Source organism: Calypte anna, chromosome 8 (genome assembly GCF_003957555.1).
Source record: "Calypte anna isolate BGI_N300 chromosome 8, bCalAnn1_v1.p, whole genome shotgun sequence".
In the NCBI taxonomy this organism is placed as follows: domain Eukaryota; kingdom Metazoa; phylum Chordata; class Aves; order Apodiformes; family Trochilidae; genus Calypte; species Calypte anna.
The window spans coordinates 30,269,156-30,391,939 of NC_044254.1; the positions used below are offsets into that span (position 1 = coordinate 30,269,156).

A 122,784-nucleotide genomic window follows, 5' to 3' on the forward strand; every position below is an offset into this window, starting at 1 on the left:
CAAAAAAAAAAGCTTTTTTTGCCAATCCTCTTCCTGGCCAATTTCCAGCGAATGTTCTGGAAGCCAGTGCCATGATTTGATGGTGTAAGCATTGCCACAGCCCTTGAGAGGCACTTTCTGCAGCAGCACCCCAGCCGCAGCCCTGCAGCACCAGAGGCTTCACCTCTGCCGTTCGGGGCCTCCCCTGTCTCTTTGCTGACACGCGTGGCTCCGCCCCCACCCGGCAGGACACACGCCATCATCCCTTCGGTTTTTTCTACTCGTGAGTACTGTACCCAGTTCAGAACCAACATCTTACTTTATTAAAAAAAAATTTTACCATTTTATATAAAAGAAAAAAGTAAAAAAAAAAAAAAAGACATGTTTAACTATGATGGAGATGGCTGTATTGTAATTAATATTTTGAGATAATTGTGATTTTGAGCTTAAATTATATACAGAAAAAATGGTCATTTTTGTATGTGTTAAAAGATTGCTATATTACAAATAACTGTTCTTTTCAGTTTAATTACAGTATTAATGTAAATAAAGCTGAATGAAGAAATATTTACTACTTTATTAACATAGGTTGTGAATGTACTTAATGGTTTTTGCAGTATAAAGACTTACTGAACTTGAAAGCTGCTTCATTTTATGTGCAAAAAGGTACTTAAAAAAAAATCTATTTTAAATCTATTGATTGAGTGCAATCAATTCTCTTGTTAGTTAATTTGCACACGCAGGTTGTATCCTCCCCGTCTCCTTCCATGTATGACACTTCCCCATAAGGTGCATATTGTGTTTAGGATGCATTTTGCAGAGGCTTCTGTACATACAACAAATACAGGGACTAAACCAATGCTGTGCAGTGTATAGCAGAGCCATTTTTCGGCTTTGGTGTACCCAACTTTTTCAGTATTTAAAAAAAAAGAAGTGTTTTGAATAACATTAAAAAAAAAAAAAAAAAAGGGTCTCTTTATTGTATAAATAATAAAAACGTCACCTTATTGTAATTCACTTCTGTCATCTTTTACTGCTGGCAAGGAGCTGAGGCTGCTGCAGGAGGCTTGGGCAGCAAGGGGCCTGGTTTGGACACAGCTGTCAGAGGTGCAGATGTCAGGTGCCATGAAATGCCTCACCCCCTCCTCACCCCCAAGTAAGGGGGGGAAATGCCTCACCCCTTCCTCACCCCCACAGGTATGGGGGGAAATGCATCACCCCCTCCTCAACCCCAAGTAAGGAGGGGAAATGCCTCACCCCCTCCTCACCCCCCAAGTAAGGGGGGGAAATGCCTCACCCCCTCCTCACCCCCACAAGTATGGGGGAAATGCCTCACCCCCTCCTCACCCCCCAAGTAAGGGGGGGAAATGCCTCACCCCTTCCTCACCCCCACAAGTATGGGGGAAATGCCTCACCCCCTCCTCACCCCCCAAGTAAGGGGGGGAAATGCCTCACCCCTTCCTCACCCCCACAGGTATTGGGGGAAATGCATCACCCCCTCCTCAACCCCAAGTAAGGAGGGGAAATGCCTCACCCCCTCCTCACCCCCCCAAGTAAGGGGGGGGGAAATGCCTCACCCCCTCTTCCCCCCCAAGTAAGGGGGGGAAAATGCCTCACCCCCTTCTCACCCCCCCAAGTAAGGGGGGGGAAATGCCTCACCCCCTCTTCCCCCCCAAGTAAGGGGGGGAAAATGCCTCACCCCCTTCTCACCCCCCCCAAGTAAGGGGGTGGAAATGCCTCACCCCCTCCTCACCCCCACAGGTATGGGGGGAAATGCCTCCCCCCTCCCCAGCCCCCTCCTCACCCCACAGGTATGGGGGAAATGCCTCCCCCCTCCCCAGCCCCCTCCTCACCCCACAGGTATGGGGGAAATGCCTCCCCCCTCCCCAGCCCCCTCCTCACCACCCCAGACCCTCCCCAGAGCAGGTCAGTACCAGGTCTCAGGTGTGGGCAGCTCTGTTCCTCTCTGGTAGGGTCAGGGTCCCTGCTCAGCCTCCCTCTTGCTGCAAGGTGCTGGTGAAGGCCCTGAGGATGAGGAAATGCATCTGATGTTAATTCTGGGCACATTCAGAACCTGGGAGGTTTAGCCTTGACCTGCAGTAAATTCTGCTGTTACAGGAAGGGCAGGTGAAGGGAAATGCTTTCATGACATATTTTCTCCTTACAAGCACCACAGAAATTCCAAACACGTGCCCTCCTGAGCAGAAGAGTGAGGTATATCTGTTCCTAAAGCTTAGCCAGGATGTCTTCTATTTGGAAGCTTTTTTACTTTCATTTTAGCTGGTACCCAAAGAGCAGCTCTGCAGTCAGAGGCAGCTGCTCTACCCTGGGACAGCATCACCTTGTGTTTGCTGGCAGCAGACGACAGGGCAGGGCTGGGAAGATCACTCTCAGGCTGTGGAAGTTTAAATAAAAACCCAGACATATCTATGTGTTACCAGCTAAAAAACCAACTTACAGACCCTGCTTAAAGAAACCCAAACCACACATCCAGCAGGAACCATTTATTGATTCATTGCAGCTACCAACACCAACCACACTTTTCTTACTTCCACGTGAGATACGAGCAGCCCAGGGGCCACCTCCCCCCAGCTCAAGGGCTCCAGTACTCTATCCCAGACAGACACGTTGGAGGCAGCAGAGGAGAGAGGAAACATCTTACAGGAGACCATCAAATGCAAGCCCTGTGTTCACTGCTGCCTTTTGCTCAAATACTTTGAGGCTGACAATATTTTTTTAAAAATTAGCTTAACTGAATAAAAAAAAAACAAACCCATCATCACCCTTGCTGGAGGCAGCTGCCAGGGGTGCTCTTTATTACAAAAACTGTAAACATGTCCTGTGGAATTTTAAAATGCACTCTCCAAACATGCAGCCTCAGGGGAAAACATTCCATAGGTGAGTTTGTTCTTAACGTGCAAACTACAACCAGTGTTACCAACGCTTTGTGGCACGGGGCAGGGACCACCCAGGGGAGGAGAGAGGAGGAAGGTGGTGACACCAGGGACAGCAGGGTGACACCAGGGTTGTACTTTGCCTCCCCAGGCTGCCCTCAGGCAGGAATTCTGCTCCTCAGGTACTCCAGCACTGCAGCTGTGCCCTTGGCCAGCACGGCTGCGCGAGGTGTGCGGAATGGGTTTCCCTCCAGCAGGAGTGTCCTGGGAAAACAGAGATTTGGGGTTCCTGGTTACATTTCATACACTGCACCTGGATTCATCAATCTTTTTAACTTCATAAACAATTCCTCTTCTGTTCTACTACAAGACTTTTAATTTCTGCTTCCTTAGCTCACACCAACTTAGCTTCTTTGGAGACACCTGAATTTTAATTTATGCTATATTATTATTAGAAGTATGATTACAATACTCCTTCAGCAAGAACTTGCCACAAGGAAGAGTGAGAAAAAGAACTTCTAGAAATAGAGAAATGGCACAATAGAAGGGGAAAACCCTCCACCTTCTCTGGCTTAGCCACCAGCCCACTCTTTTTGGTTCACAGGACTCTCTGGGGGGGTTTCACCAGGAGATGATGTTTTATTCTGTATTTTTGAGGCCCCCCTGGGGAGTGTCCTTCAAGGGGACACTGTCAGGACACTGGCTCTGGAGCTGCAGGCAGGGCAGGAGCTGTGCACATGAAGTGAGAGGCAGTGCTGCAGCTCACCCACCTGGGCTCTACAGACACAGGGTGACAGACTTCAGCTCTAAGATGAGATTTACACAAAGCAACATAACCTTTCCAGTTATTTTTTTAATCTCCCCCAGTATTTATGAAATAAGGAAGAAAATGAGCTGTTTCTAAACAGTGAGCAAGACCCTGGTAGTGCACTGAGACCCATAAGCACATACCAGTATTTTTTCCTCAGACAAAACATGCCCTGAAGCAATCAGTCAGAATATAATCTTACAAAACAGGCCACCACTTCAAACACACACCTCAGATTTTCACAGTTTCCAAGTTCTGGTGGCACCTGGAGGAGGTCATTGTTCTGAAGGTCCAGTGTCCCAAGATTGTCCATCTTCTTTAGCTGCAGAGGGTCTATGGACCCAACCTGATTGTTACTCAGCAGGATGGTCTCCAGTGCCAGGATGCGATAAAGGACGCTGGGAAATAATTTAAACCTTCAAGAAGAAACAGGAGGCAAACCAATATTGTGGTCCTGTTAGAATCCAGTTTTTGATATGCTGTGAACAAGACTGTTTAATGTTTTTAACCAGTTGCTGCTGTCCCTCCCCAAAACCTCAGTGGCAGAAAGTTCCTAAAACACACCAGGCGTTGTGCAGAGCAGTCACTTTGCTTTATCAGCTTCAGGCTGACAGCTTGCTGGCCAAAGGCCTCCTCACTCCTCCCCCAAAGGAAGATCACACTGAATTCAGCCCAGTTCTTGTTACTGGATTTAAAAAATATACAGAAATCTAAGTAGCTGCTCACCTATTAAAAGAAAGATTTATTATTTGCAGTCTTGTCAGTGCCTCCATTTCCTCGGGTAGTGATGTCAAAAAATTATTTCTGTGTTACCAAAAAGAAGACAAAACAACAATCAGCAACTTCTGCAGAGGTTCAGTTAAGAAAACAAGACAGAACACACCTATTCACCAGTGCTAATGTGCTGTCCAACTAACTAACCCTCACTGGGCAAGATCATGCTCAAGTACAGCTGCCTGCTAGCACAAGCCAGGTTTGTGTTCCCATTTCTGCTGGTGGGAGATTTACAAGTCTGTCCTCTAAAGAGCCACCAGGGTTTCAGAGCATCCCCCAGCCCCTCAAGGAAATTCAGCTCAGGGGGTTCAGAGGAAGATGGTGGAAGTGACAGGATCTTGGTGCCAAAGTCAGCCAGCAGGAGGACTCCAAACCAGATGCCCAGACTGAGGCCTAAATTCTTCATGACTGAGTTATTAAGCCTTGCCCCTCATCATCCTCATACTGTTATCCATTTCTGCTCTCTTCAGCCTCCATCAGCAGCCCATGTGTCACAGAGCCACGGGATGGCTGAGGTTGGCAGGGACCTCTGGAGCCCAACCCCTAGAGCACCTTCCCCACCTCCCTGGGCATCCTGTGCCAGCACTCAGCCACCCTCACACTGAAACAGTGTTATCTGATGTGCAGAGGGACCCTCCTGTGTGTCTGTTTGTGCCCATGGCCTCCATCATCCTTGCACAAAGAGGCTACTTCACCATCTCACACCCCAGGCAGGTTATTTTAAACCAATCTGAAGTAAAAACCTGTCCCTACAACTGGGCTTTGCTACTTTTCACTCTGTGAAACACCACAGAGCTGCCAGCAAGCTGGTCCTGATGCCCAACCAAATCCATCAAGCATTTTTCAGAAGTCAGAAAAGGGGCAGGACAGTACCCACCTACCTGCTGCAAATAACACACCTACAGGCAGCTCTGGTGGCAGGCAGCACAGCAGGTTTGTACCTGCACTGTCCTACTTCCCAGCTATCCTCCAGGAGCTCTTGGGTTTCTTTTGAGGGCTGTTCTTAAATAGCAACATCTCTGAGAGCTTTTCCTGACTGAGCTAAGACCTTTCATCACAGCAAGTCTCAGAGCTTGCCCACTTGGTTTTTTTCTGTTTTTCTTTAATCACAGCTGAATCTGGGCCACTTGCTATTTCAGACCTGCTGGTCATTCAACTGCCACAGAGGCATTTGGGGAAATGAAAAATTATTTCAGTCCTCCTGCCATTCCACTGGAACAGATGGCTGCTTGGAAAAGGCATGAAAATAAGTTACCCAGAAAGGAAGCCCAACACCCTCCACAAACCTGACATCCAAATGTGTCAATTTATGGAGCATGCAAAGCTCCGAGGAGAGAGATGAGATTTTATTGAAGCCAAGGCTGACATCACAGACTGAGTCTTTCAGCTCCACGATCCTGAAACCCAATAGGAAAATACTTCTGTTATGTAAGCTCAGGTTTGCACTCTTGTTTTCCAAGTCGCTGAAAAAAACAACTGTTTTATTCTATAAATCAAGGACACTTTGTTTCTTGACTCTGTGGAAGCAATCTTGTGGAGGGACAATAATGGACACCTCACCTGTGACACCTGCCTGCCCTGGACTCCCACACTTGGTGTACAAAGACAACTTCTGCTGCAGAAGCCTGCTCCCTCACATGCAGTCCAGAGGTATTTCAGATACTGTGGCACAGGTGACTCTACCCCCCTTCTTTAGCAGCCACAAAAAACAGAGGTTCTTATTTTATTTACATCTTTTCTTTCTGATCTGTATTACCACATTTCAGGAAGGCAGATTTGCTGCTTCTTGGAAAAGAATATATTAACATGCTCTATGTGAGATGTTTAAAAGATCAAAAATTTAGTATTGAACTCTGAGAAGAGAAGCTCTGTATCAGCCCTAAAAATGAAAGGTAATTAAATTAGAAAATACTCATCTCTGCTCTCTGGGTTGCCCCTGAATTCCCTGGCACCTAGCAGCTGCACACCTACACCTTCCTCCCCAGGGAATGCAGCAGCCTCCAATCCAGTGGAAGGCATGGGAGGCACAAGCATTACCTCACTGCATTGCTTTCCTACAAACTATGCTGAAAAAGAGATGGTTTTCTGTCCTCTGAGAAAAATAACACCTCTTCAAGTTCTGTGTGCTGAAGGTCAGATGTCCAGCACCCTTGGGTCCAAGAATGGAAAGAGGTTAACCCCACGAGTGTGGTGGCATTCTTAAAAATCAGCTTTCATGATTTTTGGGGCAGGCTACCAGAGATGCTGTAACCTTCCTCCTTACACAAGAAGGCCATTTGTCCCCATTTGTCTCAACAGACAGCTTTTTCTTGACTGGATGAAGTAACAAGTACCATAATATCAAATGCTACATGACAGGACACAAACCCATCAAGAAAAGAGGCATGGAAATAGTTCAGGTTTCCATTTAAAAAACAAAAAAAAGGACAAACATGAACTATTAAGTGGGGAAGCCACACATACACTTGATAAGGAAGCACATGAGATGCTGAGGAACAAGAGTAGCTAAGAAAGTAATGAAGAGAGGAAGATCTCCACAGAAATACCTTGGAGGGACTTGATTCAGCTGGTTTTTGCTGAAGTTGAGAGTGGTGACAGGATGGCTTCTGACTGCATCAAACATCTCATCAGGAATCACAGCTGCCTGTTTCTCACTGAACAAGGAGAAGCATTCAGCTGAGCAACACCAACAAGTTAATCATTTCCTGTTTATTAATAAGCTGTTTCCTTCTGCTTTCAGAAAAACATGAATAGTCAGATAGATACATAAATATCTACAATCTGAAGTCCCTGGAGGACTGTTAATCAGAAAGCTGCCAACCATGCTGCACAGCAGATGGGTGACAACTGTTCCACACCAGCACCCTCACCTTGCCCAAGATAAACGGGTAAGAGCTGAGCTGTGTCCCTGCCTCCACAACCCTGGGGAGGCTGCACAGCTCCTGAGCACACAAACTGCAGTGAGAATTGGACAAATACAGCAGGATGTGCAGAGAGTTTGGTAGGTGCCATAAAGGGGATTTAAAAAAAAACAACCCAAACTGTCAGGTGTTCTGGTAACTCCAGAAATAGGCAGTATTCCAAACCACAGACCTATAGTCCAGCAGTTTCAGTGCTGTTATGGCGTGCATGTTGATCCGTGCCTCGCTGGGAAGGGTCATGGCTGTGGCAGGAGGATCTCCACTGGGGCTGGCTCCATCACCTGGACAGGACACAGGGAAGAGGCAGAGGAGCTGTTCTGAGTGACATGGGGAGAGTCAGTGCCCTCAGTCACTCTCAAACACAGGGAAAGAGGCAGAGGAGCTGTTCTGAGTGACACAGGGAGTCAGTGTCCTCAGTCACTCTCAAACACCCTGGGTAACTCTTCCTGTATTCCAGATCAAATACATTTAACCTGTCCGCATTTTCTAGGAAGGGTTTTCTGTAATGCTGGGTTTCTGGCTTTCTGGTTTCTTCCATCACACCCTCCTCTGTACAGTTGTTTTTGAGTACCATTTACAATCCACATGAAAAAGCTACTGGTGCTGCAAGGCCCCTTGGAATGTTTCAGAGATGCAGATCTACAGCCTTGCTCTGCACACTGAGGTGTGGCATCACACCCTGGGGATTCTCAGACATCTCAAGAGGCTGAAGCTTAGCTGGAAGTCCAAACATCTGATAAACCCCACTTGCAGTACAAGAAACTGAAAAAAAACTCTATAGAAATTTGGCAGCAATCATAAATAAAAGCCTACTGACACCTGTCTAAACACAACTGGTTATCCTGATATTAAGAAAGGGCAAAAGGATGAAAAACAACCTAAAAAAAATTTAAAAAAAAAATTAAAAAGGACTTTTTCCAGTGTAAAGCTCTCCAGAAACAGAACTGCTACTGGTTTAGCTCCTACTTGGGTGCTGTGACAGAGGAAGCATTGCTGTGCATGCAAGACATTAGCTAATTTTATTATCCACAATTCTATTATCTATTAGAGTTCACCAGATAAGCTTGTGAGCATGGACTCCAGCAGCCAATTAATTTTTGTCAGGTTAATACTGAGTCAGATGTGCATGGAACTCGACATCTTGAAGCAGTTTTTCTCCACTGCAGTAACCTAATTCATGCTGCCATCCTCTGGCAGATGGGGAGAAAACCCACTTTAAAAGGAAAATCCACACACACCATTTTCAATAAAAATTGCTTCCATGTATTAGCATGCCCCCTCCTAAACTAAGGATCCAACACATGTTTTTTGCCATTTAATTGCAGGATGATCATGTCCCTATGATACTTGACATCACCAGCAGACTTGGTCACTTTGCCTACTTCATGTTTTAAAACTCAGAAAGATGAAGCCAGCTGAAGATGTTCAAACTGGAGATCTGTTTTGAAACACAGAGAGGGACCAGGGGAAAAATACCCGAGATGATTTTTCTTTGCAGTGCAACAGAACAACATACCTTGGATTCTGCTTCTTAGGTATTTCAGGAGTTCCTGGGTGCCTTTCTTTAAAACAAACAAAAAAAAATCCAGTGAGCATTTGTCAGCCAGTGTTTCTAAAGCTGTTTGACCATGAAGGACAGTCCCAATCAGGCAGGTGGAACCCCCAACGCTGCTGCCTAGTAATGCCACCTGATGCTTCCTGTAGAAAAAGCCCCTTTGCAGCAGGCTGTGAATTTGTTTATTTACCAATGTGTTTGTTTTCTCCAGTTGAAAATTTCCAATCCCACATCATGACCTCAGGCTCCACGTTTTTAGCTTTTTATCTAGTTAGCCAGTTCCAAGAGCAAGGGAAAAAAGTCCAAATAAACTTGAGCTTCCCTTTGAAAGAGTTATGCTTTGAAGAAGAAATCTAAAATCTGTCAAGGAAGCTGACTGATCAGTGTTCTGCTCACTTTTTGTGTCCAAAATTATAAGCTCTGGGAAAACCACTGCAGTTTACAATAATGTGCATGGGTTTTTAACAGCTGGACTCTCCAGTGGTTTGGCTTTCGATTTTTTGTAGCAACAGCCACTGGTCAAACAGTTACTCTCTGCATAATCTATGAGTAATCAAGCACAATCCCATCCAGCCCACCTATTTTATGCTTTCCTTACAATTTTACATGCTTCTCCTTGATGCTTTAAGACCAGGGACTGACCTGGAGCCCCAAACAGGAACCAACACTTCTCATTCTGGCTGACAAGTACATTACACACAACTGAGAGACCACACACACGTGGGACACAACCAAACTTCACCTCTTGTCCCTGGTGCTCACCTCCAGCAGGTCTCTTCGGATGGTCCTCAAAGGATTTCCCTCTAATGCCAGGAATTTCAAGTGAGGGAGGTTCCCCAACGTGTAAGGCAACCTGCAAAGGGAAACAAACTCATTTCTGAAGAATTTGCACTCGTTTGTCAGCAGCCCACTATTGTGAAGTTCTGAAGAGCTAACAGACTATTCAGCTTGTTTCTAAAGCAAAACAGAGAGTTAGCTGTCACGGCTGTGCTGAGCTGTGCCTCCCCACAGATGTAACAGGGTGTTCAGCATTACCTACTGATGTCATTGTTGGCCAGGTCAAGTCGCTCCAGCTTCTGAAGCACTGCAATCTCATCAGGAACTGATTTTATCTTGTTGTCTCTGAGCTCCAAGACAGAGAGGGAGTTCAGATGCTTCAGATTCTCTGCATTCAGTGTTTCAATCTGATTTTCCCCAGCATGCAATTCCTATGGAAACAAAGGCCACCCACAATGATGTGACTGGAGTAAAATTACTTTTGTAACCTACTAATCTCCTAAATCTTGACATCAGCACAAACATACAGTGACGTGAAGAAAACACAGATCTCAGTTCCCTTTCATCTGCAGACAAAACATCAAAGCCCCCACAGATCCAGAGACATGAGTATCAACTGGCTTTTCTGAAGCCATCACAGAACCCTCAGCTTTGAGATCCATTTCCCAGTTAGGTACACATTTCCTCACAGAAACTTGTCAATGACTTCTTAACTCAAAAAATTTCTTACATTCCAAGTTACAGAAGTTGAGAGCTCCCCATCTTCCTATTGGAAACATGCATTTACAATGGAAAAGCTGAATGGTTCTGTAGACCAAAAGAAGTGTAGACATGGCTGTGGGACAGACTAAGTCACTGACCTTCACATATCAACATGAATTTTGTTAGAAAAGGCTCAAGCTTGGGATTTTAACTGCTGAGTTCAGAGTTATGCACAATCAAGAAGCTATCTGCTTTCTTTGATAGATTTGGTCATTGGAACAAGACAGTGACACAGGTACTCAATCAGGCCAGTCGGTTTTCTATTAGTTTAGTAACAACTTTCTGATGAGCTTAAACAGGTGAATTTCAATTTTAAATGTATCAGGACCCAAGGCTACAAAATACTTGGAAGATTTGACTATACTGAAATGAAAAAAAAAAAAAGGCATGCTTTCCTTGAACAGAAAAAATTATAACGAGTGAAGTCCTTTTATCCTGGAAAAATAACTGTTGCAGGCAATACTAGATCTAGTTTTTCATTATTCCTCTTCTATGTATTTATTTTCTCCGTCTGAAAAGTACTGATGCAAGTTTGTCTCCCAGATGACCTTAAGACTGATTGACCCATATGGACTGGAAGAGTAACTGAAAATGGGGATGTATTACATTAAGATCAACACAAAGAATTGTCAATTTTGATCACAGCAATTCATGAGATTTGTGTACAAAGTAACAGCTATTATTTCAAAAGTTGACAGCCCATACAGTTACAGTTCACCAAGCACTTCAAACCTCACCTTCAGTAATTTGCACGAGGGAAATTCTGGTAAGGAACGCAGTTTATTTTTTCTCAGATAAAGCTGTTCCAAAGCTGCCATAGTTGCTAATTTAGAAGGTACAGTTTCCAGGTAGTTTTTAGTACAATCCAGTTGTCTTAAGCCTATAAAAGTAAGGGTGCAAGTGGCAAACAGAAAGTAAGAGAAAATAAGACCATTTGTATACAGAGACATAAGTATTTTGGCTTTTAAAATAAACAAAACAATTTTAGGAGAAATCGTATCATTTAGTATCAACATTTCTGAAAAATAACTTCTCACCAGAAGAATCCAAACCCTCACTTTTTTTTTATCACTCAGTGTCCCATTTATTAAGAAATATGAACCATAAGGGGCCTCAAGTTTGATACAGAGTAGCTGTAGCTGAGACTTTGAATTAACTCTGAATTAATACTCTTGAGAGTACAGCAACTCTCTCAGAATACATTTTTAAAATCTTGAATAATAGGTACTCCATTTAACCAAACATGACCACAGAGCTGACTGCACAGCATCTCAGAATCTGAGGAAAACCACTCACTTTTCATGGCACTGATATCTGCAGGCAGGTTTCTGAGTTGGTTGCAAGACAAATTGAGTCGCACTAAGTTAATGAGCAAAGCAAAACTTGTTGGAATGTCTGTGAGCTGGTTGTTGGACACATCCTGAGGGTGAAGAAAGGAAAGAGAGAGAGATTAGAAATAGCAACATTTAAAATATCCCACGAGCACTGCTACTGCCAAGTTAATTACGGGCAGAACATTAAAGTTAGATGGCTGCCTTCTTCAGGATCTCCCTGCTAGAAATGTGCATGGAAGACATGAGTTTCCCACAGCTGGCAGACCACAAGGGATTTGAGTTTTCTTAGAATACTTGGCAACCCAAGAGCAAAACTTGGTTTCAGACAACGACAACAAAACCCCAAACCCCACCCCGTAATAACTGACAACCTACACAAGTCATTAGAATATTCACAAAGCTCTGCCAACCAAGCTATGGGTTTTTAATGAGCCAGACATGGGCAAATCAGCCTTTCTGTACAAACAAGGATTTTTTTAAAGAAAAAAAGTTGTAATTTACTAATTCCTCCAAATGGACAAGTTGTCCGAATCCATCTGGCAAGTGACTCAGCTGGTTGTGGTGCAGAAGGAGGCTCCTCAGGTGTGTCAACTGCAGCAGCTCCTCAGGGATACTGGTCAGCTTGTTGTGGCTGGGATGAGAACATGGAAGACAAAGGGGAAAACTCTTGAGTGTTTTTAAGACCTGAACTGCACAAAGAGCACTTCTGTTCCCTCTGATGCTATCCAAACCAGTTGCAACACTTGTACCAGCAGGATTATCTCAGCCACACACACTGGTGTTGCTTTTGTGGGAGTATTCAGAATGTTTCCACCACAAGGCAAGACTGCAACTTTATCAGTGAAAATAATTTAAACAAACCCAAGACCATCAATTTTGATCCAAAACTTAAAAATTCTCTATCTACTAATATTCTCTACTTAAAAAGCTGAAACTAACTTGCTGAAAGAAAATTTGGTATTTCACACTGTGGAAGTGGCTGCAGTATTTCTCATGTTTGTGCCATGTGCTTACCTGACATCAAGTTTCTGCAGATTTTCCAACTGTCCTAAAGCAGATGGAAGTGATGTCAGCTGGTTATCATGCACCTGGAAAATACAGTTTTTTAGACTACAGTTACTCATTTCTACCTCCTAGGTTTTCTTTCCCTACCCCAGAATCAAATCAAGCTAACCTAATACACCCAACCATTTGGTATAAACTAACAGCTATGTACATGCCTCAGTGCCAGCACCACCAGCAGCATATCTGTCAGAATTCCACTGAACTGATAGTCAATGCTAAGAAATGAGATGCAGGGGCTGAGGGCTGCAGGACAGCCAGCTGCATCCAGTGCTTCCTCTTCCTTCAGTGTCCATAATAAAACTTCCTACATCTTTCTAGAGAACAGTGCCCACTACCAGCATACAAACTGGCACACTATCAGTGATCTGTAACCACCTTGCCTTTCTCCTGAGGACACACCAGTGCCAATTCTATGCACCCACCACTTCAGGGAAATGGAAAACCACCTTCTAAGGCCACGTTTTCCCACCTCCCGTCCAGGAGTAGAGTCCTACCACGATGGGATTACTGCACTTACATCCAGAAGGGTGAGTGCAGGCAGAAGCTGGACATCCTCTGACAGGCACTGCAGTTTGTTTGAGGCGAGGATCAGCTTGGTCAGATCCGTTTGCTCCCACCAGCGATCCGCAGCCCCAAAGGAGAGGTTCTGATGAGCCTCCTCGGGTGTATCCAAATTTATCCGCCACACATGTTGAGGCACTGCATACAGACACACAGGAGCCAGAGAAATAATTCTGATATATACTCTCAAGCTTCCATGGACACACTGCTTTTCAACACATGCAAACGTATAGTCAGCTGGTCTGCGAGAGTAGACTACAAAGAAATTCACCAGCAACAACCCAGAACAAGCTTGAGAGGCGAAGAGAAGTCAGGAAACATAAATCCCTGTGGCTCCCTGCCCTGCCAAGCACAAACCCCAGGCACAAAGGAACACCAGGCCCCCACAAACCCAGCGCCAGTCGCCTGGCCTGGGGGTTCCTGGGATCAAACCCTTCACCCTTCCCTCTCTCCATCCCCGTCCCAGGCCCACCGCCCGGCAGCTGGGCCGCCTCCCCGCTCGCACCCTCGCTCAGGTTCCGTCCCGACAGGTTTAAGTGCCCGCTCTTCCGAGCCCCCCGGATCAGCCCTTGCGGGATGGCGGGGCCTGCATCCACCGCCGCCTGCCTGAACCCGGCGCGGGGATCTCCCGCCCGAGCCCTCCGCGCCGCCGCCATCCTCCTCAGGCAGAGCCGGCACCGCCCCGCTCCCCCCCGAGCAGGCGGGGCCAGGCCGAGCCCCTCAGGCGGAGCCGCGGCCGCCGGCCCGGGGAGGGCTCGGTGCGGCCACCCGGCGCTGCCCTGCCCGCCGCCATTTCCCGTCCGGCGCTGCGGGCTGGGAGGGAGCGCGGTGAAATGGTGCCTGCAAAGCCTCCTCACCAGCCCGGGGAGGGCTGAACCCCGAAAATCTCCCCCAGCGGGTAATTTTGGCCATAAATGCCTCCAACAGGTGGGAAGAGGAGGGAGAAGCCCTGTCCCTCCAGCAGTGCTGGCCTGAGGAGCAGTCGGACACGGGGGGAAAGCCGCACCGCAGCCGGTGGGCAAAGCAAGGCTGGGAACTGAGCCACACCACGGAGGACACAAAATCCCTCATAATTATTAAAAGGGGACGGGGCCACAAACTGGCAGCAGTCACACACTCTGCCTTGGGCAGCTCTCACTTCCCTTACTATCCACCCTTCTTCTTGCTAACCCTCACCACAAAGTGTGGACCCAGACCAAAGAACCTGGGGTTTACCAACACACCGGCTACACCAAATCAAAAGGCACTTTGACATCAACTTGTTCTTCTTTTTCCCTTTAGTCCAGAGTTTGCAAGCCAAATGAAAACCGTACAGGCTGAAAAGTCCTGGCTGCCAACCACACCACTTCTGTTCAAACCACACCACTTCTGTTCAGCTTGTGCACTGCTTTGGTCTTTGTAAGATCTACCATCAGTCCCTGTACAAAACTATGAAAAAGGAGAACAATTCCCCCTTAGACATTGAAGTTTCCAATGGTTTTCACTTTCAAACACCAGGTTTGTGTTCCAAACACTGCCCTTTAACTAGTTAAGGACAAACACCATGTTAGGTGAACAAGCACAGAACTCATCCTCCAGGCACTACCTCTTGGCTTAGGGATTTTGGCCTCATCTTTTAGCACTATTCATTTCCCCATCTATTTTAAAACCACCTCATAAATGCCAGAGTTTTGTATGACGTCTTCAGTTAGGTTTCTCTGTTCCTATAGAAGGAAGGTCTGTTTGGGAGGGCAGGAGTTAAGCAAGTTGGTTTGTAACAGGCAGAAATCATAACAATGGATGGGAGTGGGTAGGGCTCAGCTTCCTGGAACTAGGACTATTCATTACTTTAAAATCTTCCATGGACTTTGGAAATAACCAACCACTTTATTTACAACCAGGTGCCAGGAGCAGTAGAGCTGAAAGTGTAGAGGACACTTGGTACATTCGTCTGTTAACTGAGGCAATAATGTACCTATTTCACTCAGTTCCACATAAGTACAATTCATGTGCAATTGATGCTACAATCCATGTAGCAATTGACCCAACCTATATAAAATGCAGCAATTTCAAGCTTACAACTCTGAGGGAGGGAAGGGCACAAGCCCGTGTGGCACCTCAGGCAGGGCACGGCCAGCGAGGTGCCTGCCCAGAGGAACACACAATTACCTTGGCTGGAAAAAACCTTCAAGATCTCTAGAGAACAGGTTACCCAGGGAGGTCGTGGCTGCCCCATCCCTGGAAGTCCCAGGCCAGGTTGGATGGGGTTTGAAGCACCCCGGGCAGGTGGGCAGGGGTGGCACTGTGTGATCCCTCCCAGGGCGGAAGGCCTTCCAACCCAACCCCCTCCATGATGCGATCATCACCGAACATTGAACCATACCATTAAGCACTACGGCGGGGCTGATGCCTCGGGGAGCTCTGAGGAGTGACCCGCAGGTTCTGAGGGGGCTCTGAGGAGTGACCCGCGGGCTCCGGGGGAGCTCTGAGGAGTGACCCGCGGGCTCTGGGGGGGCTCTGAGGAGTGACCCGCAGGCTCTGGGGATGCTCTGAGGAGTGACCCGCAGGCTCTGGGGGGGCTCTGAGGAGTGACCCGCAGGCTCTGGGGATGCTCTGAGGAGTGACCCGCAGGCTCTGGGGATGCTCTGAGGAGTGACCCGCGGGCTCTGGGGGGCTCAGCACCGCCCTGCCGCTCCCTCCCGCCCTTCCCGCCCAGCGCCCTGAGGTAGCGCGCGACCGCCGCTTTCCCGCCCTCGCTCTGCGCACGCGGCGGGAGGGGGGGGGAGGGGAGGGGGAGCGGGGGCGCACGCGCCGCGCGCATGGGCGGTGGGGGCTGCGTGGGGGCGCGCGCGGCGCGGCTGCGCGCAGGGTCGGTGCGGCGGTGCATTGTGGGATACCGCGGCCCGGGCAGGCTGGTGAGGCGGGACCGGGACCCGAACCCGAACCGAACCGGGACCGGGACCGGGGGGGAGAGAGCGAGAGAGAGACAGGGAGGGAAGGAAGGAGGGAGCCGGTAGGGAAGGAGCTCCCTCGGGATTAACGCGGTTCTTCTTCTCCTTGCCGCTCTCCCGCGGGGCAGCGTTGGAGCCGCGGCAGCGCCATGGCCTCGAGCAGCGGCACCGACGTGATCCAGGTCACCAACGTGTCCCCCAGCGCCAGCTCCGAGCAGATGCGGACGCTCTTCGGCTTCCTGGGAAAGATCGAGGAGCTGCGCCTCTTCCCCCCCGAGTGAGTGCGGCCTTTCCGCCGCTCCGCACCCCGCACCCTTCCCTCCCTCACGGCCTCCGCATTCCCCTCCCCCCGCAGGCCCGACCCGTGGCGCCCAACGCGGCCTCACCCGGGCCCGGCCTGCGGGGGTGCTCGGGGGAGAGCCGCGGGGCCCCGCGCTCCCCTCTCTCCTCGGTGCGGAGCTCCGGGCCTGGCCGCAGATGTAATTATTCGCGTGGTTGCGTTGCGCGCCCGCGGAGGGGCAGAGGCCGTGGCTCCCGGCGCGGGATCCCGCCGGTGAAACGCACGATTCTCCCCTCCAGCACCGGGTTCCCGGGCTGTCCAGCAAAACCTCTGCTGCAGCCGGAGGGGCTGGCGGGGCCGCTGGCCCTAAAAGCAGAATTTTGATGCAAAACGTGCAAATTTTTGGCAAGAATTGTGTGTGAAATGGGCGGGCGGGCACAAAGGCCACGGGTGTATCTTGTTAGTCAGGGGTCAGCCTAGGGTCTGGTGGTGTCGGTTCCGTTTGTTTTACAGAACCCCGCTTAGTTTTGTGTTGATGTTTTGCAAATGTACCTTGTAAGTGAAAAGGTTTCTTCCTGCCAGGATGGATGAGGATTGTGTGGCAAAAAATCACTCAGCAACACAGTCGAGTGTTTTCATACCCAAGACTATTTGGGTTTCCTTACTTTAGGGGGAAAAAAATTACCACAAAGTATTCTGGTTTTTCTCATCACTGGATCTTGAATCTCTGCCAGCACAAACCCAGGGAAATTCACCCATCCTGCACATCCAGGAACACTGCTTCTGGTGTTGTTGTAGTTTGCTGCTTTAGGTTGGATTTTGGCAATTTCAGGTTGGAAACTGAAGGAAAATGAGTGTATATGTAAGTGGGACTGAGGGACAGCTCCTGACATGAGAGTTTCCTTGTTAATGGCTGGGATAACTCTGTGAGAAGGCAGAACCATCAGTGCCCAGCAGCCACCTCTAAACAGACCCAGTTCCTCCGTGTGTATTTGACATTTTGTCCCATTTAAGGGAAGGTTCTTCAAGGCAATGCTGTTTCCCACACCTTCTAGTTGTAGATACATATTAACTCCTTTACTAAACGATCACTTCTGGTGTCAGAGTAAGTTTGTTTCTAGAGGGAGGCGGTGCTGCTGCTCCTGCCCCTCCACTGCTGGTTTCTCGCTGCCTCCTTTGTTCTCCCAGGGTGTGCCTGTCACTCCAGCTGGGTCATTGGGGTGCTGAGAAAAATCCCCAGCTGCCTGCCTGCCCTTCCTGCTCTCTGAGAGGGTGGCAACAGCCTGCTGTAACCCAGCTGCCAGTGGCTCAGCTTGGAGCACCAGAACTTTGAACGTTTGGCTGATTTTTTTCTGTATTTCAAAGCCCAAATAGAAAGAGGAAGATAACACTTGTTCATCTAGTAGGGATATGCTGAAGGTTTATAACTTGTATGGAGTCCTAAGTATGGAAAAGCCACTGAAGGAGTTAATGCAGGACAGGAAATAGAGGGGGACAAACCAGGGCTGGTGCAGAAGATGCAGAGAATGCTGACTAGCTGGAGAAGTGAACATTGTTGTGTAGCCTCATTATAAATCTTGGTGGAAAGTGGCTTGGTGGAAAAAAAAATATTAAAAACTTGTGTGTGCAGCTGGTGCTGGAGCAGACACTCCTGGTGTGGGGTTAATTCTGAACTCTACCACTTGAAGGAGGTTTTGTGCCTTTCCCTTTCTGTTGCTCTCATACAGAGGTGCCAGGGGCTCAGGTACCCCCAGACCCACTGGATCTATCTCTGCTGGGGTGCTCAGGGACCTGATCTCTGGGTCCTTTATGGTATTCTCCTGTAGTGGCAGGGTCTTCTGTCTGTTTCTTCTAAAGCCTTTTTTCTGCCCTCTCCCTTAAACTTCAGGTCCTGACTTTCCTGCCCATGTGCCCATCCCTTTTGGAGGGCAGAGGGTCTCAGTTCTGGTCTGTACACTCTCCCCATACTCTGGATCTCCTTATCTCCCAGGTTATCCTGGGCTCCTGTCCTGCACAAAGTATTTCTCAGTAACCAGTCCTGTTCCCATGGCTCTGCCTCTTTCTTTCCTCTTTCTGTTGCTCATGTTGATTCTGCTCTGCCCTGTTCCTTCTTCTCCTGGGCTTCCAGATCGGGTAAAACCAAAACTTCCATTTCTCCCCTCACCCCCTCCTTACCCCAGTCTGTGGCAGTGGCTCTCACAAGTCTGATGGATACCTCAGCTTCACATGGCATCTTTCATCCACAAACAGCTCTGGGACTGCTTCCATTTTTCCTCCCCAAGCTCTTTCTTCCCTCCTCCTCCTGCTTTTCCCCAGCTCCATTGCCCAGTTCTTGTCTTTATGGTATTCCATATGGCTTTATCCTCCACCATGACAACTTCAGTCTCCAAATAAAGCACGTGGGTTGGTTCTTTTTTGGGGAAGTTGGGTTTCTTTGAGTTTTTTGGTGGTTTGGTTTTTTTAAACTCTTTCTTCCCACCCGTGGGCATGGTAGTGTTGCAGAACACCTCTTGCATGGACTCTTCATTCACTGTGATCTTCCATCAGTGATAATGCCAGTGCCAATGGTGATGTCAGTGGCACAAGTGTCCCTTAAAATGTTTTAATTTAATACTTAAGGTGCCAGTGTTTGATGTCTGAGAGAGGATTACTGCATTTCTCAGTCTCTGATGGATTAGAATAGTGATGGCCTTTTTTTGGGAACTGTTTGGAACGTTCTGTTCTTGCTGAATTTGTGCTCATCCAGAGCTTGGATTTTGGGATGCCTGGAGATAGTGTCAGGCTGCTTGGTGTGTTTGCATGGCTCTGTAGGTTCAGTGAGCAGCACAGCACAGCAGGCAGTGTTGCTGCTGGTGTGTTGGAACAGGACATGCTCTGTTTGATGTTACCACCTTATCACAGGCATTTCAAGAATGTTTGAAAAAACTTGTGCTGCATTTATGTAATAAACAGCTTGGGTTTTTAGAAGTCACTAAACCATTCCTCTACGCCAAAACTCCCCCATTTACTTTGCTTTAAAATTTTTCTAGTAATGCTTCAAATGGGGGAGAAAAGGCACCCTTTGGGCAGGCTGCTGTGTATTCAGAGATAGGTAAGAGTTAACAGTTTCAGGTTTGCTGTCTGGTGCCATTAATCGCTACAATTTATTAATTTGGCAACATGTGGGGTGAGGTGGCTGGTTTTATTTTTAGCATGTTAAAGGCTGCAATATGCTGGCTCCAATCTGGCTTTTAACATTCAAGCTGAAATTTAAGGCATATTAAAGTGTGATCTGGTAGGTGTCTGGGGCAGTTCTTGAGTTTGTGTAACATGCACTAAGAAAAATGCATCTTGGCTGTCTGTCTTGTTGATGTCAAAGTCATTCTCCTGAGTTGTGACAGCTCTGTAGGACCTGATCCTGCAGCCCAGAGAGAGGGGTGCTGCTCTGAGAAGTGTTTCTGGCAGTTGCTCTATGAGAAGGAAGAGGATGGTGAAGTTTGGTCTAGCAGCTTGTATGAAATAATTGATAAGTAGAATCGTAGTGGTCTTTTAATCACTGCTCTCTTTGCTTTGTAATTTACCTGACCTGCATAAGTAAGAGGGTGTAAGGTGTCTGATTTTGTGAACTTCTGCAGTGTACTCAACAGGGAACTTTTTCTGGAGCAAAGGTTTCCTTTGGCTCCCTCCCTTCTCACAGGCAGGCCATGAAGACTAGTTTTCATTTAGGTGGGTAAGTCTAGTCTGATTTTCTTTTTTTGGACTCATTTTCCTTTTGTTCCATGGGTATATCATGCCTAGTAGAACAAGTGCCCAGTTCCAGAGGGGGCAGTAAGAGTTGTGCAGTTTCTCAGTGAGTTGGCTTCACTCAGCCTGGTTTCCTCTCTGTGCTCAAGCACAGTGATGTTTGGTACAAAACCTGAAATGGTGTCAGTCCCCTGCTTGGTCAGTGGAAGTGAGAAGTGTCCAACTGCCAGGCTTGCTTCCGGGGAGGTAATTGCTTTCTTTGTTTCTCTCTTTTCCAGTGACTCTCCTTTGCCTGTTTCATCGCGTGTCTGTTTTGTAAAGTTCCACGACCCCGACTCTGCAGTTGTGGCCCAGCACCTGACAAACACTGTATTCGTTGACAGAGCCTTGATAGTCGTTCCCTATGCAGAAGGTTTGTGAATTGTTTAATGGCCTATGAAGCCACCAGATGGTGGCATTTTAATTTCAGTGTAGTTCACAAAAACTGAGGCTTAGCAGAATGTCAGACGTGTAAGATATTAACATCTCAAAACCCTTGGTATATTGCCATTGGCCCGGGGATCAAATCATTATGTTTTTTTTCAATCTGGTGCCACTGAATGAAAGTGGAAAGTTTCTCTCTTGCTGGTTATGTGTGTCGTTAAGCTTAGAGTATTCACATTTCAGGCAGAATTATTTGAAAATTTTGCTGTGTTCCCAGTCTCCATGAGACGTTTTCCTACCCAGAGGTATGCAACCAGGTCAGCATTTTAAAGGAAATCGTGCCCTGATGATTTAAGTGTTTGTCACATGCACGTAGGCATAAATCTCTCCCTGACAATGGTTCCTCCCTCCCTGGGAGTGCGTGGGAGAGCAGCTGAACGTTTCTTTAGGAGCTGCTGCCACTGCCTTTAGTGGGAACTCCCCTGAAAGGCACTCGCTGTGAGTCCAGTATACCAAGGGTTTGAATAATTATGCTGTAGTTTGAAAGTGAGCTCTTCCCAGAGGTGCCAAATGGGCACTGGTACTAGTATTTTATTCCAAGTTTTCTTATTCATCCTTGATATATCTTTATAGAATTTCACTAAATAATAAACTCTTCTCTCTGTTATTTGTGTGTGTGATTTTTGTAGTGGAGAAGGCAAATGCAAAGCCCTTCCAGATGACTGAAAAACAGTGGGTCCTCTGCAGCTACAGGGGATTCTAGACATTAACTAAAGGCCAGCAAGCACTCAAGTCCCAAAGTGTTTTCCTGGTGTAACCACTTGTTAACTACATTTTCTCTTCTTCTTTTTATTTTTACATTTTAGGGTGTTACAGTAATTTGAAAGGCAATGAGCAGGGTTTTTGGAACTTACCTTAAAAACAAACTGCTGAGAAGACACCTCTTCTTACAGAAGTCTTATTAAACTCTTCTAGACTTGCTTTAGAAGTAACTGATTTCCATTGTACTGTTTCTTGATTTACTTCTGAAATGATAAGTTGTCCCAGATCGCTTGAACTAAGTAAAATCTCTGCAGATTAAGTTGAAGTACAGTAATTAATTTGAAACATGGCCTGGGTTCAGAGCTGTAACCAGACGTTGTAATGCTGTAGGCTGTCTTTTGAGGCCTGGGGAGCTGTTCTTATCTTTGTATCCCTTAAAGTTACGAGATACAAAAACTCAAATTCAGGTTACAAGATACCAAAGCTTAATTGCTGGAGTGTAGGAATCTGCAGTGTGACCTTTGATTGAGGCCTGCTGCTGCTTCTTCAGGGGGCAGGACACATTCTGAAATTGCCACTGAGTTACTGCTTCTGCTCTTGCTAGTGTAGCTGTAACAGCACAGGCTGAGGGCATCTTGTCCTCCTCTGGGTGTTAAATCATGATACAGCAGCAGCCCCTCTGACTTACAACTGAAATACTCTCCAAGGCCCATGGTGAAGAAGTTTAAGGTTAGAGCTTAACTTCTCCAGCAAAGATAAAAACATCTTTGTCAGTCTGACTTTGTCCATGATGGATTTATCTGGCACAGGGAGAAACCTGCCCAGTAGTTTTGACTCAGATTGTGTAAAGAAAATAGGATTAATGAAGTAGATTATTTTAACGGGCCTGTTTAAACCAAGGAGTTCCTCGTGGGCCCCTCCTTGTGGTGTCCTGGAGGTCCAGGATGTGGGGGACAGCGTGTCCCAGGAGAGATGTTCAGGCAGTGAAGTTGTGCCCCAGGTTTTGTAATCCTGTCTCCCAGTCCTGTCCTGGAGCACAGCTTTCCCTGCCCACCCTCACAACTTCAGAAGCTGTCGAAGCACCACGCAGCAAGGTTCTTAAAACCACAGTGAAACTGCTCGTGTGCTTAAAGCCAGGCCTGTGCTTAACTACTGTGCTGAACTGGGCCCTTCTGTATTTGATTTTCTGTTGTGCTAATTCTGTATTAATATTTGCCTGCCACTAAAGTGTTTATTGTCTGTTCAGTGCAGTAATTGTCCCCCATATCCCAAGCGCACTCCAGTTTTAGCACACACAGACAGTTTGGTGTTGGCTGTTGCTTTGTGTTATAGAGCTATACACAAAGGCTACGGTAAGGTTTAGTATTTGTAATTTTCTCTGTGATATTCCTAGATTTGGAAGGAACTCTTTAAGATTAAAGATGGCTGGGGGGGGTATTTAGGTTCTTTGGTTAATGTTTGTTTCTTTTGTCTGTTTCTTTTTCTTTCATTTCTACACATTCATGCAGTATTTCATGGTTCTAACAAAGCAGCAGTAAAAAAAGCTCTTGAAGCATGAAAATTAACTGGTGAGGGGCCTCATTGCTTTTTATAAAAAATTGTAGTTTATTTATTAATATTTTTTTAAAAAAAAAACAATTAGAGGATCGGATGCATGAATTTTTTTTTAATGGATGCAGATCTTCTATGCAGTGTCTCAAGATAAGTCTGAGGATTTGTATTTCGATGCCAGAAATGTTGTAGTAGCACTAATTTGAAATGTTTAGCTATAATTGATAAATATCCTCTGAGACATAATTTTGCATGCAAAATTACCCCATAATCTCTCTGTAGGCTTGTTGATATATTGATGCATTAATGCCCTTTATCTAAATGACCTTTTTCCCCCCCTCTCCCTCCATAACTTTTGGTATCTAAATTGATGACAGCTCAATGACACAAGCAAGATATCAGTGCTGTGTATTATACATTTGTTTATATTATCGGCACTTCTCAGTAGAGGTGGAAGGAACCATTACCTTTATTTAACAGTGGTTTTTCTTTTTTGTTGTTGTGTTTTACAGTTCTTTTCCCTGGTTCAGCCTGAACTATATACCAGGCCCTGCTGAAAATACCACCCAACAGTTTTCTTCTGCAGCTTATCCAGTTTCTCTTAAGTGCCCTGTACATATTGTATGTTTTATGATGAGATGCAGTTTCTTAATATGTTATTACAGAAACACTACTGGTATTTGCAACTATATAGTAAAATTGTTTTATTGAACTCTCTCATTTTGGGGGCTTGGGCACATTAACAAATTAATCCATCTGTATAGGGCTTTTGCTGTTGGATAGAGTAAAAAACACCTACACAATGACTTGTTCCACAGTAGGACCCTTACACTTCCATGTGCAGAGCAGGCAGTAAAAGCAGACCCTTGTCTGTGTTGGCTGCAAGATTTTGGGCCAGAAGTTTCTTCTGAAATGGCAGTCTGTAAGCAGCACTCTTGGTACAATAAGCATGGCACATGTTGGAACAAATGCATTTTACTGCACAGGTAAGGAATGTGCCACCCTGCACTGCACGTCTGCACCCAGCACCCCCAGACACACACACACACACACAGACACACACACACCAGGATCTGTCTGCAGGGACTTTTCATGCTCATGTGACAAGTCAGCAAAAGCCCTACGCTTGATTCAGCCACAAATATTTCCATGCCTTCTCTTTTTAAGTTTTACGAAATTTGTATGGTAGGTGTAAAAGCAAACATAGTGAACTGTACCATATTATTAACCCCTAAATCAAACTTTTTTTGTCTTGTGTATCTTGATTTTTCTGTGTGCTTTATAGTGAAGCAGCCGACACGAGTCGTTGTTCATAAAACAGCTTTTGAAAGTTGAGAGCACACCCCTGGAGAACCGACTGTGCTTGCTTACGTTTGGTTCATGACTTAAAAATCGAGTACAGGTGATGAAATCTTGGCAGTGTTAACAAAAAAGTAGTGTGTATTGTGCTATTTTTTTGCTCTAGAAACTTAACCATTTGTAGAGAAAAAGGAACAGTCAGATTTTCACACATTGAAGTTGCATTCTGACAAAAAAAAAAAGATTAATGATAAATATTACTAGACATGGAGCTTTGTATTTTAGCCAACATAAGTACTTTCAGCAAACTCAGGTGGTGTATCAGGGAGACATTTTCTGGGTGTATTTGTGTTTTTTCTGCCTTTGAAGCAGAATGCGTTCTAACGCGAGGCTGTTTCTCTGCAGGAGTCATTCCTGATGAGACTAAGGCTTTGTCTCTCTTGGCACCAGCTAATGCTGTGGCAGGTCTGCTGCCTGGAGGTGGACTCCTGCCCACTCCCAACCCTCTTTCTCAGGTAAGGCTGAAGGCAGGGGAGCAGTTGGATGGATTTTCTTCATTTCTGACTTCCTTTCCGTTGGGTTTTTTTCAGGAGAAATAAACAGACATGGTAATGCTGATTCCTGGAATATTGTAGTTTTTGTAGCTTGATGGATTGCTTCAGCTTTCTGATATGAATTGTGGCAAAAATGTGATAAGCTGCTAGATAAAACACCTTATTTCCCTAACATGATGCTTCTGGTGTCACAGAGGCCCCGTGGTTGTATCTTTCCCCCCTTTTATCTGCTCTACGTTCACAGAGGGGTTTGATGAGCAGTGGAGAGCTCAGAGATTTTTAATTCCTGAGGTTCAAGGAGCTGGCATGCTGTGCATTAACCTTCAGTTAATACTCCAGCTGAGGGGAAGACATTGCAGCCTGGATTTGCTTGTTATCCAAACACACAAGAACTCATGTGGAAGATGAACAGCAAGACTCATACATCATGGAAAAAAACATGGTTAAAGCAGACATCTTAAACAAGAGAGGCAAAGGACAAGAGGCAATTTAATAAGAATAATGCTTTGTTAATTCTGCAGTTCTCAGATCTGCTTCACCTTGTGCTTTAGCTTTTATTTGTGTGTCTCCTGTTAGGATTTCTGTTAGCATGGAGATGTACTGCAGTAGTTCCTTTAAGAATACATAGAGAGAAAATCCAAAGTTCAGCTCAGAGCCTCAACAAAAAGGGTGGAAGAAACAATCTTAAAGACTGTATATGTCTGTAAATTCCTGACAATGGTTGTTGAACCACCTTCAGTTTTGGTTCCATCACTGTGAATCTCAGACTACTCCCAGTCCACTTCATGTATTTAACACATCCATTTCCTGGAAAAACGTGGTCATCTTTTTTCAGCCACATCTTGAAAACTTGTTACTCAGCTCTTTTTTCTTGCTGCTGAGAGCTGGGCATCTAACCCAGTAAAATCAAATCAGAGCTGTGGTTGATGTGCTCAGAATCAGAGTGGGAATGTGGCTTTTTTTCTTCATAGACTGCAGGGAGAAGCCTCAGCAGTTCCAAGAGATGATCTGAGTGAAAACCTCACTGTCAGACAGCGACAGGCTCTGCTCCCTTGCTCCTGGCTCCCTGCTCTTGCTGCTGCTTTCATGCCAGCTCTGGAGCTCATCAGATCATTCTGTGACTTATTGTGTTAGCTGGATGCAGACAGCACAAAAATCAGTTATCTGATGGCTGGTTGGGTGAATTGGTGGAGAAATGAGTCTGGAGTGCCAGAGCAGCCAGAAAGGAGGCAGTGAGAAGGGAGGGAGGGAGAGCCAGGGCTCATAGCAACAGCACAGCCCTGTGTGGCTTGTCACAGTGTGTGTTTTGTTTCAGTGTATGATTTGATCATCTCACTTTAAATAGGCAAAAAAATGAGGTTCTTTAATGAGGCTTCTAGATTAATTTAAAGAATTCAGGCCTAGGCCATCATCCTTCTTACCCTTCAGCAGCTTTTCAGCCAGTTTGTCAGTTTTAAGCAAAACTGAGGAATTTGCAGAGATGTAATAATATTATATTGTCTCTTAACATAATGCATGTTCCTTTCAAGCCTGAATTGATACAGAGATGCAGTAGTTGGCTGGGAAACTTAGAATTAATTTTCATTTTAACACTGGAAAAGAATGGCACTCTCAGCTGTTTCTTGAATCCCTTGGGAAGCTTTACTTTATACTTCTTTTTCCCCATACTCATTGGGATGGAGAGGAACAGAATTTCATTTTAGAATATAGAAAGGAAAAAAGTCTTGCATATAACAGGCTTTGGAATACCTGAATAAAGAAAACGTACATACTTTCACTGACCTCAATCTAAGTTTTCTGTAGCTAGAAGTCTGAAGTAAAACCCAGCTGACATTTCCACATGCCCGGTGCTTGGGAGTCCTGACCTAAGAGCTGTTCCTCAGCTGAGTGTGGCTTTGTCTGACTGCTGTCCTTGTTACAGATTGGTGCTGTTCCTTTAGCTGCTCTAGGAGCTCCTGCTCTCGATCCTGCCCTAGCTGCTCTTGGGCTTCCTGGAGCAAACTTAAACTCTCAGGTATGTCACACCTGCTAAAATTTTCCCTTTTTGGTGCATATGTAGTTTCACTAATGTATGTGGTGCTCTTCGTGCTCACCAGTATATTAAATAACTTATATTAATTATAAATATAGAAATATTATATTTATAATAGATTAATGTATTTAAATATGAAATAATACTTTTTTCTGTCCAGGAAAGGTCTGTGTTTGTCCACTTGGGAAAAAAAATCTACCAAAGCACCACTGGAATGTAATGCTCACACCCTCAGCACCATCCACAAGTTTTAAGTGGAACAATAATGCTTTTTCCTCTGTAAGGTGCTTAGAGTCTGTTTTGTTTAATCTGTAGGCCTTTTGCTTTAGCCACAGCTGTGGGGACATGCAAGGAAGATAATCCTCAGCACATACATCTTCATCATGGTTTTAACTTCGTTTTTTTTCTTCCCTCACAGTCTCTTGCAGCAGATCAGCTACTGAAACTTATGAGCACAGTGGATCCAAAGTAAGCATCAGTGTTTACAGATACCTGTGTTGTAATGCACTTGGGCTTGGGAATGTCTTGGTCCTGCTGGATCTAATTCAGGTTGGAGAAAGGTTGAGCCTTGTGCAGACACTGGTCTGGGCTGATGGATGTGAGAGCTGCCAGAAGATAAAAGTAGCACATCTTATTACTTGATATTTGGTGATTTTTATTGGGGTGTTCAGAAAGGGGACAGATGAGTTCAAAATGGTATTGCAAGTAGGGAGGATTGCAGCACTTACTATCAGTGTGCTGCCAGCTGTTTGTGACAGTGCAGTGGGATGGTGGAAGCATAAACCACTGAAAAAACAAAACATTGGACAAATTAGTAGATGAAAAGTGTACTAAATGCAAAGAACTCACATCTGCCTCAGAGAGCCTGTGTACTGCAGAGTGCAGGGAGCTTTGGAGAAGTCTTCCAAGTCCCAGCTGCAGGACAGCTACCCTGCTGCTCTAGTACTTACACAGACTTCTTCTTCCCCCCTAGCTTGGCAGTGCAGTTCTGGTGAGGTCAGAGCTGTCTGGTAAAGCTGTGCATGGGCTGTTGTCACTGTTAGTACTGTTCTGGCACACTCTTTTCTGTTTCAGACTGACATTTCTGTAAGCAGGCATGGGATGGTTAGACATCAGTCAGGTGTATAGGGTGTACCTGGCTGGCCTCAAAGCCACCCTATAGAACACATCTTGGAACTTTACATTTTATCTCAGCATGGCTGATGAAAAACCCAGCACCTGAGTTACTGCTGTGTCCTGGGGAGGTGCTCTTCTGGGGAGGAGAACTGAAATTGTGTTGTAAAAAATGTTCTGAAAAGTGTCAGTAGAAACACCCCTATGCAGGACAATGCAAGCTTTGCTGCTAGTTATTGATTACTGGAGTTTTAAGAGCCATTTGTGCTTGTATTTTGTGACACTATTTTGAGCAGGGATGTCACATCTTGCACTTGCTGCTCATTACCTGAATGATGACACAAGGCAGGCAGATTCTGACTGACTTAGGTCAGGCTGCAGGCTGCCAGTCTAGGCATGCATGGATTCAGCAATACTGATTTTCCAAACTTCTGTTTCATTTGCCAGGTTGAACCATGTAGCTGCAGGTCTTGTTTCACCAAGTCTGAAATCAGATACCTCCAGTAAAGAAATAGAAGAAGCTATGAAGAGAGTACGAGAAGCACAGTCATTAATTTCTGCTGCTATAGAGCCAGGTAATTTCAGCTCCTAGAGCTCCTCATCCAGTTCAAGGTGGATGTTTGATGCAGGATATGATAAGAGCTAACAGCCTGCCAAGGCACTGACTAAATGCTTCCACATTCTACAGAGCTTAATTTAGAGTTGGCAGGTTTTTAATTGCCCTAGAGTGATGGTGCTGCATGTGCCCTGCAGAATGATGCAGGGAATTAATCATCTGTGTTTTTCCCCAAAATTCATTTGATCTGAAGATGGCAAAGTGCTTCAGCTTCCCCTGGCTGAAGTTCCTACTGCCAGCTCTGAGATGTCACTGGAAACCCCAAGTGACTTGACCACTTGGCATCCTAGTGCTGTTTGTGCTTGGGGTTTAGTTCTTTTCTTTCACTGCCTCATCTGTGGAAACCTGTAAATAATTCTTTTGTAGCTTATTTCAGTAGATTTTATTTTGGAATGAGATGCAGCAGTTCAGATATGACTTTGCTATGTGTCACATCCATGCCTTTGTCCTGTGCTCAATGTTTCCTTTTCCTTAAAAGATGAAACATAGGTAATTCAAAGTGGCAAAATATTTCTGTTTTTTTTTAATCTAAAACCTATGGTATTGAAGGCCAACTTCTTTTCCTATATAAACCTTTTTGAGGGCTACAATAACAAGGTTTTTTTTACCTGGCTTATTCCAGACAAAAAAGATGAGAAACGAAGGCATTCAAGGTCAAGATCACGCTCAAGGAGGAGGAGGACACCTTCTTCATCTAGACACAGGTAGCTGGATTTTTTTTTTTACTTCTAAAAAATCCCCCATAGCTGAAAAAATTCCTTCAGCTTGAAATGTCTTGGAAGTGACATTTCACTCATGGCTGACAGAAGGATGCAAATAGTCTGAAGAAGGCTGAGGGTGGGATTTGGCTGTGGTGTGAGATGAGATGGAGGCCTGCCTCTGTGTCTGTAGAAAGGGTGGGTGAGAAAAGGTAGAAAAAACTACCTCAAAATACCTTAAACTACCACAGAGAGAAAAGTGAAACAGAAACAGGGCTTGGTTTTACACAGCCCTCACTACTGTGAGCACCTCCAAGCCATCACAGCCTGTCCATTGGACAATGGTTCCTTAAACCTCTCCTGTCATCAGCCTCTTCCCAGTGTGCTCGTGTGCTAATTATAATTTGAGGCTTCCCTGAGCACTGTGCTTTATGTCCAGGGAATGCTTCCTGGTTGGGCTGTTGGTTTGTAGTACATGCAGCAAGTTCAGCTCAGCAGAAGTACCTGGGTGATCATTTACTTGGAGATTAGTTCTGGTCAGGTGGGCTGACAAGAGATCTTAATGTCGCCCTGCCCAATCAGCAGTTACCTACAGTCTTCCCATTTGTACTTCTTTACTCTTTGCATATCCAGCTTCTGGTTGATATTTGTCTATAAACATTTCCTCACACAAACTGTACCAGCTGTCCTCTCCGATGGGATGGATATTTTCCTACAAGGAGAGTAGTTGGAGCTGTTGGAAGCATCATTTCTCTTTTGACATCTCCCATCTGTGCACTTCCTTTTTCCATTTCCTTGCTGGACTCTGCTCTTTTCCTGTATGCATTTTTCTGTGCCATTGTGCATTCCCAGACCTGCCAATTCTTGCATATCTGAGTGACTTGCCCCAGTGTTGGTCCTGCTCTGGCAGGGGGGTTGGATTCAAGGATCTTCAGAGGTCCCTCCCAACCCCTGACATCCTGTGCCTGAGGAGTGGATCCCTGTGTTTCACTTCCCTCTCCAATGTGTTGCTGGCAGACGGTCCAGAAGCAGATCCAGGAGAAGATCCCATTCAAAATCCAGAAGCAGGAGGCGATCAAAAAGTCCGAGGAGAAGAAGATCTCACTCCAGAGACAGAAGCAGAAGGTCTAGGAGCACATCCAAATCCAGGTAATTGTTTCAGTAGTGTGATCTGCTTGCTAGAAATGAAACTTTGGTGCTTAATTTAAAAACAAATAAAACTTACCAACCAAAACAACATTGTGCAAGGTGAACTGGTGGCTCTTTTTCAAGTCACAGCCTGTTGTAACATCTAGAATTGTGTGGCACTTGTACAGGTGCACAGTTAGCTGTGTAAAACCACGTAACCTGCTTTTCCCAAGAGCTGGCAGAGGCATCAGGCCTGAGCTGACTCACCCTGGCACTGCTTTTAGAAAGCAGGAAATGTGAGCACCTCGACTTGCAGATTTTGTGCTGTTTGTGCACAGAAGCTCTGAGGAGCTGTTCCTTTAGTTTTCTGTAGGTAATTGTCATCTTTGTTTCCACTTGTGTCACCAGACTGGCCCCAGAGACACAAAACCCCATTTGTGCCCTCCAGCCTTGTCACTGTGTTCATTCATACCCCTACATAGCAACAGCAGAGAATGCTGCTTGAATCACTTGGAAATTACTTAAACTTAGATTCTGTGTTTTACCAATAGGGATAAAAAGAAGGAAGAGAAAGAAAAGAAACGTTCTAAAACTCCCCCCAAAAGCTACAGCACAACGAGACGATCAAGAAGCACAAGCAGGTACAGTGCATGACTGCCTTGTCTGTTTCCAGTCTGCTTTGTCCACTGAAGAGAAATAACTTTCTGTATGTAAAAGGATGACAGTTCTCTTGTGGGTATATATATAAATATATACTCTCTATGATTTAGGGTTTTTTTCCCTGATAGTGCAGGGTTTTTTGAGGCATTGTGTGGGCTATGCACAGTTTCTGCTTGTTCTCTATCGTAATACCTTGAGGTTACTGTTAAATTCTTTCCTGAGTTATGGAATAAATACATGCAAAACAGGTGCCCTTTTTCTTTAACAACTCCAGATCTAGCAATATGAACAAGCACAAACTGTTTTCTTTCTGTTTGCAAGAAGAGTCAGGATCCCTGGTAGAGTCTGAGCATTTGGTGGTGAAGGTAGAACAGGAGACAACTTCACTGATCAGCAGCTCTGTGGGCTTTTGCTAGTAGCAGTCTCCACTGTCAGTTGTTGTCTTTCACTGCCTTTTGAGAAGTGATGGTTTTGGAGCCAGAGATGTATTTTTAGCTTAAAAGAAAAAACAAACAACTTTGCTGCCTCTTTCCTACAGAGAAAGACGACGTAGAAGAAGCAGGAGTGGATCACGGTCACCCAAAAAGCCCAGGTCTCCTAAAAGGAAAATGTCCAGGTCCCCATCTCCAAGAAGGTCAGTGAGCATCTTGGCTGGAAAAAAAGGTGTCTGGGTGTGTCTGAGGAATTGCTGGGTGTGAACTATGGCAGAGAGCAGGGGGGGGTTGTGGGCATGGCTGGTGACTTCCTGAGAGAGAGGGTGGATCTCTGCTGCCTGCTAAATTCTGTCTGATTCCCATCAGTTTCAAGCACAGAGCTCCTTAGTGCCCAGAATTCCCACTGTGAGGTATTCCAGGGGGTCGAGCAGGAGATACCAGAGTTCCCAGTCTGTTGTTTGGCTCTGCAGGAGGAGTCAAGGGACTTCTGGGTGGGTGAAGGGTGGATCTTGGTTGCATCCTGTCATTTTTCCCTTTGGATTGGTAACAAACTGGAATTAATAATGGGGAAAGGTCTGGCCATGGTTGGTGTTCTAGTGATGGAATGGTGTGAGGGGGGGGTTCATCCTTTTACACTCTGCATCATTGCAGGCATAAAAAGGAAAAGAAGAAGGATAAAGACAAGGAGAGAAGCAGAGACGAGAGGGAGAGGTCAACAAGCAAGAAAAAGAAAAGCAAAGACAAAGAGAAGGATCGAGAACGGAAATCAGAGAGTGATAAGGATGTGAAAGTATGTTTAAAAACCTCATCACCTGCCCTACCCCCCTGGTGCTCCCCTCACACCCCCAGGGCTTGGAGGGGGAGTTTTACTGGTGTTTTTTCTCTTGGCAAAGCAGGTCACAAGGGATTACGATGAAGAGGAGCAAGGGTATGACAGCGAGAAGGAGAAAAAGGAGGAAAAGAAACTGGCAGATTCTTCCTCCCCTAAAGTAAAGGAATCTGCTGGGGATAAAGGAGGTGGAGACTCAGCAAGGGAGTCCAAAGTGAACGGGGATGATCACCACGAAGAGGACATGGATATGAGTGACTGAACTTTGCCTTTGCAGTGACCGGAGCTGCAGACGTGCATCAGTGTCATTCCTGTGTGATTCTTTTATGCTGTACTTGTTAATCCTAAATCTAGATGTATACAGCTCTCAGCTATACCTGGTTTGTAAATCTCCTGATACTAACTTGCCTCCAAAGCTTTCTAGAGAGGTAATCATTCTCCTTACGGCCCAAAGGGATTGCTAGCCAAGCAACTTCTACTAACTTGGTGATGCTTCGAGCAAAAGTAAAAAAGCTGCATGCATCTACCTACAGCAGGCATGGACTGTTTGTTGTATGATCTCCTGTAGTATCAGCTCACTTATGATAGTGTTCCTAGACTTTGATTCATTGCAGTAATAGAGCAGTATAGGGAATGCACTGACTGCATGTTGATCGTGGCAGAAACATCCTACATGTTCCAAACCCCACAGCATATGGTGGAGCTACTTAAGGGTCTTAAGTGTGACTACACAAAAAAAAAAAACCACAAAAAAGACAAAACAAATTTAGCCTACATCTGAAAATAAGCATTCTGATAGTTTTTAATTTCTTGGGATTTTTTGTTTGTCTGTTTTCTTAAAGCCATGTGGCTGGGCTTGGTTTGGTTTTTTTTCCCCGGTGGGTTTTGTTTGGCTTTGCAGGAGTTAAAATGCACTGACCTTTTTGAGGGCTTTTCTTTTTAATCTGTCAGTTCCAATCCATCTCAGGCTGGCTGTAATAGTTTGTAACTTTTCCTCTTGAGCCTTGGGAAGAGCTCTGCTCAATCAGTGCCCAGTGATTAAAGGTTGCTTTGTGCAGTTCTCATAATAATCCAGGTTGTTCTGTTTGTTACAGAGATAAAGACATGGCAAAAAGGTGGTGCATTTTAAATTGACCATGGTATGCTTTTAAAAGCAAGTCTACTTGATAATGTACTTTTTACTTGATCTCAAGTTGTATAAACTAATGAATTTGTGTTTACTGTCACTGCAGTAGTAATCTTATGCACACAGTGATTCCATGTTATATGCAAAGTAGTTAGGCAAAGCTGTTTTCTTAGTTACAGAAGTTCAAGAGCTTTTACTTTTGTGCAGGTAAAAAAAAAAAACAAAACAAAAGACAAAAGTAGGCTGCAGTCTGTGCCATGTTGATGTACAGTTTCTGAAATTGTTTTACAAGACTTTGATAATAAAACCCTTAAACTTATACTCATGTTGCTATAAAACTCTGCTGGTATTTATTTACACCACTGAATGTATGAAACTTTACCTCAGTCATGCAGAGGAGACATTTTTCTTCATCTTATATTTTCAGAGGACTGTACCCACTCCAGCTCTGTGCCCCTGCAGCCCTTGTTAAGGCTGTTCCCCTAAAGAAGCAATTATTATTTTGTAGGGGGGGGGAATGAAGGGACTGGGCTTGCATGGGAACCTAGAGGTACTGTGGGACAAGTACTTTTTAAAAAGAAAGCTGTATTTCTACTATTTTCTTGTATTTTTCATGGAAACATGAACATTCACCTCTTGTCATCAGGCTGGTGAGAGAAGAGCAGCAGGAAGAGGAAACAGTGAGTAGTGGGCAGCTGCTGGTAACCTCACCTGGAAACTTTCACTGATGTTGTTGGGAGTGTTGGGATGAAGCTGTGACATGTGGTGCTTCAACTTCTTGAATCTGATGAGTCAAAACTTCTTTTTGAAATGTCCTTTTGCCCCAGGCAAAGTGGAACCTGCCCTCTAGGTATGCAGCCTCATTTTTAGACTTTGTAGAAATGGAAACTTTTACCATTTTGAGTATTTTGTCACTGGAGAGAGGTGTGTGTCACACCCCCAGCTCTAGGGTTTTATTTCTGGCAGAGTGTTCTTGTAATAAACCAGACCCAGACAAGGTGCACACTGTGCCTTTTGTTGTCATCGCAGTATTTATATGTGAAGTACAAGAACATGAACCAATTTATAGTAATAAAGTGTACATCTCCTCAACCCTTGGGCCTTGTGGTGTGGAAGTCATTGCCCTGCTGTAATGCAGGGCCTAGCCAGGGCCCCCAGAGACCTGTGTCATTAAGTTGGGTTGGGTTTATTAATGAACTCTGCCCCTCCAGCTGCAGAACCAGTTAGAAGTTGATAACTCCACAGATAACTTCTGGATTGCATTTCAGGGGTAGAGCTGTGCCCCCCTCCAGTGTGGGGGCTGCCACATGGCTACAACTGCAGCTGACTGACAACTTGATTATGGTGGTAGTAAAAACACTTCCTGCAATTCCAAACCATTTCTCCTTAACTTTAAATGAATTCTAAAAGGAAACATTTTAACTATAGAGCAACATCCTCATCTCTGCAAGCTCAGCTTCTGCTGCCATCCTAAGTGAAAAAAACCAAACCAACCCCACATCCCCCAAAACCATATTAAAATCTTGATTTAGGAGGTAAGGCAGAATGGCTGCTATGCCAGTGGGTGTCAGACAGTACAGTGACAGCCTGGAGCTTGGCAGAGGGCAAGAGTGCTGCAGGAGCAGCCTCATTGTGCCCCCCCAGACTGAACCCCAGCTCTGAGACACACAGATAGGGGGTACACACCTTAAGGAGTGCTGGGACAGGAGAACTGAGCTTCATTTTTCACATGTTGAGCAGCTTCAGAATCAAACAGCTGATTTTGGTCTTTATTCTAACAAATGATACAACCAAAAATTACTATTAGTGAAGATAAATTAAAAAACATGGACCAGACAATTAGTAAAATGCAAAAAGTGACATTGTTTCCATGATAATGACAAATTTTAAGGAAAATAAAAGTGAAACTGCAGCATTACAGGAGATTTGTTAATGCAGATTAAATAATGCAGTTATCCTTGCATGAATTACAATCAAGAACAAATACATTAAAAAAAAACCAGACAGTTGCTCTGAATACCAACTGAACAAGGTGGGTTTCCAGCACAAATATATTCAGAGGTGTTTTTTGTAAGAAATCGTTTCAATACACAAATACAGAATTGCAGTAAAGTGAGTTCAGTGACTGGAACAGCAGCTCCTTGGGAGGAAAAAGAAAACACATTCCCTTTGCCCAAATTAAAGCAACATTTTGGAAGACCAGTAAAACAGTTTGGTTAAGAAACAAACCCATGGAATTCTCTTGCAACAACTTCTTGTTTCAGTTTACCAAAATGAATGGCTGTCTTTTAATACTTATTCATAAAAAGACCTCACAACCATCAGAAAAAAAAACCAAAACCACCACAAACCCCACCTGGTGAGATCAGAAAGGCTCAAGGCCCAGGTGAGCAGAAGGCATCTCCCATGGCCCTGGTGCACACATCTCTCCTCCACGTGTCACCCACACCCTGCTGTCACCCCAAAGACCCCAGGGTGTCACTGTGCACCCTGACTGATGCCCTGTGCAGCCCCTGTGCCCCCCAACCCTCTGCTGCAAGGCCTCCAGCTGCCCGGATACCCTTACATTCCAGGGGCTCTTGTTGCCATGTGCACAAGGCAAAGAACTTAAAGCCAAGATGCTTTCTGCTGTGCTGCAGGACATGGGACAACCTCTGTCCCTTCAGCAGGGACCAAACCTTCCCTTGGTACAACCTCTGTCCCTCCACAGGGGACCAAACCTTCCCTGAACCACCAACAGGGTCTGAAGGAAACGGGGGGAAACAAAAGAACAAGTTACATTCTGCTAGATCAATCCTGCTAGAAAAAAGTGAGTACCCAAAAGGGGCCAGGAGCTGGCAGGTGGCCCAGGACAGCAGTGCCCACAGCACAGCTGGGGACAGCAGCTGCCTGGACACTGTGTCCCCCACCCACAGCTCTGCCCAAGCTGCTGTGCAGACTCACCCACGAGGGACAAACACACACCTGGTGTCAGTGCAACACAAAACCTGGCAAGCAAAATAAATGACAGTGGCCAAAGCATTGCCACGGGTGTGGACACCCCCCGAGGCTGCTACCCTTGTGGGACAGGAGGCCCCCAGGTGGGCTCAGCAGGGTTCCTGTGGGTCCTGCCCCAAACCTCCCCGGGGGGTTGGTTTCCAAACACCTCCGTAGGAATGTCTGAGACACCAAACGTCAGCAGGGGGGGAAGGAAACGTACCGAGGAGCAGCTCACCCAGTCCCAGCTGTGGAGCTGGGGAGGAAAACCCAGGGGAGTCAGAGCAGTCAGCTCCAGGAGGAGGGGGAAAGCAGCAGCAGGAGTGGCCACGACCACCATGGAAAAAGATGAGGGGCACCCACAGCTGTGTCCTCTCTGCTCTGCTGCCAGCAGATCAGAGCAAAACCTGCCGGCAGCAACCTGCTAAAGTTTCTGCAAATCTCCAAATGTATCAAAGCTGGGAGCTGTGTCATCAGGAAGGTTAAAACACCCAGAAGATCTGCAGCCTGAGTCCATGGCAAGCACAGGAAACATCTCCACAAAGCAGGGGCCCACCAGCACACCTCTGCCACCAGCAGAGGAGAAGGGGCTGCTCCAGGAGCAGACAGAGCCTCTGCTCTCCTGGCAGGATATACAAAAAACTTAGTCCTTTTTCCTTTTTTTTTTTTTTTAAAGTCTAGAACCCAGTGCCTAACCCACATGGCTCCAGCAGCTACTCCTGCCCTTCCTGCTTCTGTGTGGGTCATCTGGAATAACCAAAAGCACAAAGTAAAACAAGAAACATGGTTCTTTCCCTGGGACACCCAGCAGCAGCACTGCTCACACTTCCCTCAAGCAGAAACATTCCTCTGCATTTGCTGAAATTTCCAAACTTGGTGGTCCAGAGGGCACCTGCCCTCCCACCCAGCACAGGAGCCCCCCCAGCAGCACTGCACAAACCCTTCACCCTGGGGAGGAAGGGCTGAGATCTCCCCCTGCCCCCACCCCTGGCAGGGAGCCCTGTCCCTAAGGACAGTCCCCTGGTGTGACACACCTGGGGCTCAGCTGGTGTCTCAGATGGGAAACACTGCAGGAATTCAGCAGCACTCAGAACATGCTCTGTCCTTCCTACTGCGTGTTCAACATCTGCTACAGACAGAGTCCCTGAAAAGCCATTACAGTTCCACCCTTCCTTTGCCTTGTTCCCCTGGAGGTTTATTTTCAGGTTGAATTAATAACTCCAGTGTTATCCACCCCAGCCTGCAGAGTGAGCATCACTCAGGGGGCAGCCCTGCAGACTTATGGTGGTGCCAGGTGGGGCTCACCCTCACCTCAGTGCCTCTGCTTTGGCCTGGTGCTGATTCCAGGCCCAGGGGGGACACTTGGGCTCCCCCAGAGCAGCCTCTCTGGGGGGGACATGGGCAGATTCCAGATGCTGGGAAAGAACATCTGCTTCCCAACCTCCAGGCTCACTTCTGTCAAGGTGCCTGACCAGTCAAGCTGTTATTGCCTGGTGCCAAACCATCTCCCTTCCTCACCTGGGTGGTTAGTTAGGTTGGTTACTACCTCCACTAAGCACATTGATGGTACTCTTTATAGTATTATAAAGTTTGATAGTTAACTCTATGCATTTCCAGAAAAAAAGTTTTAACTACAGTGCACAAAGAATATAATTTTGAAAATATTTACATTTTTGTACAATTACACCACAGCACTTGAATCTAAATTTCTTAATACAAACAAATAGCACCATTAGCCTTTTTCCACAAATTCTTCCTAACAAACCAAAAAGCTGGATTCGTGTCAAATTAGGAGACTGGAACCACTTGGAATGAGGATAAACTCAAGAAGCTAAAGGACTGAGCCACCTACCTGTTCAAAGAGGAAGGAAACTTATCTGGAAACATCCTCAGCATTTGCAAATAAAACCTTCCAGTGCCAGCTCTATTCAATGTGCACTACAATTAAACTAACTTCAAGGGATACTTTTCCTTACATGAAGATTCATTGCCTGAGCTTCCTGCTCTAGGAACTCTGCATCCTGTGCTGAAGACAAACACAAAGACACCCCCATCAGTACTCGACCATTATGGAGCAAGTCTCCTAAGTGAAGGTGACAAAAGAAGCAGAAAGTGACAACTTCTAGCTGAAGAACCTCTGAGCATGCTAACCCCCACAGCATGACTGACACAGCAGGGGCTTCCAATGACAAGGAGTTGAGCAGAGAGCTGAAGAAAGGAAGCTGAACAAAGAGCTGGGTGAAGAACTGAGTGTGTCAGAGACAGACAGCACCACTAGGGTGCTAGAGGAGGTACCTGATTCCCTGCAGAGCCAATCCTACTTCTGATGTGTATTGCAGGATGAGAATGCAGAAGTTTAATGGTTACCTTTTGGTTCATACATCTACAGAAAACACATTCCTTCTAATATACGTTCAACTAACATTCAAATTACTGAGCTATACATAATGATACATAGTTTACAATTCATGAAAACAAAGCTTGAAAGAATATAATATGGTCATCTTAAGTAGGGCGGGGTGCTTTATAGGGCTAATATCCAGCTAAGACATCTCAACTTTTATGCTAATGGTCCAAGAGTGCTTTTTGTATCACCAAGAAATGTAAAAAATTTAAAAACAAAGGATAGTCCTCACAGCTGTTAAGTATTCTCAGGGTCACCGAGGTGCCAGACTACCACTTGCAGCACTGGATGTATAAAAGTGTGAAGGACACATCAGGGGACTTGCTGTAAATCAGGAACTAGCCTAGATGCCCGTTAGAGTGAGTATCAGTACATCAGTCATTTGATGCATGTTCCCTTTTCTTCTGTGTGATTAAGTTTATCCCTTCCTGTATGACCCAGGGTTCTACCTCTCCCCGTGGGCTCTGTGCATCCCTTTGCTTTCCCTGCTGGTGCTGTTATTCCCCATGAGCCTTCCAGCTGAGTTAGAGGTCAGGAAAACGGCTGGGATCCTCCTTGTAGTCATCAGGAATAGTGAAGATGGAGTCATCAAACTCATCGTAACGGAACTCCTGGAAAGTCACAGTGGCTGTGATGGTGGGGAACACAGGAATATCTGCAGAGGAAGCAGAGTGGCACAGTGAAGAGCCAGGACACCCAGGGTTGCCATGCACTGCAGCCCCCACTGAAGGTTTGGAACTTGAGACTTGCTACAGATGTAGAAGATTGTTTGGAACTCTGCACAGTGGGGACTCAAAGCTCTTACAAAAGGAGGTGGTTTAAATGAAGTTATTTCACAATATACTCAGACACCCTGAGCACAGAGACACCACCCAGCTCAGCCCACCACTGAAGATCTAACAATGTGAATTCAGTGGGTTTCCTTTCCTGATGTAACCCAAGGTGCTGAGAACTTACAGATCCATCTGTTCAAACAGAGGACATGGACCTGAAGGTGACACAAAAGAAAATAACCTTGTCACACGTAGGCTTCAGCTGAGCAATTCCTGATGGGAAGACAAAGCTTTGCTTTCAATTCTAACCCTTTTCCAACCTGCATTGAGGCTGAATGCTGAAGAGTTATCCAAACAAAACTGGCTTGCCCAGGAGCTAAGCCAAAACTCAGTCCTCAGTAAACAGAGCTGTGCAAATAAAACAGGGGTAGAATATAGTCTGTTCAGAATTGTTGGGTTTACCCAGCTCAGGGGTACACAAGCAATCCTGTAACACTCAGGAAGGTACAAACACTTTCTGACAGTTCATGCTGTGATAACATCTACTATGAATAAATTGCTTTATACATTTCCATTTGCTAGAAGTGTAATAGTTTTCTGTTTATCTGTAAGTGAAAAATGTATTGCTGGTAATTCTTGAGGAAAAATAAATAAAATGCTACAAAAGAGGTAACTGGTGACTGAGACCATGCTTTGAATCAAGGGTAACCCAGCAGATCCACAGCACCCTTCCAGCAAGACCCCAGCAGCAGGGAAACAAATCATAGGGCTCTCTTCCTGACTGGGACTACATTCACCTTGCAGCTGTTCTCCTGAAGCCTACAGCAACACATCCCAACCCAAGAGCTTTTTGCAAAAGCCAACCAAAGGTATTTTGGAAATGTAAAGCCCCAAGATTTGCTGTAGTCACCTTACCTAACTTCACAGGGAAGCCTGGTGGAAGCTTCATTTGAACAAATTCTCTAAGTTTGTTAAAGTGCTTGAAGGGTGCAATTACTTCTAAAACATTCAACAACCTGGAAAGGAAAACAGAGCTCATGACAAGTTCTGGCTCCACAGGCCTTTTTCCTCTAGAAAAGATACAAATGAGCCAAAGAGCAAGGTGACAATGAGTTGAAAAATGACATCATGCTTATTATTGTCTCCTCCAGCATCCTCATGTCTGATCCACACCACATTACCACAGGTGTACAAACAAAGACCAGGATACTCATTTCTTGCACCCGTTTTACACAAGAGACTGAAGTATCACACCCTCTTCTGCACCCAAACAAGGAACCCAACTTGGGTGTGTGTCTGTTTAGAGGATATAACTTTGTGCTACAACTTGTTATGGGCAAAAGATGTTTTTATAACTCTAGAATCAGGCACATCAGTATTGTGCCAAGTAAACCTGGTCAAGCCTCTGGTCTTATCAAGGCAGAGAAGCAGCTGGCTCTTCAATGCACTGAGCTCTGTAATTTTAAGAGTTGACTTCCTTAACAGCACAGCTTCACTCACAGGTTTCAAACTGCCCCAGTCCCACACCTGAAGATCAGAAGAATCCTGCAGTCTGTAAACACATTAGCACAGTCCCTACACATCCATAACACCTGGCAATAACTCTGACTTACGACTCAATTCCTAAGGGAAATTCCTGGCTCATAGCTATCGTGGCTTTGAAGGTTTTCTTGCTTTCTTTGCAGACCAGTTCTCTGCCCAGATGAGGAGCTCTGCAAGGGGAAGGGAGAAAGACCAAGTCAGCTTTGTTGTCAGGGAAACTGGTTTTAAAGAAAGGAAAAAAGACTCAGGTTTGAAAACATCAGTAAAGTATCCCTCCAAAAAAGTAAATACTTTAAAGGTAAAACCTGTGCATAAGTAAAGATGAGTCAGTAACCAGTTCAGAATCTGATGAGTTCTGCTCAACTGGGAGTCAAACACATTCAGGGAAGTGACTTGAGACAAGTCTCCAGTAACTCCTCAAGAACATTAGATTAATAAATGCTACAGAAAGACATGACAACTGCCCAGAAACACATACAGCTGACTTCAGATATTAGTTAAAATAGTCTGTATGCCAACAAAGTAACAAGTTGAACTGGAATAAGGTGGATTTGCTTTCAGCCTGAAATATGAAACAGAGAAGCACTAAAGTTAATCTCATATCACTAGAATGTAATGCTGGAAAACACAGGACAGAAAATTCTGTTAGAGGAGAAGAGATAGGTTAAGAAATATGACAAAAAATATTTTCCTCTTTTGCTTTACATTAGCCAGAAACTTATATTTCCCATTTAATCCTTTCAGTTTATCAGATTACTAAACAAAGTGAAATCTTACATACATACATATTTCTGTCCTAACAGCAATGGCTGTTCAAGCATAACCTATTTATTCTGCTTGAATATTCTTTCTGCCTCAAATACATGCCATTATTTTATTTTCAAACTAATTGAAACAAGAAAGACAAAACAGATCCACGTGCCTTTTTGGTAAGCCTGCACTGTGATACCATCCTATTCCCTACACATTTTTGTACACTGCCACTGCTACCACAGTCTTATCAAATCAAACTTTTACTTTAAACATGATGGCTTGGATAGTTCATTACTGTTGTAAATGAATTGCAGCAGTGAATTGGCCAGAAAAATCTTTCTTGAAAAAAGAAAAGCCAGCTTGGATGTGAATATTTTCAAAATGTTTAAGTTTCAAGCCATGGCTATGAGGCAGACACCCATCCAGTATTTCTATCACCAGCTGATGCACTAACACTGTTTCCACATGCAGGTCTCAGCTTCCCTGCTGGAGAGTATTAAACATCAAACCCAACCTTCCTCTACCCCAGAAAACAAAAGCCACCCACAAACTGCAGAACACACACAAAAAAAACCCCCAAAACCTAGAGCCACAACCCCAATCTGACAACCTAAAGGAGGGTGTGGAAGTGCATGTCACCAGCCAGAGCCACTTACTTTCCATTCTCAGCAGAGATGTACTCCTCCCAGGTGATGGTGTTGGGTGAGGGGGGGGTGAGCGACTGCCTCCTGACAGGCTGTGAAGATAAAACACCTCTGAGCTCTCATCCTCACCTTGTACTCTCTGAGAACGTTGCCATGCAAAAGACACAACTCTACAGTTCTGCCAGGAACAGCAATATTGTCCCCAGTTTGTAGCTGACACTTCCCTGGGCTGCCCCATCTCCTGCTCTCCACTGAGGTATCTGGCCTCACCCTGTCTCACACAGAGCCTGGCTGGTCCCACACACCAGCTCATCAGCTCGTTCCACAGGCTGAATGACAACTGACAGAACACAAGCTAATACCCAAATAAATTAATCATTTTCCCCAGGCTGTATGTGTGTTCCCAGAGGAGGGCTGGCTCACTCTGAATAGCTCTTGATTTCATGGTGATAATGACAGGCTTAGTCCATGGTAATGAAGCTGAAGGAAAGCACCATTCAGAAGGAAAGCAGAAAGGCATTCTAAATAATAAACATTTGCTCTAAACAAAGTTAAAGTGATTTTCCACAGCCAAACCCATCATCTTTGACTAAGAGACAAATTAAGACTGATACATCCATTACAATTACAGAAATTCCTCAATGAGTGTACTAATGAGGCTAATTCACTAACATAGCACCATGATTATCCTTGTAAGCCATATTTCTTATTTTAAAGTCAAGGCAATAAAAATAAGAGTGAAGAATGGCTTGAGAATACCTCAAAGTTTTGTTCCATTAAGCTGCCACCTTTACTCAGGCTCTCCATGATAGCTTTATTTCGAAGAATATCCTCCTCACTGAGATGTTCTCTTCTTTTCCTTGACTCCAATACAAGCCCATTAACCAAGTAGAAATCTGCCAAAAAGTTTCCTACTCTTTCCTGCAGAAAAGGAAGTGGAAATTAATGACTCACAGAAGATAAAATAAAAACCTTTAAATTCTGCTCCATCCAAATAACTGCACGTTAGTGCAACCAGGTAACTTCAGGGCTGAAATGCTGTCATTTACACAACCAACCAACAACCACATCAGCAATCAGTGAATAATCCCAGTAAGGTCTGTACCACACAGACCCAAAGTCTCCACCAGGAACAGTTATTTCATATCAGTGGAAACTCTGGGACAGAGGAGGCTGTTTAATAGCTGAGGAGTGTCCACGTGTTCTGCCAGCTTACTGTTTTGTCCTCTCGGAAGAGCCATCCCGTTTGGGCACGTGTGAAGGTGATTGATTTGGTTGATAATGTTGCTGAGTAAATATCACTGCTCATTAAAATGTCAACCTCTTCCTCTGTTTCCACCTCAGATTCCTAGAAGAAAAATTACCACATACTGAGCAGAGCTCCACGATGACTTCTTCTAAAAAAAATATATACATAATTTATAAAATAATTAATAAACCTTTTCCTTTGGATCTTTTCCCAGAACTAGCACTTCCTGAATTTTCAAACTGTCTCACAGAAGCTCTGGCCAAATGGTTACCAAACAGTTTAATTTTAAATCTTAATGCAAATAAAGCATCCAAGTGTCAGATAATCCACACCCTTTCCAGAGGCACAGATCCATATGTTGAAGTGCTTGGTGGATAAAGCCCTCGTTACAAACTTGTCATGTTTCAAATGTTAAAGCCAATATCACAAACAGCAGCAGGAAAGCCTGAAAACCCACCAGAGGACACCTAAATTAAGCACCCTGGGAAGATTAAAAGTAGCATGTGTCATAATTGGAAATATGTTTGTAATAGGAAAAGGTTTTCCCAAAAGATTCCCATTCTGGCTCTCCCCACAGGTACAAGTCTGTATTCTAAAGGACTGGTTTTATAACAACTTTATACCACCTTTACAGATTAAATTGTAACAACTGAACAAAAAATCCACTGCTTTGGAGCTTGTTTGGCTCTTCTGGAAAGGCATTTGGTTGAATGAATTAAGACAGAGTGCTGATGTGAAGTGAAAGCTGGGGGTAATTTCACAGCCTTCATTCAGAGCTCTTTACCTCATGATGTATTCGCTGGTAAACTTTTTGTTCATTGTCTAAAACTACAAAAGATTCGGAGGGAGCGGCGTCACCGTTAAAAATGAAGCTCAAATCCCCTCGTTGGCACTTCATGTCTGTAAAGTCTATGAGAGTTGTGTCCAGCCTGTGGAGACATAGCAGTGCTTCAGAAGAAGGGACCCACAGACACCCACATAAATATGCCAGCAATTCAGCTCACGTGCAGAAGCATTTTTATTTTTCTTATTTCCTTATTTCCAAGCCAAGAGGCCAAGGCCCAGGTCCTTACAGAGCACACACGAAGCCTGGATGCAGAAATCACAAATACCTAGCACATTTCACACTAACATCTCTGCCATTACAAGGGCATTCCAAGCTATTCTGACAGCATCCCACAGCCACTGATTTGGCCAGCATTACTAGGACATGACCCAAATTATCAAAACGACTATGAAACAGACTGATTCTTTTTTTTTTTTTTTTATTTGACTTATTTTAGTTGCTATTTCTATTTTTTCCTCCCTCACCAACACAAAAGAAATGCTTCTGCTGACCTGAATAACAAGAAGATGGTGCCAAGGACAAAGATCTCCCTGGCAATTCATGCCTGCTATTGACAGAATATTTATTTTATCTTGCTTTAACAAAGATGGTTGAAGGCCCTGAATTCAGCAATCACTGCAGCTCTAGGAGTGCCTGTTTAATAATCATCACATATTGGCCTCTGATTTCAAGAAAGAATCTGTAGCTATTTCCACTCAGTGCCAGCCTGAGAACTCCCAGTCTCGTACAGGCAGAACACACAGAAATGAGAAGGGAAAAAAAAAAAATGGTCTCAGACACAAATTTAACCCACAAAGTCATTTAACACACCTGACCTAACAGCTTTAATAGAACAAATTTTCTACAGTTTGGATCTTCTGAATTGTATTCTTGACTGTTTTAAACTTTGGAATCTAAAATAAAAACCAGACCAGCAATTTGAATCCAAACCCCCAAAGTAAACTTGTTAAGGAGCTGAGCTTGGAAAGCCTCCTGGAAGTACCTGGAGAGTTTGTGACTCTGCCACAGGAAGCATTTTAAAAAGAGAAACTACACCTCTTTTTTACTGCATGGACTGAAGCAGCAACATTGCTCCACAGAAGACTGAAAGCTCATTTATTTGAAATCACATTAAAAATACCAAATTTCTATTTTTCAATTAATCACTGTCATGCCTGGCAGATGAAGCCTTACACAGCCTAACTGCTTCTGCTTTGTATTTTAAGTGACTCAGGAACTGCAGTTAAATTCAGACCAACAGAGGAAAAAACAACAGTCTGGAGTGAAAACCACTCTTGCCTCTTAAAACAGCAATGTACAAACCCAGGGCTGTTTCCCAAACTTCTGGAGACTCCTCAGGGAATTCTTTCAGACCCCCCTGGAATCCAGAGCTTCCACTAACACACAGATACTTCTGACTCAGATAACACAGACAAACACCAGCTCTTACCTGATATTTATACCTTGTTTGTGTATTTTACATGCATCAGAAGGCAGAATTCGGGAAAGTAAAGGCACTGAAGGCAGGGAGAGAGAAGACAATTAGGGCACTGATGTTCCTCCACAAAGCATTTCTATTAAAACTATAAATCAGGCTGAGTCTTGATGTGTTTAACACCAACACAGCCTACCCATTTTTCATCATGCTCCCACTACAAACACAACCAACACCAGGGTTATTCCATTCATTACCTGCAAATCTGATGTAATTGTACAAACTGCTTTCAGCACCAGCACACAGTTTAACATATCCCCAGCCACAGCTAAATAATTTATAAGTTCTAACAACTAGTAACTAATGATTTGGATTGTTCTTCTGCAGCTAAGAGGAGGGGGAAATTTAGAAAGCATGACACGATCACGTGAAGTGAGGCTGGGGCTTGAAGAACCTGCCACTCAGTTGCACTTCACTGAATGTCACCATTCAGGCTGGAATCCAGGAAACCAAATGCCCCAAGTCCAGTTACTCAACTAAACTGTCCAAACCACTGCTCCACAGGGACACCAACTGACCACACAAACAGGTTAATATTTTACTCTTCTAATAATCAATCTCTTAGAGTAAACAACAGCTTCCCCCACACACCCACATTGTGTCACTAGATTACAAAACAGAACTGACATCCAAAAATCAGTATGCAAGAATAATTCAGAAAAAAGCTGCCCATCCATCCTGTCTTTAAAACTGAGGTCTTGAGAATGGGACTGTGAAATCTCCAACATGCAAACCAGAAAAGAATTTAAGCTTGAGATGGCAAGAGTGCTACAGACTATGAGTATACTGTCTCCCTATGGAAGGAATATACAATTGCTTACCCCAACTTTGAAAATCCCAGTGAAGCTCTAGATAGAAGTCACCTAGCTGAGATGGAAAGGAGAATACATTAACAAGCTTTTTAATCTAAATGACAACTGTCAAATTTGCTGAAAGAAAGAGAGATGTGTTTTCCAAAGAAAACTTCCTCTGTTAGTATTTGAACTTACACTGAATTTAAACACTTCTGAAGCTTTAAGCAGAGTACAATCAGTAACAATAAAATTACACAAGTCATTTGAACTACCCATTTTTAATTAATTTTTAAAGTAAAAATTTACACAACTATTAAGCCACGAATTATAAAAGATTTACTGTAAATATGTGTTTGAAAGAAAGCAAAACAAACTATGGAGCTCTTTGCTTGCTTTGACTGATCACATCCAACCCCATGGAACTCTCTGTTCTGGCTATAAACTAATGAGTCAGGTTTCAGATCAGAGTATTCCCATACACAAATCTCCATTTGCCTTCTGGAAATAAATCCAAGTCATCCTATAAAAATTCCTCTCCCTCCACAAACACATGCCAGCCAACTCCTTTCAACTGGATGCAAAGCAAGAAGCAAAGGAAGGGGTGACTTGATTAAAATTAGCAGATGTTGGTAACCCAGTGAGGGAGCCACACGCTTCCACTCCACACAAGAAGAAAAATACCCAACTCTAGGTCAGTTCTTGCAGCAGCAGGAACACAGAACTGCAGGGCTGTGCCTGCTTTCTGCTTGCTCTCACACAACAACTGAAAGCTTTTCACTTCTAGGCAGGCAGCAAGCTGTTTTTTCTCTTGGATCAATGAAAACAGCAGCACGCTGGCAGTGCCTATCCACACTGGTACAGTTCAGCTCAACTTTAATTTTAATTAAACTTTAGTTTAATTAAGATAACTAGCTGGTTTTCTACAAACCCATTCACATTTTACCACTTGACTAGGCAGGAGAAGCTCATTCCACCTAAAGGGAAAGAAACACCTGCCTCTTATAACCACAGTTTTAGCACAGCAGCAGCAGTCTGAAACAGAAGAAACTGTCCTTTTCTTGTTGGTTTCCCTAAACTGAGGAATGTTTCACTGTGCTCAAGAAGAATTGGCTGCTGCATGTAGATGAAGAATTAAACCAAAAATCTTTCATTAATAAGCAAGAAAAGAAAGTGTCGTTCATGACTGGCAACTCTGAAAACCCTGTGAATTATTCACAAAAAAACCCCAAAAAAGATGCTTAAGGAAGCCTTAAAAGTTCAATAAAATAAACAGATTTAAAATACACTCTTTAAATTATAAATTGCAAAGACACCCAGCAGGCCTGCCTTACATAAGCCTCCCATTTGAATTTCTACAATTTGAGAAGTATTATCTTAAAAATCTGCTACTAGGAGCAAAAGAGATTTGTAAAAGCAAGTAAAAAACTTCTGTGCAGCTTCCCAGAGCATCCATACTAAGAGCATAAGCCACTGCTTTCCATCATTTCCCTTCTGCCACACAACTGCCTTTAACTTACCTCTTTCAGGGCTTTTAATAATCGAGGTCTCTTTTCTTCAACACTTTCCCTGGACTGCTGTTTCAGCTTCCTTAGGAGTGCTGTAACTAAACAGAAATTAACTATGAGGTAAATCTGTTCTCTTTGGTGGTTCATTGTGTGGTTGTGTCAGTTTTTGACATGTAAAAAAACCAAACAAAAAACAAAATCCAAATGTAACATTTCATCAGACTTTGGAGAAACTCATTTTAAGGTACAGCAACTGCACACCACTCTGATCACAACAGGAAGAAAAGCCTCAGTAATTGTTTATAATATAAAGGACACAGTCATGTCCAGAGGTCTTTTAACACCTGTACTAGTGAAGCTGTGGGTACATGTGTATTACTGAACAGGAGCCTGCAGACTGCATCACATCTGCTCCCACTGAGAAAATCCTGCAGCAGTGAGGAGCTGACATGCAGAATGTTGTTAGGAGATGACAAACTGGTGCATTAATATATTAAAATATAGTTAGCTTTCTATTATGGGACACAGAACACCAAACAGTATTAACATCCACTAGTCAGCAGCTGTAGAATCATTTTCCCTTTACTACTTCCCATCTGAAATGAATCAGTCTGCCCACTGGCCTGAGATGCAACATAAAGCAATACCCACTGCCAACTCAGATATCAAATCTGCCTGTGACCACACAAGGCAGCAGTGCCAATAAGGTGACCCCAAACACCTAATACTCAGTCTGTCCTTGTAACTCCAATCTTACACACAGAATGCTAGCTCAGAGCTTTTACAGCCACTTTCAGCAACATCTTAGCTCTGCTTAGCATCATGTAAGGACATGGACACCTGCAGAGCTTGTCATATCATAGTGACATATACACAGTTCAGCTGAGTACTAAGGTAAACTCTTCAGAGAAATAAAAAAATAGGAGCATCATCAAAAAACCTAGCTTGAAAAGCTTTTCCCTGTACTGAATTAAGTCCCTGTTCTGATTAACTTGGGAAGAAGAGTTTCTTACTCATTTGTCTGTCTCCATAGCTGATGGCTTCTGCAAGAGGGCTCCATCCCTGAGCATTTTTCACCTTTACTGGAGCATTATGGGCTAAAAGCAAGTGGGCACATTCTGTAACAAAAGAGTAACAATTATTTCCTGTAAACAGCAAAGACTTAGTACTAGCATTCATAATAAGGGAAACAACAACAAAGCAATAGCATTTATTCGATATATTGCAGTTTCTCAAAATACATACCTGTGTTCTGACTCAAACCATACAAAAAGCAAGAAAACATTTCTGTACATACTTGGAGCACTTCCCTGTTAAACACTAGCACTGAAAAGGTAACTGGTGATCAACCACCAGCTCCACAGCCATGGAGGAGATGGCCCTTCTGCTTCTCATAGAGCTGTCCTGGCAGTGCACACACACACAGCTACCTAACAACTAGTTTTAAAACAATACATCAGTTTTCTCTCTGCTGCATGATGTAACAAGACACACTTCATGGTCTTCCAGACATGGAACTGGGCATGGCTTCCCCCTCTATCTCAGCCCCCTTCACCCTAAAGTCAGTGATGAAGTGATTTGGTACAAACAAGCATGGAGACATGGGCTGGAGACAAGTCCTGAGGACATGGTGTGTCCAGGAGGCAGAGGGGAAGCTCTAGCACTAACACATCCCCATGTGCTGCAAAGTCCTGTGGTAAGACAGCACCTAAAGTGGACAGACAAGCACACTCTGACCTTGGAAAGCCTGAGCACGTGTGCAGAACCACCTGCACAATGAGTAATAGGTATGATGGGGCTAACAAGGTGGATACCTGGAGCCTGATAACAGAGCACAGCCCTCCTGTCCCGTGCTGCACCACCAGAGGCACGCCAGCAATGTGCTCCACTTCTCACCAACAGCCCCTGCAGGTACACCCTGCCCACACAGCCAGGGCAGCATCCCAGGAAAGCCTGGACATTTCCCACAGAGCTACAGCTCAACTGGCACTGCCAGGGGACAAGGTGATGGTGGAATGAAAAACAGTCCTTAAAACTAAAGAGAGAAGAAAGCTTTCAGTGTTCCCAAGTTCTGAACAGGCTGTCACCACTGGAAACAGTTCTCCTCTTCCTAACTACAGGAAGTTTCCTCACACCTCTCATTAAAATCAACCTGACCCATCTGCACGTGACAGCAGCACCAAGCCAGAGCTGTGGCCTGAAGAGCTGTCTCACGATGAACAAGATGGGCAGGAGTGGCTGACAGAGGAACTTCCTGGATTACTCCTGGCACAGGTGTTGCAGGAAACCCTACGAGTCACTCCAGATGCAACACTCCTGAGTCACTGGCATGCAGAGCACTTGGAAAGGAAGGGACACATCACTGGTGAATAAACTGTTTTCCCTTGTAAATAAACAAAAGCCCCGACTTGTCAGCAAACAGGGAGAAGTATTTTTATGGTTGTTTAAATATAGTGCCTAGCAGAGTAACAACACGACAGTGAGCAGGCACACCAGCTTGCACTGCCCAGCCAGGCTACACCTCCAGTTAAACAAACAGGATGCAAACTCACCCTGCCCTCCAAAACACAAATTGCTGCAACACTGCCATATGCCATGTGGCCAGCAAGAAAAGCAGTGGAGGGACAAAATGCCTCTCCTCACTGTACTAGGCAGGAGGGTAACTCATGTTCAAGGAATCTCTCACACTCTGAATACACTGCTTGTTATCCTGGAACTGAAGCATAACATAACCAAAGTTTAAAGGAGACACAGAATAAATATTCACCTGTACTGAATTAAAGTTGATAAACACTTTTCTATGAGTTCTATTAGAAGTAGCATCTTTATCAGAATTGTTTGTATTCATGTGTTACGATATTGTTGTAGCTGTATGGGAGGTGAAAAACGCCTTATTTAAGGCTGAGAAACTAAAGAAAGACTTCTGCCTTCCTTCCCTTCTGTTGTATCAAGCCTTTAGTCCAGGACCCCACTGCAAAACAGCAGTTCTGACAAAGCATCATTTTGCTCCAGTCAAAAAAAACCTCCTATCTGTGACTTCTAGGAGTCAGGTGCTTGTAAAAAATATTTGCCTCACTTCTGTCTCAAAAAGTTATTGCATTACTTTTTATTTTCTTCCCTTTTTCCATTTATTTAAAAAATATGACAGGGTACACCAATACTGGCAGACTGCAGCAGGCTCTACTGCTGCCAACTCTTTCCCTTCTTCCTTCAAAATTACTTCCCACTCTAACTCCCAATTATCTCACATCACTTCACAGGTGACATTACCAAAACATCCCAAGACAATTTATTGCATTCCCTGCATTCCCCTCTCCCAAAGCTGCCAGGTGCCTGGGTCACAGCAGCTCTCTCATGGAACATGCCATGGCCCAGGCAACAGACTGCCAGAGCTGAGAGAAACCAAGCCAGGTTGGTGCCAGTAATGGAAAAGAATTCCACTGTCACAGAGACTGAACTTATCATACTTGTTTCTTCCCAGTCTTGAAACACATCAACTTCTGTGCTTTCTACCTGAAGCAGAAATTTAAATCCTGTGCCTTGAAATTCTGCTGTGAAGACATCCTGGACATAGACATCCTGGAAGGGCAGCTGAGAAGATGAGAGGCAGGGTGGATGAAGAGGCTGCACAGCCCTGTGCCCCACATGGGGCAGTCTGGACACAGAGGGCACCTGAGTCAACTGAAGGAGCATCCAAAAGCAGCTGAGCAATTACATTTCCACCCACAGTCGTTTTGTTCCACAGGATGTTATTCTGATTCACTTCAATGGGAAAAAATCTAAATGGGGTTGTTCAACACCTCTAGTGAGGAGATCAGCAACACAGACACACTAACAACCAGCACAGTGTTGACAAAGAGGAAGGGGATCATCACACAAGCAGAAGTTAATGACCCTTCTGTGCCCTGAATTAAGTGCACATTAAACCAGAGATATGCCTGGATTAAGTCTCCTCCCTACACACTGAGCAGCTCTCTCCCCTGCAGCTGCCTGGACACCAAAGGGGAAGTAGGTGTGCATGTGCCTGCTTCCTCTGCTTGGAGTTGTTTCTCAATCTTCTATAGCATTCTGAATTTCCCAATTCTGTTCTAACTCTGCAAAAAGAGAAGAGCTGGGTCCACCCACTACTCTTGATCTATGGTCATGAAGAGTCCAACTGCTTCAGCTCCTTTCCATCCCACCCCACTCACTCCCTAGCTCCCTGGTTTGGGCCTAAAGAACAGCTGTAATTTCTTCAGCTTTTCTCTTCCAAAAGAGGCATCCTCCTTCCAAAAAACCCTCATCTTTGAATTTGCTTGAAACACAAGATCCTGTTCAGGAAAACTGAAAAAAAGAAAATTATTGTTGCCTCTTGGCCCTAAGTCTCTGGGAGAATTTAGGGGCTAATAAAACTGATGGGTTTACTTACCTTTATGTCCCAGCATCACAGCAAGATGCAAAGGAGTGTTTCCTAAAACAAAAAATAGAAATATGTTAGATTCATGTAATTTCTTCAGGTGTTGGTACATGTAACTCAGACATGAGTTAACAAACTTCAGTTGCATGACCTAACCACGATACCAGAGCAGTTACCCTTTTCTAAGCAAGCCCTTGGATTATAGTTGTTAAAATAAATATATATCTGAGAGACACATTTCATGGACCAAAGGAGCTTGTTTTATCTTGAAACTCACTCCAGCCAAAGAGGTACAATTGTATCTTCAAGAAAGAGATAACCCAAACTTCTATGCTTATCCTGCTCTGAGAAGTCTGGTGTTTTACAAAGAATGACATATCTAGGTTAAAAGCTACTTGAAGATATGATACTTATTAAAATTTTAAGAGCCCATTTTATTAATTTTTCAGAGATATAGTACAAAATTTTTACAAATACAATGTTGCACTGATTGCAAAGGAACTGTAACTTCATTACAAAACCAGCCTTTTAGTTATTGAGTGCCCTGTTTCCAAAGAAAGCTTCCCAGGTCATCAGCAGATGTTACAAACAACACCCTGCTTTCCTGGCTCTGCACATGACATTTGGACTTCTGCTCTTAAATATGCACTGCAAGGTACAGACAGTTGTATTTCTGGATTAATGCTGCTACCAGAATTCTGATGCATTTTATTTATGTAGCTGAAGGACATCAAACTCTTCCATTTAACTGTATCACTCTTTAGCTGTTTAAACATTTTCTAAGTGGAGTTTACAGAACAAATCCTGGAAAAAAACAGATTTATTTTGCAATTTTAACAAATGATTAAACTTTAGGGTTATTTTACAAGCTCGTGCTAGGGATGAGTACTTGCTACCTGGAAAGGGTGACATGCTGTACCCCTAAAGGATGACATTCAAACCAGGGACAGGCTGCTGCAGAAAGTACTTGCCAGCAGATTACAGTATCGTGACATCTCTGATGGAGAGATGCAGAGGCAGAGCTGCTCTGTGGTTTGGGAATGAGCTCCTCAGCATGTACTACAAATGATTCTTGTGGGCCACTAGCAGCAGCACAGGCAGCTACATCCTAGTTCATTATGCAGACTCTAAGCTAACCTCAAATTTTCTATTAATAGACCTGGTAACATCTGTGAGCCAACACACAGTTCAGAACACTGGATGCAGCCATTCTTTGATAAGTGACTGAACTAACAACCTCGGTGAGGAGCAACCCTGAGAGTGAGCCAAACCACCTACTCAGAAAATACAAATCATGCAAGCCAGGGGTAAACATTTTCCTCACCTTATCAAGCACTTCAGTGGGATATACATATATATATGTATATATACAAATAGCTCTACACTGTTTTTTCTTACATTAATAAACAATAAAATTTAAAAAACCCAAACCAAACGAACAACAAACACCCCACTCTTCAAATGGTGAATAAACCAGAGCCAGACAGCTCCAGCAGCTATGACACTTGGCTTTAAAGGCAAGAAACAACAAAATGAAAGCTAACCAGGGCCCTGACAGCTTTCCTGAAAACTTTGTTAGATTTCATTCAGCAGATAAGCAGAAGTGGAGCTGTGCCATAGCACACACCATTTCAAAACTCTGGACAAGGTTCTGAGCAATCTGATGTAACTCCAGTCTTGGAGATCTCTGCTTCAAGCAGGAGCTTGGACCAGGCCATCTCCAGAGAGCTGTTCCAGCACGGATTTTTATTTAGCTCAATAATTGCCTTCATACCAAAAAGTATGCAAAATTCAAGAATAAGGTAGGAAACTTGGGTACAGCAGGCAATGGAGAGAGGAAGAGGAGCATTCAGAGACACTGAAATAACCAATAAAGCACAGAAACTAGAATAAATCAGCCCCACATGAAAAGAACAGAAAGCTGTTGTTTATGAGGAAGCTGAGAAGAGGTAACATCCTGCTTGCTGGTCTTTAGCCAGCAAGTTCCTGAGGAGGAAGTGTCTAAGGTTTAACAGCCATGGGGAAATAAAACAAGAGGTTTGGTGCTGTACCAAAGGGACAGGAGCCACACTAACAGGAAGCCAGGAGAGCACTGCAGTAACCCCCTGTACCTGTTTACTCCACCAAAATCTTACTGCCTACTTCACCACAGTGCCTCCCTGACACCCTCCTCAGAGGAAAACAGAGGCACAACAGGAGCTCTGGCACATCCAAACACCAGCCCTGGCACAGCATTCTGCACAGTTCCACCACTAAACACCAGACTTCAGAGCAGATAAGCTGGGGAGGCTTTGATGCTCTCTGGGACAAACAAAATGAGTTCTCTGTCAGTAGCAAATGTGACTCTGACTTATCAAAAGAAGCCACCCAAACCGTGTAAGGCTGCAGGAATGCTGTGAACCCAAGGCCAGCAGCTGCTGAAACACAGCCACACTATCACACTCCTGCTAGCATGCAGGCAGGAGGCCCAGACTGATCAATTAATTAGTACCAGTGTGCACAGGACTCAAAGGGAACTGCTCCATGGAATACAACCACACTGCAACCTCAAGGTCCACCAGTCCTAAAATACAGACATAGCTGCTTCACCATGGCCATTCCAGCTGTGGCTTCTCTACAACACCTACTATCACAGCTTGCAGAATAATTCTAGGTAAAAGTCTTCTGATGAAAACAAAAAAACCCAACTAAATTGTGAACTTGAACACAAATCAGTTTTTCCTAGCCAGGTGTTTCTGCCAGGGTGGGAGAGGGCAGTTCCACTTCAAGTTTCTTCACAGAAAGAGTGGTTAAGCATTGGAACAGGCTGCCCAGGGAGGTGGTGGAGGCACCATCCAAGGAGGTGTTCAGAAGGCAGGCAGATGAGATGCTACAGTGCATAGTTTAGTGGTTAGGGGTTATAGGGTGGATGGCTGGACTTGATCTTAGAGGTCTTTTCTTTCCAACATTGATGATTCTGTGATTCTTTCAGTTTTCATAGCTTGAAGTTTTGAATGGACCACAGTACAAGCCACAACCATATGCCTTAGACTCCATGAAAACAAGTAGCTTTACTTGAGACCACTGCTGGAGAGAGAGAAGGATGCAAACACACAACTCTGTCGTTTACCTAGGTAGCAGAGAGGCAATAAAAAGGGCACTGTAAATAACTCAGTGGCTGACGTGTAGTTGTGATGACTTCTGTGCTACTTAATCATAATGATAAGGTGTTTGATAGGATCATTTCTAGACACCAACTAGAACATGAGCAGGCACATACTTCAGTGCCTGCAATCAAATTAATTCTCTTTTGGCAACAGCTTGATTCACTGTGGAAACAAACCTCACGTTTCCCTTCCATCTGAAGACAACTTCATCACCATCCACAGCTCTGGGAAATGAGCACACACACACAGTTCCCTCCCCAAGTCCTGGACCTACAGGACCTTATTCCAAGGAAGAAGGGACACAGCAGTGCCTCAACTCCTGCAGGGACACAGCCAGGGCACACAAGCAACCACTGTTTGCACAAACCCACAGATTAAACACAGCACTTGCCCACACGTGTGTGTGTGTGCGTGTGTGTGTGTGTGTGTGTATTTCTGTGTGTGTTTGTGCAGCTTTTCACCTTTCATTAGGCAGCTGGCACACCTACCAGAAGCCCAGTCTCTTTTCCAAGAGGACTTGGCTGTTCCAGAATTCAAGGTGTTTTCAGGCTGAATATATTTAAACTCTTCAGTGCACATTACAGTAACACTACAAGTAATCTACCAGGCATATATAAAAGCTTTTCCCAAGAAACTGACAGGTTTTGGAGTAATTATCCTGGCCTTCTGACAGGCAATGCTTGTTGAGGTGAACTGAGGGAGTGATGCAGGTTGCACTCAACTTAGACACTGCCAGCATTTGTTTCATCAGGAGGCCAGGAGTTCAACATTCCACAGCACTTGCTGCCCTTAGCCACACATTAAAATGGGATGGAATTATAAACAATAACTCTTACTACAGGTTTTTTCTCCCCTCTGTTACTTCCTTGTCACACACTAGGATTCTGCTGGCTTATTTCTGAGAATAGTTGTATACTGAAGTTATCTACCCCAAATAACTGACAATTCAAACATGTAAACAAGTGACAGATGGATTCAGGCAGAAAGAAAACAACAAGGAAATATTAGTCAGACCTGTGGAATGCCAAGACACCAAGGGTTTTGGTGTTGTTTTTTTTTAAATTTAATGGCAAAAGCAAGGCTTACAGCAACAACTTGGGGGAAGATAATGAGACGAATTCCCCAAGCCTTCCTACTGCAAATGGCACTGAGGAAGCAGAAAGACATTCATTAGATATATATATACACATTAAAAACAGGATGGTACCACTGTTAGTGATGCACACTGAATCTGACAGTGCAGCAAAGATGGACCTGGAGGAGCCTTCACAGCAAAGATACAGAGCTTAGGGTGATGAGCTACTGGATGGGGAACTGGAGGAGGTGCAGGGGAGAAGTCAGCACAGCAGAAGGAATATCCTGAGTGAGAAAATTTCCTCCAGTCTGTTGCTTTCATTCTACCAGTGCTGCAACGTTTGGAATGAAGATGACAGGATAAATATATCTGTAGCTATATTTGCAGCAACATTCTTAGAAAAATGTTATGACAGTTGCAAGAAATACTCCTCCCTGTCTTGATTGAGAAAACTGTGTATTACTCCTCATTCACCAGCCTGTTTCCTATCGGGGACATGGCTCTCCATTTCCATGACACTGTTCCTCCCTTGCACCAATCCCAAAGATCACCTAAACGTTCCTTTTTATTTCATGTAACACAATAACCTAAAACAAAGGCAACGTTTATGTCTTAACCAGAAAAGCAAGGTAACTGTACCCTTTAATCACAACTTCTCCAGATACCACACAGGGTGTAACTTGGCATTCCCCAGCAGAAATGTATCGCATTACTCCTGAAATAGGTGGGAAATGTAGAGATGAAAACTAACCGTGAAACTTTGTCTGACTCGACAGGCTGAGTATTTTTTCAACAACATAACGCGTGCCCCAAATTAAATATTATTTTAAGATGCCCTAGCGAGATCTTAAACATTTATGTGTTACAGAGTGGCACCAGGATCACGTTTCTGTCTCTGCCAGTTCGATATGCAAAGCAAGCAAACAAGACCTTGGCTTTTTCAACCCCCAAAACTAAAGCATTAAAAAAAAAAAGTTTTGTTTTGTTTTCTTTAGCCTAGGGGGGGAAAAAAAAATCAAAGGGAGTTTCCCCAACAGCCAAAGCAACGCTCCTGAGCGCGCCCATCATATCTGACAGCAAACAGGTGGCACTTGACTTTAGAAGAATTTTTTTTTTTTTTTAATGAAATTGGGTTTTCTGGCCACGAGAAACACCCTGTAAGAGGAAGCTGTCCCAGCACTGCTTTGCTTCAGAAGCCGGTACCGGGCTCACTCCTGTTACCCAAACCCCGGCGTGGGCCGCGCTGCCCCCAGAGCCCCCGGGAGAGACCCCAGCCGCCTCAGCACTGAGGGGAGCCCTGGGGCCGCGCAGAAGAGGGGGAAGCGGCTGCGGCGGAGCCCGGGGAGCTCCCGCAGCTCTGCTGGGGCTGTGAAAAGGCCGCCACTCCTCCCCCCCCCCCCGCCCCGGGCCCACCCCGCCGGCCCCGGCCGCTCACCGTGACTGTCCTTCTGGCTGATGCCCTGGGTGCGGATGAGGGCCGAGAGCCGCCTCACGTCCCCCTTGAAGACGCACTCGTGGACGGGGAAGTGCGCCGGGCACTTGTCGGGCTCTGCGGGCGGGCCCGTCCCGCCGGCCGCCGGCCCCCCCTTCAGCGGCAGCCGGTGGTGGTTGCTGAAGATGCGGTGGCCGCCGGCCCGCCCGCCCTTGCCGCTGCTCCCGCGCCCCCCGGTGAAGATGCCCCCGGGCGCGGCGGCCGCCTCCTCCTCGCCGGGCGCCAGGAGGTCCCCGTCCTCCTTGCTGGGCTTGTGGTCCCTGCGCAGCGAGCGCAGCTTCTCTCCGGTCATCGCCAGCGGCGGGGGCCCCTCCGGGAAATCTCGCCGCAGCCGGAGGTTCGATCCGCTCAGAGCCGCGGCTCCATCCCCCGCTCGAAGCGCCCGCAGCCCCCGCCGCCCCGAGGAGCCGCCTGCCCGCCCGCGGGGCCCCGCTCAACGGCCCCGCACCGCCGCCATCTTGGCCGCCTGCTCCCGCGAGACGGGCGGCGCGAGGCGAGACTACCCCGCACACCGCGAGACTGGGCCGGGGGCGCCAGGGAGCGCCGAGGGGAAAGGCGGGAGGGAGGGACCGGCACCGGGACCGGACCGGCACACCGACCCGACCCCGCCCCGCTCCGCCCCGCGGGACGGCCCCCAACCCGCCCCGGGAAACGGTCCTTCAGAGACGGGTACGGACCCCCCAGGGAACGGCCCCCACCGACCGGGGAAGGGCCCCTCATAGGACCACACAATGTCAGGGGCTGGATCCAGAAATGATCGAATCGCTTCAAAAGGGAAAGGGAAGTGCCGGAGAGGGTCCAGCGGAGGGCTAGAGAGAGGATCGGGGGATTGGAGCATCTCTCTGATGAGAACTGGGGCTCTTGAGCCTGGAGAAGGCTGAGGGGAGATGGTGTTGATGTCTGCAAGTATCTACAGGGTGGGTAAGGAGCATGGAGCCTGACTCTTCCCCGCAGTTCCCAGAGACAGGACGAGGGGCGATGGGCACAAGCTGGAACACAGAGGTTCCATTATAAACAGGAAACACTTCCCTGAGCCGCGGGTGCCAAGGCACGGGCACAGGCTGCCCAGGGAGGCTGTGGAGTTCCCGTCTCACCGCTGCATGGATGCACTCCTGTGGGATGTGCTCTGGGTGATCCCGCTGTATCGGGAGAGCTGAGCAGATCATCCCTGGAGGCCTCTTCCAACTCTCGTCATTCTGAGATTCTGTGAATCCGACCCAGGATCACCAGGGCAGGCCAGAGGAACACATCCAGGTGGGGCTGGAAAGCCTCCAGAGGAGACTCCATCACCTCCCTGGGCAGGCTGGGACAGGGCTCCCTCACCCTCACAGTAAATCCAGGGAACAACCTTCAAGTTGTCAGCAAGATCAGATCAGCTGTGGTGACAGAGCTGCCTGTCTGGGTGACCACTGTCTTTACCCAGTCTGCATCCCCTTTACTCAATACTAAGGGATCAGAAGAACTCTGTGTGGAGAGGGAACACGATTTCTGTGCCTGCTTCTCTTCAGAGTGACAGCACAGCTGCTTCCCCTACAGATACTATAATGCTAACAGGGAATTTTTAATCATTCTAGGGGGGGAAAAAAAAAAAAAAGTCACCTTTGCTTTGCCCTCGAGATTTTTCTGTTTTTTCTTAGAGGAAAGTAAAACCCAGTGATAACAGAATTGGTGCTGCCTCCTGTCCCTGCCCCAGAAGCCCTTTGCTGCAGTACCGTATCCAGCCTGGTGGAGATGTTCAGGCTCAGGTTTTAGGTGGTGTTGGAAGCTTCACGTTGCATTTTTAATTACTGGGGCCCAGCTAAGAGGAAGCAGAGGCGTGAGGTCACTGCTTACCAGCTCATTGTGGAGTCCTTTATTCAACCCAGGAAGATAATGAACGCATTACTAATGAGAACTGCTCCGTGAGGGCTGGCGTGCAGGTCAGTCCAGGTGACCTCCCGAAATGCCTAATTATTACACACCTAGGAGTTCTTCAGGATGTTTGGGGTCTTTTTATACCATCTAACAACAGTAGTTTGTCTTATTTATGTTCTCCATCTTCTAAAGTGCCCTAAATTGCCCTCCTCCAAGCACCACACAATTTAGACAGAAGTAGGAGGGTGGGATATATTGTGGCAGTGCAGAACCGTGTTTCCTACAGTTGAGGAAAACCTCACTTACAGAATTCCCCCAGTAGGAAATGCATAATGCAGGTGTAATTTCTCATGGGTGTATTTCTGCAGGAAGGATACTGACTTCTTTAAGTGTATAAATGAATAGGTCAAAAAATAGAGAGGAATAAAAGAGTAAATTTGTACAACCCCCAGAGGCAGGCAGTAGGTGGAAATGGTAGGCTGTCAGCGTGCATCTGGCTGCGTTTATTCTAGCTGTTAAGTCTAACAGGAATATTTAAACTCGTGAAGAGCAGCTAACACAACACTGAAAGCACCCGAATACAGAGCAGTGCTCTCCCGTTGCCTTTCTCCTTACTTCCACAAGGCAAAACAAAAATGAAAGAGGTCCTGGAGGACAGTGAATGGAAGTTGCCAGCTCTGGAGAAATGAAAGCCCGCTTCTCCCGGGCATTCAGAATGAGTGGCTTGAGAGGTGCTAGAGACCAGGACAAGTTTCAAAGTGACAGCATTTAAGTACATTAAACTTGACAGGGAAAATAGGTAAGAAATTTTAAGACAGCGTGGAAGTATTGATTCTCTTTTCAGCTGGCGCTGTCCCAAAGGACTTCAGAAATTTTCTCCCTGTGAGAGTCTCTCTTAAAAAAAAATCCATAAAGAATGTCTCCTTATTAAAAAACACCAGCTATTAGCTCAGGTTGCTGGGACTAAATCTGCAAAGTTTAGTGGGTGAAGTGCTGCAGCAACCAGCTGTGGGGCCATGAGGGAAAGGGTGGGTGTCTGTGAAAGGAGCAATAACACCTTACAAGACAGAACAGCCAGGGGAGAACAGAGGGGCTGAGGGGAGCCAAGGGGGTGAGGAGACCCAAGGGGGTGAGGAGACCCAAGAGGGTGAGGAGATTGGAGCTGAGAAAAGCCAAGGAGCTGAGGATAGCGGAGGTGGTGAGGATAGCGGGGGGCTGAGGAAAGCCAAGGGGCTGAGGAGAATGGAGGGGCTGAGGAGAATGGAGCTGAGGATAGTGGGGAGCTGAGGATAACAGGGGGCTAAGGATAGCGGGGGGCTGAGGAGAGCCAAGGAGCTGAGGATAGTAGAGGGGCTGAGGGGAGTGGAGGGGCTGAGGACAGTGGGGGGCTGAGGATAACGGGGAGCTAAGGGGAGCCAAGGGTCTGAGGAGAGCAGGGAGCTGAGGAAAGCCATGGGGCTGAAGATAGCGGAGGGGGTGAGGATAGCGGGAAGCTGAGAATCGCCGAGGGGCTGAGAGGAGCAGAGGGGCTGAGGATAGTGGGGAACTGAGGATAACGGGGAGCTAAGGGGAGCCAAGGGGAGCCAAGGGTCTGAGGAGAGCGGGCAGCTGAGGAGAGCCATGGGGCTGAAGATAGCGGAGGGGGTGAGGATAGCGGGAAGCTGAGAATCGCCAAGGGGCTGAGAGGAGCAGAGGGGCTGAGGATAGTGGGGGACTGAGGATAACGGGGAGCTAAGGGGAGCCAAGGGGCTGAGGAGAGCGGGGAGCTGAGGAAAGCCATGGGGCTGAGGATAGCGGAAGGGGTGAGGATAGCAGGGAGCTGAAGATCGCTGAGGGGCTGAGAGGAGCAGAGAGGCTGAGGATAGTGGGGAGTTGAGGATAACGGGGAGCTAAGGGGAGCCAAGGGTCTGAGGAGAGCGGGCAGCTGAGGAAAGCCATGGGGCTGAAGATAGCGGAGGGGGTGAGGATAGCGGGAAGCTGAGAATCGCCAAGGGGCTGAGGATAGTGGGGGGCTGAGGATAGCAGGGAGCTAAGGGGAGCCAAGGGTCTGAGGAGAGCAGGGAGCTGAGGAAAGCCATGGGGCTGAGGATAGCGGAGGAGCTGAGGATAGCTGGGGGCTGAGGAAAGCCAAGGGGCTGAGGGGAGCAGAGGGGCTGAGGATAGAGGGGAGCTGAGGATAACGGGGAGCTAAGGGGAGCTGAGGATCGCCGAGGGGCTGAGGGGAGCGGAGGGGCTGAGGCGGGAAGCGCGTGCGACTGAGGCGATGCCCCTTTCGCGCCTCCCTGTAGCCCTACAGCGCCCCCTGTGGGCCGGTCCGTGCCGCTGCCCCTCGCTCAGCCAATAGGAGGCGAGTCCCAGGTCCCGGCCCCGCCCCTTCAGGCCCCGCCCCCGCGGTGCCCCTGAGGGAGGAGCGGCGGTTCCTGAGGTAGCGGTGGCGGCAGCGACATCGCGGCCATGGAAGGTGGCGGTGCTGAGGGCTTCCTGCCTCCTTTCCCTCATTTCGCCACGCAAGCCATCCACGCCGGGCAAGAACCCGAACAATGGCGGTCGGCTGCCATGGTGCCGCCCATCTCTCTTTCCACCACCTTCAAGCAGCAGGGCCCCGGGCAGCACACGGTGAGTAGGGGCCGATGGCGGAGCAGGGGTTGTCCCCTTGTCCCAAACGGGCCGGAACTCTGCCTTGGACCCCCGAGGTGCCCCGGAGCCCCCGGAGCGGGCGAACGCCCGCTCCGGGGGCTCCGGGGCACCTCGGGGGTCAGGGGAGGTGGCGAGAAGGGGAGGGGGTTCCTTTGTTTTGTGTAAATATTCCCCCTCCTGAAAAATCCCCTAAATATCTTTTTTTCCTTGGTGGAAGAGAGGGTTTTTTCCCTCAGCGGTCTGAGTTTTAGGGTGATTTTTAGTGGTAAAGAATAAATGTTATTTGTGGCACAGATTGTGCTTTGATTCTCCTTCCAGACTGAATGAAAGTTTGTTTTGGGTTTTGGGTTTTTTTTTTTTGTGTGTGTGTGGATGTGTTGTAGAAATTGCTGGGAGACTTTGAGCTATCATTTAGTTTGGGATGGCTACCTGGGAGGAAATGCTACAAATTCACATCTCTTGCCCAGGTTCTCCTTCCAAAAAGTTCATTAATACATGCACGAGTATTTTCCTTAAACTTCAGTCACAGAGAAGCTGTTGGAATGTGGCACTTGGTCTGCCTGCATGCCAGGGAGACTTTCTGAGCTGCCAAGGACTTGTGTTGGGTACCCCATAGCATCTTTCAAGCAGAGCATTGTGGAGAAGGGACGTGTTCTTCCAGATAACAACCTGAGAGAGAGTGGGCTGTCTCAGCCCCAAGGCCTTTTCTCCAACAGAAATAGACCAGAGGTCCTGGATGGATTGTACAAAACTTTCTCAGTGCTCTTTCTGAAGTTCTGTTGTTTGTTTCTTGCTTTCACAATAGGGTTATGAATACAGCCGGAGTGGAAACCCTACCCGGAATTGCCTGGAGAAGGCTGTGGCAGTGCTGGATGGAGCTAAGTACTGTAAGCAGTTCATCTGTCCCTCAAGCAGGTTATCAGCATGTGTGTCTCTGCCAGCCTCACACCTCAGGGAGCATGGGCACTGCACTGGCAGCAGCAGTTGTGCCACAGCAAGGCTCCCACAGCCTCTGCTTACGTGCAAGGGCTGCTCCGTGGTGGGAAAAGAGCCCCACAATTCTCCTCTAGGAAAGACCAGTTCAGTCATGGGCTTTCTGTCATGCTTCCTCCTGCTGCTTTTGATGCCTGAGCCAAAGGGAACCCGTGGTGGTGCAGCAGCAGTGCCTGCAGCAGGCAGATGCTGTTCCCAGGCTCTGTGGCCAGTGCTCATCCTGGGTCCCACCCGTTGGAAAATCACCAGACTGCTGCTTTTCCTGGATCCACTTAGTGAGGGAGAGAGCCTGAGGGAGAGTGACACAACAGGTTCCTTTTCAAAGCAAAGTGAGGGGAGGGCAGGCAAGTCTGACAAGGTTGTAGCACAGCAAAATACACTCTGCTGCCACTTATTCTTTTCTGTTTCAGGTTTATCTTATGCTTCTGGCTTAGCTGCTACTGTGAATATTACTCACCTGCTAAAGGCAGGGGATGCAATTATCTGCATGGATGATGTCTATGGAGGTATGTAAAGCTCAGGGCTGGTTTTGATCTTAGTTATGCAAATGGTTACATGTGCTGATTCCTGATTCTCATGAACCTTCTGAATTTCCCACACAGGACCTTACTGTTCTTTAAAGCCTTTGCACCTCATGAGAACACAGAACACTCCTGTCTGGTTTTTGATGATAGAAATGCAAACACCAAAAGGTTTTGTAGCACAACATGGGGCTTTAAAAAATCCCCTTCATTAGTAATACGTGCTTGAATGAGGGTAAAATAGCAGCATCCTAGCTAGGTACATCCTACCTGCTAGGTACATCTGCAGAGCTGCCACTGGCCAGTATGTCTGCAACCCCTTCATTCTTCCTTGAGATACTGGGAGCTCCTTATCTCCCAAATCTCTGCTTTCTCCTCTACAAGGCTGTGCTCTTCTGGCCATTCTGGTTGTCTTTCCTGCTCATGCACACTGGTCCTTTGGCAGAGAGAATAGAATAAATAGCTTCTTGTAGAAATAAAAGCCTTTTCTTAATAAAAAAATCATTCAGATGTATGGTTCAGCACAGAGAATTGCATCCTGCCCCTGCCATGACTTTGTGGGTAGGTGGCAAACTGCTGACCTGCAGGAGTGAGCAAATGTTGAATAACCTTGGCAGGAAGAGCTAATGACTTCATTTTCAATCCATGCAGGGCTGCCAGGCAGCCAGTATGGTGCACATCTAGTGATCAACTGGTTGCTGCTGGTGTCTTCTTTTCATCTTTCCAATGGAGTCCTGCAAGGACAGCAAAGAAGGAAAGAATGACTACATATTTATTTCATGGAATGATAAGAGAGACAGTAGCTGGAATCGTCCCTTTGATTTTTCTTCTCCCAGATCCTCAGTTAAGCTCATTAAATAGAAAAAAAAAAGAGTTTAAAAATATGTGGTGAAAAATGTTTCTAAAGGTGGGGTGGAGGAAGGAGGATACAAGAACTGGAACTGCTGGCTTGTGCATGGCAAAGGGCTGGAGGGAGGATCAGAGGCAGGCAAACTAAAAGGGGTCTATTTAATTTTCTGGTTAAAAAAGCCCCAAATGAACTATTAATTGAAAGTATTTAATGCATTTCATATTCCTATTATTACTTTTCCACTAGGTTTAAAACTACAGCCCATCTTTAAACATTTTAGAAAAAAAAAATACTCATATGCCATTTATGGTGTACAGCACAGACCTGTACCCTCCTGACACTCTGTGGTGTAGAAGAGCCTGGAGATCAGTGAGGGAAGGTTAAGGAAGGTGTTCCATTTTGTGTCTCTGATTTTTTGCTTGGTTTGTTGTTTCTGGTTCTTTTTAGGCACAAACAGATACTTCAGGCAAGTAGCTATGAAAATGGGTTTGGATGTAGTTTTTGTTGACTGCACAAAAATGGAATGCCTGGAAGCTGCAATTACACCAAAAACCAAGGTAGGGGAGAACAAAATTGCTGAACTTACTTGTTTGATGTCATTCAATAATTTTTGTTCTTGCACTCGTGGTGCTGGGTGTGTGTGTCAAGCTGCAGGGGTGGCCTCTGCAAGGACAGCTTGGGGCAAATTAAAAATGTTATTGAAAACATTTTAAGGGCAAGAAACACCATAAGGAGGGAGGGGAGGAGGGAAAAGATGAAAAACAACATCAGGAACACCAGGGTCAGAGGTGCTCCATGGCACTGGAGCAGAAAATCCACTGCTCCACTGGAAGGTAATTCATCTGGAAAAGGCTTACAAGCTTTTGGGTGTGAAGACTTTGTTCTGGCTGTGCCAGGCCTTCTGCAGCTGTGATACACTTAAGTTTTCAAAAGCTTTGACATCCTTCCCATCCATCAGTTGTTTTTGGGGTGAATATTCCCTCTCTCTCTTTCTTCAGCAGGGACATTTCCTTCTTCCCACTGCAAACCTGCATGGGAAGCTGACCTTTAAAAGCACTTGTGACTGAGATGTGTATCCTCACTGTAAAAATCACTGATAAAATCTCTGATACTGATGTGTTGTGAATTCCTGCAGCTCGTTTGGGTTGAAACACCCACAAACCCCACACTGAAGGTCATTGACATCAAGGCCTGTGCAGATGTAGTACACAAGCATAAAGATGTTCTTCTCGTGGTAGACAACACTTTCATGTCTGCATATTTCCAGGTAAGCACTGTATTTGCTTGCAGTACCCCATCATTTCAGGGCCCTTGGTGATGCTTTTTTTTTTTTTTTAATGGAAGCACCACCAAGGAGCTGTAGTTCAGAGCTGAGCATGGGGAAATTACCTGTTCTGTTCCTAAACACAGCCCATGTGCTGCTGCTGCTGCTGTTGCCATCAGCAGAGTTGGTAGGCAGAGTCTCTTAGAGCTGGCCACATCCTGGTGTGATACTAGCAGAACCAACGTGACTCAGCAGTTAATTAAACACACAATCAAGGGGGGAATGGCTTCTCTGTCATCCAGAAATCATAGTTTTTAGTTTTCACCAATGGAAGTCATAACAGGAATGTTAAAAGTGCCCTGTTTTCTGACTTGGAGCTTTTTATACCAATTCATTTGTATTTACTGTTTACAGTCTGTTCTGAACCACTTGATATTCTAAAAAAACTCAATGGAAGACAAAGTTAAGCCAAGGAAAGTGGGTTACCTCTTTCTTTAAGACAGCTCAAGTTGCCTTTGTCTTCAATACCTGGGTCTACACCTTCTACATGTGGTGTAGAAGTTTGTAAATTTGATCTCATCAGCTGGTTTAACTCCTGCTTTTATAGCTAGAATACCTGAAGTGAAGACAATTTCTTAAGTTCTAAAAAGCTTCAGAATAATGAACTTCAGAGTCTTGATCAGTTTAACATGGGCTAGAAATATTCATGTGTATGTCCAGGAGACCAAGCTAACCAACCCCTTGTGTTTTAGGTCTAAAGTAAGACTTCTCTGTGAGTGCAAAAGGCACTTTGTTTGTATTATGTTATAAGATCTTTATAAAGCTTTCCAGAAGGTGGTAATGTTTAGCTAAAGCAACATTTGACTTTGTCTTCTACACCCCAGAGGCTGGTGATTATTACCCCCTCCCAGCAATACCCATTACTTTGGAAAAGAAGTGTGAAAGAAGCAAAGTGAGCATCTGGATGTAGGAGCTAGCTAATGGATCTTTTATTGGCCTGGTGTTAAAAGAAACTAACTTGTAATTATTAATTCTAGTAAACATAATAGATTATGTCTTTAAACCCCTCCAGTCTGCTGCTGATAGGCTGTACTAAGCTCATGGTTTTCCAGTGATATATATATACATATATATATAGATAGATAGCAATATTGAATGTCAAAGGCACTGGTGTTTGTGTCCTGGCTGCACCTTGGGAGTGCAAATTTTCCATCTCCCTGGAAAAGACATCTGTGTTCAGTTTGACAGCAGCAGGGTTTTATTCCAAATCTGCTTGCTTTGTTACCTTTTAACACAGGATACTCTTCAGTGGTTATGTTGTGAGTGAAGTCCTTTACTCAGTGACTGATTAGAGAAAACCCTATTGTTCTTTATTTACTGCTTCACCTTAAAAAGGCCTCAGGGGGTTAGGGAGGAGAGACCTGCCAAACAAAACACTTGGCACTTCCTCAGGTTTTCAGCTTTCCTTGCAGTGCAGTTCTTTTTATTGTGCTCATCTTGAATCCAGAGTTTTCTGTGCTATTGTTTTTGTCACTCACTCATTCTCAGGCTGTTGTGTTTAAAATGCTAAGTTTTGTCCTAAGTTTTTGTGGGATTTGTTTGGTTTGGGTTTTTTTTTTTTTGTTTCTTCACACATTGTTACTCTCTGTGTTGGATCACAGCTTTTCTGGGTGGCCTGAAATGAAGCAGAGTGCACACCAGCTCTAATCAGAGCTCCTGTTTCCATTTCCTTTCAGCGTCCACTGTCTCTGGGGGCTGATATTTGTATGTACTCTGCCACCAAATACATGAACGGTAAGGGGGGGAGCTCAGCACACCTCAGGCTGCCTCTTCCAAAGCCATGCTGCCATTTCCAAAAGCTAATGTGGTTTTTAGATGCTCATTTTCTTGGATGGACCATTAGGGGAGATGGACTATGGAATAGGCCCTTAGTCTTCATAATGCTCCTAAACTGTCCCTGGGAGAAGGAATATTGAACCTGACTTCAGGTAACAGACCTGCAGGTGTTCATAAGCCAGGCTGGCTCTAATTGAGTAGGACAAAGCCAGTGGCTTCAGGAGAAGGTGGCTGACAAATTAGCTGAAGGTTCAAAGGAGGTTTGATAGGGCTGTGTTGTTTCCCAGTCATCATCCCAGGTCTGGAGCTGAGGTGGCTGTGCTGTAACCACACATCCCTGGTGCTCTGGGGAGAGGTGGAATTTTTCTGGCTGGGGTTCACTCTCAGTAAGGCAGCAGCCTGGTGCTGCTCCCCAGGACAGCCCAGATTCCTGAGCCATGTCCTGCTTCCCAGCACTGAGAGGCTTGGGAAGTGTCTGGGGACATGCCTGCAGCACAGGGCAGAGCACACAGCTGACCAGAGCTTTAGGAGAAGCTGGAATCTGCCTCAGGATTCCTGTGCTGCACAAAATTCCCGTGCTGCATCTCATCAAACTGGGGCTGTGTCAGCACCAAGACTGAGAAAATGGGGGGTTGTGGCAGAACCCTGGGGAGGATGGGGTGGCTGATCCTGTTCTTGTCTTCTTGACTTTTCAGGGCATAGTGATGTTGTGATGGGACTGGTTTCAGTAAACTGTGAGGAACTCTACCAGAGGCTCAAATTCTTACAAAACTGTAAGTGGCCAATGTAGGGAATACCCTGACTGAATCAAGTGTGGAATCAATCCAGAGGTGTAGCTCAGGAACTGAATGTGCAGAGGAGTGAATCACTGGAGGGAAGGCAGTCACACAGGTGCAGCAAACCTGAGTGCTCTTCCCTGGTGACAGGGGCTGTGGGCAGAGGCAGGAGATGTGGCACATCTCCCACAGTCTCTCTTTAGGTTATAGTTAAGACTTTGGCAGAAAGAGCACCACCATTTCCTATGTTCACTTGATGTTCTGTATGAAGAGGCATAAATGCATTTAAATTATGCATTATTTAACTTGTGTCAGGTACATCTGTGGGGTTTTAACTCATTCACACATCAGAAGACATGTCTAATGGGGAATTTTCATACATAGGTTGATTTTTGACAATTTTACTGCCTTTTAATTGTAATAAATAAATTTCTGTGTAGCATTCTATCTGCCCTCTGCCTACAGCAGGAGCAAAGGCCTGTTATGTCTAATAAATGTAATCCTTGTTAATGCAGCTCATAAATTGGCTTCCTACCTGTGTGAGGTGAGGAAGAAAGATTGCATCAGGTGTCTTTCCACTTATCTTGTTCTAATCCTAGGAATTTTTTAAATTTGGACTGTTATTTAAAAACAGCAACCCCCACCACAAAGGCTTTACCTTCATGTGAGATTGATTTTGTTTCCATCTCTGTAGCTCTTGGAGCTGTTCCCTCTCCCTTTGACTGTTACATGTGTAACCGGGGGCTGAAGACGCTGCAGATCCGGATGAAACAGCACTTCCACAACGCCCTGGCTGCTGCTCGGTTCCTGGAGTCTGATTCCCGGGTGGAGAAAGTCATTTTCCCAGGTGGGCTGGCAAAGCTTCAGAGCTGGTGACACCCAGGAAGGAGGCCACGCCTGGGGACTGTCCCACTGCGTGTCCCTCTGCAGCCTTGGCAGCTGGTGGCCTTTGCTCTTTGAAGTGCTCATGAACTGCACACACTTCTCCCAACTCCAGGCTTGCCTTCCCACCCCCAGCATGAGCTGTTCAAGAGGCAGTGCACAGGCTGCCCCGGGATGGTGACTTTCTACATTAAAGGAGGACTGGAACACGCTGCCACATTTCTCAAGAGTTTAAAGGTAAATGGAAGTAAATATGCACAAATGCAAATTAGGCAGGAGCTTGGAGGGGCCCGAGGCCCTGCTTCTGGGGTTGATGCTGGAAGGAGGAAGGAATGAAGTGGTTTTTTCTCGGGGCCAGGAGACTTTTTCTGCTTGTAAGCTGCTGAAGTCTTTGGGGTGTAACCATCTGTAAATGATAGATTCTTTGTAAATGGGAGGCTAATGAGAGGGAAGAAAAGGGGATGCCTCAGCTCCTTTGAAGTATTTGTTTACACGGTAGGGTGGAGTATAGCCAGGCAAGCCCCAGCCCTGAGGAGCCTGCATACCAGCCTTTTGTACAAATTTTGGAAGCAGAGAGGCTGTGGCTGGTGTAATACTGTTGTGATATTTCAGAGCACCCCTCAGGAGAAAAAGGCATTGAGAAATGACATGAATCATGAAGCAAGGAGGGAGTCCCTCCATCTGGGGAATAGTACTCTCTTTATTTTACTTAGACCATAGGCTTTTGCTTTTGTCTTTGCAATATATTAATTCTGCTGTGCTCTTTCATGTGTTTGCTGGTCTTGATCTCTGATTAATTTGCATCCTGCAAATCTTGGGGTTTTGCTGTTTTGTTCTGTAGGAAAACAAATCAGTAAGAATTGGCTGAGGCAAATCAGAACTTCCCTTCCCTTCCCTTCCCTTCCCTTCCCTTCCCTTCCCCCTTCCCTTCCCTTCCCTTCTTCCCTTCCCTTCCCTTCCCTTCCCTTCCCTTCCCTTCCCTTCCCTTCCCTTCCCTTCCTTCCCTTCCCTTCCCTTCCCTTCCCTTCCCTTCCCTTCCCTTCCCTTCCTTCCCTTCCCTTCCTTCCCTTCCCTTCCCTTCCCTTCCCTTCCCTTCCCTTCCCTTCCTTCCTTCCCTTCCCTTCCCTTCCCTTCCCTTCCCTTCCCTTCCCTTCCCTTCCCACTTACTCGCTAATCTCATAAACTAAGGTTTACCCAGTCACCATCCCTTTACAAGAGGGAGAGAGAAAGAGAGCATTTAATCCTAGGATAGGAGATGTACCAGCTTTGGTAAAAAGAAAAGCAGAGTAGGGTTCTGATTCACTTCAGCCCTTTGACTCATAACCATCAGTTTGTCACCAGGTTGGATACAGAAGTAAAGCCATTTCCTTAAACCAGGCTGAGAAAAGGATTCCTTGATTGATAGGTGGAGCTGTATTTTTTAAAAAAGGCAAAAAATAGATCAATATGGGCAACCAGGGCTGGAGAAACAAGCTGAGTCCAGAACAAGTTTTCCTCTAGAGGGAAAGCCCTGGTGCTGCCCAGGCAGAACCAGATCCCTCGTGTTGGGCATTTTATTTTCCTTCTGCTCTTCTTCCTTTGCTGCACATGCATTGCCCTGTAGGAACTCCTCAGTTATATTTGCTCTTTTAGGCACATTTTACTCTCAGTTTCACATCAGTGTCTCTTTTTAGAGCTTTTTTTAGGACAAGACTGTTCCAGATTTTAATAACTCTTACCTGTTTGTTACCTGTACCCTTTTTTCCTTAATCACAGCTAATACCTTTCATAATATGAAAATTATTATAGAAAAAAATAGAAAACCCAAACAAACCACTAGGTTTTCCTTTTCCCTTACCTGCCTCTTTCTATCCATTCATAACCTTACAGTTAACTTCTGTTTATTTTATCCCCCAGGTTTTTACACTGGCTGAGAGTCTGGGAGGCTATGAGAGCCTAGCAGAGCATCCGTAAGTCATTCTTCATCTCAAAAGTCTGAAAAAGCTGCAGAGCAACAACAACACCAAAAAGTTTCTGATGTATTTTTATGGGAGTTCTGAAATTTTTTCAGTGCAGAAAGCCAAGACATTTTGCATATAACAGCAATTCAAGCAGTGTGTTATGTGGCACAAAACTACCAGTGGCTGCTGCAGAAATGAGTGCCACTTCTGTGAGTGTTAGAGGGCAGTGATGGAAGCATTTCCACCCTTCCTGCTTTTAGCTGGGAGGCTGAGGCACAGTTTGTCTCTGTGCTAAGGAATCCAAGAACTCCAAGTCTGTTGGGGTGAGCAGCATGGGGCAGAGCTGCTGAGGCTGCTGAGGGAAGGGCTCTGCCATGCTGCCTGCAGGCACCAGAGGGCACGTTCAGTCTGCTGCACCAACCTGCTGATCTCTGCACAGCTGCTCTGTTTGGTGGGGATGTCCAGGTTAAAAGGCTGAAAATAGGATTTTTGTGGTGTTAGATTATTTTCCTTCAAACCAATTCACTTTTCAATGAGGTACAGTGAAAGTTATGGTTAATGTTGTGTGCTAAATAATTTCATTAACTCAGAATAATGGCAAATCTTCAAACACTCAGCAGCTGACAGGTAATGGCCAACTGGTGGATATCAAGGGGAAACAGCTTCTTACCTATACCCTCCCTAGCTGGAGAGGATAAACTCTTCAATGTAAGTGGTAGAGTTTGACAAGCAGAAGTTAACAAGAAATCTGGAGATTTTATACTGGACATTGTGTGCTATAGCTGTTTATCCCCATTCTTGAAGCAGAGCTTTTAGATACTATTGTTGGAAAAACAAATCTGGATGGAAGAGGAATAGTGTTTGTTTGTGGGTTTTTTTTCCCCTTTTTGATTTCTGAATTGTCAGGTACCCACTTTTTGTTCATAATTTGTATCTTCACTGAAAGGCTGAGAGACTTCTCTGCCGTTCACAGGTTTTACAGTGACTGATGATGAGATTTCTTTCCAGCTGTGGGTTAACCAGCAGGTGGTACACAAAAGGTGTAAAACCTTCACAGCATTTTAAGGGAGGCTGCCAGGAAACAAATCGTTTGGTCTTTACTGGTGAAAGTAAAAACTTCTTAGAAAAAAGGCACTTGGTTCCCTCCAGGGCCATCATGACTCACGCCTCGGTGCCTAAAGAGGACAGAGAAGCTCTGGGCATCACTGACACCTTGATTCGCCTCTCGGTTGGTCTGGAGGATGAAGAAGATTTGGTGGGAGACCTGGATCAAGCTCTGACAGCTGCGGTCAGTGGGTTCTCACCTTGGTGCTGTCACTCTGAAAATAATGTCCCCTCCCTGCACTTCTCACGAGGCTCTCTGCTGGCAGCTTGTGCCAGGGGAGGTTTAGGTTGGAGCTGGGGAAGAATTTCTCCCTGGAAAGGGTTGTCAGGGCCTGGCCCAGGCTGCCCAGGGCAGGGCTGGAGTCCCCATCATCCCTGGAGGGGTTTCAGAGCCCTGGGGATGTGGGGATGAGGGACATGGGGCAGGGGTGGCCTTGGCACTGCTGGGGGAAGGGTTGGACTCAGTGATCCCAAAGCTCTTTCCCAACCCAAATGGTTCAATGATTAGAATAATTAGGTAATCCTGTTTCCTTTGTAAGCACTGCTTATACTCCTCTACCCACTGCTCCCTATTTCAAATAATAGATTAAAATTAGGCTCCCTTCCCAGGTGTCCTGTTTCCTGCTATGGAACTTCACTCCTGGAATGTCCAAGGAATCATGTGTTTCCTTCTTCCCTTCTCCCAGCTTGTACTTCTGTACTGCAGGAGCACAATAAATTTCATTGGTTTATCTGTTGGATTTCTTTGAGTGGGAATTCTGCAGATTTGGTGACTGCTCTGCAGTCCTTGCGACACCAAGGACAGAGTTCACCATCTTTGGACGACCTTGAGCCAGTTCCAGGTCACTGTCTGAGGCAGAACCAGTTTCAGCACTACCCCTCTGCATCCCTGCAGGCACCTGCATTCCCCCAAAAGAACTAAAACATTTAAAATGTTTGGAATAGAGTTTTGTCTCTGTGTGACAGAACGTGGTGGCTCTGGTGAGTGTAGTGGGAATTTGAGTGCTGCAGCAGTTGTAGCAGCTCTGTAGTGGTTTGATGTACTGTATGAAATTCTTCTGTCCTTCTGTTTTTCACTCTTGTTTTGGTGACTGAGGTATTCCTGTATGCCAGCACAGAGCATGAAGATGAGCTAGTGCTAAAGTGTATTGTATTGATGAAAAGCAAAAAAAAAAGGTTGATGTGTGCTGGAGGTGCACAGCATAATGCTCTCTCCTTTTCCCTTCTCGTGGCAGTTTGCAGGCTAGTGTGATGCTGAGCACTGGAACTGGAAACTGAAGGTTGAAATGGCTGAAGAAGATGACAAGGAAAGTGGAATTGCTCATGATTTGCCTTTGGGAATCGCAACCCCTTCAATCCAACACTGGCTCCCTGGGGAGCTCTCTGCCTGCTGTTACATTTCTGCTGCAGTCTGGCTGTGCCTGGACTGTGCAGGGTGGCAGGCAGCCTGTGTCCCCCCATGGGGCTGCTGTGTTTCCTCTGGATTTGGAATTTCTGTTGTCAGTAAGTTGTGCTGGAGAGCAGCCCTGATGCACACTCAGGAATATTATCCCAGTTCTCCCAGAGATCAGTTTCTCACTTGTCACCAGGGTGTTAGGTCACCAGGGCTGGGTTCTGTTACTGCTCTGCAGGAGGCACACTTGATTCTTCTCAACTCTTCCAATTCACCAGTCCAACTTAAAATGGATTTGCCTTCGATTATTATTTTTTTAATTAGGCTGTCAGTGTGGCTTAACACTTTTTCACCTGCTGATATCTTGTGGAGTGTTGAAAATGAAGCAAAAGCCAATACCTTCTTAGCAACGGCAACTTTCTAAATAGGGTTCTTTCACTTAAAAAAATCGTGTCATGTTAATTGTGGTAACAATTTGATTTACATCTTGATTTGGAATAATTTTAATTAAAACATGCTTTGAATTTCCCTGATGCATTACTTGGGTTTGACCTTTTTGTATGCTACTTGCATTCCAAATCAGGTGATGAAATAACCCTGGATTTGTTTAAATTTTCCTGTGGGAAAATGATGTTTTTACTTATGTCAAGCAGCCCAGCATAGCCCTGACCACAGGCAGAGCTCTGAACAGGTAAAGACTGTGAGTTGTTATAATTAAATTTAAGACTTGTGCTTTCTACAGTGGGGCAATACAGTGTTTTGGGGTGAGCTAGGGAGTGCAGGATAGTCCTATCACCCTGGGCAGGCACTGTGCCTTCTGGGCAGCAAACAACTGAGCCTATTGGCACACAAACAGAGTACTCTTGATTATCTGGAGTGATTAAATAGAGATTAATTATTGGGATGAAGGCATGCCTGGCTGACTAATTTGCATTGCCCAACACATCATAAAAGGCTGTGCCAAGTGAATAAGCTGCTACAGGGGATGTGGGCTGGTGGGTGGGATGGAAATGAGGAGCTCCTGTGATTTTTGTACAAGGCCACAACTGGTGAGGAAGAGCCTCCAAGGCATGGTGGTTGTGTTGTGGGAGCTGGGACCTCCCTGCTCGTCTCCAAACCACCTTCTGTGTTCATCTCTCTCATGGTTATGGCTCCAAGGTTTTGCTGACTGAATATCTGACTGCATGTCTGTCTTCCCAGTCCAGATAGTTCTGTGGTGTCCCATGATGTAAGGAGTGAGGAACAGAGGCAGTTGCAGAAAGGGTAAGATGAGGACTTGCCGGTGCCTGTGAGGAGTTGGTGAGGAGATGGGAACGTGCTGGGGACTGTCTGCACCCTTAGGTGGCAGTGGTGGGCTGGAAACTGGGAGGTGAGCAGCTTGAAACGTACCCCATCCCAGCTGATCAGGAACCAGGAGTTAAATTTTTTTCATTACTCTTTATTCATCTGCATATCCCTGATAGATGTTTCCAAATTAGATCACTAATGTCACAATAAGAGTCCACTGAGGAGCTGCCTGGGCTGGGCTCCTCCTGGCTGGGTGGAGCAGGAACAGCCAAGCCTTGGGGCTTAGAACTAGACAAGGTAACACCAAGCAGTCCTGGGGCATCCCGTGCTGATGGGCTGGGTCCTGCTGTCCCAGTATGACCTATGGCCTTGAAATGGCTCATTCTGGTGGACCAGAGGCTGAGTTGACCCCTTCTTCAGCCTTGCTCCAGCTCTGGAAGCATTTATCTTCTTGCAATCAAGTTCTAAGTGCTGTATGTAAAACAGCTTTGCAATCAGGAAACCCTTCCTTCTGCTGGGGTTTGCACACCTCTAGCACACCAACAGGAGGGCTCTGCTGGGCATGGACCCCTCCTGAGGGAAGGTCCTGCTGAGATCTGAGCCTGAGGGAGGTTCCAGGGACACTGCAGCTGAGGGCAGGTCAGGGAGGTTGCTGGGTGTTGTGTGGAACAGTTTGGGTTGGGGTTTAGTTCTTTTCCCTCAGAATGGTGGTAAGTGGTTACAGGAGGTCAGCAGCTGGCAGGAGCCAGTCCATGGGCAGTCCCTCAGATCCAAATGGTTTTCCAGGAACCGTGTGGTTGCTCTGGTGTCCAGGTCCTGGCTTGGGAATTGTTGGTCTTTGGCTGCATATGAAGGGACAGGAGTGTCTGGGTTATATCAGGATTATCTACCACCAAATGAATAGCTTGTCTGTGCCCTAATTCTGTGGCTGCTGCTTTCTGCAGACATGAGTTTCCTTTCTACCATTTATTTGGAGAAAGGACAGATGAAGCTGCCAGCAGCAACATTCTCAATGAATTGTTCAGTGATTTTCCTAACACACAGAATCAGCCTGGAGGTGGCCATAAGGTTTTTCTCCCCACTACTTGATGCTGGCCAGGAGCTGTCTCCTTACAGGGAGGGGTTGAATGGTAGAGGGTGAGGCTGGTGAGGTGTCCAAACTGAAGATAATCCTTTGAGATCTTCTCAAAATAATTCTTCCTATGGCTTTTCTGGAGTCACCCCCATCTGCCCCCTCTCACAGGGATGACTCCAGATCCACCACGTGTGCCACATAGCTCATTTGCTCTGAAGCTAAAAGGGTGCATCTCAGCCTTTGATTAGATTTTGCAGATGTGGATTCAGATTGCATCACACTTCAAGGGGAATTTGGTTTTAATGTGGAGGCCCAGATCACACTTGTGTGGAAGAGAGATTGCCTTTGTTTCCTGGAAAATAACTGTGTAGTGCTAAGCCCAGAAATAACACCAGTGAAGCTGTGTGTGTTCTGAGAAGCTGCAGCCTGTGAGGTGGCTTCATGGCACTGAGGAGCAGCATGTGAAGGGACCAGGGGGAGCAGGAGCAGCTGATGGAGCCAGGTCCCTCAGGGCAGGGATCCTCCTGGACTGGCTGGTGGCACCTTGGGTTTGATGGAAATCTTGAGAAGGTGCAATTGAGAAATTGTGTTTATTTCAATAGACTTTTTCACCTCTGCTGAAGGGGAGGAGGTGCTGCTCTTCACCTTCCTCTCTGTGCCCTGCCCCCAAGGTAGATGTGGTGCCCCCCCACCTCCCCAGCCAGGGGGTGTTTGGGGAGGGGACCCTGTGGGTGCCTCCATCCTGAGTCACCCAGGAGGACATCAGTGTGGGACAGGGCAAGCTCTGCCACCCCCAGGGGAGCCTTGGGGACCTTGGCTGTGTCCCCTGCCACTCCCCATGGCAGCAAGTGCTGGAGTCAGCACCTCCCACACTGCTGCCCAGCCCCAGATCCCCCCAGACTGAGGGGTTTGGGGCATTTATCAGCTACAGTCACTGTTGTAAGGGTTTGGTGAGGAGCTGTTTGCTTTGCCAGCCACAGCCCAAGCCAAGAGCTCTACCACATCAGTCAGAGGAGTTCTTAGAAACTTCCAGCTTTTACTTACAGGAAAGTGGCCGGAACTGCACTCTGCCATTTGTCAGGGCTGGATAAACTTGTGCAGGCAGAAACTGTCAGGCACTGCCCAGAATATTTTCCATTTCAGCAGACACTCACCCCTGTTGCAGATTTGCAGGCTGGACATTGCTGCCACTGCTGCCCACCAGCACAGAAATGTGAGGTGGCTGAATCAGCACCCCTGGAGGTGTTCCAGAGCTGTGTGGATGTGGTGCTGAGGGGCATGGGTTAGCTCTGGGCTCAGCAGAGTTGATATAATGGTTGGAATCAATAATCTTCCAAGGTCTGTTCCAAGCAGAATGATTTTGTGCAGCTGCTTCATCTCCTGTGCCTGCAGGTCTGTGTCAGAGCAGGAGCTGGAAGCAGCAGCTCAGCATCCTGCCTGGTCATGGATTTTGTGGTCTCAAAGATGTTCCCTCCAGCAAAGCAGATGCTCAGGAGTTGGTGTGGCTTCCCAACCATCATGGGCACATCTGCCTGAAGCACTGAACTGAGCTTGAGCCCAGGAAGTGCTTCATAATGTTTTTACCTGCTCTCCTCTACAGAGGCAGCTTTTGTTCCTCCCTTTTATTGTCTTCCACTAGGAAAATATCAATGCCTCCATGCTTGCCACCCCACCAGCTGAGTCCCTGGGACAGCAGAGCAGAGACTGACAGATTTTTCTCCCAAATTTTTCAGCTGTTTTTTTACCTCTGTAAGCATCCATGAAATTTTATTTTTCTTCTGTTGCATAAGACATTTTCCACTTATTAAGCCACATTCCTGGATTACTAAAGCAAATGGCTGCCCCCCTGCAGAGCTGGGGGCTTTTCCCTCCTCGCCTTGGGGGGGAAACAACATCCTGGGGCTTCACTTCTAGCTCAAGTGCTGCAACACTGGAAACCCTGACTTGCTTGGTGAGAGCTTTCTGGGTCAGACTGAGGCTGTCGAGGCGTTGCCAAGGGCAGAAATAAAAAGAAAGGGAAAGAGTTGATGGGAAAAAAAGAAAAAAAAAAAAAAAAAGAAAAGAAGAAGAGCTGTTTTGAGCCTGACACCATTCTCTGAAAAAAACCCCAGTTACTCGGGGCTTTTTGTGTCCCTGAAGAGAGGGAGCAGACATCAGAGGCTCTCACATCAAGGACCAGACTGGCTTGGGCTGGAAGGGGCCTTAAAGATCATCCAGTTCCAACCCCCTGCACAGACAGGGAACAGCTCCAACACAGAAAGAGGGGGTGCATCCCTGCAGTGCAATCCTGCCAGTTCCAGAAAGAAAAAAAAGAAATCCAATTAGCAATGCTTATTAATTAAAGAGTATTTGATCTAATACGAAGGAGAATTAATTTGCCAGTCGATGGGCAGTACTTGAGGCAGTGAGTATGGATTAATGCCTCTGGATATTGATACCTGTTAGAGGCCACAAAGGATGCAGCAAGCATTGTCTCTGGCTCTGTTAGTTAGGTTGATCAGTAGAAAATTCAGGTACCTTTCTGGTGTGGGGAATGCTGAGCGAGCTGCTCTCAAAGCCTAAAAATCATAAATGCACATTAGCCTCTGGAATTAAAGAAGAAGCTGGAGTGCATGGCTGGGAACCTGACTGAATATCATGGTTATCAGGAGGAATAAACTAAGTCTGAGCAGCTTGGCAGGTAGATGCAACAAGTGGGAGAACTCAAAGCTGCAAGGCAGTGGAGATGGACACAAATGTGTCTCATTTACCCTCCTCTGTCCCTAGGGAATGCTGCAAATGCTGCATTATTCTTTGAAAGGAACTAAAAAAAAATAATTTTCCTCTAGTTTTTTGCCCAGTGCTAAAATGGGCTGCTGTGGGAACAGCCCCCTCCTGGTGATGCTCCAGCTTTAGTGCAGGGATAATTCTTGAATTATTCTGTTATAGAGGATTCTATTTTTTTCCTATTTATCATCCCTGCAATTATTAAAACCAGACAACATTTATTTAACTGCATTTCTAAAGTAGGTAGAGATTTTTGTTGGCTCCTGAAAGCCACAGTTTTCAGAGGAGCACAAGAAAATGAAGATCACCCTGAGAAGTTCCCTGAGAAGTTGGGGCCCTCCATTGCTGAGGCTGATCTGTAAATACAAATTCAGAATGCTTTTTCCTGCTGGGAGCTGTGCTGCAGTTGTTAGTGCTGGCACCTGTATTCAAGGGACACTGGGATGAAGTTGGGATTGTCTTCCACATTCAAGACCAAACCCCACCAGGCTTCTCAGACATGTTATTTTTCTCAACTTCTGCAAGTATCTGCCCGTGATCAGTTTTATTTAGATTTGCAAATCCTCACTCTGGAGAGCACTATATTTAACTGAGGCTGTCGTGCTGTCAGGAGCAATTTCAACGTGGATTCATCCTTAGGCAGATGAGCTGGAAAGGATCCTCCAGGGTCCCCTATAAGGAGTGGGAATATCCACTGGGCTCCTCAGCTCCCTCTGTGATTTATAGCCCAGCTGCCAAGCTCACTTAATGAGAAGCTTTAGGTCAGTCCCACCATCCCCTCGCATGCACACGCTTTCATCACAGATTTATTGGGTCTCAGTGTGTGAAATGTTTGCATGGTTCTCTTTCTTCCATCTCTCCATCCCCCAGCCCCGCTCTGAGGGAGGCAGAGGGGTCAGGATGGGACCTTTGGGAGGGTCTTCATGTGGTCTGTGGGTCTGCACCTGCACTGCACATCTAATATATATATTTATACAGATCTCAGCCCACTGGAGCTTCATCCAGCTCAGCAGGAGAGGGGAGCAGGTTGAGTGCTTTGGTGCCATCACAGTGTCTGCAGAGGAAGCATTTCCCTTCTTGCTGCACTGCAGAGTTTGGGTAGGAAAGTTTAATAACTAGGTTTGTTTCTTGCTTGGATGGATGTGTATGTATTTCCATGTCTGCCCATATTTCCAAGGTGCCTGCTGTGTTCTCACCATGGCACGATTCTTGACATCATAATTACTGACCCTGAAAGGCTTCATGTGTTCCACAACACCAGTAAGAGATCTGTGAAGAAGGGAGTGAAATTCCATTTGGGTTGGGAAGATTTCCCAAGAGAGCATGTCACAAAGGCTCTAAGAATGAAGAAAATCTTTCTATTTAGATTATGTTCATCATTTATCTCTCCTCCTCTTCCAGGCTTTCTGGAGGACAGATGAACGTAAAAGGAATTCTTTCACTTGGACACAGAGAGAAAGAGCAGAAACAGAGCAGTTCCAGCCACAAGTAATGTTTTCTGTTCCCAGGCTTCATCTCAGAATGGATACAGCAGCTTTGGGGGGGTTTCATCCCAGCAGCAAGTCCTCAGCTGGGTTCAGCAGAATGTGGAAGAGGGGGAAGTGGGAAGTTTAGATTTGAGAGTTAGAATTTTAAGATTGAGTTGAGATATCCAAACAAATATTTGTCTGAAGTGAGAAGTAGCTCAGAAGGACAAATGAAGATTCTTCTGTTTGTGGGCAAAATAGAAAAGAGAGTGAAGAAAATTTTAAAGAAAATGATAACTATCAAACAGAAGTCCATGGGGCATGTCTCTGGCAGGGGTCTTGCCCTTCCTAGCAAACTGGTGCCACCAACACCCTGTCCTGGCACCTCCAGGCCTTGAAGAAGCAAAGCAGAAGATGGAGGATCACAAGCAGGACTCACTTCAACCTCAGCAGTGCTTGGCAAGAGAAAACTGGACACCCTTATCTAGGAAAAGGGCTTTTCTGCCCCAGGCTCTGCTGCAGCTTCTGCCCCTCAGTGCACATTGGTGGGCTCTGGGGCTTTGGGAGGACCATGAGAAGGAGTGGATGGAGCCTGGCCCGTCTTGGGCACTGCTGTCCTGCAGCAACAGCACATCCCTGCCAGAGCTTGCTCTCCCTCTGCTCTCTGCAGGCAGCTTGTTCACCCTGTCTGTAATTTTCAGGGGTACTTTCCAAGTGGCAAAATTCACTGCTGATCCATCCCCAGTGCTGGATGGTGTTGGTGTGTTGTATCCCAAAGCTCTCCTGAAGTCTCCTTTGGCTTGTTTCTTCCCTTGGAAACAAATGTCATCTTGGCCAGGGGCTGAGTATAAGTAATGAAAACTCTCCCTGAGACTCAACAAAACAAATGCCTCCATTTACAGCAAAGGCTCGATTCAATTTACTCCTCACTAAATCCCAGAAAAACCCAAACAAAACAGCTGCAGGATTTAGCACAGACATTGGGTGCCCTGCATGTCCTACAGCCCTTCATCCTCAGGGCCAGAACAGCTCTTCACATCCCTGGATATCATCTTCCATACCTTCTGGGCATTGCTTTTGTCCTGCTGGAGCAGGGATGTCCCCCCAGCTGTTGGGAGCAGTGCCATCCACCCCAGGATGTTCTGAGGCTGTTCCAAGCCATCCGTGGGGTGGAGGGGACATGTGGTGGAGGACAGGAGCTGATGGCATCCATGGCTCTGTGTTGCTGTGAGTGGACACGTGCTGCTGCATTGCCTGTTCAGAGATGAGCCTCCTTGGTCAGCTTAATAAAGGAGATGGAGCTTTCCATTAGAGGCTGTCAGGTGGATAATGAGGCAGCAGCTCTCCCCTATCCCCCCAGGTATAGAGCTTTTCACCACCTTCTCAAGTGCTGAGCCTTTTTGACACCCAATTTCCTCCTTCAGAAATAACAGGGACTTACCTCACCCAAAGCCATCTCCTGCAGTCCTGTGCTCTCATCTACCTCCCAGCAGAGCAGCTCTCTGCCTTTGAGGCTTGGACCAGAGCCCCTTAATTTGACAGCAGCTGCTGGAGCTGATGAAGCTGGAGCCAGATTTAGCACTTCCAGGGCTCCTGTGAGCAGCTGAGCCCGGTGGGGGAGCCAGGGTCCTTTCACAGTTGAGTTTTGGAGCTGCTAAAAAGCCAGGGCAGGTGGCTTCTCTTCTCCAGGCTGAACACCCCCAACTCTGGGGGCTCCAGCCCTCTCTGTGGCCTCTCCCCTGCCTTGGTGGCACCTTCCCTGTGGTGCAGCCTGTCCTGGTTCCCCTTCTCCTGCTCCCATGATTTCTTTACTCTGTTTCCACCTTCACAAGGTTTGGCAGCAACAGCTTTGTCCCTGCTGAAGGACAAAGGTGCTGTTAACACTGGGGACTGAGGACATTTCACAGGGACATGTAGGGCAGCTGGTGGCCAGGCCCCTGCCCAAGCTGTCTCCAGGATTCTAAACTTGTTTGTGGTTGCTTTTCAGACAACTGACAGCATATTTCCACCTGAGGAGAGTGCTCATCATGCTGCCCATAGCACTGTAAAAAAGGAGGGAGCTGTTATAAAGTGGATATTGAACTCCAAAAGGAGCTTCCCTGCTCAGGAATCAGGTGAGTGAGGTGGGAACTGCCTGTTTGATCCCATCCTGGTGCCCATGGGCTCCCTGTGTTTCCCAGCAGCTGCAGCATCCCTGCCCAGGGCATGGAAATATTCAGGAGGCAGCAAGAACTCCTGATCCCAGTACCTTTTCTTTCCAGGGTTTGTTGAGCTGCACTGTGCTGAAAGGAGAGAGCTGGCAGGGAGCCTGCTCCTGGTAATCTCTCACTCTGATTTGAAAACTTAGAGATATTATTTCCAGCTCTTCAGTTCCCTTTGTTCTGAATCCCAGTTTATGCTTTCTGCAAAAGGTTAAGCTAACACGAATCAAAAGCCCCACAGGTCAGTTTGCAAATCTTGCTGCCAGCCCTTAATGACCTGCTAAAAATACTGGGAATGATTCATCTCCTCATCTCTGGAAACAGTAGTTATTTGTTCTTGGCAGCTCCCTCAGCTTTGGTCTGGGCTGCAGTAAATGACAAGTATTAGCAAATTAAGGAATATTGAAGTGATTTTTCTTCTTGGGTGTTGCAGGGGAATGTGAATAATATCTACAGACCAAGATGGGTTTCCTGTGGAAGTTGGGGTGAAGGAAGAGCTGCCCTGGGGAAGGTCTAGGGGCATCTCCAACCCTGGTCTGAAATTTGGGTGTGGACACCTAATGGCTGTAATGTTGGGTTTAGACAGAAGGATTTGAACAGGAATAATTGGAAACAGAAATATTCTGAAGAGTGTGTTTAAAAAAGCCCCACGATGCACAATATATTGCAGCTTTTAATAGATTAAGAGCTGCTGAAACATCCTAATGAGAAAATAAGGGGTATTGTAATAACTCCTATGTAATTGCCATGAGCTCCTCAGCTTTATTAGTGCCATTTAGGTTTAATTCCAAGCCTCCTGCACCCTGTAGGACACTTCATTGCAAAGGTTTCCCACCACCAGCCCTTTCTTATCCCCCTCCCAGGCAGTGGGGCATAAAAGCAGAGTAAGCCCCATCCCATGGCAGAGTAAGGCCATGCTTGGCCCCAAGGCCAAGTCAGGATTTCCAGCCCATGGGCTGGGCAAGTCAAAGCCTCCCACCCAAATTTGTGTTGCAATGATGATCCAAGTGTTTTAATTGGATTTGGTGGGAGAGGAGAAACACAAGTTAGGAAAGAGAGCTAGAGCTGAGTATTGTATTTATTCCCCTGCCCATAATCCTGATTACTTGTGCCTGGGGAACATTTACCTTAACTATTTTTATCCTGGCCATGCTGGGATGTGGCTGTGTTGCACACAACCAGTCTGATGTGGAGACTGGAGAGTCCCTTGCTCACTGAAGGGGTATGGAACCATCTCTGTTAATATTTTATCACAACTGGATGCAGTCTGAAACCTCCTGCCCAGAGCAGCACTGAAATGGGTGTGCAAGTTGTTTTGCAGCTGTATGCTGGAAAGAAAGAGACTGTCAGAACTCTGCAGTGGTTTCTGAGTGTTTCCTTAGTGGGGAAAAAAAAAAGGCTGTTTCCTCAAGTAATGGATTTACTCCCTGTAATGTAATTATCTGTGGGAATGTCACAGTGCCAACAGGAGGAGGCTCTGTGCCCAAGCTGGGGTGCTGGGGAAGGGATCCATCCCCCCAGGCTCCTGGCTCAGCAAGTGGTGGAGAATCCAGTATCTGAGCAACCTGGACCAGAAAACCCATGAAGTGAGAAGATACAGTAATTTTTATACTTATTTTATAGTTATATCTTCTTCACAAGTGCTTATTTTGGAAAAACATCACCCAGAGCATGATCAGCAGGGCCAGGGAGGGAGGGGAGTCTTCTCCTCTACTCTGCTCTGGAGAGACCCCTCCAGGGTGACCCCTCTGGGGTCCCCAACAAAGAGGGGAACAGAGCTGGAGCTGCTGGGAGGGCTGGAGCAGCTCTGGAGCCAGGGAGAGAGTTGGGGGTGTTCAGGCTGGAGAAGAGAAGGCTGCAGTGGGGAGACCTTAGAGCACCTTCCAGTGCCTGAAGGGGCTCCAGGAAAGCTGGGGAGGGACTTGGGATGAAGGGATGGGATGAGGGAAATGGCTTTAAAGTGAGACAGAGGAGATGGGAGGGAGAAATTCTGTGCTGTGAGGGTGCTGAGCCCCTGGGTGCCCAGGTTGCCCCCAGAAGCTGTGGCTGCCCCATCCCTGGCAGTGTTGAAGGTTGGATGGGGCTTGGAGCACCCTGGGCTGGGGGAGGTGTCCCTGACCATGGCAGGGGGGGCACTGGGGGAGCTTTAGGAGCCAGAATCCATTTCCTTGAATGAAAAAAGACATCAAGCATGCAAATCCAAACCATCCTGGTGAAACCCTGTTTATTTAAAATGTGCTTTTTATCACAGTGCTGAGGAAGGATAAGGTGGTTGTGTTTAACCATGAAACAAAAATATTTACTTAACTCCAGACCTTCCACCCCTTCTGTGTGTCTGGCTCCAAAAGCTTGTCAGGAGGTTTCCTGCAGGTTTTGACATCTTCCCAGAGGCCAAAGCAGCAGTGGGAGCAGCTGTTTGCAGCAGACACAACGGGGCAGGGGGAGCTCTGCCTTGTGACATGGAGCAGGAGCAACTCCACCTCATCTGTCACACCTGACACCCCCAGCACCTCTCTGTCTCCCCTGGGGACACACCTGCAGGGGAGCAATGTCCAGATCAGGCTCAGCAACCAGGTTCTGGGTTTTAACTACTAATGGGGAAGGGCCTGTCCTCTGTTGTTGAGAAAAGAGCCACAGAAATGGGTGAAGGGGCTGACATGGAAATGGTTGGTTTGTGGTCTCTCTGGGTGCAAAGGAGTTCAGAGATGTGCTGGGAATTTAATTGAGGATACCATGGGAAGAACACAAAAAGAGACAAGATGTCAGAACAGAGACAGCCAGCAGGAAGAGCAGCCAGGAGGGGAAGGCAGCAGAGCACTTTCATGGGCTGTAGGCAGGAGGCTGCTTCACTTCTGGGTGTTCATGAAAAAAAAAACATAAAAAACAAACCAACAAAGAATTGGCATCAGGTGAAGATAGTAATGGAAAAGCCACCAAACCTCACAGTTTTTCTGCTAGCTGTCACAGGTTGCAGGGGGGGTTGGAGCCAGGCATGCTCCACTCACTGTGTTCACTTGTTTCAGTGGTGCTGACCATTCCACGGGGCTGCAGGAAGAACAGGAGATGTTTGTGGACAGCACTGAGCTGGAAGGAGCTGCAGTCATTGCATTGAGAGGATCAGACCTGAAAGGATCTTGAAAAGTTGGAGCTGGTCCAGTCAAGTCTCATCAGTCAGATGAAATTAAAGCTTTAGCTGAATAAACCAGTCAAATATGTCAGTGCTAGATGGACAATACCTTGGCAGACAGCAGAGCTGTCACCAGCACTGGGTCCCCCCAGCATCTGCATCCACCTGAGAGCCAAGGAGGAGCCCAAGGCTCTGCAGGATCAGGCACACAGCTGGTCCTTCCCTCTGGAGCAAGGGGAGCAGGTAAATGTCTTGACTTAGATGCCAGATTTCCAATTTCTTGACCTTAAGTGTGTATAAACTACTTATAAATCAGAGAAGCCTTGAAGAAAAGACCACAAAAGGAGTGCAGCTCCTGGTGAAGGCACTCCCTGACTGCAGGGAATGGTTTTTTTGCACTAGGGGGGAGAAGAGGCACCACAAAGCCACTTCCTCCTGTCCACAGAAACTGCAGAGCCTCAGTAGTGTCTGGCAGGGAGATGCTGAGAGGCTGTGACCTTCAGGCACCCCTGGAGCCAGCTGCTTCAGGGAAAAGAGCTTTGGGTTGGAAAAGAGCTCCAAGATGATCCAGTCCAACCCTTCCCCCAGCAGTGCCAAGGCCACCCGGCCCCATGTCCCTCATCCCCACATCTCCAGGGTCTGAAACCCCTCCAGGGATGATGGGGACTCAAGTGTCTGGTGAGGTTCATGCCTTCCAACCACCACTGAGAAAGTGCTCTTTGGCTGCTCTGTTTTCTTCTTGCCAGCCACAACAGCTGGAAAAGCAGTTACTTGTGCTGAGGGGCCAGGGAGGGTGTAAGATGGGCCCAGCCATGGACATGCTTTGTGCCAGGCCCTTGAAGAGGGTTTGGCTGACCTTCCTCACAGGGCTCTTGACATGAAATGAGATGATTGATTTGCTACTGGCTCCAAAACAAGAAGGAAATTACAGTCTGAATAATGCTGACTCCTGTTTACCTTGCTGCTCTTGCTAGAACCAAAAGTGTGGTGGGATTCTGCTGGAAACACCTCTCTCCCACCCCCAGCAGCTGCTGGCAGCTCCCTGCACACAGACAGTAATTTTTTCTGGCCAGTTGAGTCCCTTGTAAGAGCAGTTTGCTGTGGAGATGACTCAGGGATGCAACTCCTTTTATAGCACTTGATGCTGAGTGCTTTGTTCTCCTCGTGACAGCTGCGTGGAGGCATCATGGAGTTATTTTATTTACTTCTGAGTGACCATTGTGTATTGTAGCTCTGGCAGCTCACTGGCCCTGCAAACAGCTCCCACTGATGGAAGCCAATCCAGAAACTTCTGGGCTTCTTCATGAGTCCTCATGGAGGTGGTGAGATGGCTTTCTTCCCCATGTCTCTAGAGGAGAAAGGGAGGAGGATGGATACCATGGAGGTGATGACTTGTGGAGAAGTCTTTTTCTTCTCAGTGTCTCTAAAGGACTGGAAATGTGGTACTCAAGGACCAAGGGAGCTGAGGAACACTTTTTCTTTGACCTGTGCCCATTTGCAACCCATCCAAAGTGGTGAGAGGAGCAGGGGGAGCCTGCTTGATGCCCCAGGCCTTGTTCCTTTCACTGCAGATCCCTCAGCTGGCAGAAAATGGTTTTTTTTCTTTCCAGACTCAATGAGGGAGAGCAAGGAGCTCATTCTCAGCACAACTTGCAGAAAATTTATTAAATATCGACACTAATCAGCTTAGCCTGGCTCGGTACAATATTGATATTAATTTGATTAGCTTGGATTCAAGAGGAAATAATGTTTAACTTAATGAGGAGGAAGGTAGTGAAGCTTTCCTCCTCCATTAAAAAAATCAGAAAATAAACAGGACTTTGGTCTCTGAGGAGAGGCACCATCTCAGGTGCTCATGTGGTTACTCACTGCTTTGGTTACTGGTGGGGTTGATGAACCCTTTGGCACTCTTCAGGGGATCAACTTTGTAATGGCTAAGGGGAAATCTGTCCTTTGTGGGGTCTTTTAGATCAAGTTTTGTGGTTAAGTAGAGATATTTAATCCCACAAGCAACACGTGTAGGACCATAACTAACGAGGCCATAATTACATCCTCTTTAATATTATCATCTCATAATGGTGCAACCAGGATGCTCCTGCTCTCCTGGGCAGGTTTTCTGCAAGAGTATGATTTAACTCTACTTTTCTGCATCAAAAAAAACCAACCCAACCCAGCCCTGCAGAGTAATTAATGGGGTTATTAATTGTCCCTGACAGTTGGCTTTAGCTGCACTTGACCATGCAGAGACAGCGAGATCCTGTGGCTTGGCAGCAAGCAGCAGCCTGTTGCAGAGCTGCCAGGCTGGAGTCAGGGAGTTTGCTTTGACTTCTTATTTAGCTTGAGAAGTTCACTGTGGTTCAAAGCAAAGCCATGGTAGAGCTGAATGATCCTCATCCTGTGAGGTCACCTCTTACAGTGACATCCAGAAGGTGTCTGCCCAGATCTTCCCCAAAAGCCTTGGGAGAGGATTTAGTTGTGGTCATTTTAATTTGGCAAAAGAAAAATGACATTTTTGTAACTATTACTAAAGGAATATGGAGGAAAATCCTTGATAGGTGACTTGGGTTTGTTCTGCTTGTCTTTCAGGTCCAATACAATGGAAACTTTGTGGCACAGTAAATCATCTGGAATTCTTATGCATCCTCATCTTGCAGGCAAATAACAAAGCAGTTAATTTATTACTAATACTTTATGGACTTGTTGATGGATCCCAGGTACTGAAGACCAGGAATCGTATTTAACAGACAGGATTCAGACTGAAATCCTTAATCTTCTGGACTTTCCCTGACATTTCCACTGCTGAATGCTGCAAGGAGTTGGGAGTCACTGTTCTGGGATGGCTCCACGTGGGAGCAGGCTCTGCTTACTCTGCTACAGAGGCACCTTGAGGGGCTTCATTGGCACCTTGAGGGGCTGCTGTGTTCAGTCTTGCTTTGCAGCCAGTGAACACTGATGCATCACATCAAGGTGGCCAACTCTGCCAGACATTGGGACATTTCTGCAGATCTCAGACACGGTGCCACCTCCCCCTGACCCAGGCTGTAGGTGACCAGCACCCTGCCCCCAGGATTCCTGCCCTGATGCTGTGGTCAGGGGGTGAGGTGGTGACTGTTGCATTGCTGCTCAGCCTCACAGCTGCACATGGGTCACTGGCTGGCCTGCATCTCCTGACCAGAAGGACTCGAAGCAACCACCTCTCAATGGTTCTACATGGATGATCTGCAGGGAGAGGCCGGGCCCTGTGTTGTGTGAGGGCTTTGGCCAGACCTGGTTTGACAGAGAAGAGCTCCAGGTGGGACAGAGCCCATCACTGAAACCCACTGGGATCTGTCTGTCTGGGCAGGCTTTGTGAGAGTCCCCAGGGAGCACTGTGTTTATCCTGCACCTTTCCTTGTTGCTAGGTTGAAAATCCTTCTCACTTCTAGCACCAGCCCCTGTTTGCAAGTGACCACTGGAAGCTGTAAAAAAGTGTTGGGAGAAGAAGGATGAAGGTGCAGGAATGAGGAGAGAGGCTTCCTTGACGTGCACAAAACAACCCCGGCGCCCTTCAGACAGCCTGGGTGCTGCCTGCTGTTAAAGGCCACGTCTGTTGCACTTGCCCTGCAGACATTTATCTTGCTTTGTGGGGCAGCAATGTCTGTTCAGTGCCTGCCTGCTCTTCATGGTGTGCTCCAGCCAGGGTGTCCTGGTTGGGTTTGGGGTGGCCTCTGCACTGAGTGCTAAAGAGCTCCCTGCTCCCAGGGCTGTGAGGCAAAGGGGTTCTTTAAAGCTTGTATCACACCTGCTTCACCAGGAGGAGCAGCAGAGAAGGAGATCTTCAGGTATCATCCTTCTGGATCCAACTGGAATTTCTTTCTTGAGCAGAGCAGCCCAAGTGTTGCCCTCCCATGCACCACAGAGCCACTGAGCCCCCAGGACCGTGCCAGGCTGCAGGGAACAGTAGGAAAACACCCCCAGCTCCCATGGGAAGAGGGACCAGAGCTGTGAAAAAGGTACTGGAGGGTCTTGGGGGTGGGGGATGCACTGATGGCTGTCAGGGCTCAGGCTGTGTTTTATGGTGTGTTTTCCCTGGCTGTGGTACATTCCTTACTGCACCTCCCTTTAGCAGGAATTCTTGGTCACCAGGATGAACTCCTGCTATGTTGTACTCCTCCCAGGGGCTGTTCTTCATCCAATTATCTGCACGTAAGGAGCTGCTTCAGTTCTCTAATTTATGTCATCCCCATCCCCCTGCAGAGCTCCCCCAGGCACATGCAGAGCCCTGTGCCAGTGCTCCCTCCCAGCTCCTCTCCATCTCCCCTCTTGCAGCTACAAACCCTTCCCCCTCATCCCATCCCTCCAGGCCCTTGTCCCAAGTCCCTCCCCAGCTTTCCTGGAGCCCCTTCAGGCACTGGAAGGTGCTCTAAGGTCTCCCCATTGCAGCCTTCTCTTCTCCAGCCTGAACACCCCCAACTCTCTCCCCCTGGCTCCAGAGCTGCTCCAGCCGTCCCAGCAGCTCCAGGGTCTCCTCTGGAATGGCTCCAACAGCTCTGTGTCCTTTTGGTGCTGGGGACCCCAGAGCTGGAGGAGTGCTGAGCAGAGGGGAAGGGGGCAGGAGCCCTCCCAACCACCAGGCTCAGGGTGGGTGCTGGTGCCCATAGCAGGGTGTCCCTGGGGTCTCTCAGGCAGTGACTTTGGCTCTTCAACAGCAAAGTGTCATGAGTGACTGATGGACCTGGAGCTCCCCAGGAGCCACCAGGACCCTGATTCCTGCCAGGGAAAACTGATTGTCCCACCAGGAGTGGGCAGGCAGGGGGATGAGCATCCTGCTGGATGGCAGCAAAGCACAGGAGCACAGAAGTACTGATTTATTTTTTGTTGTAAACAGCCCTTTAACCCAAACCACACTAGGTCAGCTTCCCATTTCATCCCAAAGGCAGCACAGAGCTCCAGCTGTGCTGCTGTGGCACATCTGGCCAACGTGCTTTATGCCACATCCTTCCTCACCCCGTGGTTATGTCTGAATTATTTTTGTGTTGTCCCTTCCCAGAGTACCAGGAACAGAAATTCCTGCACAGAGCTCTGCACAGGAACAAGCAGTTTCTGTATTTCCTTTGCACTGCCATGCATATGTATTTTTGTTAAATCCATTTACCTGTTTCCAGCAGCAAATTCATTTCCTTGGGCGCCCCAGGAGCAGGTTAAGTGTCTTGTGATCTACCAACTGCATATTATTTACAAATTCCAAATGTTATTTTTTCCCATTAAGAACCACAAGCACATTTCATAGCAAATGAGGAATACCCAGACTGCAGCCTGCACAAAATGATTCCCTGGTCAGGTCTGGGAGAAAAACAATTTCCCCCTTATAGGAGTGTAAGGAAAATGTTCTTTTCCATCAGGCAGAGCAAGCAAGCAATGAGAAATCATTAATGAAGTCATGTAGCTGAGAGCCCTGGGTGAGGCTCCAACACACACCCAGCACCCCAGCACAAACACCCCAACACCCCAAACCCCAACACCCCAAACCCCGGGGCTGTACAGAAATCTCACTCTGGGGACACAGTGAGTGTCCCTCACTGCTCCCCAAGGCTGCACCCACCCAGCCAGCACCCACCCCCCTGGTCCATGGGCTCAGGAACCACCTCTCCTCCCACCCAGCAGCACCAGGATCATCACCATAGAATCCCAGAATGGCTGAGGTTGGGCTGGACCTCAGAGCTCATCTCCTCCAACCTCCCCCATGGCAGGGACACCTCTCATCCAGCCCAGGGTGCTCCAAGCCTCATCCAACCTGGGCTTGACACCTCCAGGGATGGGGCAGCCACAGCTTCTCTGGGCAATCTGTTCCAGAGTCTCAGCACCCTCCTGCTGAAGAACTTCTTCCTCAGATCCAGTCTGAACCTCTTCTCCTGCAGTTCCAATCCATTTCCCCTTGTCCTGTCTCTGGACACTTATGAGAAGTCCCTCTGTAGCCTTCCTGGAGGTTTTTGGAAGGTTATTATCCTGAATGTAGACCATGGGAGAGATGCTGATGTCAGTGTCAATGGAAGTGCCTGGGGGCTGCAGTCCTCCCTCTCTCCCAGGCTCAGGCCACAGCAGTGCTGCAGGCTGATGGCTCTTCCCAATTTGTCTTCCCAATTTCTGGAAGCTGAGGCTGTCGTGTGTTGTGTATCTTGGCAGGATATTCAGGAGAACATGGCCTGGCCTGCTACCAGTGAGAAAAAAGACATGGATTTTTGTATTGAATGGGGTTTTTTAAATTTTATTTTAAACAACTTTGTTCACTGCTTTCCATCACCAGTGCTGGGCTCAGATCTTGCTGGGCCAAACAACTCTGCTCTTGATTTATAACAACAAAACCAATCTACTGGTGCTTACAAAATCAGCTGAATCTCGCCAGAACACAGCTCCAGGATATCTTCAAAACTATCTCCATGTCAACAGGCTCCTGGCTCCTCCTCCTCCACCCTGCCTCTTGTAAAATTAGGAGCACCAACCTCCTGGCCTGGAGAGGAGAAATAAACTGAAGGATTTCTCGAGTTAGGGAGTTTAAGTGGGACCATTTCTTAGAGGTTTGAGGTGAAAAGGCATCAGGGTGTGTGTGTGTGTGTGTGTGTGTGTGTGTGTGTGTGTGTGTGTGTGTGTGTGTTTGTGTGTGTGTGTGTGTGTGTGTTTGTGTGTGTGTGTGTGCTGGGACACTGCTGGAGCCCTGCAGAGGTAGGGGAGGGATTTGCCTGCTGGTTCTCAGCCTCTCCTGCTGGGGAAGGCCAGAGATCTGCCGGCTTGCCATTTCCCTGTGGCTTTGAAGGATCTCGGAGGATGATCTCACACTTCAAATATCCCCCTTGCCCAGCTGGCAGGGGATGGGGTCAGAGATGTTGGGTGGCTCCAGTGGCATGAGGTGACGTGGAGAAGGAATGGGAGCAAAAGCACTCAGAAGTCACAGTGTACCTGCATCAGCTCACAGGGATTTAGCTGTGTCTTCATTCATTTATTTATCTATTTATTGAGCTTCCACCCATCCTCTATGTGATCCAGAGCCAAGTTAGGGTCATCAGGCAGTTCTGCTTTTGAACAGGAGCTGAGAAAAACACAGACCTGCAGCTGGGTGGCAGGGGGATACGGAGCTGACTTGATGTTCCCCAGATGCTGTTATTAGTGTCTGATGAAGTCTGAGATCATTCTCTTGGATGCAGTTGAAGCACTGAGGGCATCTGATGGGTGTCCAGCGCCCAAATTTGCCTTCTGCCCTTGTCTCCCTCCTGCTCTCCCCAGCTGCTGGGTGTCCAGAGGGATGGAGCTTCACTCAGGTCACTTGTTTCCCAATTAACATATTTTGCAGTATCAGCTTTAATTGGGGCACTGCCTGCTGCAGACCTGAGATCCAGCAGGAGATGGTGGTGTGGAGATGGTGGTGCAGGAGATGGTGGTGCAGGAGATGGTGGTGAGGAGATGGTGGTGAGGAGATGGTGGTGAGGAGATGGTGGTGCAGGAGATGGTGGTGCAGGAGATGGTGGTGAGGAGGTGGTGGTGAGGAGATGGTGGTGCAGGAGATGGTGGTGAGGAGATGGTGGTGAGGAGATGGTGGTTCAGGAGATGGTGGTGAGGAGATGGTGGTTCAGGAGATGGTGGTGAGGAGATGGTGGTGAGGAGATGGTGGTGAGGAGATGGTGGTGTGGAGCTGTCAGTATGAAGGTCCCTGGTGCACTGTGGGGCCCCAGGCTGCTGGTGGAACCACATGTTTGTGAATGAGCTGCTTTTTGGGGATGGAGTAAGACAGGAAAAGGCAGTTTAGAAAGGTGAACTTGGAATTTGAAAGGAAGGACAAGATGGGGGAGAAGCTGGATGGGATTATCCAATGGCCAGTGCTGAGCTGCTCTCCCATCACTGGAGTTTCTGCAGCTGCTTGCTGGTGGGTCAGGGGGTTTGGTGCCATAGCAACCAGGCAGCTGCTGAATAATCAATACCCCTGCCCAGAACCAGGCACAGCACAGGGGGAACTCAGGATCTCCCTTCTGCCTGCACCCCCCAGCCCTAACAGACAGGATGGCTGTGCCAGGGAGCTCTGACTTGGTAAATCTGTTTCTATTTCCCTCTCAGGGGAGGCTGCCCGAGCTGATGTCAGGCTGGTGCAGCCCATGGCAACCTCAAGAGCTGGCTTTTAGGGTCTTTAATGTTTCACAAGCACCAGGCTTGTGGGAGATGCTTCGTGCTCTGATTTTAGAGACAGCTTTCCAAGAACAAAAGAAGCAAGAAAATACATTACTGTTTCCTAAAATTTATTCCAAAAATATTAATAAGCTGGTGCTAAGCTCAGTTAACTCCTGCCCCAGCCCACAAAATGCCACCAGCTGGCCCCCATGTCAGCCCCATTCCCTGGGGAATGACCTCTCTCCTCTGGGGCCTGGTTGGTTTATCAGGAATGTTTAATCAGGAACCATTCCCCATGGGAAGCTCTTCCCCACGGTGCTCCTGAGGCCACCCCCAGCAGGCACCAGAGCTGAGGGCTCTGGGGGAACTGGTGGGAAGAGGGACAGGGATGATGCCAAGAGTCCCATGGTCCTGGTGTTTCTTCCAAAGGAAGGGTGGTCCCAAGGAAGCATTCCTCCACCCTTTCTGCCATGGGAGTCCTCCATCCAATTCATCATTGCTTATTTCTGGCCCCTTTCATGCCTGCCACTTGGGAGGGCCATGTTAGCAGCCCAGGTCAAGCTGCTCCTCAGTCTCTGGTACAAGCACTATAAATTTTCTCTATTTCCACATATAATTTTAGTACAGGGAAAGAGCAAAGTGTCACGTCAGCTGTGTCTTCAGTTCTCACTGGAGCATCCATGGGGATGTCTGGGCTTCTTCCCACAGGGAAGGCCCGGGAAGGCATCCAGTTGGGATGACAGCTTCAGTGTGAGGGTCAAAATAAATGGCAAATGTGGTCTTGCTGCACCCAAGTGTGTGAGGATGGTGATGGTAACAGCTGGAGCAGCCACACAGAATCTTCATCTGCCACATGCTGTGAAATGGCTGGTTCATCCCTTCTGGGTCCCTGGAAAATCAGAGAATCAATGGTTTGGGTTGGAAGGGACCTTAAAGCTGACCCAGTGCCCCCCCCCTGCCATGGTCAGGGACACCTCCCCCAGCCCAGGGTGCTCCAAGCCCCATCCAACCTTCAACACTGCCAGGGATGGGGCAGCCACAGCTTCTGGGGGCAACCTGGGCACCCAGGGGCTCAGCACCCTCACAGCACAGAATTTCTCCCTCCCAGCTCCTCTCCATCTCCCCTCCTGCAGCTGCAAACCCTTCCCTCTTGTTCCAGTTGGAACTGGAAGGTAGGTTTGGAAGTTAGACACGGCTGTGAAGTTGATTTTCTGATGCTTTGTTATTTTTGGGGTGTTATGTTCTCTTCCTCCTGTTCAGGCAGTGTGATGAGCCCAGCCCCCAGCTGAGTGCTGCAGCCCCTCAGGCTGTGCTCCATCATCTCTCTGCTCTTCCTTCCAGCCCCCAACATTCTGTGATTCTCTGTGCTGATTTAGCTGCTCCCAGGCACAGCCAGACAATGCACAGGTACTCCAATTTCCCTGAAATTCAGTTCCTGGAGCTCTTTTGTCTCCCAGGTGCCTTTGAGTCAGGGGGACACAGTGGAAAGGAGAAACCTCCCACCCCAGCAGCTGCCCCTGCTGCTCCTCTCCTTTCTTCTGCCAGGGAAATAAGATGGGTAATGAGCTCAGACAGCTCCTAATGGACACTCGAGTGTCTATTCAGCCCGAGCAACCTTCACAAGGCAGGACAAAGGGAAAGAAGCAAGGAAGATGAGCTTGGGAAGAAAATGTTCAGACATTTGTGGTTTTTTTTCAGCGTGAGCACGTGTTGCTGGGCTGCTCTGCCTTGGAAATTCTCCTTCCTGATTGATGAGCCTCAGAAAATGAAAAGCACTTGGTCATTAGGTAATGTTTGAAAACTTCATTAAAAAAAATCCATAAACAGTGAGCCAGGTACCAGTGAATTCCCTGCTGGCCCAGCCCCAGCCTGCCTGTGCCCATGGAGCAGGAGGGTGTGTGACTGCCCCGTGAGCAGCAGAGATACTTGGAAGGGGATAAAAAAAATATCCTTGGTTCAAAGCTTCCCAAAAAAGGAGTGAGTTGTAGTTCTTGTGCTTAATTTAGGGTGCTCAGTGGGACTCCTGGCAAGCCCAAGGTGCAGCCCCCATGGCTTGGACTGCACCAGCCCGAGTTGGTGCTGCAGGGACAGTGCCCAGGAGGACCAGAGGTTACAATATTGTGTGTGGCCTTGTGGTTTTTAGCAAAAAAATAAGAATTGCTGTTTAAATCCTGCCTTCAAACACAAGAGGGATGGGCAGTGTGATGGCAGCTGCCCCTGGGTGCTGCCAGGGTGGGCTGCACAAACTTGTATGGTGAGGGGACCCTTACCTTTATGGTAAGGTGGCCCTGCTGGTGCTGTGCTCACTGGGGCAGCTGGAGCCTTGTCAGTTCTGGGTTTGCTGCTGAGGAGTGAGAGGTTTCTGAAGGTCTTTGCCCCCTCCTGGCTGCTCTGGGGAGCTCCCCCTGCCTGGCTCCTGTCCCTGGGCACAGCAATGCTGCCACTGCCTTTCTTTTTCTTTGCCAGCAGTGTTGACTGAGCTGCTCAGTATTTCACTGAAAATCCTGCACTCCACTGCTTCCCAGGCATTTTTAAGGTTCTTTCCCTGCTAATGAGTTTTTCCAGTGCCTGCTCCTCCTGCTGCCCCAGGAAGCAGCAGCTCTGGGAAGCTGAGCCCTTCTTAGGGGCAAATAACAAAACAAAACCCCCTTGGACTTCCCTGGGGTTTGCTCTGGTGGCCAGGCACAGGTGACAGCTCTCAGGTCACACCATGTCCCTCTATGGGCCAGAGATGTCAGGAGGAGCAGAGCTCTGTAGGCCCTGAAGAGGGGGGCAGTAATTAACGATCACCACCGGGGAGGGGTAATTAATGATCACCCTTTTCATCCCACAGCCTCAGGGAGCCTGCCAGGCTGGGTTGTGAAACACAGTCAGGATTTCAGCAGAGATCCCTGGGAAGAGTGTTGCCAGAGGCACATTGCATCCTGGAGGAGCAGGATTGCTGACAAACAGCTAAAATTAAAAAAAAACAAAACACAGCAAACCAACCCAAGCTTTGCCAGCAGCCAGCAAACATCACTGAAAGGCACAACAGAGGTTATTCCAGCTGGATTTGGGCTCAGCTTGCTGACTCTTCTCCCACACACCACCTGTGTCAGCCCAGCTCCCAGCCAGATGACCCAGGAGAGCTTTTGAACGTGAAGAGAAGCACAAATACAGTTCATTTTTAGAACATCCTGGCTGGCTTCAGGTAGGACCTGATGGTGCCTTGTCTGGCCATGGGGCTTGTGCTGGGTGCCTGTGGATAAAAAAATGGGAGAAAAGGGGTGGGAAGGTGATACCTGGCCCTGTGGCACTGGTGTTCCCAGCACACTGGTTCTGCCAGGCACATTGGTATCATCAGGGCCTTGGCTGAGGTATCCTGGCATGGATACACCCCAGTGCTTCAGGAATAAACCTCTTGGCTGTGACAGTGACAGCCATGAGGGCTGTGGTGGCTGGTGGCCACAGTGGCACCTCAGAGGCTGCTGTGGCACATTTGCTCTTGGCCTGCCACCTCTTGGCATGCCAGCTCTTGGGCCACCAGCTCTTGGCCCAATAGGTCTTGGCACACCAGCCCTTGGCACACCAGCCCTTGCTCTGTCCCCACCCTTTCCCAACATCAGTTCTCCCAGCCTGGGAAGGTTGTTCCTGGTGTGGAGCTGGGAACACAGCTGGGATGCTCTCACAGGGAGCCCTCAGCTGCTGCTGCTGGCCCCAAACCATGGGTCATGCTGCCCCAAACCCCTCTTCTTGGGTTCATGGCTTTTCTTTTCCAGGCTGTTTCTTGCCCCAGAGTTTGTGATGTTCATTTTGTGAGTAAGAAGCAGTGGATTTCCCAAAGTCCTGGATGCCAGCCCTGTGACACCAAAGTGTTTGGGCCCAGGGCTGAGCTCTGCAGGGTGCTCCCAAGGGTGGCCTCACCTTCCCCAGTTCATCCTCTGCATCCAGAAGAAGCTGGAGTCACCATCTCCAGCAAGGGGAGGCAAGAATGTCATGGAAGTGTTACTGAATGACAGTCACTTCTCTATCTGCCTATTTATTTATTTGTTAATAGCAGTTTATTCATCTACCCTCTGTGCTGCCAGGAGGATGCAGCAGGGCCTGGCTCAGGCAGGGGAGGTGGGGACAGGGACAGTCCCACCCCACACTAGGAATCATTCTGTAAATTATTACCTGGCAGTTTCTCACCTGGCATTTGCCTTGCTCTGCAGAGCGTTGCAGAAGGTCAGAGGAACCCAACATCACTGCTGGGACCACTCCAGGCTTTACAAACACTATTTTCACCTAATTTACCTCATTACCACCACCCCTGGCCTGGGCTGCAGCCCCAGCAGGGTGAGGGCCAGGGAGGGGATTGTCCCCCTCTGCTCCCCTCTGGGGAGACCCCCCTGGGGTAAAGCTGTGTCCAGCTCTGGGGTCCCCAGCAGCAGAAGGACACGGAGCTGTTGGAGCCAGTGCAGAGGAGATTCCAGGGATGGTGGGAGGGCTGGAGCAGCTCTGGAGCCAAGGGGAGAGTTGGGGGTGTTCAAGCTGGAGAAGAGAAGGCTGCACCGGGGAGACCTTAGAGCACCTTCCAGTGCCTGAAGGGGCTCCAGGAAAGCTGGGGAGGGACTTGGGATGAAGGGATGGGATGAGGGAAATGGCTTTAAAGTGAGACAGAGGAGATGGGAGGGAGAAATTCTGTGCTGTGAGGGTGCTGAGCCCCTGGGTGCCCAGGTTGCCCCCAGAAGCTGTGGCTGCCCCATCCCTGGCAGTGTTGAAGGTTGGATGGGGCTTGGAGCCCCCTGGGCTGGGGGAGGTGTCCCTGACCATGGCAGGGGGGGCACTTTAAGGTCCCTCCAACCCAAAGCAGTCTGGGGTTTGATTATACTAATTTAGGGTGAAAAATGCAAAGAAAGAACATCTTGCCAGTGTCCTCTTGTGCACCTTCCCCAGGTCACCTCTGGCAGGGACCGGCTCGACGCTGTCCCCATCTGCCCTGAAAGCAGCACTGCATGCAGCAGCACCGCGGTATTCCCAGAGAATGAACTTCCTGACCCAGCCGAGGTGAGGGAGCCAGAGCAGCAGGAGCAGAGAAGGTACCTTGTGTGGAGGTGCCACGGGGACACCCACCTCATGCCCCACCACCAAACAAAACCCATTGATAAGGGGAATGGCTGCGTGGCCCAGGAAAATGCCAGCTGAATTATTAACTTTGGCATTGTTACTGTAATCACACTAATTTGTTGACATAGCTGCTGTAATAATTCATTTCCAGTAACTAAGATAATTCTGCTGTGTCAATAGGTGCATGGAGAGAAGGGAAGGGAAGGGGCTGCCCAGAACCTGCAGTGGGGGGGTTGGGAAGCAAGGGTTGGATGCTTTTTCCCCCAAATGAACGTGAGTAGAATGATCACAGCCATTGCAGTGTCCACAGCTCCACAGCAGGCCGGGTTTATCAGATCCAGGTTCTGAACAAACCTGGGGGGATGTTTTTCCTCCCTCAAAGCTGCACATCCATGGGATCTGCAAACTTGGGGGTGTCTCCTGTGAAGTCCTTGTGGTGGGGTTCAGGGCTGAGTGCTGCACTGCCTTTGAGGCACTGATGGGATGGATCTCTTGTTGTACTTGGATTGAAGTGACTCATCCATAAGTTAATTCTGGGGGATTTACCAAGCTAACATCTGGGCAAGAATGTTATTAGATACTGTCTGACAGATAATGGTGACATCAGCAGCTGGGGGGCTGCTTTGTGTTGGCTGGGAGCACACTGATGAAAATGGAATTATGTGTCCCTGGTGTGGGAGCTGAGCCTGGCTGGGGTGGGCAGGAGCCCAGGTCTGTGGGGCTGTCCCCAGGCTGGTGTTCAGGGCTGGTCAGGAGATAAAGCAACTGGAATTTTGGAGGCACCAGTCTGGAAGGAGAGTCCTAGCCCAGGTAGGTTTGGATGCAGGTGGTTGGATGCTGCCAGGACAGGGTGTCACTTTGGGAGGATCAGCCAAGGGTCATCTCATGAAGCCTTTGGCTTCACTCCTGGGGATTTACACCCCAGCCCAGGAAGCAAAAGCTGATCTGGCTGTCCTTGTCCAGTCATACTGGGGAGGGTGGTGGGACACCCTCTGTTAGAAAGGGGTAAAGGATATGGGGGGGTTAAGATTATCTGAAGTACTTCAGGTGTGGTTTGATGTTTGTGAGTCTTTTTCATTCCATATTTATAAAAACTCCTGACTGCAATGGTGACATTAGATGAGTTGTCTTTGGAGGCTGCTCTTGGGCTGTGCTGGAGATGCCTCCACAGCCTGATGTGGGAAGGAGATGCACTGTGGTAATGCAGCACCTGGCTTGTAGGGGCTGAGGTGCCCCTGGGTGAGATGCAGCAGGGCTGGTGCCCTCCTCAGGGGGTTAGGAAAGAGCAGGAACCCTGCAAAGGGGGGACAGGCATGTTTCTGGGGGACACCTTGCACTCCCCATCCTCCACGCTGGGCACTGCTGCCAACACCATGTCCTTCTGGAGTCAAGGAGCAGCCCTGACAAAGAGGACAACGTGTTCTTGTGCCTCCATCAAGTCACTTGATTGGTTTCACCTGCTGGGCTGCTTTATCACTGCTCTGCAGGTCAGGCTGGGCTGGCACCCCCAGAGCCAGCTGCTCCCCAGCCTGCAGCCAGCACAGCTACAAGGACGTTCCTCAGGGAAGCAGAGGTCCATTTATTAGTAGTATTATGGGTTGGATAAAGCACTGCCAGGAAAAGGCTGGAAGTGTTTTCCCACTGAGCAGCTCCCACGGGGGGACACAGGACCTTCCCCAAACCTTTGCATCCAGAGCCAGCAAACTGCAAGCATGGGTAAAATCCAGCTGGCTCCAACCTGTCATATAAACTGCAAACTGTTGGGAATGATGTCTTCACTCTGTGAAGTCACTCTACAAGGGGGTGTAAACTCCTTCTCCTCTGCAAGCCCTTTCTTGAGGCTGAATTTATTTTTCCGAACGGGTTCGGGAGGGTGGGCAGGGTCTGTCACAGGGCTGCTCTTACACAAAAAAGGCTTCTCTCCTTTGCTATTTATTATCAAATTTATTATCAGAACAGGCAGCCCAAGATGTAAATATGCTGTCTTTAACCAAACGCCTCTGGACATATTTAACATATTTTAGATTCCAAGCAGGGGTGAATTTCTGCGCATCTCCCGTCAGCATCAGCGTTGGGACATGGAGGTGTTCAGCTAAAAGACATCCAGGGTGATTCTGTAGCCTTGGGAGCAGGGTCATCACCAGGCTTGGCTCCCTTTGGATGGCCCTGGTGCTGGGGAAGGGCTGGATTCCTACAGCCAGAACCAGCTCTGACCCCTCCAGCACAACCCCCTGGATGGTTCTTGCCTTCTGCAGAGAAAAACCAGGGAACCTATCAAAGTAGGAGCCAGTTAATTTATAACCTGTTGCTCTCCAGTGAAATGGCTGCAGATTAATAATGCACAGGAAGGGGCTGGGGCCCAGCCAGCCAGCTCAGAGGAGGAATCTCAGTTCCAGGGAGCTGCATGGTGCCTTAAGTCCCCATAAATCGGCGGCGATCCGCAGGACGCAGCCTGGAAATACCTTTCTGCCCCCCTCACTCTCTCCAGCAGTTGTTGGAATAGATCCACCAGACCCAAACATGCTGGACATGAGAAGCTTGTGGACTGTGAGCTGCTCTGTCATGAGCCAAGTTTGGGTTATTGCTTGCTTGAAAGTCCTCGAGGACTGCTGGGTGCAGGCAGCTGAGGGAGGGTCCTTTTCCTCTGCCCCCAAAGCTGCAGATCATGGAACCATGGAATTATTTGGGTTGGAAAAGAGCTTTAGGATCATTGAGTCCAACCCTTTCCCCAGCACTGCCAAGGCCACCACTGTGACAGTAAGTGACAGTATTTCCACTTCCACAGTCACATGCTGGGTTAAGAATATATAAATTAAAAAAAATTATATTATTAAATAAAAAATATTAAAAAATAAATTATCAGAGGCAGAGCACTTTAAAGGTTTAAAGGTTCCCATCAGCCTGGGCCTGTTGACACAAACTCCTGCATCTGTCTGCATGTGCTCTGTCCCAGCTGGGGGAAGGTTTGCATGATAAACAGGTTTCTGTTTATCCCATGGGATGCTTCAGTGAGTCCTTCCTGAAGGACTCCTGTTCCCAGGAGCATCTCCCTGCAGGACAGTGGGTGTAATCTATAAAGTGACCTTTGCTGGGTGTCTCTCCTGCATGGATTAGGGAGTGGCTGTTTGTCTGGGGTGCCAGTCAGGGCCTGGCCCAGGCTGCCCAGGGCAGGGCTGGAGTCCCCATCATCCCTGGAGGGGTTTCAGAGCCCTGGAGATGTGGGGATGAGGAACATGGGGCAGGGGTGGCCTTGGCACTGCTGGGGGAAGGGTTGGACTGGATGGACTAATAGCTCTTTTCCAACCCAATATGCTGCTCTTCTGTACTAATCTGTTTTAGAGACTCAAAATTTTGTGTTAAAATTACAAAACAAAATGGGTCCTGGTCCATGTCCTCCCACCCAGCACTGGGGAAACAGAAGCCAGGCAGATGGTGAGCTGAAGGAGCAGCTGAAACAAACCATCCCTCCCTGGGGTGCAGCACAGCTCCCACCTGCAAGGTCACCAGCTGGAGGAGTGTGCAGATAAAACCTGCTGTGTGTCAGCCTGCCAGGACCTGCTGGATCCTGGCAGCAGGTGGGGCCTCTGCACAGCTCCCTTCACCATTCCTCACCTGGCTCCAGCCCCTGGGCTGGGGCTGGGGCAGGGGGAAGGTGAGTGAGCACCCTGTGCCTCCTGTCCCCACTATGGACCTGCTCAGCCAGGGCTCCTGGACAGGGACAGGACAAGGGGTATTGGTTTTCAACTGAAAGAGGGGAGATTTAGGTTAGATACTGGGAAAAAAATGTTCACTGTGAGGGTAGTAAGACACTGGAATAGGTTGCCCAGGGAGGCTGTGGCTGCCCCATCCCTGGCAGTGTCTCAGGTCAGGTTGGATGGGGCTTGGAGCACCCTGGGCTGTGGGAGGGGTCCCTGACCATGCAGAGGTTGGATCTTGATGATCTGTAAGGTCCCTTCCAACCCAAACCCTTCTGTGATCCTGTGGGTCTTTGAGAGGCACCAGGGGCTGCTGGAAGCTGCTGTGACACTGTCCCAGGCCAGAGCACACTGCTTGTTCTGCCAAACTTTTATTCTGACTGATACAACACACATGGATTTGGGACACAAACAAGAAGAGTTTTTATGACAAACAGTGATCTCAAAATCATTCTCCCATGGGTGCTACAGCTCCCACACCAGCTCTGACAGAAGTACAACAATATTAAAGTCAGCATTAGGAATCCTACTGCAGTGGAATTTAAATACATCACATAAAAGGCATCTTGAAAGAAATGCAACAAAAACACAGCTTCCCACCCCCCCCCGAGAGGATGGGAAGGAAGAGCTTTCATTCACCTGCAGCTCTTGGAGTTCCTCTTTGGAAGTGCTTTCCTGCAGCCACGTCCCACCAGGCAGCCAGGCCTGTGCTTCACTCCTCTTCTGTGAACCTGCAGCCTCTCCCCTGTCCTCAGAGTCCAAGCAGCTTCTTCCCAGGACTGCACCATGAGGGACAGAGCTGCCTTCCTCCCAGGAGAACAGTGCATGTCCTGCTCTGCTCAGGACAGGGGGGACTGAGGTGCTGCAGGGCTCTGAGCTCCCCCAACACTTCAGAGCAGGCAGCCCACCCAGGTCCAGCCTCTCCAGGGCTCAGGGGCTGAGCTGCTCCCTCCTCACCACTGGGTTTGGGTTCCTGGCAGAACCTTCACTGCCCTTCCCAGAGGTCCTGCATTTCTCCTCTCAGAACTGCCTCCACAAAGAATGATTCAGCCCAGCTGAGGTCACCTCGACATATTTTACAACCAACTGGCTCTGTTTATTTGTTTGGGAAACCTGATGTGCACCAACCAAACTAGACAAATCCTTTTTAGACCCCCAAACCTTTTATTTATCATTATTTTTTTTTTAAGTACCGATCCTGCAAGGCACCTGCTCAAAGGAGAACAAGTGAAATTTGCATTTCACCCTGTTCCCCAAAGTGCTGGTCAGGAAATGACCAGGGGCTGGCAGGGTCCTGCAGCTTGAAGGATGAGGTCAGCTCAGGACTGAAAAAGGGATTTATTTCATTAAACTGAAGAAGATGCTGAGAACTGATAATGGAAAGGCAGCACCTTGCAAATGTGGCCCTGGGGTTTTGGGCTGGCTCTTGAACTCAAGGCAGATGTTAGCTCTTAGGCTGCACTCCAATGCCACTCAGATAAAACTGGATTTATACAGACAGTGGCTTTTGCTGCCAGGTTCATTATTTTTGTTTGACTGATATGAAGATAAGGAATTATACAATGTGGTAGCAGAACAAGAAAAGTGAGTAGCCAGTTTCTTTTTTGAGCAGTTACTTCTATAAACAAAGAAATCAAAGTAAAACTAAAGGTTCTGTGCAAGGAACTGCTGGCAGGTGCAGGATCCCATTTGCCTGTAAGGCCCCTGAATTCAGTACTCTGTGGCACCTGGTGTACACCAGTATCACATATTGTATTTATTGCACTTACACCTGATTTCACCCAAGAAGCCATGAAACAGGAGGCATTAGAGGCTCTCATCTACAAAAGGGTGAAGAAAATGAGGAAAAAAATGTAGCCCTTGTAAAAGTAAACTTCAGATGTGACACAAATGGATCAGAACTCAGTTTTCTAATAAAACCTGAAAGTAACCTGGTGGAAAGATCTAATGCAGGCACTTCCACCCACCTCATCCAGTCTGTTTTGTTTCAAGACTTCCCAAACCTGCCATATCTCTCAGATTTGCCTTTTTTTGGAGGAAAAGAAGAATTGAACTCTTTTGGGGTGCTATTCCGGGCACTTTGTGGGACATTTTGGTGATGAAGAAGTTTGGGGTGGCATCCCAGTTCCTTAAACACCATTTGCTGTTTGTTTTATCTCCGGGCGTGTGCATTTCCAGAGAAAACAACTCATATGAAAACAGCACGTTTGGCTTTGTCAACCTTTAATCTACAGGAAGGAGAATATTTACTGTCTCTTCCAACCTGTTTATCACCCTCTCCATCTGCTCAGAGAAGCTTTACAGGGTGCTTTGCAAACAGCAATGCTCGTGATGCCCGCGGTTTCACAGGATGCTGTTTGAAGAAATAAACCAGAGGTTTCTCACGTGTGCTCTGACCTGCTGCTCTGTCCTCCTCAGCACAGCATCTGCACAGAATCAGGAGTTATGGGGACAATGCTGTGGTTTGCAGGAGGGAATGATGTGCATGTTGGCACTGCACAGAACCCTTTGAGTCTGGAGCCGCTGTCTCCTAATCCTTCAGTCTCCTGATTTTGTCTTCCCATCATTCTTGTGATTTTTGTTTTTCCTCCCCTTTCTCCCCTTGTCCCTCCAGGACAAAGGAGGCAGAAGGATTCTCTGAAGCTACAGTCTTAGTATTAAAACATTTATAGGAGTGGGTCAGTCTGAAGAGTCAGTCCCACTTCAACCTCTTGAATCCATTCCAAGTAACCCCAATAGGAAAACCATTTTTTCCTCCTTTATGCAAGAAAACTCCCCCCAAACTCTGTTTCAGGCACACAAAATGTCACATTCTGTTAGGGAATGGCAGTAACAACAGAATGCTGAAACAAAACCAACTCCTTCTTCTGTTTTTGAGGACTCTGGGCAGGCTGGATAAGCACTGACTGAGCCATGCAGGCACTGCCAGCTACAGACACCCCAGCTCACAGGAAGGTTTGGAAGGGCTCCGGGGCAAAAGCAGTTTCCATGGAAATGGCTCCCTCAGGCTGCTGTCCGTCGGATCTCCTCTGACAAGGTGATGGATCTCTCCTTCCACTCGTTGTTAGAGCACTTGGAGACAGCACTGGCTGCCTGACAGAACTTCTGGAGCAGAATCTTCCTGAGGAGCAGGTAAACCCAGGGGTCCAGGATCTGGTTGAGCGAGGCCAAGCGCACGGCGGTCAGGAAGAAATTGCATTCCTTGTGCAGGTCTGGGCTTTGGGCTGCACTGGAGAAAGCCCTGCAGTGCTCAAATGATGTCTGGCTGAAGATCATCTTCAGCATGGTTATCTAAGGAAAAGCAGGAGGAGAAAGGGATGTATGTTAAGAGGCAGTTTCCTGGACATCACTAGATGCAAATATGCCTAAAACCAAAATCCTCTCCAGGATTTTTCTTCCTCCCTCATACAGTTCAAAGTGTGACCAGAGCACACAAACCCTGTGGGAGCAGCTCACTTTGTGTGTGTGTGTGTAAAATGAGTGACAACATGAGAGCTGTCAGCCATCAGTCCCATCATTTGTGGCTCCCATGCTCAGAGAGGGCAGCACACGCTGCTTCCCTGCTACATCCTGGAGGTTCAAGATGGCCTTGGTGGGAATGGGCAATTACTGACCCTGCAACACCCACTGAAAGGGACTCATTTTATCATGATCATATTATAACAATTCCAAGGAACAGCTGAATCGCTCATGATGAGTAGAGCTCCTCAGAATTAGGCTATGAAAAGTAAATGTCAGAAAAAAGGATTACAAATACAAAATCATCTTTTAAAGCTAAGATGTTTGTATCTTCTAAATTTTAGAATTTGATTTTGAGGTAAACTGTTCAGCTTAGGAGCTGAGCCAAATTAAAAGACAAGGAGACAAGATAACAATTAAGGTCAGCAGAAAAAAAAAAGATCTTTTGTCAAAAGCCACAGAGTGCATTTTGTGTTAACCTGACCTATATTTCCTCCTTTCCTCCCCTCAGCTCAGCTCCTCCAGCGAACAGAGGGAAATATTTAGGAATCTGTTTCCCACAGGACCCAGAGACACTCTTTATTTACACTGTGCACTGTTTCATACACAGAGAAGTTTCCCTAGCTGAAGTCTCCCACACCTCAGAGCAGGGGTCAGCCAGCTCAGCCCAAAGCTACAGGCAGGCTGATTTCTGGGGGGTGAAATGCCCCCAGGCCTGGCAGCATGGTGAGGTACAGCTCTAGGTACAGAGCACTGGGCTGGGGGGGTCCTGCAGGACATGAGCTCTGCTCAGCCACAGGCACTCGTTTGTCCAGAAAAGCCAAAAAGAGGCAGGTTTGATTAGTACCTAAAGCCTCCAATCTCTACTCTAAGGTAGTTTTATCACTCATATTTCAAAGATTAAGTGCTGTTGGTCTGGCACGGGCAGCAGGGAGGGTCCATTTGTCTCATGGGCTGCTACAAGGCTTGAAAAGACTTAGGAACTGAAGAGTGCACTGGAATCAACTCAAGTAACAGCACTTGGTGAATCTTTGTAAACTTGATTTACAGGTGTCATTACTCAACACAAGGACAGCTTGAGTCTCTCTGTGCTACAGACTAGAGAGAAACCTGGGGCTGAGGAAGAACTCAGCCTGGTCAGGGCCCCAGGAGCTCTGGTTTAGAGGCTGGAGCACTGGGGTAGCCCCAGAAGCTATGGCTTTGTTATCAGGCTGCTGCTTATTCAGGTAAAACCAGTGAGGAGCTTTATTTGTTTGGTTTTCTTTCACAGCTGATGAGAGCTCAGCCGTGCTGGTGCTGTGCTGCTCTCCTGTCCCAACATACCAGCAGGGGAAGCATGAATCACATTTTGAGATGCCAGATAGATAAAATGTTCCGTGGTGTAGGTGGGTGGTATCTGTTCCTTCAAGTTTTCTCCTGAGCTTTCTGTACCAACTACAGCTGCTTAAAAATACACAACTTCAGAGGCTTTCAATTGCTCCTCTCCTGACAAGCTGCCTCAGATTTTGTGTTGCAATGCTTTTTTTCCAGGAACCTTTAAACACAGGGATCAAAACTTCTGAGCAGACACTTGCCATGGGATTTGCTGCCAGCTGCTAACACCTAACATTTCCTGGACAGGTCCTTTTTCTTTTTTAGCTTCTAAATCCCTCCTGGCATGACCTGAAGACTCTGACAGTCTGAACTGATGGCCTGGAGACCCTGCAGGACTGAGATGCATTGGGTCTGCAGACACTGTGCCTGCTGTGCATGCCAAGGAGAGGGCACCCCCTGCAATGGCTCTGAGCTAATGTCCTCTCCTTGCACAGGTCAGTGGTGCTGTACCTGAAATAAACTGGCAGCTGGTCCTGAAAAGCCGTGAACAGCCTGAGGGATGAGACTGGCAGCCAGTTCTTCCCAGAAGAAAGTCTGCTTGACTGCAGCCTTTGGAAAGAACCAAGAGAACCCCCAGCAGCAGCACCAGGGTGGTCCCAGCTGAGGCTTTCCCACAGAAAGCTGTCTTCAGGGCAGGGTGTCACCCAGGGAGGTCACGCCTGGACTGCTGCTGTCCCCAGAAACTGGGACAGGCAGAGCAAGAGTGACCAGGAGCAGAGGCTGTGGGGAGAAGGTTTTTCCATTCAGAGGGATATTCTGGGTGCCAGATCAATAACCATGTGTTGACTTTGGAAAGACTTAGATGAGCCCCGAAGGCAGGGCAGCTGGGATGGCAAAGCAGAATTGTTTTTGTTTCTTTAAACAGAAGCAGTCTGAGGATTCCATCTACTCCACATCAAACTTAAATAAAAATGAGAAGAAGAAACCATGGGTAGAGGTTTTTCAAAACACAGCTTGATTCAATCCAGACCACATCCAACAGCCACTTGTGCACCAGACCCACACAACCACAACTCCACCACTTCCCCTGCCACCTCCGGATTCAGGAGACTGATACTGTCACTGTCAGTGTCAGTGTCAGTGTCACAGCCTGGCCCAGGCTGCCAGCAGCAGCTTCCTGCCCAGCTCCTGATGGGGACTGCAGCATTGCCACCCCCTAAGGAGCAGCACTGCCTTGGAAATCGGCTGTGCCCATGAGGCAGCCCCTGGAAACCACACCACACTCCCCATTCCCAGCCCTGGGATTGCCTTCTGCCAGCTCAGCTCCTCCTTTGGGAGCTCTGCACTGACTCTTCCTTTGCAGCCCTTGTCTTGGTCTTTTGTGAGCAAACCCATGGAGCTACAAAAATACCAGGCTAATAAAATACGTTTCCCAAGCAGACAACTGCTGCTTATTTTCAGTTTTATTACATAAGATTCCTTTACTGGAATATTAGTCGGACCAAAAACTGCTTTACTGGAACTTTTATCTCTCTGATATCCTTTAGAGATCATTTATCATGGCCTGTCCTGGTCTTCTAAATGAATTAAAAGAAAGATTGCCAAAGGTAGAGGAATGACGTCCGGTAGAATAAAGCCAACAGAACAACACAGTTAATGCCAATAAAAAAAATTGGTTCAAAATGCATAGAGTAACAAACTGATAATTGGATTCAGTCAATTTATCAAAAGAGATAAAACTTTACTGTTGGACTGCAGAACACAAGAACTTTGCAGGGTTGTTTCAGAGGCTCCCTAGCTGGCAACCAACCTGAGGCACCCCCAGGCAGCTTGATGCAGAGTTAGAATGAGCTTCCTCTTGTGGTTAGGGGGAAGGGAGAAAACCCAAAAAGATAAAAAATACACCCTAGAGGTATTTTTCAAGTTCTACAGACTCTGTTGGAAAGGCTGCTCTCTGCAGTAAAAGATGGAGACTGAACCAGCTGATGTGCTCAAAGGTTCCTATTTTTCAGCCAAGCCAGTGCTGAGTAGCTGGTCTGGAACGTGGGGCAGGAATCTGACAGGGAAATTCCTGGCCTCAGACAACAAAATCTTTTCTTGAGAGTTTTCGAAAAACCAAACATGTTTTCTATGCATTATGAAGAGAGGAGGAGTCACCCTCTTACACTGTGTCTCTTCTCCCTTTAGCCTGAACCCGTTGCTTAAATAATTCTCCCACACGTGAAGCAGCAAGAGGTGGAGGGGACAGAGGATTCTCGTGGGCAGAACAACCACAAGGAGCTCCTCTCTCTGGTTCTGAGGAACACACGAGAGCAAAATCATCTGCAGTCCTCCTGGAGAAGGCTGAGGATTTCACCAAGAACGTGCTAACAGCAAGATAAAGATGCAGAGAACCATGACGAGGTCTCACTTCATCAAATGGGGTCTAATTTTATTCCCACTTGGTTGTGACCTTATCTAGACAAACACAGCCCAGCAAAATCCAGGCTGCTGGCCAGACTGGAAGGAAGGAAGGGGCAGTTTGGAAGGAGGTGGCTATTTCAGCCCCCGGGGGAAGTGGAGCATCAGAGGGCAGAGTTACTGATTCAGAGGAAAAGAGCCTTCGGGTTTCCTTGCAGCTCAGGGGTACTACTATTTTTTTTCCAAATGAAGGCATTTTCCATAACTATGTTTTGCACGTCTAAAAAGATCAGAAAATAATATCCTTTCAGTAAGAATACCTGTAAACAAGAATGCATTTAATTTCTGTCTGACAGGTGAAGATGCATTTGACTAGGACAAGCAGCAGAACACCTGGGCATTTTGCCTTGAAACAACTCTGTGAGTAATTCTGTAGCCTGGAGCTCTAAAAGAATGTGGTGAGAATTCCAGTTTGTGCTGCACCAGAGTTTGTGTGCAATCAAACCCAGCCTCCTCTGCTCTACCTCAGACTCACTTCAATCTGCTGTCAGTTGAGTCCAACAGTTGTGCTCCACAGCTGAGCACCTAAATAAATAGAAGATTAGAGTCAACTGGAAACCACTTATGATAAAGCAATATTTTATTAAAGTGGAGCATTTTCCCAGGTTCTCCGAGCTGATTTTAAGTCAGAACTTGAGTACACAATGCCTGCACTATGTATGCACTCCCTCTCTTCCAGCATAAATCAAGAGCAGGCAGAACACTTCATTAAGCTGTTCAGAGCACAGCCACTATCACCAGAAGTTTCACTTTTCTGTTAAATCACATTTGATTTTGTCATTTTCATCAAACAGATCAAGTCTGAAAATACTGTCTGTGTAAAAGGGCATTGTTTACCTAATAGTAAATGTAATAGTTGTCAGACTCCATTAATCCTCAGTTACAAAACTCAGATTTTTTTTTTTAGTGCCAAAAATCTCCTCTGAAAAAAAGCCAACCCTGGGTTCTTATTTTAACTAAATTTCTTACAACTGCTGAGTGATGCAGCTATAGGTTAAACGGGTTCTACAGGCTGGCTTTCAATGACAGAGCCTTTGGGTTCCACCTTGGTCACTCTGCCAAAAAACTAGCTGCTCATTCCTAATTTGTACTTTGTAGTTGTGCAGAAAAAAAGCTGAAGTGTATGTGTAAACATGCTGCTGCTGTCATGACTCTTGATTTCAAGAATATGAACACTTGAAAACATGCTGACTGAAAAAGCAGCTTTGCAGAACTCCCCAGAGCCCGTGGGGACAGCATGGGCAGTCTCCTGGTTTAACTCCCCAAACCTCAGGTTCCTGGGGTTCTGGGGAGCAGAACGTTGCTCTCTGCTCTCACCTCCTCACTGGATTTGCAGGGTGGTTTCAGATTTTACTTTCGTCACAAGCTGTTAACGATCTCTGGAAAGTTAACCAACAGCTTACTTTGGGGCTGGGTGATTATGGGAGTTTGATGGAATTTTAATTAATTTACTAGGGTAGCATTGCTAAACTAGATTTGTTTTCTGGTTTTACGTCAGCCCCTGGGTGGGTCAGCAGTTCCTCCTGTCACAGACCCATTTATGAGAGATCAAGTTCTCCGTGCACAAGAAGGAAGGAAAATTCTCCCCTGGCCATAAAGTACCTCTCACATAACTTTAAAATTACCGCAGCTAAATTCAGCCCTTTCCTGCTCATGGATCCCAAGTACAAACTAGCCAAAAATCTGAGAGCAGAATAAGCTTTTAGATGGGGCACTGGGCTCCTGGCTGTGCCCGTGTCCCACATGGCAGAAAGAGACGTGGATTCAGCCTCATAAATCATGAGGAGAGGATTGATGAGAAAGAAGAAGTGTGAGTGAGGAGTAATGAAATAGTGGGAACAGATGCAAGCGTCCTGTAGGAAGAAACCAGAGAAACCTCAGAACGTTGGTGTGAAGAACAGAGAGTGAGCAAACACCTCAGCCCTCTCCCAGCTCCTCCACACCCAGCAACCCCCAGGCTCTGTCCTCAGAGGCCACCGATGGCCACACTGCCCCTCAGGAACCGGAGCTCCGGGTGCTTCCCCCCCTGCCTCCTGCCCTGGGGAAGGGATGGAGGAGCCCCGGGGTTATGACAGCCATGGCAGCAGGGGACCTACCAGCAGCGGTGACCAGCAGGCCGAGAGGACACACATGATGCCCAGGAGCTGGATCAGGGTCTCCATGGCGATTCGCCCCCACTGCTTGCTGGAGCGGGAGGCAGCGCCTTTGGTCCGACAGCGAGACACCAAGGCCTGGATGGTGGCCAGGTTGCAGGCCACCGTCACCACGAGGGACAGGAGCCCCAGGACGGCGAAGGCGGAGGCGAAGAAGAGGCTGTGTCCGGTGCTGATGAAGCACCAGGTCCCGGGCCATTGCAGCGTGTACCGGCCCAGCCCAGCGATGGGCAGGAGGGCGAAGGCGAGCACGGCCAGCCAGATGGCCAGCAGCACCAGCTTGGTCACCTGTGTCTTCATGTGGCTGGCGTACCAGTGCGGTGCGCGGATGGCCAGCGTCCTCTCCACGGCCATGGCGCTGGCGATGAGGAGCGGACAGAGCCCGAACACCGTCATGCTGAAGCCGAAGAAGACGCAGAGGTGGCCCGAGGGGTCGACGGCGCCCCAGGCGCGGTCCGAGAGGTAAACGGAGATGACGATGGGGCTGGTGAGCAGCTGTCCCAGCAGGTCGGTGAGCGCCAGGCAGCCGATGCAGAGCAGGAAGGATCTCTTCCGACGGCTGCCCTTGGCCCGGTAGCTGCGGGACACCAGCAGCATGGCCAGGGCATTGCCCACGATGCCGGCGATCATCATGGTCAGCGGGAACGCCACCGAGACGGCACCGCAGCCCTCCGCCCACCGCCCCGTCGCGTTGCCCCGCATGGCGCCGGGCCGGGTGCCGTTGGGCTCGCACTGCGGCCACCGGCTCATCCCGCCGGGGCTACCGGGGCGCCGAGGGACCGGCCCATGTCGGAGGGCAGCGCCGAGGCAAGGCGGGCGGGCGGCCGGGTTTATAGGGCGGGGGGCGGGCGGAGGGGCCGGGCCGGGAGCCGCCCTGAGGGGAGGGAGCGGAGCGAGGCACAGCCCCAGCGGCCGCCTCAGAGCACTCTGAGCGCGGCGGGGAGAGCTGCCCGTACCGGGGGCTCCGGCAGTGGGGTGACCCCCTCAGGCAGCCCTCCGAGCCGGCACCGGTACCATGGGGGACACGGGACATGCTGGGGAGGGGTGGCGGGGCCTGAGCTGCCTGTCCCTAACCCCCCGAGGGACACCGGCGCCCCACGACGGCCCCTCCGAGCTGAGGCGGCGGTGAAGTGTTCTGAAACTGAGCGGAGACTGCCTGTGGGCAGGGGCATTCCCTGTGCTGGGCACTGCTGGGGCTGCACCCCCAATCCTGGGGTCAGTTCTGGGACCCTCAGGAGCAGAAGGAGATTGAGGGGCTGGAGAGTGTCCAGAGAAGGGAATGGAGCTGGGGAAGGGGCTGGAGAGCAAGGAGAAGGTTTGGAGAAGTTGTGAGGAGCAGCTGAGGGCCCTGGGGGTGTTGATCCTGGATCAGAGGATGCTGAGGGGAGAGCTTCTGGCTCTCTGCAACCCCCTGAGAGGAGGTTGGAGCCAGGGGGGGTCGGGCTCTGCTCCCAAGGAACAAGGGATGGGACAAGAGGAGCTTTTGGCACAACTCAAGTTGTGCCAGGGGAGGTTTAGGTTGGAGCTGGGGAAGAATTTCTGCCTGGAAAGGGTTGTCAGGGCCTGGCCCAGGCTGCCCAGGGCAGGGCTGGAGTCCCCATCATCCCTGGAGGGGTTTCAGAGCCCTGGGGATGTGGGGATGAGGGACATGGGGCAGGGGTGGCCTTGGCACTGCTGGGGGAAGGGTTGGACTCAGTGATCCCAAAGCTCTTTTCCAATGAAGAGTGCCATGCTGCCATTTAAATCCAAACATCTTTCCAGTGCTTTAACAATCTAAAGATTTATGATACCTACAACCAGGTAAGTGCACATCCTGCCCTTATTGCACTGCAGTAAACAGAGTAACCACCACAAAATGATCTGTTAGTACCAGTTATACAGATTATTTGCTTATGGTTTTTTCCCAGAGAAAGCACTCACTGCAGAGTTGACTCACAGGTTTTATTTACACTCGTCTACAGAATCAGTTTACCTTACATTTTGTTTAAGCCAAATGAAACCATAATTTTCCTTTCTCTGTAGCCTATTGTTTGCTAAATTTAAAAACTTCCATCTGTTAAGTACAGCAACAGTTTTAATACAAAGCACAAGGAGAAAACCCAAAGGCTAACAACATAGCATCTATATCAGATCTGATTTTTACAATTTAGTAGTTGGACGTTGAAGTCGTCAGAGGCACAGTTACAAGACTAACCTGCTCTTGTGCAATCTACACATTTAGCATGGAAATTAGATAGAAAAGAAAGCATTAAAGAAGAAACTGCAGAGCATTTTTTTTTTTTGGAAAAAAAATAAATTCCTACACCGAAAACATTTTGCTTATATACCAGTCCAAAAGAAGTATCTTAAAAGAAAAAAAAAACAATGTAGTTTTTAAATCATGCTCCGTTTGTTTTCCTGCAGTTCATTTAAAAAAACAAAGTCAAAATATGGGGAATTTTACCACTGAAATCAAAGCAGATATATTGCTGTTTGCTTGCTTAAAGAGAAGGATTTTCCTTAGCATACTTACCTTGTGGTGTCACTGATGATACTTAAACCTTTCTTAACCAAACGGAGCTCAAGAGAGACCAAGTTTTAATGTGATATTGCTAGTAAAATAGATCCAATAGAGCATTTTAAGCCATAAATTATGTTTAAGGGAAAAAGAATGAGTGATGAAGAACACATTTAAGATGGCAAAACCTTCTACATAGTTTATTAACTTTCATGTAAAAAAAAAAAATAAATAAAATTCAGATACCTTGGAAATTTTAGTCAGCCCCAAATGAATTTTTAGAGCCGGCCAGCCGAAGCTTCGCTTCATTCCCAGGAGCTAGATCCAGATTCCTCCATCTCAAGAGTAGATCCTAAATGATCCTTTTACAAGAAAGGCTGGCAGAGTCCAGGGTCCATGTGTGTGGCCATACCAGCACCAGCTGCAGGGAGGGCACTTTGCTGGCTGCAGCAAACCATCCCTACGCTAGAGAGTCGCTCGTGGGTGATTAACAGCTACTGTGCACAGAGCAGAGCTAAGGGGAAGAGGGGCATCCAGCTGTACTTCAACACAGAAAAACAGAAAATAATCATACCTAAAGCACTCGCTGCTGTCACCCAGTGGGTGACACCACCCTACAGCTATCTTTTGTGGTCCCGTAAGAGCTCCATCAAACAAGCTCAGGAGCTGGCTGCAGAAAGCTCGTGGGTTCTCCTGTATCCCCCAGGTTTTGTGACTGACACGTGAAGAGCAGAGCTGTGTTAGAGCACACCCAAGCTGTGCCTGCTCACACGTGTCAGAGAGCCATGGGTTGAGTAACTGAGTCTTTAAAAATAATAAAAAACCCTCGTACTCAAAATAATAAAACTGCACGTGCCTCCTCTGGGGAGTTTATGGCTTAAAATGCTACCTCACTTTTTGTTTCATGGATGAACAAAGCTGCAGTTTTCCAGAAAGCAAGGACAGACATGCACCTCTACTAGCAGATTTAGCACTTCTGACCAAGTAAGACACCAACTTCTTAAAAATGTCTCATGCACTGACTGGAATTAGGTTTGTTTCTTTCCTTTTTGTTGTTTTTGTTTTGTTGGTTTTTTTTTTTTTAACTCTCTTTTCTTTTTGTTTTTCTTTTTTTTTTTTTTTTTTTTTTTTGTCTCAATGTGACCTTTAATGCATTATTTCTTTTTAGAACTTGTGCGGGAACCAGAATGGGAAGATCCCGATGAAGATCTGCGGCGTCTGTAAGATACAAATGGAGAAAGCATGCAAAGAAATAAGTTGACATTAATTTTAGCATCCACGTTCAGAAGTCTGTATCCTACAATAGCTGGAAGCCAAGTATATCTGAGAGGGGCCTTATAAGAATTTAGGAATAACTTTAAACCACTTTAAGCTCACGGAAGCGAATTTCATACTAAAAACGCAAACTTAATACTGAAAGTAGAATGCAATTTCTAAATGCAGTATTTATTTTTGAAAATAAACCAATGATGTAGATATTAACATACACTGGAGAATGGTGACCCAGGTCTCTCTATGGGACATGCTGCTAGCAGGAGAAAGCTTCTGGGGGAGAGGGGGGAATCAATTACAGGGGCTTTAATGGGAAGTAAGAGCAGGGGAAGTGAGAAAGCTACTTTTAGTATCAGAATAACTGAGGAGATTAAATTCTTTCCCAATCCTTAAAAAATAAATTAAAAAAAAAAATAAAAAAATCACACATTTCAAAATACACCCATTCTTATTCTACATAAACCCAAACCTTTCGGGTGACCGGGATCTCGATCGTCTTTTTTTGCGATCACCGGGTGAGGAGGATCTAGAGCGACTTCTCTTCTTGCTTCTCTCGGGGGAGGAGGAGGAACGAGAGCTTGAGTAAGATCTTTTTCTTGGGGTGGAAGACCCCCTGTAGGACCTGGAGCTGGATCTTTATTGATTGAGAAATAAATCAGATTTAATTCTGGTATAAGGCAGGAGGAACACACAGACAGTTTTCACGAACGCTCGCTACTCTACTGACATCAGTGTTTTACCAAAGAGATGTGGGGATGCTTTGATACTTACTCCATAGTTATCTGGCAATAATGACTTCTACTGCCGTGGTAGTTTTCTGAATAAATCTTGCTAAATAGGGTTTCTTGACACACAGACCACCAAAGGCTTGGAAACCTCTTGCTTCATTCACCAAAATGACACGGTTTGAGAGAGAAATGAGGGGAGGCTGGGGCAGGAAGGGGCCTACGTGAGGACCTTCCTCAGCAGTTCAATTCACAGAGCAAAATGGCTTGAAAACCACAGAGGTAGCACTGATTAACAAGGTTTTGTACTAATGGCTATTTTGCTCTTCACCAGAACAGCAGAAACCCTCAGAAGGTACATTTACAAATCTCAAAAGAAATTTGGGTAGACTGAGACATTCCACAAGCAAAATTATTAAAAAAACCTCTTAGACATTTAGTTTGGCATCCAAGATAAGATAAACAGCTTCACTTAGAAGCTCTCAAAAATCATTTTTGCTACCTAAAAAAATAAACCAAAGATAAAAAAAAAACCCTTACAGAAAGTGAGCTAGAAAATCCTAAACTCTAAATCCACAATTATAAGTAAAAACACCCAACAGGATTTTTTCCTTCAGTGAGATGGATAAAACATTTAAAAGCCCAAACCAACACAGTGTCTATGTTGTTGGCAAAATCTTTTCAGGGTTCTAATTGTAAACAGCAAAGCAGTCCCAGCTCACCCACACTGATACACTGGGTGGACTGCTGTGTTTGTGAGCAAATAACCCAGCTCAGCTGGCCAGTCCCTCAGCACACAGGGAGGGCAATTTTTCTCCCCAAAAGCAGCCAGCCCACCTCTCAGTGGCCCTCACAGGCTAATCCCTAGCATGGTTTCTGCCACCAAGGGGCAGTGGCACTGTGTAGGGATGGGTCCTCCCAACCCAAACCTCCCTCACATACACAGTAAGGGCAGCACTGCCTTGTGGAAGTCAGACATTAAAAATGATGCCTAAACACAAACCCAGAAGTACAAGGTGTTCTCTAATGCTCCTCCACATCAAGCAGCCCAAGTGGAAACAGTAAAACCAGCAAAGATTACTGCAGCAAGCAAGCAAGGATTCAAATTCTTCTTCCTTCAAAGTGATGAACTGTGGCGTCCACTTGTCTGGCTCAGGCCAGACTTAAAACTCTTCAACCAAAACCTGGCATTGCCAAGAAACACATCTCTAGTGCAGAGCCCCCAGGAACTCTGACTTCCAAGACAAAAATGAGTTAATGTTTTAGGGTTTTTTGACCTGAATAATTTTATGATGAAATCAACAAGTGGTTGGTTCTTCTGCCCTGTTCTCTCTCTGCAAGGAGAGAGTGCTACCTCATTCACCTTGATTTCGACCCACGAGATCTAGACTGTTCTCTGGAACTGGAACGAGATCTTGATCTGGAACTGGAAGAACTTCTTGAATGGGACCTGAAACAACACGGAAGATTTTTTTTTTCCAGTGTCTGACTGGTACTTAGCAGACAAAGTGCTGCTGTTAGCAGCAGAGACAACAATGCATCAGTACAACTGGGCCCAGAACCACCAAAGAAGTGACAGTTTACTCCTACCCCCCCAGGATCACCACAGGACATTTTAAAACAGAAACTTTAACATAGCAAGATGGTGCATGAAACAATTTATAAAGTTATAACATTTCCTAGAACAAAGCACAAAAATCAAGCAGCACTGCAGTTACTTGGCACTGCACATCTCTTACCTATTTCATGGCACCAATGCCCTAACTTTTAATTTGTGCTTCAACCTGAAGCCCATCAGTTTGTTTGAAAAGCAGAGCAGGTAGGAGTATGAGGAGCAGCTAACTCAAGTATTCCCCAAGTCAGCCCTCACAATTTAGAAGCAATTTGTAACCTGTTGTAAAGAGTTTTTTCCTGCATTCAAAATGAAACAGCCCTTAATGCTTGGCTAAAATCTGGAGGTACCTGACACTGCTTGGAATTTGGCAACATAATTTTCAATTTTTTCCTGCTGATGGATTTTCTTTAAAGCACAAACCACATAGAACTGTTGGCAGACTTGCAGCAACCACTGCAAGAAGGCGGCACTGCAATCAAATGTGAACAGTCTTTGCAGGAAACATGAATTACACGTGTTGTCAGCCTCCCAGTGCATGGTGTTAACAGGCCCTGTTCACTTCACTGTGCAAACCAAAAGCAGTATGCACACAGGCTAACTGGAAAAGGGAGTTAAACCTTTTTAAAAAACATTAAAAGTACAGAGAAAGGACAACTGACACTTCTAAATTATCTGCAGGTAGAAGCAAGTTCTGCAAAGCTGACAGATCCCCAGGAGATTTCAGGAATGACAAGTTGTCGGTTTGCTGTTCACATTTGTGAATTAGCAAACACAGCTGTGGCCAGGTGAGGTTCTGTCTTCTCTGACCCCTCACTACACCTGAGAGCTGCCCTCAGAGGCTGCCCCTGCTGGCTGCATGCACAGGAGGGTGTAGCCACCCCCCAGGACCTCTCCACACCTCACTTGATGGACAGAAATTGCTGCCAGCCTTCTCTCAGTGCTGCCCCTGGGAACCAGGCAGCAAAGGCAGGGCTCAAGGGGGCAGCTGAAGGACTGTGAGCAACATCACTTGTCACAGAGGCAGCAGGGCAGCAGTGGGGAGAGAGGTAAAACAGAGGCAGTGGCTGACACCTCATTAGTGAGGGGCTGAATTATCTGGGGGGTGCTCCCAGCAGTGAGAGCTCCAGTTACAGGGCTGGGAAGAGGAGAAGGAACTTGAACTTCATGACCTTTATGGACAAAGTTATGAGCCAGACAGACTTGGGGTCTTCAACCTATCAGCACCATCCTCATGGTAGCTGTAAGGCAGCTAAAAACTTACTATGATAGATTTACAGCACACAGCTACAGAACTATTTATGGAATTACCACATTATTGCATTTAAATAATTATGAGAGATGTTCAATCTACCAAATAGACTTTTTTTGTGGCCCCAGGATCAACACAAACTTTTAGTTTTATTCTGACAACACTGCCACTGTACTGAAAAGTTTTGTTTGTTGCCATCAAACTCAGTTCAAGTTCCTTGTCTCTTTCCAGGCTCTTTTCCATCCTATCCTTGCAACCAGTCTGTCTGGACTGCACCATCACCGCCACCTCAGCAATACCACCCTCCTGCTTCTCTGTCCAACAGCTCTGCCCCACACGAGGCTAAAAATACTACTGAAAGTAATTTTATATTTATTTGAAAGACTGAACCATCAGCTTAGGTTTACTAAACCAAACAAGAGAAGGCAGGAAGCCTCCCCCTGAGGATCTGCAGCACAAGACATCACCCACCCCTGCGAGTGCTCGACAGAAAATCATGAACATCATTCAGCTAAACCCGTAAGGCAATCAAGGAAAAAAACAAAAAAGTAAATGAAGAAGTTAGATACTGACATTTTGCCTGGAGTTACCCTTGACCTGTGCCCGTTTACCTGGACCTAGACCTTGAGCTTGAGTGAGAGGATGAGCGCGATGAAGATCGGGAGTGGGAAGATCGGGACTTGGAGCGGCTCCTCCTGTTGGGTTTCTTCTTCTTGTTACTGTCCTCTTCCTCACTGGCATCCAGGTTGTACTTTGAAAGGTCTGCATCATCTTCATCCTCATCCTGAAAAAAAAAAAGCCAAACATGGATTCACAAAAAATGCTTAAGAAATGTGTTGATTCTTTCCTTCAGTGCTGCTTTTTATTCCGAGCTTTTCTGCAGCCTCTGGAGGAGTTGTTGGTGCACTGAGTGAGACACAAGTATTTAAAAATGACCTGAAATTGCCATCTCAAGGCAAACTCCTAAAAAGCCTGCAAAAAAACCACCTGAAGTCCCATTTTCTGATATTTAATGGATTTATTTTATGTTTTTAATTAATTTATTACCTGCACTTAATGCAGTTAATGAAAGCAGAGATATTGATTTTCAGCAATTAATTTAAATGAGTGCCTGGAAGGATTTTCTGACTCAAAAATCTATAACCATGGCATAATTCTGCAGAGAAATGTTTCAGGTGCAGGATGTGGTGACTGCTGTGTTAAAAACAAGCACACGTGCAGCTCTCTGCAAGGTGCTGTCCCAAGATGTGGACAATCCAGTGTGATGAGCATACATCTGAGGGAAGATGAAGAAAAATCAGTATTTTATGAAGCATAAATCTGATCTGGCTTCAACCACATACCCTAACAGGGTAACCATACATAAAGGTTCCAAGTAAAGGTCTTATTTTTTGATTCTGATTCAGATAAGCTTTCAATTTCTTAGGCTTTAAAAAAAAATTGCACGTTTGAACATCTCAGAATAAACCAGAGGCTGTGGAGATGCTCTGCAGCAGCTGCAGGCACCATCACTCTGGTGGCTGCTCCTCAGCTGCTGCAAGGCAGCCCAAGCCCCAGCCCCAGCCTTACCCCTGCTGCTAAACACCAGGGTAACCAGAATTTAAAAACTGATAGGGAAAAAAACAACAACCAAGGCATGTTACCTCATCCAATTTATACTTGGAGAGATCTTCATCCTCATCCTCCTCATCTTCCCCTTCAGACTCCTTATCTTCCACCTCCTTCAGGATAGAGGCAGGACCAACCGGCTTCCCTCGGTACTTTTTCTTTTTGCGTCCAAACTAGGAGATTTTATTCCATTAGAATACAACTTAAGTCATTGCCCACTTATTTTTTAACTACATGAGAAAATAAATATCCATCAGTTTTAAGTGGGGTACTGCTCAAAGTAAGAAGAATCAGGAGCTGTCAGTCAGCAACAAGAAACTCTCTGTGGAGATGTCTGTGCTCCACACCACCAGCACCCGCTGATGAGACTTACAGAACCCTGAGTCTAACAGAAGGAGTATTTTACATTTGTGTCTGGGGGACATCTGTATAAACCAATGCTGACCATCTGGCTGGAAACAACGCCCCTGACCTTAAAACCAACTCCCTAAGAAGTTTAATGAACTTAGCCTGTCCCAGTTTAACCTGAACTCAGCTTTTAACCCCCGGAAGACGAAACAGACGGATTTGCTTTCAGCTCCAAACTTCCACACTGGAGCACTGGACAGACAGACACATCACAGCCTATTCCAGAGCAGTGCTTTTCCCTTTCCACATGGGCATACCCTAAAAGCAGCCCCCCAGGCTCCCCGTGCCCCCTCCTCACCTCATCGTACTCCCCGTCCGACTCCTCCCGCTCGATGTACTCAACGTTCTCCCGCTCGTTGAATCCTCCCCCGTAGCCTTGGGACAGGGACAAAACAAAACAAAACAGAACCTCCTGAGCTGCACCAAGTTAGGAAGCACAAAGCTCAGCTCCAGCTTTCACAGAGCTCCCATCAGCGTG

The 122,784-nt window shown here is 47.0% G+C and overlaps 6 protein-coding genes across 12 annotated transcripts in view; 2 read left to right on the top strand and 4 right to left on the bottom strand.

Annotated features, from left to right (window-relative positions):
* Window positions 1-2,468: 2,468 nt before the first annotated feature.
* On the bottom strand, window positions 2,469-14,110 carry LRRC40 (leucine rich repeat containing 40). The gene is made up of 15 exons (XM_030455442.1): window positions 13,936-14,110; window positions 13,387-13,568; window positions 12,819-12,892; window positions 12,306-12,435; window positions 11,767-11,890; window positions 11,208-11,350; window positions 9,967-10,139; window positions 9,694-9,784; window positions 8,893-8,938; window positions 7,549-7,657; window positions 7,002-7,109; window positions 5,742-5,852; window positions 4,408-4,485; window positions 3,912-4,097; window positions 2,469-3,137 (listed from the first exon to the last, which is right to left on the bottom strand). Exons 1-15 carry the CDS (start codon window positions 14,084-14,086, stop codon window positions 3,032-3,034), a joined length of 1,812 nt encoding a protein of 603 aa, XP_030311302.1. The 5' UTR covers window positions 14,087-14,110; the 3' UTR covers window positions 2,469-3,031.
* Window positions 14,111-16,237: 2,127 nt separating this feature from the next.
* Window positions 16,238-33,913, top strand: SRSF11 (serine and arginine rich splicing factor 11). 6 transcript variants are annotated; one of them, XM_030455450.1, is made up of 14 exons: window positions 16,238-16,324; window positions 16,489-16,637; window positions 20,642-20,775; window positions 24,385-24,501; window positions 24,804-24,913; window positions 26,874-26,966; window positions 27,403-27,452; window positions 28,545-28,672; window positions 29,336-29,417; window positions 30,429-30,560; window positions 31,091-31,180; window positions 31,738-31,833; window positions 32,285-32,423; window positions 32,530-33,913. In XM_030455450.1, the coding sequence occupies exons 7-14, from the start codon at window positions 27,433-27,435 to the stop codon at window positions 32,722-32,724; spliced, it is 882 nt and encodes a 293-aa protein (XP_030311310.1). In that variant the 5' UTR covers window positions 16,238-16,324; window positions 16,489-16,637; window positions 20,642-20,775; window positions 24,385-24,501; window positions 24,804-24,913; window positions 26,874-26,966; window positions 27,403-27,432; the 3' UTR covers window positions 32,725-33,913. The 6 variants fall into 6 exon arrangements, with proteins under 6 accessions (XP_030311310.1, XP_030311305.1, XP_030311306.1 ...); XM_030455449.1 differs by lacking the exons at window positions 16,238-16,324; window positions 16,489-16,637 and adding exons at window positions 23,057-23,116; window positions 23,612-23,720 and having other exon boundaries at window positions 20,693-20,775; window positions 32,527-33,913; XM_030455445.1 differs by lacking the exon at window positions 24,385-24,501 and having other exon boundaries at window positions 16,268-16,324; window positions 32,527-33,913.
* Window positions 33,914-35,336: 1,423 nt separating this feature from the next.
* ANKRD13C (ankyrin repeat domain 13C) lies at window positions 35,337-59,070 on the bottom strand. The gene is made up of 13 exons (XM_030455443.1): window positions 58,602-59,070; window positions 52,958-52,999; window positions 49,563-49,667; window positions 48,562-48,647; window positions 47,072-47,117; window positions 46,206-46,272; window positions 44,714-44,858; window positions 43,897-44,028; window positions 43,440-43,601; window positions 42,693-42,772; window positions 41,355-41,453; window positions 40,657-40,757; window positions 35,337-39,623 (listed from the first exon to the last, which is right to left on the bottom strand). The coding sequence occupies exons 1-13, from the start codon at window positions 58,948-58,950 to the stop codon at window positions 39,493-39,495; spliced, it is 1,545 nt and encodes a 514-aa protein (XP_030311303.1). The 5' UTR covers window positions 58,951-59,070; the 3' UTR covers window positions 35,337-39,492.
* Window positions 59,071-62,816: 3,746 nt separating this feature from the next.
* On the top strand, window positions 62,817-75,241 carry CTH (cystathionine gamma-lyase). 2 transcript variants are annotated; one of them, XM_030455648.1, is made up of 12 exons: window positions 62,817-63,128; window positions 63,955-64,036; window positions 64,553-64,648; window positions 65,961-66,070; window positions 66,649-66,780; window positions 68,514-68,571; window positions 69,309-69,386; window positions 70,084-70,236; window positions 70,387-70,508; window positions 72,168-72,220; window positions 73,361-73,499; window positions 74,551-75,241. In XM_030455648.1, exons 1-12 carry the CDS (start codon window positions 62,967-62,969, stop codon window positions 74,560-74,562), a joined length of 1,197 nt encoding a protein of 398 aa, XP_030311508.1. In that variant the 5' UTR covers window positions 62,817-62,966; the 3' UTR covers window positions 74,563-75,241. The 2 variants fall into 2 exon arrangements, with proteins under 2 accessions (XP_030311508.1, XP_030311509.1); XM_030455649.1 differs by lacking the exon at window positions 64,553-64,648 and having other exon boundaries at window positions 62,847-63,128.
* Window positions 75,242-106,171: 30,930 nt separating this feature from the next.
* PTGER3 (prostaglandin E receptor 3) lies at window positions 106,172-113,682 on the bottom strand. Its single transcript, XM_008501108.2, has 2 exons — window positions 112,876-113,682; window positions 106,172-106,837 (listed from the first exon to the last, which is right to left on the bottom strand). The coding sequence occupies exons 1-2, from the start codon at window positions 113,680-113,682 to the stop codon at window positions 106,550-106,552; spliced, it is 1,095 nt and encodes a 364-aa protein (XP_008499330.2). The 3' UTR covers window positions 106,172-106,549.
* A 1,177-nt stretch (window positions 113,683-114,859) lies between these two features.
* The window catches only part of ZRANB2 (zinc finger RANBP2-type containing 2), a 10,462-nt gene continuing 2,537 nt past the window's right edge, over window positions 114,860-122,784 (bottom strand). Inside the window, exons 5-10 of the mRNA XM_030455407.1 lie at window positions 122,605-122,681; window positions 121,934-122,071; window positions 120,902-121,074; window positions 118,790-118,876; window positions 117,171-117,335; window positions 114,860-116,647 (exon numbers count right to left, since the gene is read on the bottom strand). Coding sequence (XP_030311267.1) covers window positions 116,584-116,647; window positions 117,171-117,335; window positions 118,790-118,876; window positions 120,902-121,074; window positions 121,934-122,071; window positions 122,605-122,681 — 704 coding nt within the window. The 3' untranslated portion in view covers window positions 114,860-116,583. The remainder of the gene's footprint in view (window positions 116,648-117,170; window positions 117,336-118,789; window positions 118,877-120,901; window positions 121,075-121,933; window positions 122,072-122,604; window positions 122,682-122,784) is intronic.

What these genes read in the sequence shown, in the direction of transcription:
- LRRC40 (XM_030455442.1), bottom strand. Translation starts at nt 14,086, where the DNA reads ATGGCGGCGGCGCGGAGGGCTCGGGCGGGAGATCCCCGCGCCGGGTTC. An exon ending in CTGCAGAAACTTGATGTCAG is followed by an intron (nt 12,436 to 12,818) that starts GTAAGCACATGG and finishes TTCTCATCCCAG; the next exon opens with CCACAACAAGCTGACCAGTA. An exon ending in CTGAAACTGCTGGACTATAG is followed by an intron (nt 7,110 to 7,548) that starts GTCTGTGGTTTG and finishes CTCCTTGTTCAG; the next exon opens with TGAGAAACAGGCAGCTGTGA.
- SRSF11 (XM_030455445.1), top strand. Translation starts at nt 16,510, where the DNA reads ATGGCCTCGAGCAGCGGCACCGACGTGATCCAGGTCACCAACGTGTCC. An exon ending in CTCCCAACCCTCTTTCTCAG is followed by an intron (nt 24,914 to 26,873) that starts GTAAGGCTGAAG and finishes TCCTTGTTACAG; the next exon opens with ATTGGTGCTGTTCCTTTAGC. An exon ending in AGGTCCCCATCTCCAAGAAG is followed by an intron (nt 31,834 to 32,284) that starts GTCAGTGAGCAT and finishes GCATCATTGCAG; the next exon opens with GCATAAAAAGGAAAAGAAGA.
- ANKRD13C (XM_030455443.1), bottom strand. Translation starts at nt 58,950, where the DNA reads ATGACCGGAGAGAAGCTGCGCTCGCTGCGCAGGGACCACAAGCCCAGC. An exon ending in CTATGGAGACAGACAAATGA is followed by an intron (nt 48,648 to 49,562) that starts GTAAGAAACTCT and finishes ATTTCTGTTTAG; the next exon opens with TTACAGCACTCCTAAGGAAG. An exon ending in AGGCTTCCCTGTGAAGTTAG is followed by an intron (nt 39,624 to 40,656) that starts GTAAGGTGACTA and finishes CTTCCTCTGCAG; the next exon opens with ATATTCCTGTGTTCCCCACC.
- CTH (XM_030455648.1), top strand. Translation starts at nt 62,967, where the DNA reads ATGGAAGGTGGCGGTGCTGAGGGCTTCCTGCCTCCTTTCCCTCATTTC. An exon ending in GCTCAAATTCTTACAAAACT is followed by an intron (nt 69,387 to 70,083) that starts GTAAGTGGCCAA and finishes CCATCTCTGTAG; the next exon opens with CTCTTGGAGCTGTTCCCTCT. An exon ending in GAGAGCCTAGCAGAGCATCC is followed by an intron (nt 72,221 to 73,360) that starts GTAAGTCATTCT and finishes GGTTCCCTCCAG; the next exon opens with GGCCATCATGACTCACGCCT.
- PTGER3 (XM_008501108.2), bottom strand. Translation starts at nt 113,682, where the DNA reads ATGAGCCGGTGGCCGCAGTGCGAGCCCAACGGCACCCGGCCCGGCGCC. An exon ending in CCTGCTGGTCACCGCTGCTG is followed by an intron (nt 106,838 to 112,875) that starts GTAGGTCCCCTG and finishes GCTTTTCCTTAG; the next exon opens with ATAACCATGCTGAAGATGAT.